Source organism: Cuculus canorus, chromosome 14 (genome assembly GCF_017976375.1).
Source record: "Cuculus canorus isolate bCucCan1 chromosome 14, bCucCan1.pri, whole genome shotgun sequence".
Classification (NCBI taxonomy): Eukaryota; Metazoa; Chordata; class Aves; order Cuculiformes; family Cuculidae; genus Cuculus; species Cuculus canorus.
Window position 1 is genome coordinate 2,135,492 of NC_071414.1, and position 144,179 is coordinate 2,279,670.

Consider the following 144,179-nt stretch of genomic DNA (forward strand, 5'->3'; position numbering starts at 1 on the left):
AAGAGCCCCACTGTATGCAGGCTTGTTCGCAGGGACAAGGAGCCCATGGGGCTTTGCAGCTGCCGGAGAAGGAGGGTTATCATTCCCAGGGCATTTGAGAAGCTGCCCTTGCCTTTTCCAGGGAGATCATCTCCGCATGATCCTGGGATAACGGAGGAAAGTCCCAGGCTGGGTGGAGGCACCTGTAAATCCCAGATCCTCTGTGGAGAAGAGGCTCCCAGAGACTGTGGGGCAGTCCCACTAGTTTACTCTGTTGTTTCATGGTCCTGCTGGTTACAGCTGCCTTCCCACTCTCTCCTTCTGTTTCAGCTCGTTCCCACTCAAACCACAACGTACAGGTCCCTCGCTTGCCCCAGCAGAGCTGCTCCAAGGGCCGAGCTGAGGTGAAGGATCTGAGCTGGCTTAAAATGCACATCGTCAAAAAAGCATTGGTATCTTAGAGCCAGTGAAGTTCTTTGACCCCATTCTGATGTGCAGGAGGAAGCACCACAACCCTCAAGCTGATGCTACCATAAGGAACTTTGCAGCACAAACCCCTGTCCTCGGATGCCTTCTGGGTACCAGCTGCACCCGAAGCTTGGCTGGTGGTGACTGCTGAGTCGCAGCATGCCAAGACACGGCTGTGTCCTCACTGCCAGGACATCCCAGGACCAAGCTGTCCCTGAGCTGCTGTGTGTTTTCCTGGGCTGCAGGACATCAGAAGCCACCAGGTCAGGGACACAAATGCACCCATCTTCCCTTTTTCTCCCCTGGGATCATCGCATCACCTCCGTTCCTTGCGCTCAGACTCCTTCGTCATGTAGTGAGAGATAAAAGCCACATGAGACTCTGACTGGGGCCTTGAGGCACGGCAAAGAGGGGGTTAGTTTTATTGCTAGATAAATAATTTAACAGGACAAAATGAAATTCACGGCACTGAGAATTCGAGAGATTCATACACAGCTGAGGTTGCCCACTTCTTGCCCAACAGGTGGTTTCTCCGGTCACACAGCTGTCAGACCTCTTTGTGTTCCCCACCTCATTCTTCCAAGCCCCCTCAATTCCAATTTGTCCCCCTCGTCTCAAAGCCAGACCCTCTGCACCACAATGAGCATTTCCCACATCTATTTCCCAGCCTCCAGCTTTGGGAGGAGTTAGATTCTGCCTCTCCTGAAGTGTGCTATCTTGGCCAAGAAGATCTGGCACTGAGAAAGGGACAATTCACAGCCAAGATGACTTACCTGGCTTGAATTAATCAAATCCAGCAGCAGTAACTTTCTCAGCTCGCTGACAGCGTGTGCGTGTACGTCTGCGCGCAGCTGGGGCTGAACGCGAGTATACGAACACAGGCCACACGCAGGAGATTGGCACAAATGTCTGATAATGAATTGTGCAGAGAACAGCAAGAAAGGGGAAAAAATCCTGACTTTGATGTGCAGGCGTACACGCTATCTTCCATCTCCAGCACAGCGTGCATCCCAGAGCGGCCCTCGACAGCCTCCTCTGTGCTCTGTGCAGATGAGGATGGGTATTGCAAATGCAGAGAAAATTGATTGTGCTGGAAATGTGTGCAAGGTGCATATTGGGTGGAAAATTGGGGAGACTTGCTCTCATCAAGAACTCCTTGATTCATTGCAAGGGCTCCTGAGCAAAAGGCCAGGTGCCACTGCCAATGCCAGCAGAGAATTTGAATCACAGAATCCTTTTGTTGGATAAGACCTTTGAGATCATCGAGTCCAGCCACACCTGTCCACTACTAAACCAGATCCCTGAGCACCTCATCTGCCCATCTGTTAAACACCTCCAGGGATGCAGACTCCAACACTGCCCTGGGCACCCTCTGCCAGTGCCTGAGAACACTTTCTGTGAAGAAATGTTCCCTAATATGCAATCTGAAACACCCCCTGCACACTTGAGGCTATTTCTTCTCACTCTATCGCTTGTTCCTTGAGAGAAGAGCCCAGCACCCACCTCACCACAACCCCCTTTCCGGGAGCTGCAGAGATCGATGAGGTCTGCCCTAAGCCTCCTCTTCTCCAGGCTAAACAGCCCCAGGTTCCTCAGCCACTCCCAGAACCCCTGGGCTCCAGACCCTTCCCCAGCTCTGTTCCCCTTCTCCAGATGATCTCCAGTGCCTCAACGAGCCCAGGGTGGTGATCCCTTCCCTGCTCCTGCTGGTGACCCCATGGCTGATCCAAGACAGGACGCTGGTGGCCTTCCTGGCCACTGCTGGCTCATGTGCAGCCACTGTCGATGCACCCTCGGGACCTCTTCCATTGGGCAAAGGAGAGGCTTGGCTTGAGGAGAGGCAGAGGAAATAGCAAGGGGTCCCAACTCATTATGGCAGAGCAAGGAAACTCATTTAACAGTGAGAAACGGGAATACCAGTTGCTAGTTAACAGTTAAATCATCAGTTAGCAGTGTTAGGGCATGGACCCCATTGCCACAGGAACTACCTGGGGCAGATCTGACCGAGAAATCCAGGCCAGACAGCTCCCAAGGCTGCAAAATTCAGCTCCCAGCAGACAGTCTCAGCTCATGTCTTTCCTGGATGAATGACGGTTTATCGTAAGAGAAATTTAGTTTCTTAATCCCGTTCCTCTTAAGACGAGGCAGTTCAGGAGCTCACTGCTCCAGTGCTAGAAAGATGCTACCAATTTCCAGCTGGGATTTCACGGTCCCTTCACCCCCATGTCAATACTCTCCTTAAATGGCATTGGGGTTTATTTTCCTTACGTTACAAACAGCGGTTGAATTCCTGCTTGGCCGCTCTGAAATATTGCTGTGAAAATCAAGGATATGAGCTGACTTATCAGGAGAGGAAAATACCAGAAAGACTAATGCCTGGCTCAGGCGCTGCACAGCCCCTGAATAACAGAATTTCTGCTGCAAGGCTGGAGCCTGGGGCAGTGACGGACATTGGGAGATCATGGGCATTACTGGGAAAGCACAACTTCCAGCCAAGGAAAGGAAAGAGCATACAAGCATCTTCGAAGAGCAATCTGCAGGTTCTTTCAGCTGCTTAGGAAGAGGCTCTGCAGAGATGCTGGGTCCTCTGTATTATTGTGTTCTTCACGCTGTATCATAGAATGGTTTGGGTTGGAAGGGACCTTAAAGTCCATCCAGTTCCAATCCCCTGCCATGGGCCAGGACCTCCCACTTAGACCAGATGCAGCCTGCACACTCAGTTCCTCTAGTCCAAGGACAATTTGCATTGCCTCCTGCAATACAAAGGTGTGAAAGTTTAATCAGTGAGTGTAGTAAAACCCCTTTCCAGGGCACACACCTGCTCCTGACACATCGTTCCTCACTGTGGCAGCTCTTGTGCTTGTTTTAGCTGGAGGAGGTCGCAGCAGAAGATTTTATAGTAGGCTTGTGTGCTTGTATGTGCAGGCAGAGAATGCAACAGAGATTAAGGAACACAGCATCACACAGAGCAGGAGCAGTATACATTATTCATCATCAAGGTAGCACTAACAAGATGAGAACATTTAGTTGTTAAATGTTGGAAAATAGGAAAAAAAAGGCCATTCCTTTGTACAGAACTTGGCAACCGTGTCCTACAAACCCCTTTTACACTCAGCTCGAGTTGCCACACAGTTGCATGATGCTATTAGGATGATGCCAAAGTAGGGTTTTAGAGAGGCTCCTAGGTGGGGGTCCTCCCCCTACCCTTACTGTTATCACCATGGGAAGAACCAATTTATGCTCTCCATAGGGGTGCAGGAGGAGGGAGAATCCTTCAGCCTGTCATTAGAGCCAAACAAAGAAAGATTTACATACCCTCAGAACCCAACCCTGCCCAAGGAGGATCCCTTCCCAACCAAAGGACATCAGGGCAGTGACTGGCCTTGCTCCAGAAGCAGGAAACCTGGGAATTTTGCAGTCCCAAGCACAATTACAGGCTGGGTGGAGGATGGCCTAAGAGCAGCCCTGAAGAAAAGGACTTGGGGTGCTGAGGGATGAGAAGCTCAACATAAGACTGCAACGTGTACTCACAGCCCGGAAACCAACCGTGTCCTGGGCTGCATCCAGAGAGTGGGACCAGCAGGATGAGGGAGGGGATTCTGTCCATCTGCACTGCACTGGAGAGACCCCACCTGGGCCCTGTGTTCAGTTCTGGAGTCCTCAGCACAGGAAGGACATGGAGCTGTTGAGGCAAGTCCAGAGGAGGACATGAAGATGATCCGAGGGCTGGAGCACCTCCTGTATGAGGACAGGCTGAGAGAGTTGGGGTTGATCAGCCTGGAGAAGAGAAGGCTGTGGGGAAACCTTAGAGCAGCTTCCAGTGCTGAAAGGGGCTCCAGGAAAGCTGGGGAGGGGCTCTTGATCAGGGAGTGAGGGGATTGGATGAGGGGAATGGTTTCGAGCTGAAAGAGGGGAGATTGAGATGAGATCTTAGGAAGAAAGGGTTTGCTGTGAGGGTGGGGAGGCCCTGGCCCAGGCTGCCCAGAGCAGTGGTGGCTGCCCCATCCCTGGAGGTGTTCCAGGCCAGGTTGGATGGGGCTTGGAGCCCCTGATCCAGTGGGAGGTGTCCCTGCCCATGGCAGGGGGCTGGAACTGGATGGGCTTTAATGTCCCTTCCAACCCAGACTATTCTGTGATTCTGTGATTCTCTGGCATTCCTCTCTCAGTTCAAAGGCCGGTGAACCACAGCCCGTGCACCTCACACACTGATCATTACATCTGTGCCTCTGTTTCCTCATTGCATGACTATAGATGAAGACGGGAGCTCCTTGTGGGTATCTCCTAAGTTAGCAGAATTGCAGTGTGTCTCTGATTCATTTCCTGGAATCAAACCAGAAGACACTTCTGAACCAGCTACCAGGTCACTGCTTTGCTTCTTCTGAATCCAAGGTTTCCAGCTGAGAGGGCTCCCCCAGTCAGGGACCTCTGTGTCCATGGGTCCAGGCCAGCGTGACAGGCACAATGTGGCAGGGACATCTATCCCAGGACTGTCAAGGTCTATGGCAACAACACAGTCAACAAGACATGTGCCCTCAGGCAGACCTCAAATATTAAATTCCCCAGCGTAGCGGAGTTCCCAGCTTTAATAATTATATTATACTTATCCAGTTCAGCGAAGGCTCTTGAAATCTTCTGATGGAGAGCGCATAATTTAAGTGCAAGGTACTTGTATTGTTGTTAGTGGTTAGTGGTTAGATCTGTGCCAGGTCTGCTCTCCTTTAACATCTTCATTTGATCTGAAAGAGGGAGGGTAAAGAGCATGTTAATTAAATTTGCAGAGGATATGAAATGGGAAGGTGCTGCAAATCCTGGTGAGGACAAAGAGCTAAAAGATAATGCACTGGGAAAGAAGGGTCAGGCATAGGAAGGAAATAGCCAAATGAAATTCATTCTGAACAAATGCAAAGTAATCCAGCTGGGGAAATATAATTTAACACCATGGAGACTGGGAGAGAGACATTTGGAAAGCAGTAATGCCGAGCGGCCTGAGGGACAGCAAATTACATTGGGATTTGTGATACATTATGGCGGGCTGAGAACGAACAGGAGGCTGCACAGAGGCAGATTTCTGGTTTCTCTAATGAGGCAGAAAGGTAGATTTCCTGTTTTCCTGCTTGGGGTTACAATACCTTTGTAGGCTGAAGTGCTAAGGGGGACGAAGTGTACCATTCCTTCAGCAGAAACTGGGATATTTGAGTTCAAGGAAGACCAGGGCTGGTTTGGGGGTGCTGTGCGTGGGATCCCAGAGAGCACCCACAGTCCCCGATGTCCCCTTCCCCACTGCACACCCGTGTCTGCAGTCCCACACTTGGACTGAGCTATGGAGCTGGGGGAACAGCAGGGCCAAATGCATCAGCTCAGGGCTGGGGACATCTCTCGATGCCCTGTACAAGTCAATGGGTTCGGCGCTGGGCTAGCACCCAAACTTCCCGAGCACAGCGTAGAAGTCAGCTCCTCAGTCACGTAACCGTGCTCTGGAAGCCCAGCGTTGCCACCTTGCAGCCACAGCATCAACACCTCCAGCATCACCTCCCAGGGAAGTCTGCCACAAACACCTCTGTGTTACCTGCCACCTCCCTCTCCATCACCTCCTACCCTGTCACCGTGGCACCTGTGTCCCTGACGCTGCCTGCCCCATCATCACAACACCAACACCAACACCAAGCATCACCATCTCACCTGCTCCAGGCGTATCCTCACTCAGTGCCAGCTGCTCCTGGGGCATTATCTGCAATGGGATCATGGCACTGCACTGTCCCCATGGCAGCACGGACACCCCAAGGGCTGGTCCTCTGCATGGATTGTGCTCCACATCCTTCTCAAAGGTGTGAACACCACACACCAAAAGTGGACTTTTCTCCTGCTTCTCGGTGTCTCATCAGCCCAGCAGGACCCCGCTTGCTCCCATCACGCCCAGGCAGCCAGGCAGAGCAGACAGCTCCATTTAAGGCGCGCAGCAAGTTTCCAAGAAATCATGCTGTCTTCAAAGTGAGGTTGGCATGAATATTTCAGTGCAGCTGCTTGGCCCTGGGTACCACACCGCGTCTCCGGGAACAGTCATTCCAGGGGCATCTGTGCACAGGTTCCCAGTCCCATGGCTGATGCCACTACTGGGGGAACCATACACTGTGCCCCATGCTACACACAATCCCTGCTTTCCCTTCCCTGATCCCACACCGCATCCCTGCCCATGGTGGGGTAACACCAGGGTCTCTGCTCCTGCCAATCCCTTTCCCCAGTGGGACCACGGAGCTCCGGCTCCCACCCAGCACTGTGCCGCAGGGAGATGCCCGGAATCTGCCTTCGCTCCCCTGCACACGAGAGGGCCCGGGGCCGCGCACGGGCTGTCACTCTTATTCTACAGACGAGTCCCCTTGCCAAAGTCGCAGCTTGGCAGCTCTGTTCCATCCCCATCCCCCTGCCCGCAGCTCCCAGCTCCCATTCATCACCCTTCGCTTCATGCGCTTCGGCTCCCGTCCCCCACTTCGCCAGCTCATCACGGCTGGGCTGCCCGTGGCCTTGGGGGGCCGCGCTGGCTGCCAGCTCCTGCCCGCGTTAGGAGAGGCAGCTCGGGAGCAGATCCACACGTCTGCGGGGATGAGGGGAGAGGACGGAGGGGGCCAGGCGGCAGGACTGGGGGGAACCAATGCACCGTTCATTAGCCTCACTCTGCCTGTCCTAATTGCCTGTTCAGGCTGAAACAATTGTGTTAGAGGCTGTTCTGCCTAATTATTATTGTTCTTCTAAAAATAATGGGGGAGGGAGAGGAGGGGAAAAAGAGAAGAGGGGAAGGGAAAAGAGAGCAGGAGGGCAGGGGAGAGGGGAAAGCGAGAGGAGTGGAGGAAAGGGGATACAGCAGCTTGCAGACTAAGTGACTTGTTTAATCACTGCGAGCTCTGAGGCTGGTAGGGAATAAACAGGTCTGAAATTGGTTACCCCCTCCTCCTCCTCTTCCCACCTCCCCCTCTCCCACTCACTCGCACTGTGTTTATTTCCGAGTGATCAGAGGGAGAATAAAAACCCATCTCGTGTAATAGAGGGAGAGGATTTAATCTGTGTGCCTGGGACTTCAGTAAACTGCAAACATCGATCCGAGCCGGTGGGGAAAGAAAAGAAATTTACAGACCAATAAAAGTATATTAAAAAACTTCCCTTGCCCTTTCGCCTGGGTGGGGGCGATGCCGCGGGGCTGCAGCTGGGGAAGGAGCCCACGCGTGGGGCAGGGACCCACCTGGGGGCTGCTGGGGGGTCCTAGGGGGCTGGTGCCAGGGCTGGGGGGCAGCGAGCAGCCCGGGGTACTCCCCACACGTGCCCGGGGGTGCTGCAGGGCCCGGGGGCTGCAAAGCGGAGGGTCTGGCAGCCAGTCTGACACTTAAGGAATTAGCTCTGCATCATTTGGAGTTTTCTGCTCTACTAATTTTTCGGCCGGCTCCTCATTTGTGTCTTCTTTCCCCATGTTTTAAAGGGGCAGCATCCCGCCTTCCCAGCACCTCCTGGGACCCGAGGGGCAGAGCTTGGCTCCACTGTTTGCAGGCTCACAGCCTCTGTTGGCAAAAAATGGCAGATTTTGCCCTTTTCTCCAGCAATCTCTTGCCCTCATTGGGCCGTTCACCGTTCTTCCTTCCCTTGCTGGCATTTGCACAGCGCTGGGATTCTCCTGTTAGGCAGCACCTCACCTCCTGCAGCATCCCCATGCCCCAAATCTCCTGGGGAGACTTCAGTCGCCAGGCTTGGCAAACAAATCCACCCAGCTCTGACTTTGCCCTTTGATGTTTGCTTTTGACTAACATTTGAGGTCTCAGCTGCGTTGGCCTGTCGGTTGATGAAAACGAGATTTCAGTCATCTGTTGACTGACAGTGCACTTTAGATGTTCGTGGCGGGGAGAAGGAGGGCATGTTTGATCAGAGGTTTGCATTCGTCCTGCACAGCTCACTCTGCTGGGGAGAGGGTGGGTTAAAATACTGCCCTGGGCTGGGAAACAGGGAAAGCAGGGGGGGTTTACACCTATTGCTCAACCTGATGTGCCCAGCCCTTATCATTCTGTAGAGCAATCTGTCTGCTTGGGGGGTGTCAGAGATAAGAGCATCCCAGATTCCTGCTGCCTATCCCTGCAGGATGCCTGTGCTTCCAGGACATGGCTGGTGGGGTGGAATCCAGTCCTGTCTGGTACCAGCTACAGCTGCCACATGCACATCAGTCCTGGCTTCAACTCCCTGTGCTGGCTCCATCCCGTACTCTGATTTAATGCTCGGTGAAGTGAAGGGACCGTTCCCAGCTCCGCTGAAGACGATGTCTCAGCCTATTGTAGGGAGAGTGGCACACTTGGGACTCTGCGATGACAGAGCCCAGGCATGGCAGGAGCCTGCCTGGCAGCGGGAAGAGGCTCCACACAAGGCAGATGGACCCAGAGGCTGTCTGACCTTTCTATTTTGCCTCTCCAACATGAGAGCGAGCTGAGGACACATTGTTCGAACAAGCCCTATCGTTTTCCTTCCCTTACCCAACAGAGCCCAACACTGATCATCCCATTAACAGTTACCAGCCAAGCTAACAAAGGAAATCGATGAAATTAAAAAAAAAAAAAAACACAACAAAGAATCCAAGCCAAAACCCAGTCCCAGACACGGTTGTTATCCCACGTGAGGAGAAGTACCAGAAATTCCCCTCAGTCGGCTCGGGGCTTTGCAGCGCGTTATTGATTCTGCATCGATAGCCTCCAGCCAGTGCTGCGATGGGCAGGCAGATAAATAATCCCAGCTCAGCCCAGCATTCTGGATATCTCAGGCTCCTCGAAACTGCAGCCTGCAGACCCTGGCCATTGCCTAAAATCCCTGTCAGTGGCACTGAGCCCTTCTGCTAGCGCTCTCCTTTGGCTATGAGTGCATGGTTGCACAGGGGCTCCCTGAACACCCCTCGGCTGTGCTGGAAGGCCACCTTCACCCCAGCTCTGATGTCCCTTTTAAAGCCAGACCTTAATGCTGTGCATCCCCAAACCTTAACACTGCCCCTTTTTGGCCGAGCCCTGCCTGCCCTCCCTTTTGCAGGAGTGCCTATGGGTTGCATGGATGCTGTGCATCCCTTCTCCCTGCAGCTCTGCCAGCCCCTCATGCTCCACTACCGACCCACAAAGCCCAAACACTCCCCTGTCCTGACCCCATAAAGCCTCCTCTGCACCCAAACAGGGAACATGAGCCATTCCTCCTCCCACACAGGCAACAGGAACGCTTCCCTTCACACCCACATAGATCTCTGCATCTCAGAAACACCTCTCTCCCTCACAAGTGCCTCTTTTTTCCCACGCACACTCCCCCACCACCTTCCCGTCAGCATCCCTTTCAGTCCCAATCCCCCTCAGATGCCCGTGGGAATGCTTTGCAAAACCCAGGCAATACACCACCAGCCACTGTTTGTTCCCAGTAAACTTCCCCTGGTGTATAAGTTGCAATTCCTTGTTCCCTTCTGCAGGATGGACCGTCCGCAGGCTCTGGTGCTGTCCCTGCTCTGTCATCCCTTCAGAGGGGAAACATTTGCCCCATAGGAGAGGGAAAGAAAATTCCCCCAAGGGGAGAGACAGAGCTCCCTTTCAGTGGAGCAAACGGTCTTTTATTAACCACTGAAGACGTGTCCGAGCCATTGTCCTGTCTGTCTGAATGCACGGGTCAGAGCCACTGGCACGCAGCTCTCCACTCCTGCTGGAGCAGCAGCCAGGCTCCAGGCTTCCCCACTGCCTCTGGGCATGGGACTGAGATGGGGACCCTCAGCCCGCTCTGGATGGAGGGGCTGCTAATCCTCCTCCCCTTCCTGATACCTGCTCCGGCAATGCCTTGTGGAGCTGTAGCACACATCACCCTCCATCTGATGTGTTTAGAGACCCAGGAATGACCAGAGCAATGCCCTCCTGTGCCACTTTGTCTGGCTGTGGGAGCTGGCGGGTGAAGTGGGGCCAAATTCTCCCATGAGAAGCATCTGTGAAGGCAAAGCTGTTGGGTACATTGTTACCAACGGTGCCTGGGGACACATCACGCCCTGCTCTGTTCCTCCTGAGATGCAGCTTCTGGGATCGAGCCCTGCAGCCCACCCTGGGCACTGGTCCCCTCTGGTGGTGGGCACAAGCTGGGGATGAACACCCCGGGCTTGGTTTTGACTCTCCCAACAAGGGAACTTCACTCAGAGTTGTATCTACAATGTCTCAGGGTGTCTCATGGGGCCAAGCCTGGGCTGAAAGGGGAGAAGCATTGTGGGTGGATGCATCCCAAGGATGCTCTGAGAGCATCGGGGAGCGAGGGAATAAGGGGGGCATCATCCCCAGCTGGAAGAAGAGATGCTTTTTGTAAGGAGACCGAATAATAAGAACTCTGGCCTTGAACAGAGATGACTAAAGAGGGATGTGATTAGAGTTTTGTAAAGCCATGACTAGCACGGAGAAAATGATTACTGAGTGATTATTCACGACTTCTCATTAAGTACAAACAAAATGAAATTATCCTGCAACTCATTTAAGACAAACAAAAGGAAGTACCTTCTCCTATGGTGCATTATCGCATTGAGGAACTCATTGCCATCGGATGTGTTCAGGCACTCAGACAGCAGCTCTGCCAACAGCCATTAAACTCGGCTCTCTGGAATAGCTTTCAGCATGGAAAACCTGGCACAGCTGGTCTGAGGTGGCCAGAGGAGGGATCACCCCAATACCTCACATTCTGCCCTACTCACCCACTCCTGGCTGCTGTCTGGCCAGAGGAACCTTTGGTCTGAGTCCATAGGGCTGTCCCTGCGCTCGCTGGTGTGGATATCTCTGCCCACGCAGGTCGTGAAGCACGTGACAGAAACCACATGGAGTGGGACGTGGCCAGGAGCAACTCTCAAGATCACAGAAGTGACAGTAATCAAGATGTTAAATGACAAATGCCGGACTGTGCAGCTCAGCAGCTTATGGGCTGAGGGTCGCAATGGGAGGAAGCAGCTGCTTGGCAGAAGGCAGTGGGCTGGCACTCACAGCTACTTCAGAGAGCCAGGGCTGGAGGAGCCTCCAGCAGTTAGAGGGAAAGGGCTGAGGAGAGAGAGAAGAACTGGTGGGAGAAAGTGCTCTGGTGACATGCAAGTTAATGAAGAACCAGGGTTAGGTATCTGGAGCAGGCTGGACAGCCAGACACCAAGGAGCAGCAGATTTAAAGAAGGAGAAATTAGGGGTGCTCAGCATCACAGACCTGGTGGTCAAACTGAAGAGGCACTGGAGATGAACAAATGTTTAAAAGAAGGGTGTTGAGGAGACATCTAGGAAGGAACAGGGAGGTAGGAGCGAGTGGAAGCAGAGATGCAATCATCAGCATCAGGTAAAGAACTGGTACAATAAGATCTGCAGATAAATAGGGTCCTTTAACCATATGTCCCAACTGCATGTGCTAAGGAATATATGCAGTCTGGTTTCCAGGAACACGAGCATCATCTCAGCCTTGCAGTAAGCTGTGGGAACTGTTCTGCAGCCTGCGGATGCAGACACAAGTGTGTCTGCCTGGTGTGAAAAAGGAGATCTGCCTTTTGCAGAAAAAGAGGAAATCCTTGCGTTCTTCTCCCACCCACAACCGTTGTGGTGTGGTGGGCTAATCCAGAGATGGACTGACCCAAAAAGAGGTGGAAATGGGTCAGAAGATTGCTTTGAGTTTGAAGGTAGCCCAGAGCTTGCTGTGGTGCTGTGTGTCGTTCAGGACAGCCATGGCACAGGGATGCCCACAGCGAGTATTGATGGCTTTGACAGCAACTCTCCAGCTTTTTTTTGGGGAGAGTGCAGTTATGGGCTACAGGCAGCTGTAACACTCTGGCTCCAGAAACACCAGAGGCAGAGCTTTGAAATCCTTCTGTTCAACTTAAAGGTTTAGCACATTTAAAATTATCTTTTCTTTCCACATTAAAAAAAAAAAATCAACATTTTTGACATTATGAGCTGCCCAGAAAACCTAATTGTTAGGTTCTTCCCCCAGAGGGTGGTGGAGCACTGGAACAGCTCCCAGGGAAGCAGTCACAGCCCCAAGCCTGACAATATTGCAGAAGCATTTGGCCAACGCCCTCAGCCCCACGGTGTGAATGTTGGGGCTGTGCTGTGCAGGGACAGCAGCTGGACTTGATGATCTTTGTGGGTCCCTTCCAATCCAGGACATTCCAATTCAGGACTTCCTAGTGCCGACCAGCTTCATGAGTTCCTTTAGCCCAGGCGACTTTCCAAAGATTCAATCCACCTTAGTTCACTTAGGATTTGAAGAGATGCTTGGCCTTTAACTGTGTGTTTCAAACCTTTGAGTTGATAAATTGATTGATTTGGTTGAGTTGTTCAACAAACTGGGTGCCCTGATTGGTGCTCACATTGCAAAATGTGCATCGGAGGAGGCAAGCCCCTGGCCTCCCCAGGGCCATCGGGGACAGCTCAGCCCATTGGCAGTTGGCATTTCATCGAAGGGACGAAATGTGGGGGTGGTAGAACCAACAGGACACAGCAAATGCTGAAAAATAGGTATCAACCATGTCTAAGAAATGAATTCGTGAAAGAAGCAGCTCAGAATTTGTCCTCCCAGAGCTGACATCGCAGAGATGTAGTTCACTTCAGAAAGTGATGCTGTAGCAAAGTGACATTACAGATATTTAGATGCTTTCACGAAGTGATAGGCTTCCCAGCTCATTTAACTGCCTGGCTTCACATCCTCAGCGGCATCAGAAAAGCTGTTCTGATAGGGTTACAAATTGAAATTTGCGTGTTGTGGACCGGCGTTCATGAATGCAGCTGTGATCAGAGAGAGGTTAACCGATTAATTTGTAATGGGAACGTGGTGAGATGGTAGTGCAAGATTGAGGAAGCTGAGGGAGCTGTAGATGCTGTGATAGTGATGGCAGACTTATCTGTCGGTATATCAGGCAGCTCGCCGTCACACTGCAGTCCAGCAGGCGCTTGCTTAGATACGCCTGGCTTTGAGCTCCTGAGGTACCAGAGGGGCTTTCAAGGGCTGAATCTCCAAAGATATAGAGATTATGGAGTCCACAAATGAGAAGGACACTTGATACAATAATAGGTAATCGGGAAAAGATATTGTAAAATAAATATGCAGCATCTTCAGGTAAGTGGAGCGTATTCAGCTCAGCAGAAATCCAGGCAATTAACCCACCATGGAGGTGGTGGCCGAGGTGGATCCATTAACAATTACCCATGAGGAGCCATGCAGGACACAGGGTTTCAAGGACCTGCAAGGACAAACACCGGTTCTTCACCTTGCAACAGCCTCAGTGGTTGAGCACACGCAAACCGGTTCATCTCAGTCCAGCTCCCAACAGCGCAGAAACCACTGAAACAATTAATAGACCTTGTGCCTGGCAGCACCCACTGGAGATGATAAACATCGCTCAACGGGAAGGCTTCAGCAATCAATATCCAAACTAACCACATTCATTTCTTATTTGAAAATAAGTTTACTAGGTGACAGAAATAATTCCAATAATGAGTGATAATGAAAGATCCTTTCATCTTGGAGGACCCCTTTGTAGACTGGCACCGAAACAGTGGGGCAGAGCATGGCAGCTCTGTCTGCAGAGGCTCTGCAGCAGTGTTGGGAGTGTTAGAGCCAGCGAGATGAGACGGGAATGTCAGGCAGCAGGAGGGAATCCACCAACCCAACCTCTGACCAGTGCACAGTGGCTAACAGCCCAGCTCAGGTAAAGTGTACCCTCACCTAAAAATAACACAATCAAAGACGTAGCAGCTCTGAGGCTGGATGCATCCCCGTTGCAGACCACTGCCTGCTCCAAGATCTGCATCCTCCTGGGGATGTTCTCTTGTTATTCAAAACCTGTCCGAGCCCTACTGCTTAGCTGGCAAAATTTGACACCAGCAGTATGGATGCAAATAAATTTGGCAGGGTATCTGGGCTTCAGTGTCTGCGTGCGCCCGAAGGGAATTCATGTTGGAACGAGGCTCCTGCAGACCTAGGCTAGGGACTGAGGAAGATTCCTAATACTTTTCCCTCCACCACACTCCCAGCAAACAAGAGGAAGTGATGACAGAGACCAAGCTCTTCTAAAACAACAGCGGCCTGACTGCTTGAGACCCCGCACCAGGCACAGCTCTGGGAGAGCATCCTCAGCAACATGTGATGGGTGACAGTAAAGATTGCAGTTACAAACATTCAATCATGAGGCAAATAAACCAAGTGAAATCCTCGCTTCCTTCCAAGCTGGAGAATCACCTGTAGCACACAGAGTGCCAGCATTCCCAGCTGCTTCGCCCTGGGCTCTCTGAAGAGCAGACGCAGCATCTCACAGATGGACCAGCAAGGCACCTGAAGGCTTGCAGCCCCTTCCCTCCCCATCCACCTCCATCGTCATCACACCCTTCAGCGCCATGGAGTGGTCTGGACATTCCCAAGGGAAACAGCCTCCTTCTGCGTGGAACAGCAAAGCCTTTGAATGTGTCTGAGGCTGTAGGGCAGAGGCTGTGTGGGGTTCGCAGGTCTGCGTCCCAGCAATGGGAGTCATCCAAAGGGATAAAAGGCTCTTAGGAAAAAGATAATGATTGGGGTAGCCCAAAAGCCTTTTCCATTTCAGCTGTCTGAAGGCCAGTTTCCACGCCAGCATTCCACAACTCTCCACTCTGTCTGACAATCAGATTTGATGATTTTAGACATCTTTTCCAGCCTTCATGATTCTATGATTCTATTCTATGATTCCGAAGATCTCTGGGGAAAAGACACACAGATGGGCTTTTAGAGGGTTTCAGGGAGGATGAGAATGAGAATGAGAAAGCTCTCTTCCTCCATGTATCCCACAGCCAAACTCCCCAAGGAGCTGAGGGCAACTGGTGCTTAGAAGTCCAGCTCCTGCCTGGGAAGCGCTGGCAGCACATACCTAGCTCAGGGATGCTCCACGGTTCAGTGCTTTTGGAGACATCCTTAGCAATATTGCTGCAATTATCCTGTTGTTTAGGTGTCCCTGAGGAATGGAGAGACTCTCATTATCAGGCAAACTGAGAATTTGGATGTGCAGGGGATGTCAAAGAGGAATTGGAATGAGGAGCCCCAAAAATAGGTATCTACCCATTCATCCGCCTATTCATCCTCCTTCCACTGCCCCTCACAAAGGCAGCATCAAACCAGTCAGAGCCGACGGAAAGGAGAGGGAACTGTGCTAAGCTCTTGAGGGGTTAACCCACTCTCAAGCATGGTTCAGTGAAATTGTCAAAAAATCCCTTCTGACAAATTGCCTGAGAACAGAGAGAAAAATATAAAGAGCCGAGCGCATGGTAATGATTTCTGAAAAGTTCCCCAGCACCAAAACGGCAAAAAAACCATTAGCAAAGCAAATTGTATTTTGTGCGCGTAATTCACACCAGAACGCAGAATCCAGGCAGCTCCACTTTCTGTTATTAACGGGACAGCGTGCCAAGTCGTCTAGAAAGCTCTTCTCACCCTGTCAGTGATGCAGGGCTGGGCATCGGCTTTGCTCCAGGGAGGGGAGAGTGGCCCCAGCCCCACACCCTGATGCTGCCCTCAAAGCCCCACGATGCGTGGGGTGAGAAACACTGTCAGATTCACCATACACTGCAGGACTGGGTGTGCAAACCTCGGCTCTGATCATGTCAGCATCATCCTTCCCCAAGCCTTCACCCCCACTGCAGCGACGGCACAGGCTGGATTTCAACACTCCTCTTGTAGGTTTAGGAGTGGCCAGGGTTCTTGCAGGACACCAGCTTTCCAAATCTCATTTTTTCCTCTCTTTTTGATCCTCCACACTGCTGGGGAGCCTGCGGCTGGTTCTTTGTATGTCCCAAGCCTGGCCGGTGCCTCCCCAGCCAGCCAAGCCCGACGGAGCCGTGCTCCACCCTGGCTACTGAAGCTCCTTCTCAAGCGCTTGCTGGGTGACTAAGTGCCCCGCTGAGCAGCTACGAGGCAGATTGACTCCAGATGCTTACGGACAAGCATTACCCGGCATGCTCAGAGGTCTGGCTCTGACACATTCCTGGCATGCCCAACACCCTCAGGAAAAAAAATATTCAGATGAGGCCTGTGTGTGCCACTCATGGAAAGCTGGCTTTCAGGATGCTGATTAAAAGTATTACCTGGGCTTCTGCAAGCTGGTCTGGGGATGCTCTGATCGACACTGCTTGCTGCACACGTGGACACGTCTGCTTTTATGCACAGAGAATCGATGTGGCAGTGATGGCTGTTATAGGGGAACCAAGCAGCTCATGCCAGTCAGCAGGCAGGACTGGGATGCAGCCACCGAAGCTGCTCTGCCAGGTTTCCCTAGCCATACGGCATGCAAATCCGACTTTTTCGATGAAGTCAAAAGTAACAACCACAGCGCTACAGCTCCCAGGGCTGTTGGCAGGAGCGCTGGCTTGAAGGAGGGACAGCCCCGCAAAAGCCCCCAGGCTGCATGTTGGGCAGGGTCCCACTCCTCCCAAAGCCCAGCTTTTGGCTGGGTCTGTTCCTTCTCTCCCAGGCTTCTTCCCTGGTGCCTTGAAACATCAGGGCCATTCACTGCTGTGCCTGGCATCGTGTCAGCCCTGCAGCACACAGGGACACCAGCCAAAGGGGTGAAGACAGGTGACGGCTGTCACCACCGTGCCCAGGGCAGGGCAGGCAGCCCCTTTCCCCTACTGGTGCTCAGCTGTCCAGATGTGCACAGATGTTGGAGATGTTCAACAACTAGTGATGCAGTAAACGGCCCCAGGGAGAGACAACTGGAGGAGGCCACAAAGTTGATGTGAGGGCTGGAGCACCTCCCATGTGAGGACAGGCTGAGAGAGTTGGGGTTGTTCAGTCCGAAGAAGAGAAGGCTCCGAGGAGACCTTAGAGCAGCTCCCAGTACTCAAAGGAGCTTCAGGAAACCTGGGGAGGGGCTCTTGATCAGGGGGTGCAGGGATAGGATGAGAAGGAATGGTTTTCAGCTGAAAAGAGGGGAGATTGATATGAGATCTTAGGAAGAAATGTTTTGCTGTGGGGGTGGGGAGGCCCTGGCCCAGGGTGCCCAGAGCAGTGGTGGCTGCCCCATCCCTGGAGGGGTTCAAGGTCAGGTTGGATGGGGCTTGGAGCCCCTGATCCAGTGGGAGGTGTCCCTGCCCGTGGCTGGAGGTGGGGCTGGATGGGCTTTAAGGTCAATGACGCAGCAGCTGCACCTGACAGCTGCCCAGGTCAAGTACTGCACAAACCTCAGCTCTCCCTGCTCCCACTCAGGCTGGGAACAGCATTAATGCAGAGTAGCCAGGCTGGATTTTGGTAAGAGAAAGGCTCTGTAAGCCATTAACTGTGCCCCAGGACAGACAGGATTGTAATAAACACCTTCTTTGAGTCCTGTAGATAGAAGTTACATGAAAATTACCTACTTTAAAAGAACATTAGCATTTCAAAGTCAAACACTGGGAGACAGTGGAGCACAATGACTGTGAGCACCGGCAGGATTGTACTTCGCCTCCTTATAAACTGTGATGCTTTTCATCTCTCTGTGCGTGTTGTTCCCAACGGGATGGGCCACAGGGCTGGGCACAGGACCTCCCAAAGCACTTCCCAGGCTTCCACTGTTGGATTGAGAAGAAGACATGACTAACAGCGTGTTAGGTTCTCCTTATTGTTTGGCCTCAAAAGAAGAGTGGAGCAAGCTCCTTTAGCAAGTTTGGCAGCAGCAGAGCTTGAGCCAAGGTTGTATTCCTTGGTTTGGGTCATTAAAAAAGCGTTCCTCTGCTCTAGCGTAAATCCGTGCAGCACTCATGTCGTGGGAGTCTTGGAGATCTGATCTCCAAAGCACTTGTCAGCAGCAGAAGTGGAGCAGAGGAGAAAGACAGCAGCAAGCGGGGACGTGAAACAGGGAAGCAGCCGAGCAAATGAGATCTGTCTAAAAGTGAGGTGGAAGCTGGCTTGGGAATGGGTTTTACCTGTTAAGTATTTGGGAAGAACTAGGGACATCAAATGAAATGATGGAGCAGCAGGACTAGCGCATGCAAACCCCTTTCCCACAGTCCCAGAATACCACTGATGCCTGCAAGGGGGATTACAGGACCTTGCGTTCCTGCACAGGTGAGCCCAGAAAGCAGTTACATAAATTCCAGTGCATAGATCCATCGGGGAATTGAAAACAAAGAACCAGATGCAATCTCTGGCTTGGGAAGCCTTTAAACAGAAGCTTGCTTGTCACTCCTGGAGGGTATAATCAGGAGATCCCTAACTGTTGGCTTACCCTGTTCACAAACCCTTCCTCAGCACTTTCTGGTACCAGCCTGTGTCAAAGCCAAGAGGCAGGAGGAGCCCTCATGCATATTCAGTGCAGCTATTCTCGCATTCCCACGAGCAGGCTTCCTCGGGAGAGATGGAGGTGCAGATAGGACAAGACTCTAACCCCAACTCATTTAGGGTGCGGTGCCTGAGATACCAGAAAACAATGCTAGACATATCTTTGATCAACACAGCGAGGTGCTCAGAAGAAAACAAGGCTTAAAGGGAGGGTAGAGCCCTCCTGCCTTGAGTCTTGTTAGTGGAGAGGGAGGTGATCAGTAGTAGGAAGACTCAGTGATGCAAAATTAGACAATGGTAAGGAAGTCAATTTTTCTGCACAGTATCAATAGTGTGTTCGCAGCTCAGAAAGTCAATAGCATCCAGGGCTGCATCCAGAGCAGTGGGACCAGCAGAGCACGGGAGGGGATTCTGCGCCTCTGCTCTGCTCTGGTGAGAACCCACTTGGAGCCCTGTGTCCTGTACTGGAGTCTTCAGCACAGGAAGGACATGGAGCTGTTGGAGCAAGTTCAAAGGAGGCCACTGAGACCATCCGAGGGCTGGAGCACCTCCCATACAGGGACAGGCTGAGAGAGTTGCGGTTGTTCATCCTGGAGAAAAGAAGGCTGCAGGAAGGCCTTAGAGCAGTTTCCAGTACTGAAAGGAGCTCCAGGAAAGCTGGGGAGGGGCTATAGATCAGAGAGGGGAATGGTTTTAAGCTGAAAGAGGGGAGATTGAGATGAGGTCTTAGGAAGAATTATTTTGCTGTGAGCGTGGGGAGGCCCTGGCCCAGGTTGCCCATATGCCATGGAAGCCCCATCCCTGGAGGGGTTCAAGGCGAGGTAGGATGGGGCTTGGAGCAACCTGATCCAGTGGGAGGTGTCCCTGTCCATGGCAGGGACAGGAACTGGATGGGCTTTAAGATCCCTTCCTACCCAAACAATTCTGTGATTCTATGATTCTATGATAGATGTATGTTTGCCTTCTTGACTGTTAAAGATCTTGTGCTAATAATACCGCCTTGCCTCATACCGATTAAGGCAATTTTACATTAGTAATTAAAGAGAAAATGGTCTCAACAGCGTAACAGCTTTCCTAATGCACCAAACCCCATTTTGCATGGAGAGAACATTCGCAGGTGACCCAAAATTCCTCTGCAAGCAAGTGCCTACCCTGACACAAGGGAAGTGAGAGTTATCTCCTGACAGGCTAATTACTTCTTGTTTTTCAAGATAATATTCTCAGTGTTTAAATATGGCTATTTTTCCTGCTTGTCTGCTGCAGCTATGAAGATTGTGCTACTGTCATACGTGAATTCTTATCTCTTATCTGAATTCTTTTATCTTATTTAAATGTGTTTAAGGTTCCGAGCAGAGTCTTGTCTCTTCTCCAGAGACGCTGGTTCGTCTGCACAGCTCCAGGGAGGATGCTTGGCTCTGGGTCGTGGTGGGGTCTCAGCAGCTTTTCCAAGGTGCCATGTCACTAGTATGCTATGTTACCCACCTGGGATGTGCTCTGAGACATTCAGCAAGTTACTGTCTTTATAAAACAGATGATAGTCTAAATCCTTCCCTCTGGGACTCCTCCTCAGCCATTTGCTTCCCAGGCTCTGGCACAATGAGATTTGCACTGAGGTCCCAGCAAGCTGAGGTCCACTTTACATTCCTGGACCCAGGCATGGCACATGGATCTTGGGCACTGGTGGTTCCACTGGCTGATGAAACGAGTGTTTGGATGGGGAGTGGGGCTGAGCTCAAGGCATGTTCAGGGCCAGGGTGCCAGAGTAGTTCTTACAGTAGCAGGAGGGTGAAATTCAGAGCCGTATGGGAGCTGGCAGGAGTTGGAGGGACACAGCTTTGCTGGTCTAATGCTGGGGGACAGGTGTGGGTGGAAGGGTGGGGTCAAACCTGCTTTCAGCCCCTGTGGCTCAAAAGCTGGATCCGGCTCCACTCCCTGCGCAGTCGCACAACATCCACCTCCCAGCTCAGTCCACATCCGTGTGCATCAAAGCCTCTGGTTGCAAACATCGAGTCTTGTCTTCTCCTGCTTTCCTCTTCTGAGGACTGAGATCAGTGCTGCCCAGGGGTCCAAAGGGGAGGTAGGAGCCAATAGAGCCGTGGGGCTGAGACCCTGTCCTGTCAGGACATGCACAACCCATGCACCGTGACAGGCTGCAGCTTCCCCAAGGAGAGAGCCGGGATGCGTTCCCTGCAGCCCAGCTCTCTCGGGGTGCTCCCCCAGCATGGGAGGTTGGCTCCCCATGTCAGATAGGATTTCTCCGTGGGGAGCCAGCAGGCAGTTCTTATTGCAGGGGATCATTACCCACGCTGTACCACTAACACAGAAACCCTGCCTTGGCGGGCAGGTTTCCCAGTGCTCTCTGCTGCCTGCGCTCCGGCAGAGCTGAGGGCTAAAGATCGCACAGGGAACAGCTTTGAGGACACTTTGGGTTAGGAACAGGATGTTTTTCCTTCCTTCAAATTAAAAAAATATCCTGTGCATCCATCTAGGCAGCCAAGGGAGGCATTTTACAGCCGCCATAACGGATTTAGAGCCAGGAACCAGAAGATAAAATAATTTGCTAATTGGAAGTGGCACCAAACATTTTGCCTCTTGCCCCTTCTGTGATCTCGGTGGCAAGTGGCTGGCTGCTTGCCAGGAGATGGAGCAAAGGGAGAGCAGAGACCAGAGAGGTGGCTGGGTGGGACTCCTGGAGACCCACCCTATTGTTTTCCCTGCACCTTGTCACCTTTAATTAATAGGAGAGATGCCCATCAAAGGCAGAGCTGGGTGCAAGGCTGAGGAGGAGTGACAGGGCTGGTGCAGAGGAATTTCACACAACAGCCCAGGCATTTTCTAGCTCACTGAGTCGTTTTTCCCTTTTTTTTCAGATGGCTTTGCACTTGGCAGACCTCAGCAGCCTGGCGCATGGGGAAAGTGCGGCTTTCTCCACAGCCAGGAGAAGCCAAAAGTCTTCATTCAATCATTTACTCATTCATTCACTCCACAACATACATTTCTTTACTAGGGCCAGGACTCCACAGCAAAGGCCGCTCTGGCACGTGCCCAGCCAGGGGAAGCAGAGTAGGAGCAGCCATCCGGCACCAGCAGTTGTGGTCACAACGTCCCTTGCACTGAGGTGGCCTCTCTGCACCAGCATGGCAAGCATTGGGCACCTGGGAGTGAGGTCTTTGGAGCTGGATCTGCCATTCTGCGCCCATACGATGTCTTGTAGGACAGTACAATAGCACTGTCTCCACTGTGATGCCTGTGTATCCCCAAGGAGGTGGCTGCTCACCCTCTGTCACCCTCTTCTGTGGCTCAACCCGTGGGCAGATGCCTCCAGCCCCAGGCTTTCCTGTGAGGACCTACACACACCTCACCGCTTTAAGCACTTAACTGGAGCTTGCTGCCTTGAGGCTGTTGCTCTGCAAGTCCAGGGTCTACCTAGAAAAACCGGCTGCAACCCTTTCTCAAAGACCTTTCAGGGTATCAACTCCAAAGGTGGAGCCCTGCAACCCACCTGCGTGATGCTCACCAGCTCAGGAGATGAAGGGAATGGTTGGTAGAGCAAAGGGAAGTTTTACCAGCAGAGAAGCACCTAGAAAGTCTGACAGGCCATGCCGTGACCCTGTCCTTTGACCGCCATGTGGGACACCCTTGAACGCTGTGTTTAGTTTTGGGCCCCACAGTGCAAGAAGGACATTGAGGGCCTGGAGCAGGTCTGGATAAGGGAACAGAGCTCTGAAGGGTCTGTAGAACAAATCTTGTGAGGAGCGGCTGAGGGAACTTGGATGGTTTAGCCTGGAGAAAAGGAGGCTGAGGGGCAACATTATTACTCTCTGCAACTACCTGAAAGCAGTAGAACAAAGAGAGGTTCGGCCAGCAGAGATGCTGCTAGAAAGCCTGACGCTGCATGCTGTGGGATCCTATCCTTTGCCTCCCATGTGAGACATCCCAGCCCCTGCTCCAAACACCTCCCACTGCCTGCAGGAGCCAAGGCTGGGATGCCTGGGTACCTCTCAGAGATGCAGAGTAGGAGCACTCTCCAGGTCTGCATCCCAAAAGCATTTCCCAGTCCCCATTTAGACACAGGAAAGGGACCCATCTGGTCTGTGGCTCCACAACATTTGTAGTGAAGCAAAATGGGCAGAGACTTCACTTTCCTATTTGAGAGGGAAACAATGAGAAATCCTTGCAGAAGGATCACCCACAACATGGACCAACCTGGCATTTGCCTGGTTTGCAACAGCGTCACATTGCATTAATCAAAATTCAGTCCATCATCTGCTCTGACTCCCACGCCTTTCTGCCCAGCCAGTGTTCCCTGAGACACGCCGCTCTCGGATGGATAAATACTTGTCTTAAGTTGCCATCTAGGGGAGCAGAAAACGTCAGTTGCTTTGAGGTAGGTTATGAAACGGAGCACACTGAAAGCCTCGAGGTGCTTTACAGTTAGAGGGGAATTGCTGCCACATAAACAGCGACAAAGAATGGAAATGAAGTTACTTAAAATGCCTAAAATATAGCACAACAGCATAATTACAAACACACGCCTTTGTTTTGAAAGTCAAGAAAGCACAGGGAAATGCATGAACTCTTACAGAGCGTTTGATGGCAAGAAGAGGATGCTCTGTGCAGAGTTTTCTCCCAGGAGAGGACTGGGTTAGGGTCCAATAGTGGGAAAAACTTCGATGCAGGAATAGAAAACACTCTGAACTGTCTCCTGAGATCCCCCCTTGCTTTCTACGCTGCGGCTGGTGCTGCTGCCAGGGAAGCAGAGCAGCTCAGACCAGAGGCACACAGCGAGCCAGTGCAGCAGGACAGGCTCTTGCTGCTGTATTTACCAGCAGAGCTTTCCCCAGCATCGCCCTCAGCACGCTCAGCTCCGCCGTGATCAGGCGGGGTGTGTTAGCACAGGTTTTATACTGAGTCATTTTGTTTTCTTAAAAGGGGGCGATGAAAAAAAAGGTTAGATCAACGGGAGATCTCCAGCGAGGATAAATCCAGAGAGGCACAGGACGGAAACAAATTCTGTGGGCCTCAAAAGAACAGAGGGAAGAAACACATAAGGAAAGAGAAAAGAGAGAGAACAGCATGGGGAAAACCGGGTGAGGGTGAATGGGTTTTGCTGCTGACTGGCAAAGCCCTCGTGCCTTCAGGAGCCGTGGTCCTTCCCCAGGTCTCAGTCTCCTGTAGTTCCTCAGTGGAAACTGCTCTGAGCTCAGCAGACAAAAGGTTCCCTCTATCTGCATTTATAAAGTGCTTATCACAGCGGTGTCTCGCTGCTCCCAGCCCTTTCCTAGAGAAGGGCAGAGTGTTTCTATTGTTGTTATACAAATAGCTTCCCCTGCCAGTTCCTTTCCTTCCAGGCTACTGAGTGGAGCTTGGCTCGGCTCCCTCTGGACTAATTTGATGAGAGATAATTATCTTGTTAATATCATCTTATTTTCATAAGTCTCAGCCTCTCTTTTATTAATTCTGTCAGTTCCTGGTTGTGTTGCTCTTAGGTCCATGTCTTTTCAAAACAATATAACAGGCACTTATGGGAGAAAGTCATAAAAAGAACAACTTAACTTCGAGAATGTAAATATTGACATTTTTCACAATGGAGATTTTTAATCTGTTCCTCCTCGCAGCGCTGGCCCCCGTGGGAACCGCTTGGACATGGTGTATATATGGGTGGGATGCAGCTGTTGTGGAAGATGCTCAGGATCTAGGACTCTCTCGTGAAGGGCAGCAGAGGATCAAGGGCAGGAGGGCTGGGTGCTCCACAGCAGGACCGGACAAGGACGTGCCTCAGGTCCCTTGCGTGCCCCATCTTTGGGCAAAACCGACTGAGTGTAATCAGGCAAGGGACAGAAAATGGGAAAGGAGCATGGATGAGGATCTCTTTAAGGCTCCGTTTCAGCTAGCCAAACAGCTGCCTGCAAGCAGGAGGATGCAGCTAAGGTGCCTGTCTTGCCACACAGTAGCTGCCTCCAAAAGTCCGAGGGAGACTACAGGCAGCAGAGCACCCCACAAAACACTTCAGAGTCATTCAGACCTCATTATCTTTTGCAAGAACATTTATGGCTATTCTTAACCTTACCAGTGCAATTGTATTATCTCATATAATCATAGGACATGAGTCATTATGAAGCCACAGCCTGTAACTGCGGCGGATGCCCCAGAGCACTGTCCCTCTACCCTTGCTCTGCCCTCACTAGCAGGCATACCAATGGGGATCCCACCTCCCCTGGCAGCCCACCCCACTGTCCTCCAGACCTGATATCTACCTGTGTCCCTCACCACCAAGGGAACACTTTGTGGGGCTGCTAATGCCTTGGGCAGGAACCCAAAGGATGCTCCGCCAACTGGATCCTGCAGCACTGGCCCAGGGTGCTCAGGTCTGCAGGACTGAGGAGCTCTGGGGCTTTGCGAGGGCAAAAAGAGAAATTTCAGCATCAACTGAAGTTGGTAGAGGCATCTTCCTGGTTGGGACAACTCCAACAGGATTTTGAGAACAACCTTATTCAGTATTAGACATATGAACTTTCTCCCAGTCTCACTTTGGGGACCCAAGGTGTGTTTTTTTTCCTTGGTTCAGTCCCTGTAAAACAAAGCACTTGTGCAAACGCTCGACTTCTAGCGATAGGTTTAGAGTTAAGTATGTTCTCAAGCAATTTTCTGAATCAGAACATAAACGCAAACCTCTTCTCTTTGACTTTTCTTCAATAACATAGATATCAAACTCATTCAGCGGAGAAGGAGAGAAAATGAGTGGGTCGGGCAGGCTTCCTCTCTGCTAGAAACCGAATTACATTAAGCCTGCTCATGACTGCTTGCAGGAAGCAGCTTTTTTGTTCTAGTTTGTACAAGTGCTCACACTGTGCTTGTCACTGTAGCATCCAAGAGCTTCCCAGTATTGCTTTAAACAATGTGACTAATATCTGCAGCGTGCTCATAAGCTGTGGATTTCGAGACCAGACCTTAGGCTCATTTATTCAAGGGACCAAACTCATTCAATGACAGAGTAAGGAAGTGTGTTTGCAGATGTACTTGGAGCATTTAATCATGCAGGCAAGAAGAATCCCGTTCTTCAGCTGGTAAGTCATACCGCAAGGCAGAACGTCCTATAACGCAGTCCTTTGCTGTTCCACATGGTCTGAGGTCACCCTACAGGCTCCGCGGTGCAGAGAGGAACTGATTAATAAGCCATTAGAAATAAACTCATAAAAATGATTCAATACTTCAAGCCATATTGTGAGAAGACCCAGGGGGTTGAAACATCCAGATAAACAGCCTTGAGTCAATAATTTGGCCATCTCCATGGTGAAAGAGGGAAAGAGAGAGAGAAAGAAAGATGAAAGGAGATGCAGGAAGATGATGGACAGTGCAAGACAGCAGAGTAAAAAAGGTAAGAAACAAAATCAGATGGATGGTTTCTCTGATTCCCCTGTGGATGCAGACATGGAGGGAATCACAGCTTGGTTATTCCTTGCTCGCCAGGCAGGTTGGTGGGGCTGCAAGGGAAAGCTCACTCGGTTTGCATGCTAACTGTTGCCCTCCTGGGACACAAGGGCTGCTGCTCAGCTCCTGCAGTTCAAAAAAAATCCAAAAAACAGAGGCTCTCACGTTCAAGGAGAAAGAGATACTGGGCCCTGCTGCTGGTTAGGCCTACAAAAGTCCTGGTAGGAAGGATATATCTACACATTATTGTAGTGTAATATAAAATACATTTATTGTGGACATCAAGACATTTAGAATAGGTTGTTGTGAATGAGAAAAAGCAGAATTTGGATTCCTGGCTAAAGCAGTGCAGTGCACATACTTTGATCCTATGCCCCCTCTATGTGAAGTGGTCGTGATAGCTCAGCTACCACAGCCAATGTGCTTCATCGTCAGCAGAGATGACATAACAGACTCATCTGCTCAGTCCTCATGTCAGGAGCTTCTGCTTCTCCAAGCAGAGCAGCTCTTGCAGCATCTCCTGTCTAGGAAGGGCAATCACTGCCTGGATTGCAGCAGATCGGGTGAGATGCAGAATCGTAGAACAGTTTGGGTTGCAAGGAACCTCAAAGCCCATCTAGTTCCACCCCCACAGCCATGGGCAGGGACACCTCCCACTGGATCAGGGGCTCCAAGCCCCATCCAACCTGGCCTTGAACACTTCCAGGGATGGGGCAGCCACCACTGCTCTGGGCAACCTGGGCCAGGGCCTCCGCACCTTCACAGGAAAATATTCCTTCCTAAGATCTCATCTGAATTTCTGTTCTTTCAGCTTCAAACATTACAGACTTGCAATACTTTGCACAGACAAGCCAAAATCATCAGAGCTCAAGTTTCTTTGCCCTCTAACTTCTGCTCAGAATTGGAAAGCAGTTTTGTGAGTTTCTCTGGCCCAGGTTTTCTCAAGAACTTGGACTCCCCCATCCTCTGCTGAGTCACCTCAAAACTCCTCTTTATTGCAAAGCAAGTGAGAGCCTGAGATCATCAAGGCAGGTGATGATGGCTCCAGGCTGGCCAAGCATCCATCAGCTTGTGATCCTTGGTTACACGAACCCCTCAATCCCAGTCTCAACTCTCATCGATGCCTCAAGGAGATTCAAGCAAGGCTCGTCTCTGATCTACAAGCTCTGTAGCAAGGATGCATCATAGGACCAACTGGGATTTGGCTGTTGACCATAAGGCAAGTAAGTACCCTAAATACTGAGAGAAATCCACATTTAAACAGCAGAGAGGTTACCCAGCCAAGGCTGCCTGTGCGTCAATGGTCCCACCTGAGTGAGCACTTGCCTCATATGTTGTTTTCTCCTTGCTTTTCAGTACACAGCTTACTGTCTTGTTTACTGCCCGCTGTCCTAGTCTGGCAACAAGCACAGAAATATTAATGTTCTCACCTGCTTTCCTATGAAACCCATCATTCTTTTATCCGAGTGCTTCACAGACATCTGAGAATTCTTTTGCACAAGATGCTGTACTGTGAAGGGTTTTACGAAGATTTTACAGATCCATTAGTTTCAGACATCCAGCCTGAGACACCTGGTCCCTGTTTTGGGGTTCGTTTGTGTTCGATTGGGGTTTTTTATCTTTACAAGGATGGTTTGCATGTTCAGAGCAAGGTTTCCACCGCCTTCAGTTGCAGTGCAACCGGTCACCCTTCAGCAATTCTAATAGCAGGGTCTCTAACCAGATGCCAGAAGCAAGGAGCACATTAGAAATCGCGAGTGAAATATCTGTTTTACAGGACTTGCTAGCTATCAGATGGGAACGCTGTAGCAGAGGCAAGAATAATACGTGGTTCTCCAGGGTGGCATCAAGTCACTTAAATCTTTCCCTTCCCACAACAACTTGCCTTCTTCCCTCACAATTCCCTGCTTTCATAGAATTGCTTGGTTGGAAAATACTCTTGTGGTAGAGCCCAACCATACCTGTCCACTACTAAGCCATCCCTGAGCACCTCATCTACCTCTCTTTTAAACACCTACAGGGATGGCGACTCCATCACCCCTCTAGGCAGCCTCTGCCAGTGTCCAAGAAGCTTTTCAGTGGAGGAATTTTTCCTGATATCCAATCTAAACCTCCCCTGATGCAACTTGAGGCCATTCCTTCTTTTTCTATCACTTGTTACTCAGGAGGAGACCGATACCCACCTCACCACAACCCCCTTTGAGGAGCTGCAGAGTGATGAGGTATCCTCTCAGCCTCCTCCGTGCTAAACAGCCCCAGGTCCCTCAGCCACTCCTCATAATACTTGTTCTCCAGACCTTTCACTAGCTTTGATCCCTTTCTCTGAATACACTCCAATGCCTTTTTGCAACAAATGAAGGGTCCTGCAGCCCACAGGAGAAGCCTTGACTTACCCTCACACCACAGCAGACATGGTCCCAGCGTGATGGATCTAGAGAAGAAAGAAAAGTATGAGCATGCAACAAAACCTTTGCCACAGTGTTTCTCCAGAAGGCACATGAATTTAGCAGGCATGGTAGGATTGGGCTGATGGTTGAACTGGATGAGCTTAGAGATCTTTTCCACCCTTAATGATTCTATGACCTTTGCTGTCACATTCCCCAACTTCCAATGCCTTATTTTGACATCTTCATCTTTGTTACCGACATTTTCTGGGGTCTTAAAGACCGAAACTAACAAAGGACAACTCAATCACTCGTCACCAGACTAATTCCCCCGGCTCTGGGGCCTTGTAGATGTGCCATGCGGTGCTGGCTGCTTCTCCTCACAGTCAAGCAGATGCCCCCCAGGTCCCTGCCACATGCTTGGTCATTTCCAAGATAGTCCATGTGGATACCACAAATATTCCACAGCCTGCTTCTTGTAAAGATGGGGGTTGAATTAATTCCAGGCAATTTATCACACAGGCAGCACAGCAGGTGGCAAGTACAACACTGTAGACCAGTGATCAAAGAGCACCCAGTGGGTCTGCACACGCTGGTATCTGAAGAGCCCAGGCATCTCGCCTAATAACACACATTGAATGTTTCAGCTCCCCGTACAGGGCATCAATCATTTTCCTGTTGGTTATCATTTTCCATCATGTGTCTCTTGTGCATTTTTAATTGGTTAATTACTTTATTCATACACTAAGCACACCCTCAAGCTCCAATTATTATCAGCATTAAGAGCTCGGTTTATCCTATACATCTTTTAAATGCTATATTTGGCTGTTTCCTGGTCCACACTTCCTCCTTGTACAACATCTTAGGGATCCGCAGGTACCTTTGCTAGTCCTTTGACAGACTAGAGCCATCCTGCTCATTAGTCTATTATCTCGCTGCTTATCAGCTCCGCTCCCAAGCTCCTCATTACTGCAGTTGCAATTACAATAGCGAACATTCCTCCTTTCAGGCCCTGTAGTACCACTTCAGTGACAACAGGCCACTGCTGTTCAAGTTAACAGCTCCCCACAGCAAGAGGAGGTTGACTTGCCTATAGAAGCTCACACCTAAGCCGAGCTGTTTGTTCACACCTCACTATGGCTATTGTGTGTTATATCTTTAGTTAAAGGCTCTGGCTGGCTCCCAGGGAGGAAATCCAGCTCTTTCCTTATCCATGCTCTCTGCTTTGTTTGTGGAAGAATTGAAATTGCCACCCTCCCCAAGAGCAACTGAGGAAGCTTCTAGAGGTCAGGATGGGCTGCCCAAGGAGAAGAACGCCCTGCCCAAGGAGCAAACACAGGCAACAGGGACCCTAAAACATAAGGGCAAACTGTGAGGCTGTTAGAGCAGCAGATGCTGTCTCCACAAACTCCTTGGCCCAGGGCTGCTTTAGTTTCACATCTTTTATGCCACCAACCTCCCCCAATTCTTCTCCCGGCTGCCTTGTTCCAGGGTGGGGGGACTCGCGTTGAGCTCCCACTGCCTTTTGGCATGTTCAGAGCTGACAGAGCAGTGGGTGCAATCGCATTGTGTATTTCTTCCCATCTAGAATCACAGGACGGAGTGTGTGAAGTTGCCTTTATACTTCTACAGCATTAGCTGCTCTGAGCGCCTGGATGCACAGGTGGGAGATACCATACAGGTGCCACGGACTAGGTGTGCTGCAGGGGAAAAGCTAAAAGGACCCTTTTGGTGCTAGATCAGAAAACACATAGCAAAATGTGCTGTCTGAAGAACAGATCTGCTCCAACAATAAATTCAGAGTTGAGGCCAACCCCAGTGCTCCTGACGCTATCAGTACTGGCTGAACTTCACAGGCTAAGTGTCATAGCAGCCCACAGGAAACATCCAAATCCCATCTCCAAGGCTGTGCAGGTGAAAGGTGAGGGCAGCAAAGGGGAATTTCACCTCTCAGAGATAGGAGTGCCGGAAGGAGAGCCAGCCAAGCAGCTTGCCTCAGGACCAGAGGCCAGCACCCATCTGCAGGTCTTCTCCAGGTGTCACTGCCACACTAACTGTGATAGCAAGCACAACACACACATGTGGTGAGAAAGAAAAGAGGGCTTGGATGCTCATGTCATAGATTGGCCCAGGCCCATAGTGGGGAGAGAACAAGATGAGCCTAAGAGATGAATGTGCTGCCAAAGGTGGCTTCAGTCACTTGGGCTCTGTCCCCACCGCGGACACCCAGCAGGCAGCCCCCAACCCAGGCATCCCACTGCTACTGAGGTGCTGGCCCTGAGCCACCTGTAGTCAGCAGGCTTGTCTCTCTTGCTGGATCCAGCCTAGGAAGGAGGGTCCATAGCAAGAAGAATAGGGGTTCCTGTCCCCAGCCCTGCAAGATGGCCTTTTCCCCCCTCGACACGCTGCGTCAGTGCCAAGCGCAGCCAGGCTGACGCTGCAGCCTCCAGAGTGGTGCTGTGAAGTGCAGGAGTTGTGAAGTTGTCACTTCTCATGGATTTGGTCTGCAAGAACAGAGCAGGACTCCACATAGACCAACGGGGGAATGAACAGTTGTTGGAAGGACTCTTCAGCGTGTTTCCATCCTGCCACCACGAGTTCCCCCCCTGCTCCTAGAGATCTGCCCTCAGATTGAAACAGTGGTAAAACAGCGCATCAGGCTTGCTTCCATCATCTGCATGTTTCCCCTCACCTGCAGCTCCTGGTTTGCAGAACACATCCCAGACAACTGGTTTGCTCCCAGTCCATGTTCTTCCTCCTGCTGGCTGGGAGCTCAGGACCCACGGTGCCCTGTTCCTTTCCAATGGGCCCGATGGCTATGCCCATGAGCCAAACCTCGTTCTCAAAATAGGGTCATCTAGGGCACTGGATGAGGTCCTCTGACCTTTCCCATGGTTCCTGAAATACAGCAGTCCCCACGCAGCTGGGAAAGCTGAGGGGTTATTTTATATATTTAAAGCACTGCCTTCTATGCCTGCGCTGTAATCCTGTGTGCAATATTAATTATCCAGCTAACACTGTTGCCATGACACTCCTTAAAGCCATCAAAGCCAACATAAGCATATCAGACCTCCGCCCCACCCTTCCTACTTGCTTCTGGCCTCAGAATAAGTCCCAGTGCCAAGCATTCATGGCAGGGGAGGGACGGGCACTGGCTGTCCCAAGGGTTACCTACCCCTCTGCACCGCACAAGAAAAGTCCAAATCTGGACTTTTGGAAGTTGTGCCTAGTTCTCAAGCTGCATTCCAAGAACTGACTGAATCCAAACATGCCCATTTTTAGGTCAAGCTGCAAAATTACTTTTTCCTTATCACAACATTGTCCTATCTTTAGAAGTTAAAAGGGATGATTAGAGTTAGAAGGAGAAAGGAAGAAAGAAATGAAGGGGGCGAGATGCATAAACAGATCCAGAGCCCAGAAAAAGACACAAATATGAGATCAAAAGAGAATGAGCCAGATTCTGAACAACCTGATGTGCGCAGCTTTTACATCCCTGAGTGGCTGACACTTAAGAAACCCCACAGGCAGTGACAGAACAGATCCGGGTCCTTCCCTCTCCCCTCAGGAGCACAGCCAAAATACTGAAGGTAATTCACACATGGGAGAAGGTCAATCGCTTTTAACCTGAAATGAGGGCAGAGGCAACAGAAATGCCACATGGTTAAGGGGTTCTGCTAGGGAAAGCTTTGTCTCAGAAAGCCAGAACCATTTTCCCCTCCACCAGAAAGCAGTAGTGGGAGTCCTTGCAATGCATGGACCTCTCGTTTGCACGGTCTGTGATCAGCACAAGCAAGATTTCTGTGACCTCTCTTGGCCACACGTGCTTCCAGGCTTTGTGCCCTTAATGTATATGCAGCTTGAGGCTGCATCTCAAGGACAGAGGAAGCTCATCCTGGAGGATCTGGGCTTTCATCTACAGCCTGCTCTATGTAACAGGTGTAGAATCATAGAATCACAAGGTTGGATAGGACCCACTGGACCATTGAGTCCAACCACTCCTATTAATCCCTAAACCATGACCTTCAGCACCTCATCCACCCGTCCTTTAAACACCACCAGGGAAGATGACTCCACCCCCTCCCTGGGCAGCCTCTGCCAGGGCCCAATAACCCTTTCCATGAAAAATTTTTTCCTGATGTCCAGCCTGACCCTCCCCTGGCACAGCTTGAGGCCATTCCCCCTTGTCCTGTCCCCTATAACTTCGGAGAAGAGGCCAGCTCCCTCTTCTCCACAACCTCCTTTCAGGCAATTGTAGAGAGCAATAAGGTCTCCCCTCAGCCTCCTCTTCTCCAGGCTAAACAACACCAGGTCCCTCAGCCGCTCCTCATAAGACTTATTTTCCAGCCCCTTCACCAGCTTCGTTGCTCTTCTCTGGATACGCTCCAGAGCATGTATGGACACACACTTGGAGCGTGTCCAGTGAAGAGCAATGAGGCCGGTGAAGGGTCTGAAGCACAAATCTTATGAGGAATGGCTGAGAGGACTGCAGTTGGTTAGCCTGAAGAAGAGGAGGCTGAGGGGAGACCTCATCGTTATCTACAACTACCTAAAAAGGAGGCTGCAGCGGGGTGGGTGCTGGGCTCTTCCCTCAAGTGAGAAGGTATAGGATGAGAGGAAATGGCCTCAAGTTGCATTAGGAGAAGTTTAGATTGGATATTAGGGAAAATTTCTTACTGACAGAGCGGTGAAACACTGGCAGAGGCTGCCCAGGGCAGTGGTGGAGTCTCCATCACTGAAGGTGTTCAAAAGATGTGTAGACATGATGCTTCAGGACGTGATTTAGCAGGCACAGTGGGATTGGGATGATGGTTGGACTGGATGAGCTTAGAGGTCTTTTTCAACCTGAATGATTCCATGATTGAACAAAGTGGTCTTTCCTATATTGTATTGAACTCCCACTAAGAGCAATACCTACCTGAACTGCCAGATAGCTGCAGAGCACCCCAAAACTGGGTGATTAAACAGACCCAGACATTCCCTCCTCCATTATGGCCACCTAGTGCCACATTCCCAGCAATCAAGCTGCAAACTTACATTCAAAGAAATGAAAACTAGGCAGAGTCAGGAGGGATATATTCCAGGCGGTGGCCTGCTCCCCCTGGGGAGTCACTGGTTTCTACGCTTGGGCAGTGTTTCCCCTGCGGGTGAAGCAGCCAGAAAAGCTGGTGCACCCATAAGCTGTGGATATCCCGGGGGATTTTTTGTCACTCACATCAATCCTGCATGCTAGACATGCTAAACCAGGGGCTAAAGGCAAGAAGGTTGGGGAAAAGACCGTCCCTGGAGGCATAGCTCTGCTGGTCTACCACATCCCATCGTCCTTATCAGATATACCCTGCGCTCTCCCTGAAGGAGCTGGAAGATGCTTACCAGAGCTCAGGCTCTTCATATGATGCTGAAGCTTCCTCTGATGACCTTAGAGGTAACCTTTTTGTGAAGGAACAGCAAGAACAGACTCGATACTAAGCAAGAGAGAAACCAAAAAGCAACAAGAGCAACGTCAGGGCAACACCTAGAGATGAATGCAGGCCAAAATAACAGAATGGGACAAAGCTGGAGACAAAGGCACACCCATCAGCAATCCTCAAGAAGAGGAGTTGACCAGTTGGATCCAGGGTTCAGCCAGAAATACCAGTCAAGGTCAAAAAGACAAACATCCACAACATAACTGAGACCAGGAGGAGAGGCTCGGGCCTGAATTTAAAGGAAACTGCTGGTTGTGTGGGTAAGGGGTCCAAGTGGGGCCAGTTGGGCAAATGAAGCCTATTAGTGTCCCCAGGTGCTGACGCTCAGGATATGCCTGCCGTGGAAACTGCTTTTTTCTCTGCAGTAATGGGGGCAGCAGGGGCACTCTCGGGTCTGGGAGAGCAGCACTGCTGATGGGTTGCACCCAATCCCCAAGTGTCTCATTCCAGTGCTGGCTCCGGCTTTTGGCTCTGTCCTTAGCTGCACAGGGTCCCTCAAGTGGGCCCAGCTGGGCTCTCCTTTCTCTGACTCACGGTATTACCGGCCCCACATGGTCCATGCAAGAGCACAGCAGCGGGATTGTGCTGTGCTGGACAGGCATGACTGCACAAGGCCAGTCCATATAACATGCCCCAGAAAAGACCTGGCTGGGGGCAAGGCCAGGCGCCCACTGCCTGGGGCCATGGGGTCATCAGGGGGGATTATGCTTGCTGTAAGCATTTGCACAGGAGTCTTGCGTTCAGTTCTGGAGTCCTCAGCACAGCAAAGATGTGAATCTGTTAGAGCAAGTCTAGAGGTCCCACAGAGATGATCCGAGGGCTGGAGCAGCTCCCATACAAGGACAGGCTGGGAGAGTTGGGGTTGTTCAGCCTGGAGAAGACAAGGCTGCGAGGAGACCTTAAAGCAGCTTCCAGTGCTGAAAGGGGCTGCAGGAAAGCTGGGGAGGGGCTCTGGATGAGGGAGGGCAGGGATGGGACGAGTGGGAACAGTTTTCAGCTTAAAGAGGGGAGATTAAGATGAGATCTTAGGAAGAAATGTTTTGCTGTGAGGGTGGGGAGGCCCTGGCCCAGGTTGCCCAGAGCAGTGGTGTCTGCCCCATCCCTGGAGGTGTTCAAGGCCAGGTTGGATGGGGCTTGGAGCCCCTGATCCAGTGGGAGGTGTCCCTGCCCATGGCAAGGGTTTGGAATGGGATGGGCTTTGAAGTATCTTCCAACCCAAACCATTCTATGACTCTGATTTCCTTATGCAGACCCCTTCCAGGTCCCCCAGGTGGGGTAGGTAATATGGCTGAGACCAGTACTACCACACTTTGCCCCCCTATTTCACTTTAAGGCCCTTTTTAGGTTCTTTCTCTGATTTAATCCCCAGTGCCCTATATTCCGTATTGTGCCAAGATTAGACACACGTTGTCCCACTGCAGAAGGACAGTAGGTCAATACAAAAGCAAAATGTTTGTTCTCTGAGGACTCAGGTGATACTTTGTCCCCGAGGGGTGAACCTTTTCTTTATTCCCCTGAAGGTTTGCCCTACCTCTTCTGTTTGCATCTGGATCCATGCTCATCGCTAGGAAGAGCAAAGAGCTGTAAAGCAAGGAGCTGCTTCATTTACTGTAGAAGAAGATATGAGTGGATCTTTTACTTCTGCTTATAAAATCCCATTTATGACAATATTCACACCTACAAGCAGCTGGCACCCTTCTTCGTATGCCAGAGGCTCTACTGGTGATGAGTTTCTAGCTAGGAGCATTACCACTCACAACTGATATGTTAATGCAATTAGAGACAGTGCCAAGTGCAAACCAGTATTTGTCCTGATATTATTGGTGATAAAGGAGCCTCTTGTGTGAGAAGCAAGTCCATTTCCAATCCATCTGTATCTATATCTAAAAAAGCTTTCATTCTCCCAAGCGCTGCAGCAGATCCCCATGATAAATTGCTGCCATATCTTAGCTCCCAACTACATTACATCCTATTCAAATCCCCTTCATTATAACAAGAAGCAATATGACACCAAAAGCTTGTCTGGGGGAATTTATGACACAGCGGAGACTCTTAGATCCACTAAACCCCATTAAAACCGTCTCCCTTATAAAACATACACCTTATTATGCACTTTAGCAGCGGGCAGCAGGTTGTCTTCTGCCAGGGCTCTTATTACCTGAGCGAGGGAGGTGCAAGGATCATGGACAAACAATTGAGTCCCCGCTGAAAGCGCGGGGCCGGTGCAGTGCCTACGCCTCCTGCCTGGCCCATGGCAGGGTCTTCACTTGTGGGGAGGGCTTTGTGTAGTCATCTTTTCTTTGTTAGGTTTGCTTACTAAGCCAAGACAAAAGAAGGCGCACCCCGTTGGGTAAAGCCAGGCTTTATTTCAGGTCTCTCTTTCTGACACAAAGCCTTGAGAAACGGATTTGGGGTGGAATGATATGTTATATTAAATCTGAAATGAAACATCGTGTTTTGTCTCGTTAAAGTCATTTAATCAAAATGAATTTACTCTCAAAAATCTCTTTAGAAGATGTAACCTGGGATTTCAACAATGGAGCGACAATGCATGCAGATCTCCTTATCTCTTCTTTAAAACATGTTCTCTGCTTGCAAACACGTGTTTGTTTCAGTTTTTATTTCAGAGAGTAATTTCTATTCCCCAAACTGTTGCCTATGTGTGCTTGTAGCACCTTCTTGAGCTGGGGAAGCAAGAAGAGCAGGGAGAGATGTAGGGATGTGATGAAATACCCGACTGGGTTGCTCTACGGGTTCAAATCTCTCTGACCACCCCCATCCCACATCCACACCCTCCCTGCAGCTCATGCCACCCATGCTCAGCTTCTGAAGGAGAAGCAACTGCCACCAAGCAGCATCAAGGAGCGGGGAAGCAGCTCTCCTGCACCTGCACCGCTGTTAGGTATTCCTTACCCTGCAGTGACCAGACACATGAGCAGCCCAGGAGGTATTACTAGGACAGATGACCCTTTTGAGCAGGGAAGATACGGCATCCCTCATCCCTGAGAAAGCGATGCTGCTTTTCTCCCACACTGCATCGATTCTCTTCCCCTGCTTTTCACCTCCCAGCTTTCACACCAAGCACCAGGCTGTGCCCTTCAGGAGTCCAGGTGGCAGCTCGTGGCTGATCAGTCTGCTGCTCATTAGACTCGGTAAATATGTTTGTGTTTTCCTCTTTTTACCCCTCGTTTAGTCTCATCTGACTGTATTGTTTATTCTACTGGATTATGCAAATCAAATTATAACTAATATTGCAAAACAGGAAGGTAAGCAAAGCTTGTGCCCACTCTTCTGGACCATGCCAAGGACAGGAGTGCAGGCTCTCACTGTGTCAGGACTGAGTCACCTCTCTGCAGGGGTATTTTTTCCCTCTCCTTTCCTGCGAGTGATTCAGCCTCCTACCAGCACTGGTTCTGCACCCCAAAACAGCCAAAGCAAGATCAAAGAATCGTGGGCTGGTTTAGGTTGGCAGAGACCGCAAAGCCCACCCAGTCCGACCCCCTGCCAGGGGCAGGGACACCTCCCAATGGATCAGGGGCTCCAAGCCCCATCCCACCTGGCCTTGAACCCCTCCAGGGATGGGGCAGCCACCACTGCTCTGGGCAACCTGGGCCAGGGCCTCCCCACCCTCACAGCAAACCCTTTCTTCCTAAGATCTCATCTCAATCTCCCCTCTTTCAGCTTGAAACCATTCCCCTCATCCTATCCCCTCACTCCCTGACCAAGAGCTCCTCACCAGCTTTCCTGGAGCCCCTTTCAGCACTGGAAGCTGCTCTAAGGTTTCCCCACAGCCTTCTCTTTTCCAGCCTGAACAACCCCAACTCTATCAGCTCGTCCTCGTACAGGAGGTGCTCCAGCCCTCGGATCATCTCTGTGGCCTCCTCTGGACTTGCTCCAACAGCTCCATGTCCTTCCTGTGCTGAGGACTCCAGAGCTGAATTCAGGACTCCAGGTGAGATCTCACAATGCTATCATCTCATGGGACAGCCACAGCTTCTCTAGACAACCTGGGCCAGGGCCTCAACACAAGCATCCTATTGCAGGGCATCACACTCCTATCCGTCCTCCTGTTACTTCCCAAAGGTTTGGATTCTCAGTGGTCCTTCTGGGAACATGCAATGAATGCAGCTTTGCTCAGCACTGTGATGACTTAGGATGGCTGCATCTCACTGCGATAAATCACCCTGAAGAAGGAGGATCAGACTTAGGAACTGGATTAATTCTGCTTTGAAGTGGGTTGTTTTGTGCCAGAGGTTCCAGAGATGCAAGCAGGAAGGTGAAATCCTGGAGAAGAGATGAAGTGAGAAGCAGGAGAACTGTGCGGATCACACACACATACATGGAAGTGGAGAACTCAAGGCAAAGCCATTGCATGCAGTGGAGCAATCTGTAAATCACTCAAGGTAACTAAGTGCAACCAGACATGTTCATGTGGCTTTTAAAGCCGTGTAGATTAAAATGAGCAAACATCTCTGTGACAGAATGTCATGGATTAGTGATGCTGAGGCCAGAAAGGCTACTCAGTCCTCCTTCATCACCAAGGCCACAGAGTTTTATCAAGTGAGTCCTGTGTCAATCCTATAATTTCTGGCTGAGTTAGGGTAGCTGTTTTAGACAGACATCCATCTTCAAGTGAAAAAACTCCAAGTGAGTTCAACCATGTCCTCCATATGTTGTTTAATGGCTAATTCCTTTCACTGATGAGAATGTGTCTTCTTGCAGGTCAAATTTGTCTAATTTCAGCTTCCAGCCGCCAGATCTTGTTATATCTTTGATCACCAGATTAAAGAACTCTTTAGTCTCAAATATATTCTCTTATGCTGGGTACTTCCCAACCTGTGTCAAGTGACTATTCAAAGTGCTTTTCATTAAACCTTTCATTATAAAACAAGCGTAGAGGTTGATTTTTTTTTTCAGCGTTTCACCAACTTTTGTATATCTTTCTTGGAAAGCTTCCATGTTTTCATTATCTGTGACCCTGGAACTGGACATTGAGCACACCAGTACTTTTATTAAAACAATACACGGTACAATATGAACATGAAACCAATGCACGTTGCTCTTTGTCAATCTCCTCTTCAAGGACTTCAAGTTCAGAAGGTTTCCATCTGATCCCATTCTGCTTTTCTAATCCATGCACCATACAGCAGTCCCAACTTCTGTATCTATTTGTTTCTAGTTGGGGAGGAGCTCTTGATCAGGAAGTGCAGGGATTGGATGAGGCAAATGGTTTTCAGCTGAAAGAGGGGAGATTGAGATGAGATATTGGGCAGAAATGTTCTGCTGTGAGGGTGGGGACGCCCTGGCCCAGGTTGCTCAGAGCAGTGGTGGCTGCCCCATCCCTGGAGGGGTTCAAGGCCAGGTTGGATGGAGCTTGGAGCCCCTGATCCAGTGGGAGATGTCCCTGCCCATGGGAGCGGTTGGAACTGGATGGGCTTTGAGGTCTCTTCCAGCCCAAACCATTCTATGATTCCTTCTACGCATGGGTTTCCATTTTGTTATACCAAAATTCAGAGTTCTGGAACAAATTCAGCCTACCAAGTGATTGATGCTGCCTTGGCAACATATGTTTTCCTGCTGGGCTGTACATCCTCTTTAATTCTTAACTGTAAATACTGTGCACTGTCTTCCACATCATTGATGAATACTGGGCTCCTGGCTTTCTTCCGGAAGACCAGCAGTGACCGGACGATTTGCCATGGAAATTACTGATGATGGTCTCCACAGCCACCATGGGATGGTGGGTTTCCTACCATCAAGCAGTACCTTTGGATTTATGGCTCACCTATCATCAATACTTTCACCTGCCAGTACATCCTACAAATTCTGCATGGACAAAGAACTGAGCTGTTGATTGAATGGAAACCAGCGTTTGGACAGATGGAGGTGGGGGTGTGTGCACAAGTCCTGCACCAGCAGGAATCTGAAATGCCTTGGACCTGGAAATTGCTCCCAGGGTCTGCAAGACAGATGTAGGTTTTTAATTATGATTCAGGAAAGCAAAAGTTAGAGGCTCTAAAGAAGGACAAGAGAGGCATACAAATAAGGTCTGACAAGTTTGTCTGGAAAAGAAACAGCTCAATCGGAGTTAGCAGCTCCTAAATATAAATGCAAATCTGGGGAAGGTGAATGTGCAGTGAGTGTACGTGTTGTGCCGGCAGGAGGAAGAGGGCTGGAAGATGTGCCAGCCCCACGCACTCTGAGACTTCCAAAGGCTCCATCTGCAGCCAGCAACAAGGTACATTCCTCCTGGGCAGGTCCAGAGGTGGGACTGCAGTGGAAAATCACAGCAGTGGCGCAGTAAATCTACAGAAACAATCTCTCTCTGTGAAGACAACAAGGAAATCTGTGGTTTCTGGAAGGAACAATCTTCCCATCTCTTTGGTATTACAGTTTGGGATTCCTCCAGCATGGTGAAGGAGGATCATAGAGTCATAGCATCATAGAATGGTTTGGGTTGTAAGGGAACTCAAAGCTCACACAGTCCCACCCCCTGCCACTGGCAGGGACACCTCCCACCGGATCCGGTTGCTCCAAGCCCCATCCAACCTGGCCTGGAACCCCTCCAGGGATGGGGTAGCCACCACTGCTCTGGGCAACGTGGACCAGGGCCTCCCCACCCTCACAGCAAAACATTTCTTCCTAAGATCTCATCTCGGTCTCCCCTCTTTCACCTGAAAACCATTCCCACTCATCCTATCTCTGCACTCCTTATTTATCTGGGACGTTCGTCTTTAATTACTGTGCTATTCCACACCTAAAACAGCAATCGCAGCAAATCTTGCTGCAACTCAAGAGGCGGCAGCAGAAGCAAGATGCAGTCCTACAGAATCACTGAAGTCTTCAGCGGCTTGCAGAGAAGATGGGGAAGGTCTTTTGGAGGTGCACACCAGAGTTCCAGATGCAAGCAGCACAAGTTGCAAGGGAAATCCCAGCTGAATATGAGAAAAATATTCTTCCCTGTGAAGCAGGTCAAGCACTCAGCCAATGTCCCAAAGAAATGGAGGGATCTTTATCCTTGCTGATGTTCAAAACCCAACAGGGCAATGCCCCACATGACCTGACCCGGTTTTGAAACTGGCCTTGCTTTGAGCAGAAGGTTGGACTGTGGACTTCCTGAGGTCTATTTTAAATGAAATAATTTTCTGATTCCACCACAGTTTCAGGAGCGGGTTTTTTTTCAGCAATCTTTGTAGCAGTGGCACTCCATGGGCCAGCAGGGCATTGAAGTGCAAACAGGATTACTCAGGCATTACTTCGGATATTCATTACATATTGTGTTAGGAGTACTAAGATCCTGTGCTACCACAGAAAATAGACTCAATGATGGACTCCAAAGCATCCTGACACCACTTGATTCTTCTGCTTTGCAGCTGATACTCTAATTTGGGCACTCTCCAGCAGAGTCAGCTTGCACAATGACAAACTCAACTGCATTAATAAATGCAAAGGCTCACTTTGGATGCAGAAATTTTATATTTCATAGAATCATGGAATGATTTGTGTTGGAAAAGACCTTAAAATTCATCCAGTTCCAAACCCCTGCCATGGGCAGGGACAACTCCCACTGGATCAGGCTCCCCACAGCCCCATCTAACCTGTTCTTGAACACCTCCAGGGATGGGGCAGCCACCGAGTCTCTGGGAAACCTGGGTTAGGGCTTCCCCACCCTCACAGCAAAACATTTCTTCCTAAGATCTCATGTCGATCTCCTCTCTTTCAGGTTAAAGCCATTCCCGCCTCATCCTATCCATGCACTCCCTGATCAAGAGCCCCTCCCCAGCTTTCCTGGAGGCCCTTTCAGCACTGAAGCTGTTCTAAGGTCTCCATGGAGCCTTCTCTTCTCCAGACTGAACAACCCCAACTCTCTCAGCCTGTCTCATACAGGAGGTGCTCCACCCTCAGATCATCTCCACGGCATCCTCTGGCCTTGCTCCAACAGCTCCATGTCCTTCCTGTGCACAGGACTCCAGAACTGGACACAGGGCTTCAGGTGGGGTCTCACCAGAGCAGAGCAGAGGGGCAGAATCCCCGCCTTCACTCTGCTGGTCCCACTGCTTTGGATGCAGCCCAGGACATGGATATTTCCAGATACTAAAATCTAACATGTACATTTTGTATTATCTATCAGACCAATCCTGTTGACACCCCAAAACTCTCAGCTAAAGGTTGCTGGATCACTCCAGCGTTGCCCAAACTGGCTGGAGCAGCTCAGCTCCTCCGAGGACATGCAGGAAGCGGTTTGCAACAAGAAAATAAAAGAAACCCAGAAGCTGATGATTTTCCTGCAATGGCTGCTAGCGGCGAAAGTTAATTTGTCATTGTTATACTTCAGAGTCTTCCATCCCTTTAGGTGAAGATGAGGATTTCAAGGCAACCCCCGAGACAAACCTCGTTCCCAATTCTAAAATGTTCTTGCTATGTAAAGATTAAAACAATAACATTTTAAGCCTGCAAGCTTAAAATCAGAAGCTGCGTTGAGGGAAGACTCTGCAGCAGAGCAGGAAGCCCTGCTAATGATGTCAGTAAATTGTATCAGAAGGATTCTCTCATTTTGGGAAGAGAGATGTAATAGCGCGAGCTATTCTCACTGGCACTAAACTCATTAGTTTGTTTACCGTGTGCCTTCCTGCACTGCTCCCTGATACGCCAAAAATCTTATTTTGCCTTTGATATTTTGAGTCAGAAAGAGCAGGAAGAAGTGAAAGATTACCAGAAATATTTGATCCCTTCCATGTTTTCTTTTTTTTTTTTTTCTTCGCAAGGTGCTTGTTAAGGCTCGACTCCTGCTCAAGGCAGCGCTGGAGAAACTCCGTGTTCCGGAGAAGGATGTGTGTGATGGTTGATGCTGAGTGACGGCGTGCTGGGGACAATGGTTGGAGGTCTGAGGACAAGCACTGATGGATGGAAGAAGAAGGAGGGCATGGCTGGTCTGTGTGATGGTTTAAAGGAGGTGCCAAGGACTGGGTGATGGCTCAGGGCCTGCAGGAGGTGGTGGCTGGGTAACAGCTAGGCAGGACCCTGCTGAAGAATGGACACCCCGAGGGCACCTGATGGCCGAGGGTGAGGCTGTAGATAGCCTCAGCTGAGAAGCACCGGGGCTGAGAGAGGTGGGATGGGGAGGGCTTTGGCTCTGCAGGGGGAGACTGTGCCAAGCCCTGGCCAGGGAGCGAGAGGAGGCTGTGCCACATCCCAGCCTTCCGCTCTCTGCACCAGCTGTGACACCTACGAGGGCAGGCAAGGCAGCTCTGCCTGCACGTCAGCGCCCACCACCTGCCATGGGGAAGCCTTATCTGCCTCTCTCAGCCTCTGTCTTGGTGCTCTCCCAGCACATCACTGCCTTCCCCGTTTTTCATTCTGCTTTGAAGCATGAGGTGGAAGCTGCTTGCCTGTGCCAGTCACAGCCACGGTGGCAGACAGGAGCTTGTCTCAGCCCCAAGGGCAGCAGGACTCAGACTCACAGTCCAAGGAGCTGGCTCTCTGACACACAGTTTCTTCTCTCTTTTATTCAAACCTGGATATTTGGGTAGGAACTTAGTGGATTTCCAGCATTTAGAAATAGTTTTTCTGGTCCCTGTGGGTGCTCAAAAGCACTGGTAGCTCAGTCCTGAGGACACTGCAGTGAGTGAGCATCATCCAAGGCTGTTGCCCACCCTGGAAGTAGCTTTGGTTGAGTTGCGGCTCATTCGACCCGCATGACAAAAGCTCTGGGATGGACTCAGATGCCAAGTCCTCCAAATCTTTGCCCTGGGAAGCTGAGACCGTTTCACCAGAGCAGGAGTGGAGTAATTGATTGAAGAAACTCCAACCATCCCATCACCATAAATATGACTTGGGGTAATGACTTTAGAGCTGAAAAGAGGGGAGAGTGACATGAGATTTTAGGAAGAAAAGTTTTCCTGCAAGGGTGGGGAGGCCCTGGCCCAGGTTGCCCAGAGCAGTGGTGGCTGCCCCATCCCTGCAGGGGTTCAAGGCCAGGTTGGATGGGGCTTGGAGAAACCTGATCCGGTGGGAGGTGTCCCTGCCCATGGCAGGGAGTGGAGCTGGGTGGGCTTTGAGGTTCTTTCCAACCCAAATCATTCAGTCATTCTATGATTCTGTGACTCTATGACTTTACCACTTGCCCAGCAGCCCTAGTATCTCTCTATACCAGGCAACAAAAAGCCTACTATCAGCATCAAATAAATCTCTGGGCTCTGGCAGGCCTGGCCCGGCTCTAGGGCAGCCAGGGCTGCCTGGGGATGCAGTTTGCACTGGGATGTGCAGTCCCTGCACAGCAGCTCAGTAGGGCTCTGATGCTGCAGTCTCCCAGTGCTCCCAGCTCAGCAACCCAGTGCTGCTGGCTGCTCTGTGGTTCCTTGGTGTATGAAGAGCTTTTCTCTAACAGCTCAGGGGTGCCCCCCTGCTACCAGGGAGGGCAAAGAGTGTTCACTGGAGTCTGGGACACCAGCAAAAGAAGATACTCCTACCTCTTTTCCAGTAAGAAAACTCTGACTGCCTGTCAGAGTAGGGCTTCTGCTGCAGCCGTATCAAGGAGGATGTGAGCCCTTGAGAAGCTCCTTTTGGACAACACATGTCTGCAGCTGCTGCATATGAGACACACACACACACCCGCCCCTACTAATGCTTTTCATGTTTCCTTGGCCTAGGACTGTGTTTCTCTCTGGCCTCCTGAAAAACTTTGCTCAGGGTCGTGCTCAGGAGGGAAGACTTTCTCCCAGGCTCCTCCATGGCTATATGTGGCCGTATAACACAATCAGCTTGCAAGGTTACTTACTCATCTCATTATACAAGCATAAACCCTAGGCAGATAAATATAAAGCAAAATAAGGTTTATGCCTTCTGGAGAAAGCTTACTGCATCTCCTAAATTGGAATGAAATATCTACAGGTGAAATACGTCGCTACTATTACAACAGTGCTCACTTTGGTATGGGAATGGCTCTCACTATAACGGTACCAGTAGGGTCAAGGACCAGCCAACCCACTGCTGGCAGTGGAAGGGCCAGAGGGTGCAAGGAGGCAGGGGCAGTGTGACCTGTGGTGGCAGTGGGACATGGTCATTGCAGATGGGGATGTCTCCTTCTGTTGCCTCAGCTGCACAGCCGTGTGCCTGCCTCAGTTTCCCGACAGTTGGCTTTGAGTGACAGTGCTTGCTCCCACGCCAGCAGTTAATGAGATCATGTTTGTACATGGCTTTGAACGCAAATGTCTCTGCAACGTGTAAGTGCTAAGTACTATTAGCAAGTAACAGCAGCTCTGCTTTGGTACAGGGCTCTGCTGGCTTTGCCCGAGGCCATTCAAACCCAGTGAAGCATCACCCTCTGCAGCACTACCTGCACTGTGGCAGACCTTCATGTCAACCAGCACGCCCCATGATGCTCTGGAAACCAGCTGGAGACGGAGCTGTCAGTCCAGAACAGAGTCTCTGGTTTTATCCAAGCCGAGGGTTGTAGTTGGAGGAGCTCAGACTGAGTGGGACCTGGGAGAGACACCATCGTCAGGCAAGAGAGTGAAGGAAGGCATCCCACCACCAAAGTGGCTGCAGGGGCTGGCATATGCACAACCCAGGCTCAGAGGCTGTTGCTCTGGGAAGGATGTGTTCAATGCACTCTTTCTGCTGTTTCTGGGCTGCAGTGTAGTCTGCAGACGTCAGTGCTGCAAGGCTGGAGTTTGAGCCATCCAAAAGCGCTGCCAAACCAACCATCGATGCCCCTCTCTGGGCTGTGCCCCCCCATCTCAGCCCCCACCTTCACCCTTATTATCATGCTCTTCTCCGCCTTTCCTCCTCGTGCTACCCGATCATCTCTACTCCGGATCCTGCCTGGAGACTGATGATGTGCTGGACAGGAATGGCAAAGTTTATTAAGTCAGGGTGGGAAGCTCTGGCAGGCTGGGTTCACAATTAGGCTCCCAAAGGCAAGATCATAAAGCATTCAGACACTTGGGATACAGGGCTGATTACCAGCATCTTTCATCATTAAATATTAACACTAAGGCTGCTTAAAGGCCAGTGAAAGAATTATAGAATTTAATACCGATCACGCTCTATCAATAGGCCGGGAGAAATATGGTCCTTTTGCCTATGTTTTTTTTTTAATGCTTCAATGTAAACTAGAAGACTGGCAAAATTAAACAGCACAATTCTTGGTTAAGAGCCACTGGGAATTGCAAACAGGGAGCACCAGGGATCAGGCTTGTTTGATATGCTAGGGGAGCGAGCTCATTAAAACATAGGCATTGGTACCAGAAGGAGAGGAAATTAAAGCATAATTTAAGAAAAGAAATTCATCTACAGAGAGCGACTCCAGCCCCTTGCGCTCCCTTGTGGGGCTGCCGGCTCCCTGGGACCCCCGCCAGCTCGAGGCTGGTGGCCGGGGCAAAAGGAGCTTTTGCACTCACTTCTGCAAAACTATCCTGGATCTGCTGAGGCAACAGACATGGTGTAAAACCCTCCCCCATGTCCACGGACCCTTTTGTCATTGTGCACATTGGGTGTGACGGCAGGGACACATGTTCCTTCCAGTACTTAAAAGGGGCCTGATAGGGTGGAGAGGGGAAAAACCCACCTGGACGTGGGTGCTCCCCTCATCCAAGGACAGGCTGAGAGAGTTGGGGTTGTTCTGCCTGGAGAAGAGCCCAGGGAGACTTTAGAGCAACTTCCAGCAGTTTCAGGGCTTCAGAAAAGCTGGGGAGGGGCTCTTGATCAGGGAGGGCAGGGACAGGATGAGAGGGAATGGTTTTAAGCTGAAAGAGGGGAGATTGAGATGAGATCTTGGGAAGAAATATTTTGCTGTGAGGGTGGGACAGCCCTGGCCCAGGTTGCCCAGAGCAGTGGTGGCTGCCCCATCCCTGGAGGTGTTCAAGGCCAGGTTGGATGGGGCTTGGAGCAACCTGATCCAGTGGGAGGTGTCCCTGCCCATGGCAGGAGCTTGGAACTGGATGTGCTTTAAGGTCCTTTCCAACCCAAACCGTTCTATGATTCTACAATTCTGTGTCTGTGGCTCCCCACCATCGCTCACAGCTCCTTTACCAAAAGAGAAATCTGGGAAAAATCCTGGTAGCCCCCAAAAATATTGCCTTCTGCTTGTGACAGGTTTGGGATTTCCTTTCTTGTTTTGCATTATTGTGCTAAGTTGCATTGTTCCTATTGCATTAGGGAAAGGGTGCCTGGATCAGATGGCCTTTTGGGGATGGATGGAGACAGAGTCTGTGCTCAAAGCATTGGAAGGGGCAGGAGGGCTCAGCCAGAGCACACTCCAACAGAACCATCCCGTGGCAGAGCTGCGAGCTGCAATTCCACATCCTTAGAGCTGCAGGGCTCCCACAGCAGAACCACTCTGGGTCTGCTGGCTCCCAAACCATTCTTGGAAGGGAACTTGTCCACCATGTGGGGACCGCTCAGCACAACCCAAATAGCTCAGAAAACCTCACTGGCTGAGCTGTGGCTTAAAACCACTCGTGTCTTGCTCGCCATCATATCATCACCATATTGCAAACTGCTGCTCATGTAGAGCTCTGGGAAAAGATTTAAAGGATGTGCAGGTACAGACGCATGTTTTGAATGAACCAGGGAGTCCTGGTGGTCCCGTGAGCAAGGCTGGCTGGTGGCTCTCCTTTGGCGATTCCCTGTGCTGCTGCTTTACCCAGCCTTGCCCTCCCACCCCTCCCACAACCCTCCCTCCCGCTGTACACAGTAATGAAGCGCTGCTGCTCACTCCCTCATCACGGGCACTGCAGCACAGCCAATCAATACAGTAATCAACGGCCTGAGCGAAGCCAGCCAGGTGCCTTCCTAACTCTCCGTTAGTAAACACGGAGCACACGCAACTTCTCCCACCGCCAGTGCAGGCACAGCCAGGTCTCCAGTCAGGCTGAGGTCTCGCTGGGCTGTCCTGCCCCTGCTTTTCTCCACCAGCCCTACTGATGGCTGTGCAGACAACTCACATGGCCAAGTCAATCTGCAAAGTCACAGCTAAAATTGGAACTGTAACACTTAGTATCTGTGAGCCAGCACCTCCCAAAGGCTGCCCTGGTGTCGGAGGCTGTTTTTTCCTTGTAGAAACACAATCCTGTCTCTGTATTTTCTTGGATGGAGAATATGACTGCTGCAGTAGGACATGTGGCATCTGAGGCATGCCCCCTCCAGCTCGGAGATGGGATGCTACTGCCCTGCTAAAGGCTCACCCTTGTCCCATGTCTCCCATCCCGTATGGATATGGATGGCCCAGAACACTTTATTATGCAAAATCAATTAATTTTCCCCAACTGTACTTTCTGTAGAAGCACCATGACAGGTTTGACTTGCAGAAACCTCGCCAGCAAGGTGTCCAGCACGAAGCTGGAGGAGTAAAACCATGAGCAGAGCTGCCATCCTATCTAGCATTTTCCAGGCTTTGGTTCCTTATAGCCACACTCCAATAGTAACTCAGACACTGAAGCTATAGGATCAAAACAGTCATATTTACATGATGGTAAGCATCATGTCAGTATAAACTCAAAATGCTGGCTCATACCAGCCAGGAAGTATTGATGTGTGAACATTGTACCCCTGGGCTTTGTGCTGCCCCTCCCACGGACAGCATAAACCTGGCATGAAACCTTAGCTGTGTTATGTGTTCCATATCACACACAACATAAACATGACCCTGTGCCTTTGTGCCTTCAGGATTTGCTTTCACAACACACAGGCACGTGTCCTAGGCAGGTAAGTGGTAAAATAAGACTCAAAAAATGCACAACTGCTTTGGTTGCAAAGGAAAATCGATGGTACCATTGGAGTTGGTGACTGCACAACAGTTTCTGGCTCAGGACCTCATTCGTGGAATAGTTTGGGTTGGAAGGGACCTTAAAGATCATCCTGTTCCAACCCCCCTGACATGGGCAGGGACATCCCACTGGATCAGGCTGCCCAAGGCCCATGCAATCCAGCCTTGAACACCATCGCCCCAGGTTGTGTTCCCTGCAATGAGTAGTGGGGAAAGTTCCTGGTCTGGTTTGTTCTCTGACTGCAGGTGCCAAGCCTGACCCTCTGACACAAATCGGAGCAGCTCAGTGAATACCCGAGCACTGACAATTTGTGATATCCCATCCTTTCTACATGGACACATCTGGAAATCAGAGCATGAAAGCTGCTCAAGCCCAGGGTGACTGAGAGGGGAGCACAGGCACCCGCATGGGTCACTGAGGTTGGAAAACAGGGTGTCCACAGGTCATTACTCTGGAGAAGCTGTAGGTAACTGCAGCTCGGTATCCTCAATGCCTTCCAAAACCTCTTTCCTGTCCTTAAGTGTGGAATCATGGAACGGGCACTGACAAGTCCCACTGGATCTGGTTGCTCCAAGCCCCATCCAACCTGGGCTTGAACCCCTCCAGGGATGGGGCAGCCACCACTGCTCTGGGCACCCTGGGCCAGGGCCTCCCCACCCTCACAGCAAAACGTTTCTTCCCAATATCTCATCTCAATCCCCCCTCTTGCAGCTTTCCCCTCATTTTCATGCCACTGCTGTCATCTCTGTTATTCCCTCTTTACTCATCACTCTTTCTCATGAAGGTTCCACAGCTCCACTCCCTTCAGATGCTGCCCCACACCCCCATGTGCCATGTGTTGCCGCAGCTCCCGAGGGCTCCCCTAGCCGAGCTCACCCGGCCGACCCGAAATTAGGGAAGAAACCAGTTGTGGAGTCAGAAAGGCAAATCTAGACATGCCTGACTCTGGGGAGCCTGATTGCAATAACTAATTAGGTTCTCGGAGCCATTCGCGGTGCAAGAAGAAAACCATATCCCACTCCATATTTTCTAATGAATCCCGCTCAATGTTTCGTAATGATTTGTTTAACCAAGTTTTCAGTGTCTCCAGGCTGCAGCGCCAGCGTGGCCCTGTGCAACCAACCAGCTGCTGGGGGAAGCTTCTGATACTCACTCATATTTAGCTTTCCCTCCTGGTACACAGGGCTTTTTATGCTTCCCATTGCAGCAGTGCAAATTCCATCTCCTGGTGCCATACAAAGCAGCCCCCCTTCCCCTGTTTACACTATTTAGATGCACACAGATGGTTATCATTTTTTCTTCTCTTTTGAGCATCCCTCAGGGAATTTAAATCATAGAATCATCGAATCATGGAACAGTTTGGGTTGGAAAGGACCTCAAAGCCCATCCAGTTCCAACCCCCTGCCATGGGCAGGGACACCTCCCAATGGATCAGGTTGCTCCAAGCCCCATCCAACCTGGGCTTGAACACCTCCAGAGATGGGGCAGACACAACTTCCCTGGGGAACCTGTTCTAGTCCCTCCGACCCCGTCATGAAGAATTTCTTACTAATGTTTAATCTAAATCTTACCCCTTCCAAAAGGGTATTTAAAGCCATTCCCCCTTCTCCTATCATTCCGCGCCCTTATAAATAGGTGAGTTCTTCTCTCTCCTCGCTTGTGCAGCCCACCGTGGTCCCGCAAACTGCAACCGAGGCTCTGGCCTCACGTTCTGCACCCCAGGAGCTGCATTGCCATTTACCCACAAGAACTGTGATCCCACAAACATTTAGAGATGCAAACATTTTCCCAGCTGCTGAAAGTTTTGCTGAACTCAGGAGCGCTGCCTGTGAATACCGTTATTCCAGTGTAGAAGAATTAGGCATATTTTGATAAAATCTTCTATTTTAATTGTTATATTCAAAGGCAGTCACTCCGCAGTGATTTTTCTTTTATAATTATATTGTTTATTGGTTCCTGCTCCATTATCTCTCAGCTGTGCGCAGATATACGTTTTTTCCTATCTGTGCTGTTATTTTACTAGTGGCTAAGGTCATACTAAGTTATGAGAGTTGCCAAAATCATGTTTCTCTCTCAATATATACGTTTTAATACCCGCACTTGACTTTTTCCAGCGTTTTATTCTTCTCCATTGCACATATCTTTCCCGGGGGAATTGCCAGTATGGCAATAAATCACCGCTAATTCTCTTCCCTGCTCTTCACACCTCTTCTTTATACAAATCTAATTTTTCACACATTCATTTGAATACTGCTTATGAACAATACTTCTTTTTAAAGAACTTAGGCTTTTCCTAGCCACCCCATTTTTTCTCTTCCCTATTCTCTTCTCTTCCCTTGGAATACAGCACCCCGACAACTTTACACTGACACTGATTTTACACCCCTCCCTGTTGTACTGTAATGGTTTCATTTTCATAGAATCATAGAATGGTTTGGGTTGGAAGGGAACTCAAAGCCCATCCAGTTCCAACCCCTGTGATGGGCAGGGACACCTCCCACTGGATCAGGTTGCTCCAAGCCTCATACAACCTGGCCTTGAACCCCTTCAGGGATGGGGCAGCCACCACTGCTCTGGGCAACCTGGGCCAGGGCCTCAACACCCTCACAGCAAAACATTTCTTCCTAAAATCTCACCTCACCTCCGCTCTTTCAACTGAAACCATTTCCCCTCATCCTATCCCTGCACTCCCTGATCAAGAGCCCGTCCTCAGCTTTCCTGGAGCCCCTTTCAGGACTGGAAGCTGCTCTAAGATCTCCTCGCAGCCTTCTCTTCTCCAAGCTCAACAACACAAACTCTCTCAGCCTGACCTCATACAGGAGGTGCTCCAGCCCTTAGATCACCTCTGTGGCATCCTCTGAACTCGTTCCCACAGCCTCACATCCTTCCTGCGCTGAGGACTCCAGAGCTGAATGCAGGGCTCCAGGTAAGGTCTCACCAGAGCAGAGGAGCAGAATCCCCTCTTTTGCCCTGCTGCTCTCACTTCTGATGAAGCACATCTCTGAGACCCCTTTGCAAAAGTTCCCCGTTCTGTGCCACGCACCCATGGCTGTACCATTACCTCGCACGGCTTATTTGCCCCATATCGTTTCCGACAAGACTTAAGAAAGTCCAAGTCACATCCTGCTATTCCATTTTGCATAGCACTTCTGTAAACCTTGGCTCCTCGAATGCCTGTGCTGAAGCCATGCCGGCTGTGGCTTTTCTTCTCACATCGCTCATTCGCAGCAGGTCTGGAGTCTGTTGTGACTTAATTACAGCGCCTTTTAAGATTCCTCTGGGAGCTGCGGCACTAGTAGATTTTAATATCCCACCCATGACAACGTTGTCATTAGTATTATTACTTCTACGACTATGATTAGTACAGTACTGGCAAAACGAATGGCTCCATGCAAGTTGGACACATCCCATATTTGAGCAGTTTAATCCAAGAAATCAAATGCAGGCGATAATTGAAGACAGAGATGCGATGCCTGCATGCTGGAACAGCAAGCATGTTTGTCATTAATAAACTGTGACATGATTCTAACAAGATTCCTGCTGACCTGGATGCTGCCAGAGAGGAGCAGGTCTGCACGCGAAATGTTGAGCTGGGGCTGCTGCAGGACGATACTTCAGCGGGGTGTGGGGAGGCAAAGGCACCATGCCCCGACACTCCTGGGGAGCGTTGAGTGCCTCTGCCTTAGGGATGAGCTTTAAAGAGTGTATTTCTCTAGTTGTGCGGAGAAGTGAGATGGGCTGCCCCATCTCTGGAGGTGTTCAAAGCCAGGCTGGCTGAGGCTTTGAGCAACTTGATCCAGTGGGAAATGTCCCTGCCCAAGTCAGGTGTTCAGACTAGATGGGCTTTGATGTCCCTTCCAACCCAAACCATTCTATGATTCTATGATTCTATAATTCTATGATTCTATTTCAGCCATCAAGACTCTCCCCGTGTCAAACAGGGTGTTGCCCCGTAGCTGGGTAAGCAGGAGCTCCTTGCAGCGTCGCTCACCATTGGGAACTTCAATCACACATGCTGTACCTAACCTGCGTGCCGCTCTTTGTCACTCAGTCTAAAGAGTAGAGGTGGTCAAATGACTTTCAGGGAATAAAAAACACTCATGAGGTTGTCACTTCATCTGTCTCACTTCAGCATGGCACTTCCACCAGCCTCAACGGAAGAAAGACACTGCTCTTGGTGGAGCCTGGGCACCTGAGAGCATTCAGACTAACCTGGTATTTGGTCTACGGGCTATACAAAATAAAAATACAGAGCACATCCCACTTCTGTGGGCTGCACATAAATTTCCACCCTCACCCAGGGGATCCAGGCTGGGGTCAGAGGGATGTGTGTGTGTCCAATGCCCCACAGCAGCTGCAGACGGAGCCCGCTGGTGCTGGCTGAGCACAGAAGGCACGGAAAGCACCAGCTCTACGGACATGTATTTGCTTTTCCAGCTCTGTGCCTGCCATTCACTCTTGCTTACTATTAGCTGTAGTGTGCAACATCCAGAAATCCTGGGAAAATAGCCCAATTTCTTTTTCACTGGACAATAGTTCTGTTTAGGTGAAGATGTGCAAGGAAATCCTCATGTGGGATAATTTAAGAGCAGTGGAGCAAGGCAGAATTGCACTGGCTGAGGTTGTCACCCTATAACAGAAATCACTGCTGCAAAAGGAGGATTTTAAGCAGCAGAAACTGGGGAAAAATCCTGGTCTGAACAATACGGGAAGCTGCTATCATATCTCCCAGCAACATCCACTGAAAATTAGGGGCCAAGGTGAAGCGATGCTAAAGAATAAGAAACTCCATAAAGAGCCCTTCCATTTCTACAAGGGAAGAAAAATACATGCAGACAAAGATTAAATGCCACTTTCAAGAAGCATTCACATGGACTTCAAGGAACAGCTCCAATATAGAAAACAAGAAAGGAACATTTCTGAAAACTTCAATTAAATACAAGGTAACTTGGAATCCTTCCCATCCATTCCTTAAATTTTCCAGACTATCTTTTCTCTTTTATTTTATGTACGGCTCTCAGAAAGGCTTTGCAACATCAAAGATGCTTTTTGTCTCCTTTGTTCAAAATGTATAAATTTGCCTACGAAAATTAGAAATACCATCGACAGCGAAAAATAATTTATTTGTAAAAGGAACTAACTTTTGTTTGAACTAGAGCTGGGAATTGAGATAATGTCTATGAATATGGGGAATGAATAGATGGAAGTATCTGAATTTATGGAAATACATGAATTCTCCTTTGCTGATAGAAAATTACAATCAGGGCCCATTGCAAGCCAAATTAATATTCAACATAATCTCATTCCCACATGGGAACGCAGAGAGACAATTGATCTTGTTTCCACGAAAATCAGTGGGAAAAATGCACTGAGGAGGTCTTTCAGCAGTGGAGCACGGCCAGTGTGACACCTGAGCTAACGCAGGTTCACGCTTCTTGCCTGAACACAAAAAGTCTTGAGAGTTGGGGTTGTTCAGCCTGGAGAAGAGAAGGCTGCAAGGAGACCTTAGAGCAGCTTCCAGTACTGAAAGGGGCTCCAGGAAAGCTGGGGAGGGGCTTTGGATTAGGGAGTGCAGGGACACAGTGAAGGGAAATGGTTTTAAGCTGAGAGAGGAGAGATTGAGATAAGATTTTAGCAAGAAATGTTTTGCTGTGAGGGTGGGGGGCCCTGGCCCAGGTTGCCCAGAGCAGTGGTGGCTGCCCCATCCCTGGAGGTGTTCAAGGCCAGGTTGGATGGGGCTTGGAGCCCCTGATCCAGTGGGAGGTGTCCCTGCCCATGGCAGAAAGGTAGAACTGGATGGGCTTTAAAAGTCCCTTCCAAGCCAAACCATTCCATGATTCTAGAGTTCTTGGATTTGATTTGAATTTACGGTCCTACGCCAGGTCCTTTTTTTTTTCCTGTTTTTAGTCACATCCATAAAGCTCCATGGGAGCATTGGTAATTATGCTTATCACCCAGAGGTCACCTTTTGAGATGTATTTGCTACATCTTCAATCTCCCGATAAAATAAGATGTTTTTCTTAATCAAGGTTGCCATGAGAGGCTCAGCACTTGCTCTCTCGCATGGAGGAATATTAGTGCTACCAGACATTATTTTTATTTCTCTTTCAAATGCATTGATTTTTTATCTATTTCATTCTGAGAAGGAGCTGTGGCACCTATTTTACATTCCGAGTCTGCCTCAGGAGTTGCAATAACTTGAAGCGCTGGATGCTGAAACCACTGTTTAGCTGGAGCCGAGCTGGATCTGCAGTCGGTCCTGCCAGCTCAATGTCTTCAACATCTGCTGAGGAAAGGGAAAACGTGGCATCTCAGGGTGGTTAGGCCCAGAAGTCAGTGTCGCTGGACACATCTTGGGGATGATCAGCATTCCTCCCCAACGGGGCTGCTGTTGCTGATTTATTAATGGGGCAGTTAAAATCAAACCAGCACTGGAGAGTATCTAAGTCAGCTACAGCCAAGACAGGCATGCTAAAGGCAGGCAGCTTTCCCCCTTGATATACGAACAATCTCTGCTTCAACAAACAGATCCAAAACTGTGTAACCCAGAGGAAAAAGAGGTTTGGGAAAGAGTACATAATTTGATTTCTGCATGGTAGAAGGTTACACTTGCATAAGAGGCACAGAGGAGAATGGGGCTTTTCTGAATTGGACATGACGCTTGCACAGGGACAAATCAATATATAAGCTACTTACAATGACCCAGGGTTATAAAACAAACAGTAATGGTCACTCACAAACTCACAGCAGCCTCTCATCCCAGTTTTTCCCTGCCTCTCATCCCAGCTGCAAAACATGCTGTGTTTTGCCACGGGAAGAGCCTGCTGCTGGCAAATCTTTATTCTCATGTTTGAGGTGCTCTGTGTGGGGGCAGCAGCTGGGCTGAAACCTCTCTCCAGATACAATAAAATAAAACAGTGCCAGGGAAACAAAAGTGCTTAAAGCACCAGCCTCATTGTTTAGGGAAAGAAAAGCTGGAATAAGACATTAAACAGCTTCTTCTTTTCACAGTTTTTCCTACCAGGCATGGCTTGACCATGTAAACCGTACCTGTTAGTGGCAAGAGGAGAGAAAATGGCATCAAGTTGCACCAAGGGGGGTTTAGGTTGGATATTAGGAAACATTTCTTTACTGTCAGAGTGGCAAAGCCCTAGCAGATGTTGCCGGGGGCAGTGGTGGAGTCTCCATCCCTCGAGGGGTCCAAAAACTGTGTGGCCGTGGCACTACAAGAGATGGCTTAGTGAATATGGTGGGGTTGGGCTGGTGGCTGGACTGGATGAGCTTAGAGGTCTTTTCCAACCTTAATGATTCTATGATTCTGCCTGCCGAGTTTCAGGATGCTCTTGCTGGAGCAGGAGGATCCTTTGGCATACCAAGGGGATGTGCCTCCTGCCTGGTTATCCAGCAGTGCCTGGATGGTGGATGGGTACCCATAGGAAGCTGCAGATGGGCCTTTCTGGTAACCACAATAAAAATAGGTTATCTAGGGAAGGTATCCAAGCCTAAAAAAAGGAAGAAAGGAAAACACGGGGACAACTAGAGCTTGAGAAAAAAGAAAGGAGCAGGAGCTTGGAACAGGCAACAGAAGGAAAGCAGATCTGGAGTGAGAGTGGGGAGCTGGGACTAAAAGCAGGCTCTGTTGGTCACTACTGGTGTACACTTTAACTCAATGTTACTTAGGGACTGATGGCTTTGGAAAAGAAACCACAAGTAATTAACCTTGATCTGCTAATGGGTGAGCTCAGCGGAGAGCATCGGTTTTGCTGAGAGGGATTGTGTAAAGAGTGGAACAAACAATACAGATAGAAGTGGCAGAAAAGGCTGAAAAATATTCAAAGGATGATCTGAAAGTAAGTTTATGATGGGTAAATAGGGATGGAGAAGTCCATGATGGCTGGAGTCAGGGAGCTGGCACTGTGGCATTGACGTAGATCTGGCAGGGGTCTGTGAAGAGGGGACATTTATGAGCTGCCCCCCTTCTGCACCAGTGCAGGTCCAGAGGCCAAACAGTCCCAGTCATCCCGCTTCAAAGAAGAGTGATCAAGGTACTCTGCGTGTCTTTTCTAGAACCCCAGGACAAATGCAGAGGTAGGTTGCAAGAAGCAGGCCAGATCTCATTTACCTTGTGCCAAAACCTTCAAAGTCTTACTCAAGTAAGTACTTACTCAAGTGCTTCAAGTTGCGCATGGGGTGTATTAGAAACCAGTCCAGGATGGGTGCGATGTGCTTCAGGAACTATCTCCTGCAGCATGCCCAGGGACCCTGAGCAGCCTAAAGGCTAACGAGCATCCATGCCAGCTTCCTGTCAGCTAGGCCAAAAGTCCAGAGCACTATGTCTTAGACTAAAGATCTCTGACATTGAACAAGAGCTACTGAGGAAGTGAGGGCATTCTCCTAACACAAGGAAGATTATCAGAGTTATGACAACTATGAAAGGCAGGACTTCAGAATAGAAGGACCGGTAGTGTGGACCACCATAGTCATAGAATCATAGAACGTTTTGGGTGGAAAGAGACCTGTACAAGCCGCCCAGTTCCAAACCCCCTGCAGGAGCAGGGACATTTCTAACCAGATCAGGTTGCTCAAAGCCCCATCCAACCTGACCTTGAATGTTTCCAGGGTTGGAGCCTCCACTGCCTCCCCCGGCAACCTGTGCCACTGCCTCACCACCCTCATTGTAAAACATTCCTTCCTTATAACCAGTCTAAATCTCTCCTTCCTTAGTTTAAAACCATTATTGCTTGTCCAGTCACAACAGGCCTTGCTAGAAAGTCATCCCTATGCTATGCTGTTGGGGAGGTGGGGAAGATTGAGATGCTGGTAATAAGCACATTGTGGCATGTTCCAGGTGAAAGAAGAAACCTTTAAGGACCTCCTGCAGCTTCTGGGGCACAGGTCTTCATAAATCTTGTTTGGTAAGTAGTGAGACCACCCCTGTGTGTGTGGCATCTCAGCTATAGGCTTATCTTGACCGGGGCAAACAGGTGAGTTTGAGGCAGGCGGTGCCAATGCGCATGCGATGCTCTTCTCTTACCTTTGTTTCCAAGCACAGATGTGGACAAGTCCCTTTAAGTTGATCAGAGCAAATCCTGTCCTTGCCCTTGTTGCATCTTGACCTGCTCAGATGAATGTAAAGGTGTAAATCTGCATCTCTGCAGGTGCTAACTTGGGGCTTAGCAAATTGCACTGATTCACTTGTATAACCTGATTGAGGGGCTGCTGAGGTAGCTCTCATTTCTCATGAGGCCACAAGATAAAATATCACTCTATATTCCATCTCTCCTCCACTCTCCTCCGACATGGCACTAAGCGGTGTGGGAGGCAGAAAATATGACATAATTTTTCTTTAAAAAGGGCATAAGGAACTGCAGACAGGTAAGTGTGCTTTCTGTGACAGGCAAAGCGGAAGAAACGGTGATATACAAGAGAATTAAGAGGACTCTAAGTAGATCTGGATATATTGGGGAAGAGTCAACATGGCTTCTCTAGGGGAAGTCATATCTCATAAATCTATCAGATCTCTTTGAAGGTGTCACATGGGTCCAGGCAAGGATTAGTCGGCTGCCGTAGTTAAATTGCATTTTCTAAAAGTTACACTCAAGGTCTCTCACAAAAGGCACTTGGAGCCACTGTGATGTTACGGAGTACGAGAGGGAGCCCCTCCACCCTTTTATAGAAGAGTTAGGGTTGTTCACCTTGGAGAAGATTGCAGGGAGGCCTTAATGTGGTCTTTCAGTACTTAAAGGGGTTTTATTAGAAGGATGGGGAGGGCCTGCAACAATAGGACAAGGGGTAATGGTTTTAAACTAAAAGAGGATAAGTTTACACTAGATATTAGGAAGAAATATTTTCTTCTGAGGGTGGTGAAGCCCTGGCTCAGGTTGCCCAGGTAAGTCATGGCTGCCACATCCCTGGAGGTGTTCAACGCCAGGCTGGATGGGGCTTTGAGCATCCTGATCCAATGGAAGGTGTCCTTGCTTACTGCGAGGGGATTAGACTAGATGAGCTTCATGGTCCCTTCCAGCCCAAACCATTCTATGATTCTATGAAAAACATGTAACCAAGGGAAGGATAACTGATCAGCGTTTGTGTTGGCCCAAGACCAGTCACCGGGTTCCTTGGAGGCCTGTCTTGGGATCTATACTCTGCAACACTCATCAATGATCTGGAAAAGTGGTGAATAATGAAGTGACAGTGTTTGCCTATGCAGCAAAATTATTCAGGATCATGAAATCTAACACTGACAGTGAAAAGCTCTGGAGGATCCTCCAAGACTGAGTTACTGACAATAAAACAGAAGATGAAATTCAGTGTAAATAAATGTAAGGTAATGTCAGTGGAGTTGAAAAAAAAATCCAGAATGCAAACACACTTAAATCTAGTTTTTGAATTATATACCACAATTCATTAAAGAATTCATACAGCACCGTGGAAGGAGCCCTGGGAAAGCTGCTTGGACCTGTGTCTTATCAAAAAGCAAGGAGGATATCAGGAGTCACTCAAGAGCGAGCTAACAGTACAGGAACTGTTATCATAATCATCATGGAGATCCATGGTCCATCTTTATTTTGAATACTGAGTGGATGTCTGATCCTGCATCTCATAAACGACACAGTAGGAAAAGCACAGAAGGCAGATCCAATGATGCTCCTGATGCTGAGAGACTGAACAAACCAAGGTTATTCAGGTTGGATCGACGATGGAGGTCTATCCCAAGAGTTTTGAAGAAAAAAATTGGAGCTGGTCACTCCTTCATTCTGGTATTACAATATGAAATGAAACTATTGAAAGGCAGATTTAAAAGGATGACTTGGAAGCTCTTCTTCCACACAGGGATCCACTGTTTCACATGCAACACCTGGCTTTGCCGATACTTTGTCTGTCTCAGTACAGTAGTTTCATTGACCTCATGAGATGGACCCAGGGCCCTTTGATGCGTGTCCAAGGTTAAGCCGCAGCAGAACTCACTGTGACTAAAATGAGGTGTCTTCAGTGTGAGAGAGTGCTGTTCAAACGCTCTTCTGTATTCATCAAACAAAGCGGAGCCATAGCCCATTTGGCCCCAGCCTCTTGTATCAAGAATGGCGTGACCAGCAGGAGCAGGAAGGGGATTGTTCCCCTATATTCAGCACTGGTGAGGCCACACCTCAAATCCTGTGTTCCGTTTTGGGCCCCTCACTACAAGAAAGACATCGAGAGGCTGAAGCCTGTTCAGGGGAGGACAACAGAGCTGGGAAAGTGTCTGGAGCCCAGGGGTTCTGGGAGCCTGGGGCTGTTCGGCCTGGAGAAGAGGAGGCTGAGTGGAGACCTCATCACTCTGCAGCTCCTGAAAGGGAGCTTCTTCTCTGGGCTCTTCTTCCAGGTGACAGGCAATAGGACTAGAGGAAATGACCTCAGGTTGTGCCAGGGGAGATTTAGTTTGGATATTAAGAAAGATTTCTTTACCAAAAGAGAGGTGAAGCACTGGCAGAAGCTGCCCACGGCAGTACTGGAGTCCCCATCCCTGGAGGGGTTCAAAAGACACGTGTCCGTGGCACTTTGGGACATGGTTGAGTAGGCATGGTGAGGTTTGGCTTGATGATCTTGGAGGTCTTTTCCAACCTTAATGATTCTATGGTTCTATAAATGCCATAGCAATCTGCTTCAAATTCAAATCTAATGCAATGTGGGAGAACGCAGCTGAGGAGCACAGCAAAAAAAAAATCTTTACTTTTCTCCTGCACATAAGGTGAGGAGAAAAAAAAATAAATTTTTTATTAATACCAGAATTATTCAAACATACATGTGCTGCCAGAGCTAGGTCTGTAGACAAAAACTCAGAGGAGCAGATGAAAGCGTGTGCTGCTGAGCACTGAAAAGATGCACAATGAGAGGCCACCTTCGCTGCCCCATCTCTGGAGGCCAGGCAGGAGGGACTGCTGCCAACCCTGAATTCCAAAGCACTCTTTTCAGGATGTTGAGGTAGCATTCGGCTCCCCTACGTTTGGCTCTCCTGTATGCAGTGTTTAATTCCTCCCTTTCTTCTTTTTGTTCCAGAGAGACACAATTAGAAATAACCCGTCAGAGTAAAATAACCAAACCTCACTTTCTGTCTAGAAGTCTTTTTCAAGAAGAAAGAAGATTGCGTGTGAAGAAAACTCTCACCAGTGAGGTTCGACATCAAAAGAATGTTTTGCATGGACTAAATAGAAGTATTCATTTTTCATACATGCACAGATCCACACTGACACTAGTTAGACTTTCATACGAGCACGCTTTGTTTACTTAAAAGCTTGAAGGAAGGGAAAATGTCACAAACGCTCATGTAAGCCTGCATGTGCACCAATCGGACACATCCAGCATGGCTGTTTGTACAAGCAAAGATCTCCCAATAGGCCACGAAGCGTTCGCATAAATCATCTGCCCAATCATTTAAGAGAATGAATAATTCATAGCAAGGCAAATGCGTTCACAAGCAATTCATATGAAGAGCTGGGAGCTACATTCAAGGAACAGATTTGCTGCTCGCTGTCTCTGTGAACCTGAACACGCTTTGCCTCAGCTCCTGACTTTTCACAAACCTGGAGCAATTCTGTAGCTCCATCCCTCAAAATGTCACTGGTCATCACCCATCCCCAGCTGCTCGTCCAGTCCCTGTGCCTCTCCCAGCAAATGAAAACCACAGCATCTCCTACAGGCAGCAGTGCTGGTTAGTCTGACACCTCTAAATTACTTAATGGGAGTGATTTAATTTCTTCTTCCTTCATTTCTTATCTCTTGAGGCTGGTGATGGAGGCACAGACCTGGTTTGCGTGATCTATAGAGCTCATAGATTTCTGTCTGTCCATGTCCAGTGTAGAGAATCATAGAATCATTAAGGTTGGAAAAGACCTCTAAGCTCATCCAGGCAAACCATCAGCCCAATCCCACTGTGCCCACTGAACCATATCCAAAAGGGCCATGTCTACATGTTTTTTTGAACCCCTCCAGGGGTGGAGACTGTACCACTGCCCTGGGCAGCCTCTGCCAGGGCTTCACCACTCTGTCAGTAAAGATATTTTTCCTAATACCCAACCTAAACCTCCGCTGTCACAGCTTGAGGCCATTTCCTCTCATCCTATCACTTGTTACTTGGAAGAAGAGACCAGCATCCCCATTGATCCAACCTCATCTCAGGTAGTTGTAGAGGGCAATGGGTAGTACACTGCTTTGCCCTGTGGTCTGGACAAATCATCTCCTTTCTCTGCTTCTCCAGCTGTAAAATGGTGAGGAAGATACCGAGCAACTGGAAAGTTTTTTTTGATACCTTGGTGGGACCTGGGATTTATATCAGCCAAGCTCTACTTCTTACCCTCCCAGCCCTCTTTGAAATTAAAAGTGGTGGGGTAGTGCTGGGACAAACAGGAAGATGCGAACCCTGCAGGGTTGGCTCTGCCTTCTCCTGACCCCAGCCTTCAGCTCCAACACCACCAATGGAGGTAAGGGAGCTCCATCAGTGTCTCCTCATCTGCAGAAGCAGCCTTTAGGGGGGAGGTGACAGGGAACACCACTCAGCCAGGAGCCCTTGTGCTGTCAGCAACATCTTTTGGAGGAAAACTGCTTTTTATTTTCTCCAGTGTCTGGCGCACTAGAACTGTCCCAGTTCTCTCTTATCTTGCATGAGATGCAAAATATAAATAGGAGCAAAAGGTTTCCTATAGATATATATCTGTCCTCAGAAAAATCCGCTGTGCAGCCTCAAGTAATATTGCACGCTCAGCTATCAATTCTGTTTTCTAGGACCCACTTACAGGATCATTCCTAAACCTTTTAAGAAAGTATAGCCATGAGAATTAAGTTCACCCTGCAGCTGCCCAGATCCCCAGGCAGCAAACATCTCTAGAAATCCAAACTGCCTGATAAGGAGACTCTACTATGGAGAGACGTGGCTTCTCTAGATGATTTCAGACTTAAATGTGGAACGCCGGAAGCAAACACATGCCTTGCCCTGACCCAAGACAATGGTCTTTACCAGTCTAAAAGCTGCACTTGTCCTGCTGCCCACCTGTACAAGCGGCTGCTGCTGTGCCGCCTGTTACTTCTCCCTCCGTGCCTAGTCCTCGGCGCTCAAACCCTGATTACTCTGAGAGCTGATGAAATACGATTACATTTTTCTCTTCATTAAACATGATATAGAATCATAATTCACACATATAAAATTGTTTTATTCCTTTTTCCTGTTTGCTTTGGAATGATTTCATGGTCTCGACAATGTAGGTTTACCAACACCGTCTCTTTCGCAGAGCCAGTCAGCCGCCAGAACCCTGCAATTTTAATGATCTAATCTGACAGCTAGCATGCTTTAATTTAAAGTTTTATTAACGACCACTTTCTACCCTCAAAGACTATATTAAAATTTGTTAATGGAATTGGAGATTATAAATGCCCCACTGCAAGGCCCCCTTGTGCTGTTCTGCACTACCCCCTTTAGAATTCAGAGCAATCCTATTAACTCTTCTTTATGTTTTGTATAGGTCATTTTGATTGCAGTTTTTTGTGTACTTCCCTTATGAGATAGCATTCCCCGAATCTAAGCATTTGAAAGAATATAATTTTACAAAAGATCACATATTTCAGATTCATTATCCTTCAATAGTGAGCTTAAAATTTAATTTCTTTGACTTATTGCAAATTTTTTTGAGTCTACTGGGGGAATGGAAATGAATTCCACGGGCAGAATCAGTCTGTGCGACAGAAATGACAGAATTCACCCCAATCGCCATCGAAAAAGAAGAGGAAGAAGAGGAGAAAGGGAGATCATAGAATCACAGAACGGTTTGGGTTGGAAGGGACCTTAAAACTCATCCAGTTTCACCCCCTGCCACGGGCAGGGACACCTCCCACTGGATCAGGGGCTCCAAGCCCCATCCAACCTGGCCTTGAACCCCTCCAGGGATGGGGCAGCCACTACTGCTCTGGGCAACCTGGAAGTGTTTGCCCACTTCTCTTCTCCCCACCCTTACAGGAAAAAGAATTCTTCCTAAGATCTCAGCTCAGTCTCCCCTCTTTCAGTTTAAAATTGTTCCCTCTCATCCTTTTCCTGCACTCCCCAATCCAGAGCCCATCTTTAGCTTTCCTGGAGCCCTTTTCAGTACTGTGGGCACAATTGCCAGCTGAATTGAGCTCCTCATCCACCAGCATCCCAAGTCCTAGTCTTCTGGGCTGCTCCCAATCCGTTCTCCACCTAGCCTGTAACCGCTCTTGGAATGAAAAGACACACACCATTCATAGGCGTAAACTCACAGGATTAGGACAACCAGTTGTCCTCTGCGGCTTGGAAGCGTGAAGCTCTTTGCACAAAACACATTTCTTTTTCATGCACCCTGTTACCACGTGAAGGCTGCCTTTGTTAGCTTGGTCTTTTCATGGGCATCTTGAGGCTCTTTACTGGGTCTCCCAGACTGCACTTGTGCATTAGGGCCCCACGTTCAATGCGCCATGAAAGGGATCCCCCATACCCATTATTTAAGGACTCAGTAAAAGCATCACCAGTCTCCACATCTCCACAGCTCCCAGCAGCGATGGTTATTGTTTGCATCATGTCTCGGGAAATGCACTATTAATCATTTGTTGTATAGACTTAATTTCTCACAATCCTCTCCTCTTTATTTTCTGTCCGTATTGTTCTTTTCTCCTGCTTAAACGTTTCAGCCACTCAGTGAAAAGGCAGAAACAACATCAGGTTCTCAAGAAGCCAAACAATCAATCAGTTCACCAGCTTCACAATGGGACTCAACTGGAGCAGCAGGGCAGCTGCTTGTTGTTTAAATATCACTCACCCGAAAGGCTTGGCCAATGTACAGAAAAAGCAGTTATTCTCAGAAAAAAGAGGAAGGTGAAGGACACAGAGGAGGATCTCTAAGTGGAAATCTTTACATTAGAGACGTTTACACTTGAACTACGCATCTGGTCTCCTTTTACAGCTGATGAAAGGACATTGAAACGACGGATGCAACTCATCTGATGCGTTTGAAAGATCAGCCCTAGGACAAAATGAACCCACCATGCTATGAAGTGCCCATTTCTCTCCAATCTTTCCTAAAAATAGCTGGAATAGTTCAGTAGGGCAGAGCGTAGACCTCTAAAGTTAGGGAAAACATACTCCACACTCTGTAAAACTGTCACGATCAGATCTCCAAGGAAAGGGCTTTCCAACTGGCAGGTAAATCTAGTGCCCCAAACTGAATGCCCCAGGCTTTGTATGCCAGCTGAGTGTAATCAGTGGCAGGGAAGAGCACTGGATGAGGTGGAGTATCTGAGAGCCATATAACCCCTTTTACAGCAGATTTATATGATTTATTGTTCGATTACCTTCTGCTTTGCTGTGACAGCCCGTGGTGCCAAAGGAATCAGTGTCGCTGGTGGGTAGTCAGTTCCTCTCCATCTTCTTTTCCTTAGCTTCATACTCATTATCCTTCATACTGCTGTTCTTCACTTAAGCCCTTTGTACTGCTGATATTTTCCCTTACCACTGAGGCATTCACATACTCAGTCCTGGGATGACTTTCCCCTGTACCCACCTCTCCACAACCAAGGATTTTGAAATGCACAGCAGCAGACTGTGTGCCCTGCTTGTTTCTCCCTTTTCCTTCTGAAATCCTTCCAAATTGTCAACCCCTGTGCAGTGTGAGTTCTGCAAACCCACCTGTGGGATAGATGAGGTTCCCATTATTGAGTTACTCTTCACTTGGGAATGCTCATGTCTAGCAGTAAGCTGGGGAGGGGCTCTTGATCAGGGAGTGCAGGGATAGGATGAGGGGAAATGGTTTCAGTTGAAAGAGGGGAGGTGAGGTGAGATTTTAGGAAGAAATGTTTTACTGTGAGGGTGGGGAGGCCCTGGCCCAGGCTGCCCAGAGCCCCATCCCTGGAGGGGTTCAAGGCCAAGTTGGATGGGGCTTGGAGCAACCTGATCCAGTGGGAGGTGTCCCTGCCCATGGCAAGGGAGTGGAACTGAATGGGCTTTGAGATTCCTTCCAACCCAATCCATTCCATGATTCTATGGATATTTGCTTCATTTGCGGGTTCCTCATACACCACCCAACCAGAGCGTGGAAACAACAGCACGTGACTGCAGAATTCAAGTCCAGCTGGGATGAATCATGAGCACGCAGTTCAGAATTTATCTTTAGTGAATATTTGTGTGTTAAAGTTACAGATTTGCTTTTTCACCATGTTTGCAGTAGCAGTGCTCAAATATTTGTGGAGGCTGAACACAGCCTAATTGAAATTCTGTTGAATTCAAATTAATATTCATGATTTTTTTTTTCCCTTCCACTCTTCATTCGCCTCCAAATGGAAGCAGCTTCCCGCTGCGGAGGGGGCAGCTGTGAGCTGGTCGACTCCTGTAAGGGTGAAAAGTTTGGCAATCCAATTTGAATTTCTCGGAGCAGCCACACACTGGATGTCACTGCTATCTACATCGTTTGCGTGTATTGACAGGCGGGTCTTGAGCTCAATCGGTTTACGCCTGTGTCGGGCTGGTGCTGATTGCTGGAGATGTGCAGCACCTCGCTCTGCCTGGCTGCTCGCGCCACCTGCTCCTTCCTCCTTGGCACCCAGCTCCCGTCACTGTGACAGTGCCCTCTGCGCAGTCAATTGCTCCAGTTCGCAGCTCCCTGCTTTTGCAAGGCTGCCCTCCAAGCAACAGCCAACCTCCTGCTAATGTAGCTCCCAAGCGTGCCGTCAATACAGAGTGGTTTGGACTTCTCCAGGAGGGAAGGGCAGAGATTTGTGGCTCTCTGGAAGTGGAGAGGGATTTGGGGACGTTGCTTATTCGTCACTGTGCAGGAACAGGGCTCAGCTCACTGAGACCCCAAGCCCATCAATTGCGTTCGTGATCATAGATCAGATGGTTTCTATTGAAGCTGAGCTGATATTTTTAGCAGAATGTGATGAAACCCCACACCTCTCTAAAGCATCATTCCCAGACCTCATCCACTTTTCCGTGTCTAGTCAGACTGCTGCTCTCTGTCTGCCACCAAGGAAATCTTGTACAGGGAGATTAGAGATGCCTGGCACAGTAACACCTTCCTCCAGTCACCCAGGAAACATCAGACATTTTTCTTCTTCTTTGGAAAAACAGGAAAATTAAATTGGAAGCATGACATGGATGCAGCTCTACCCAGATAAACTCACACACTGTCAGGATGCAGATGTTCTCATGGACAATTACTGCTCATTTGCTTTTCAGAGCATCCCAGGTAGTCTGAAAGCACTTTTCACCCTGTATTTATGGTCCCCAGTAAAGCACTAAGGTAGAAATATTATAAACTACACATTTAACAAGAAAAATACAGGAATGCCAAAACATACCTAGAAGCACTGCAATGCTTTGAAAGATCTCGTAATCAGATCAGAAGATTTTTCAAGTTCAACAAGACCAAGAGCAAGGTCCTGCACATGGGTCAGGAAAATCCCAAGAACAAACACAGGCTGAGCTGAGAATGAATTGAGAACTGCCTCGAGGAGAAGGACTTGGGGGTGCTGGGGAATGAGAAGATCAACATGAGCCGGCAATGTGCGCTTCCAACCCAGAAACCAACCGTGTCCTGGGCTGCATCCAGAGCAGTGGGACCAGCAGGGAGAGGGAGGGGATTCTGCCCCTCTGCTCTGCTCTGGAGAGACACCACCTGGAGCTCTGCATCCGGCTCTGGAGTCCTCAGCACAGGAAAGACATGGGGCTGTTGGAGCAAGTCCAGAGGAGCCATGGAGATGATCCGAGGGCTGGAGCATCTCCCATACGAGGACAGGCTGAGAGAGTTGGGGTTGTTCAGCCTGGAGAAGAGAAGGCTGTGGGGAGACCTTAGAGCAGCTTCAGTGCTGAAAGGGGCTCCAGGAAAGCTGAGGAGGGGCTCTTGATCAGGAAGTGCAGGGATAGGATGAGGGGGAATGGTTTTAAGCTGAAAGAGGGGAGATTGAGATGAGATCTTAGGAAGAAGTGTTTTCCTGTGAGGGTGGGGAGGCCCTGGCCCAGGTTGCCCAGAGCAGTGGTGTCTGCCCCATCCCTGGAGGTGTTCAAGGCCAGGTTGGATGGGGTTGGAGCAGCCTAGGCCAGTGGGAGGTGTCCCTGCCCATGGCAGGGGGTGAAACTGGATGGGCTTTGAGGTCCTTTCCAACCCAAACCATTCTATGAGTCTATGATTCTGTGTCTTCCCACCATCGCTCACAGGTCCTTTACAAAGAGAGAAATCTGGATGGGCTTTGAGGTCCCTTCCAACCCCAGCCAATCCATGATTCTATGATTTTTTCCAAAGATGGGCTTCTACTGCTGCTGACGCTATATAGACTCACAAATACTGTTTGTTTTCCTCTTGATTTTTTAATCTTTTATGTGCCTCATGGCTGCAACACCTAAAGGAAGCAGAGGCAGGTGGAGCAGCATGCCAGTTTTCTCCCCAGGTATAGGAATGGCAGCACACCTAAGGAGTCCTTGCAGCAAAGAGACTTTATGACTCCCAAACGCCATACCCCTTCCCTGCCTTAGCAAGGAGAAAAGCATAAGGCAAATTTATCACGCCTCTAAATACCAGTGCAGCTGAACACAGATTTTAAAAAGTCCAAGCAGTGCTCCAGCCCCAGCCATGCCTCTTTGGCACATCATCACCACAAATCACAGTTAGGGCTTCCTGAGCACCGTGTTTGCATTTCCATACCTGAACACAACTGTAACGTCCTCAGGCTGTATATCTCAGCTTAAATGCCATAGGAGTGCAAATGGCAGCTGGGGGAAGGGGTGCCCAAGGTTTAAAAAATGCCCTTCTTTTTTTTTACAGTAGGGTTATTTTATTACAAGGTTTCATGTTTGGGTGGAGTTTCCACTCTGGTTGTGTCTCGTGAATGTCATTGTCTGAACTAGAGCACAGGTACCATTGATCTGCATCCGCTGAGGGAGCCCTCTAAGCCAGAAAGCTCTCTCTGGCATCAAATGCTTGAGGGAAACGTGCAGTTGTTTAGAGACTGCTTATCACCACCAAAACTTTCTTCTCACTCCTTAAACATCTGTACCCCTAGATCCTTGTTTCAATCCAGGCAGGGCAGAGAATGGATTGAGAGCAGCCCTGAGGAGAAGGACGTGGGGTACCGGTGAACAAAATGCTGGACACAATCCAGTAGTGTGTGTTTGCAGCCAATAAACCAACCATGTCCTGGGCTGCATCCAGAGCAGTGGGACCAGATGGGAGAGCGAGGGGAGCCCCTCTGCTCTGCTCTGAGAACCCGCCTGGAGCCCTGCGTCCTGCTCTGGAGTCCTGAGCATAGGAAGGACATGGAGCTGTTGGAGCAAGTCCAGAGGAGGCCACGGAGATGATCCGAGGGCTGGAGCACGTTCTGTACAAGGACAGGCTGGGAGAGTTGGGTTTTTCAGCCTGGAGAAGAGAAGGCTCTGAGGAAATCTCGGAGCAGCTTCCAGTACTGAAAGGGGCTCCAGGAAAGATGAGGGCAAACCTTTTAGCAAGGCCTGTTGTGACAGCATAAGCAATAATGGTTTTAAACTTAAGGATTTAAACTGGCTAAAAGGAAGAAATGTTTTACTGTGAAGGTAGTGAGGCACTGGCCCAGGTAACCCAAGAAGCAATGGAGGCCCCATCCACGGAAACATTGAAGGTCAGGTTGAATGAGGCTTTGAGCAACCTGATCTGGTTAAAGATGTCCCTGCTTCTGCAGGAGAGGGGTGGAATGGATGACCTGTAAAGGTCCTTTCCAACCCAAATCATTCTATGATTCAGGGTTGTGATGGTGGCAGCACCCCATAGTTAATTGTCACAAGCTGGAATGTTGCAATGGTCTCAGGAAAAGCAGTCATCTGGAATAGGTTTGTAACCATCTCTTGAACTGGCTGTGCATCTGCACATCTGGGCTTCCTCTACAGGCAGAGACCTTTGGAGGAGGACTCTTATGTTCACAGTGTAATTCAGACTAGAAAGGACCTCTGATTGTCACCTAGCCTGATCCCATCCCACCTTTCCCACATGCTTGGCTTAGGCTGGAAGGAAATATTATTCGAAGGCACAGCAAGCTATCTGTTGGGAAGCAAACTCAGGGAGAATTGAATCGTGCCAAGTACTCTGCCGTAAGAGATGTGCACAAAGGGTTCAGCAGGCAGCCTTAAATCTGAATAACTTTTCTGCTTCAATACTTTCTCTATATTCCCACTTTAGCTACTATTCCTGCTCCTCTGGGGAAATTTCTGAGGGATGCCAGGGAGAAGGTGAAAGATGGAATCATCTCCTAAGCCGTAGCCACCTGATCACCATGATCCTGAAGGCCTGCAAATGGAACGAGACCAGAAGAGAGTAAAAGGAGTTTACAAAGAGAGCAATCGCGGGTGAGCTGGACCTTCTCATGCCCCCATACCCTCAACATCATGAGGATGGATGGCAGCCAGCGGAAGCTTTTCTGTCCTGCGTACACTGATCGCTTCACCTCGTGTTTCTGGTACCACCACAAAGCTCACCAGGCAGCAAACTCTGGATTTCTCAGTGTTTCTTTTTAAAACACAGGCAGAGCAATTGCTGCTGCCCTCCAGCCCTCTCATCCTGCCCTTGCTTTGGCGGCGAGATGAATACCGTTGCAGCTCACCCAGCAGCTCAGCCACTGTATTATTAGGTTTCTTCAAAACCCCTGAACGTCCCATCTAGACCCAGTGACTTAATATTCTTTAAATTACCTATTTGCACCAGCGCCTCTTCATTTGATACCTTAATCCTTAATAGCAACTCACCTTTATTACCAGAAAAGAGCAAGTCAAGAGCAGATTTCTCCCAACATCCCCTGAGGTGAGAACTTATGAAATGAAATCATTTCACTTCTCAGCTGTGTCCTCATCTTCCTTAATTGTTCCCTTTGACTCCTGGGGAGCCAGCAGACCTGGCTCGTTCCTTTGCAGGCTTTCCTGTTCCTGGCAGACTTGAATTATCTATTGTTTTCTTCCCTACCAAGTCTTGCTGTTTCTTGTGGGCTTCCTGTTTCCCCTCTTTCATGCTGTATTCTCTGCCCCTGTTTATTGACCTTGTGAAGGTTGGATTTCCATTTTTTGAAGGAGCATTGTGAGGCTCAAAAGCCTTCCTGAACCCTGCCATTTACCTGTCTGTGCTCCTGCCTTCCTCTTGTGCTGGCTGATCATCCCCACGCAGGCAGTTCGAGCCCCTTCGGTATTGTCAGGTCCTGGTGTAGCTGAGCATATGCTGAAATCTCATTAATGGCAATTAAAGTGGAGCATGTGGTTAAGTACCTTGCAGAAGGTAGTTGTTTTGCTGTGTCACTCCTTAAAGAGTATCCGTGCCAAATTTCAGCATTTTAATCTCTTTACTTTTGACTCTTGACGCTGCCGCTCGGCTTCCTCATTTGGTTGAAATCTTTCCGTCTAAAGGTTAGCATCGCCGTGATAGGATTTGATCCTCTTCTTTCCCGAGGATGATGAACATAATTACATTTTTAACAAGTGAATTAAATTACAGCACGGTTTCTCTAACAATGAGCCCTCTCCCCACGATGTGCTGGAAGTGGAGCCGAGCTGATTGGGCGCGGGAGCCTGCCCCGTGCTTCAGAATGAGTGAATTTGCTAAATTCCATTCCATGCATTATTGGGACTTTAAAAATTATGTCTTATTCATCTATTGATGACAGTGGCCTCTTGGGTGTAAATTGAAGCAATTATGAAGGATCATGCAAATTAATCAATTATTTTCAGATTATTACATTCGAGCAGTAGTCTTGCTCTTCGATTTAGTTAAACTCTGCCTCTGAGTCAATTTTCAAACCTCCAAATTAAGCTATTTATTAGCTAAGAAGATCTGAGGGGGGAAAAAAAATGTTACACTCATGAACTGAATGGCAGAGGGGGTCATTTGAAAAGGGGTTTAACACATCAAGTGCAATATTGAAGAAAGTACAGAATGACCAGACTTGACCCCAGTGGGATCGGGATGTTTGGGATCATGCAAAACACAGCAACATAATAATGTTATTTCCATGCACAAATAGCACAGCTGCAACATTGAATTTGCACTACTTCAACGTCGAGTCACGATACTGCTGGGAGGTGAGGGACAGGGGAGGACGTAAGGGCCTGAGAGGACGTGGCACACTGGGAGTGCAGTGGGACGGGTCAAGTACAGCATCACCAGCCAGTCAAGAGAGGGCATTGTCCTCCTTTGCCCCGGGATGGTGCAGCCCTGTCTTGAGCACTGGGTGCAGCTTTAGTGCCACGGGATAAAGCTACTGTCCAGAGGAGGGCACCAAGTCAGTGAAGGGTTTAGACGTGAAGTCGTATGAGGAGTGGCTGAAGTCACTGGGTCTATTCAGCCTGGAGAAGAGGAGACTGAGTGGAGACCTCATCAAGGTTACAGCTTCCTCACACAGGGAGGAGGAGCAGGCACTGAGCTCTTCTCTCCAGTGGGACCTGAGGGAATGGCAGAAGATGCACCAGAGGAGGGTTAGGTTGAACATTAAGAAGAGGTTCTTCCCCCAGAGGGTGGTGGAGCACTGGAACAGCTCCCAGGGAAGCAGTCACAGCCCCAAGCCTGACAATATTCCAGAAGCATTTGGCCAACACCCTCAGCCCCACGGTGTGAATGTTGCGGTTGTGCTGTGCAGGGACAGGAATTGGACTCAATGAGCCTTGTGGGACCCTTCCAACTCAGGACATTCTATCACTATATGGTTCTGTGATTCTCTGCTCATACTTGCCTTAGGTGGATGCTTTGGGAACCAGCCTCATCATCAGCTCTGGGGTTTCCTTTTATGCAAAGCTACGAGGAAGGTGGCACCAACCCTGCACCACTGGGGAGCCCAGCCTCTAGCTTCCCCTCTGCGGCTTTAATCCCTACATTTGAAATTGTCCATCCATAATGGATTATCACGGCTCTACCAGCCTCTCCAAATTTATGCAAATACCGATGATAGCTAACAGGAAATAAAATGAGAATTAGGAGGGGAGCTGAGAGGCTCTGTGCCCGCAATCTCAGCCCTGTGGACGCTGGGCGAGCAGTGCTGCATCTCTCTAGCGCCGAGTGCAGAAGCTGCCCGAGCAGCTCTGCCCGCAGCAGGACAAAGACCATCACTTGCACACACTCCCATCCTCTGCCCACCATTGAGGTAGAGGGGTTACGGGGTGGCTGAAGGCTTTTGAGTTTTAATATAAGTGATTCTAAACCAGCTTTGGGTTTATAGCTAATAAGACATTAGTATGCTAATTAAATTATCCATGGAATGGTATAAAGAGGCCTTCCTGAAGTTTAATGGCTGTGTAAAAGGTAACTCTACTTGTGATGTAATTAATTCATGGAACAATAAATGTATAATTAGATTCTTATTAATATCGGAGAGGCTTTTCCTGCATTAAGAATGAGTAGGGGACTGGTCATTTTTGCTTTTGATGTGGGAGAAATGAGATGGCAGCTCCTGACTGCAAAGTACCTTCATCCCCGGCAGCATCTCTGTGTCCACCTCTTCTCCATCCAGGTCACCACAGCCAGGCCAAGATTCATTCCCTGCAGAAAGCTCCCACAGGCTTCCTCCTAGCATTACACAGGGCAAAAGGAAGCATCCACACAATGATCTTTCCTATTCATGCTCTGCTAAAACTGCTTAGATGAGGAACGGTCCATTTTTTAAGAGCAGAGGGACAGGAGATATTCCTCAGAAAAAACAGCCCTGTCCTGGACTAGTGAAAAAAAAAAGTGTCCCCTCTTTAAACAGCAGGTGCTCCAGCTAATCCCCAGGGCTGTGAAGTCTTCCAAGCACAGAGAGCAATGCAAACCTGCATTTCCTTGCTGGAAAGCAAGAGCTATGACCTCACAGCACCACAAAATCTCAGAGGAGCTGCTGTGTCTGTCAGCAGAGCAGCTCTCCCAGCTCACATGCTGTGATCTGCTCCATCCCGTCCGGGATGGGTCACCCCACCAGCTGCTCTGCTGCCCAGCCAGCTCCATGGCATTTGCAGAAATCTGCCACACTTGAGGGACTTCCAAACTGAAAAGATGTGTTTCAATTGTGTATCAAGAGAGCAGATTCTGTCTCTAAGCAGGAAAACCCAGAAGCTGCAAGGTCTGGCAGCAGGGAAAAAAAAAGACTTTCTGTCTGTCCTCTGCCTTCACCCAATGCGTCCTGCTGTCCTTGGATGCTCACAGCCAACAACAGGGCTTTGCCATTTTGGGTTCCCACCTCAAAAGGCCCCCTGCAGGCTTTGGGGGCCTCCCCAGACATCCCCCCACCAGGCTGGACCACCCTGCAGAGTTGGCACAGACCCAGAGGAAACAGCCATCCACCTTGTGGAGGCTTCTCCATGCCCAGAGGGGCAGAGCAGATGCTCAGAGAGCAAACAGATCAAACTTACCCACTGACTCAGTCCAAGCTGCAGTGCAAAGGGTCCTTGTGTATGAGGGCACCATTTCTGGGCAGGCTGATCTGTTTCTGCTCCTGCTCAGCAGCTCTCCTGTTCATGGGAACCACCTCTCCGTTTGCAGGGAGATTTCCTCCACCGGCACACAGGCACATCTCCTCACCCATCATTTGCTGATGGTCCAAGCGATGCCAGGACAACAGCTGTCATCGTGCTCAGAGCAGACTGGCCAATGCCCACAGTGCCAGCCAGCCTCCCTCCAGGAGAAAAGATGACAGATGGGTCTGCTTTACTTCTTCTAGAGACATTTTTGCACAGTCATGATAGTTTGACCCCTAAAGTTCCTCCTCTGTGAAGCTGAACCCCGAGTTTCATAGAATCTTGGAATGGTTTGGGTTGGAAGGGACCTCAAAGCCCATCCAGTTCAGCCCCCCACCATGGGCAGGGACACCTCCCACTGGATCAGGGTCTCCAAGCCCCATCCAACCTGGCCTGGAACACCTCCAGGGATGGGGCAGCCACAGCTTCCCTGGGCAACCTGGGCCAGGGCCATGAGAACCTGCTCCAGTTTCTATGAGAAGCGTGATGTGCATCAGCTCTGGTCTGGGACAAACTTTTCTGTAAAGGTGGATGAAGGTCAGCAGGTGGCAGCTGAGCGGAAAGTTCGTTAAAAACAGCCAGATTTTACTGAGGAACTCGTGAGAGGAGAGGCTGAACGCCCAGGGCAAATGCCACAAGTGAAAGGCAATTCTGGTATTTATAACGGAAATGAAACTTCTGAGGATGCCTCTGAGGAAGAGGAACAGCATCCGTGGGTGGCAGGGAGCTCCCAGGATGACAGGCATCACGGGAGCATCTGGGAGTTTGCTGTGATCCGGCCACTCTAGAAGTGAGTCAGTGTCCTCGGAAATCCTGCTGCTAGCCAGGAGATGAGTAACAGCGTCTCATCAAACACAGCTGCTGAGTTTATCCAACAAAGATGCAGGATGGGAAATAGTGCAATGTCTTTTGCATGCTTACCAGACCACGTTTCTGCTTGTGAATCCTGCTGGTCGGTGCTCCTTCCCCAGAATGCCTCTACTTACCTGACAGTGACCTGACACGGCAGTGATGCAGAACTGAGATGTTCCCAGACAGTCCCGTGCCATCAGAGGCTGATTTCTCAGCACAGGGGCCCCCAATCCCTTGCTGGGCTCCTGTAGAAATACCTCGGGGGAAGTGAGAGGATTCCAGCACAACCAGCAGCCTGCAAAGCCTTCCCTCAGCTTCCTGCCCACAATCCCATTGCTGGCCAGTCAAGGCTGGTCATTAGCAATTAATTGCCTTTGTAGCTTGTTCATTACAGTTTCTTACAAGACCCCTGACACAAAAGCTGAAAGCCACCACCCTGCTGGTGGCGGAGCCAGCCTTACAGCTCGCTGCTCCAGAAAGGGGAGATCTTGTGCTCCTTCCAGCCCTGCTTCTCTCTTCTGCATCTTGCCGTGCTCAGGCGAGCCAGGCAGATGAAGTTTGCATGGGTAACAGGCAAAACAAGCTTTATCTTTTCACCAGGTCAGTGGTGATGGCACCTTTTCACACGGCTGGAGTATCAAAGGAATCTCGCAGGGGAGGAGGACAGCAGGACATTTTCCTGTGGTTGCAGCTCAGTGAAGAGCACGCAAGCATCCTTTGAGTTGTAACCTGCAACCTGTTCCCAACTCAGCAAAACAGAAAATCCAACCAGGACACAGGTGACAGCCACCAGAAATGCCCATTTTGAGGACATAGCTCACACCAAACTTTGCAGAGTCCTGCCAGGGGTGAAAAAGCAACAGACTGTTTTCTCCCCATGGCAGGCAGCACGGTGCCTGCTCTCCTCCTTGCTTCACACCTCCTGCTTCAGCAGCTCTTGTGACTCCTCTGATCCCTGCTCCAGGCAGGTGTCGTTTCTGGAAGGGATCCACCTGGGGCTGGGTCTCAGCACGCTGGCAGAGCAGCCTCTGGGGGGGTGTTTGCTCCCAGAGTCAGGCTGTTGCCTGAAAACACTCATGGCTCGCAGCCCTGGGTAAAAAGAAATAATCCACGGAAACTAAGGCACACATGGTCGTAGAAACATTGCAGACCATTCTCAAATTTTCCACGCCAGTACCGGTAAAATCAGCAAAAAGCTTCCCCAGTGTCATCAGAGTGTCTGACAGGGACTAATAGCCAATTTGTCTTAAGCACAACGACCAGAATAAAGAGGTCCTCGGGGATCATCAAACCTAGACATGTTTGTGGTTGAGCCAACCTAGGCAGCATCCAAAGCAGTGGGAGCAGCAGAGTGAGTGAAGGGATTCTGCCTCTCTGCTCCACTCTGTCCAGACCCCACCTGGAGCCCTGCTTTCAGTTCTGGAGTCCTGAGCACAGGAAGGACATGGAGCTGTTGGAGCAAATCCAGAGGAGGCCACGGAGATGATCTGAGGGCTGGAGCACCTCCTGTACAAAGATGGACTGAAAAAGTTGAGGTTGTTCAGCCTGGAGAAGAGAAGGCTGTGGGGAGACCTTAGAGCAGCTTCCAGTCCTGAAAGGGGCTCCAGGAAAGCTGGGGAGAGGCTCTGTATCAGGGACTCCAGGGACAGGATGAGGGAGAATGGTTTTGAGCAGAAAGGGTGGAGATTGATATGAGATCTTAGGGAGAAATGCTTTCCTGTGAGGGTGGGGAGGCCCTGGCCCAGGCTGCCCAGAGCAGTCCTGGCTGCCCCATCCCTTTGGGCAACCTGATCCAGTGGGAGGTGTCCCTGCCCATGGCACGGGGGAGGAACTGGGTGGGCTTTGAAGTTCCTTCCAACCCAAACCATTCTGTGATTCTAAGGGGGTGGCACCCTGGTTTTTCTGACCCTGAACTCAGCTGGATCTAAAACTCACCAGACTGAGAGAAAAATCAGCTGTATTGCTGGGCTCCAAGTGCAACAACAGGAAGCAAACCTGGCTCTCAAGGCTCACAGTGCCACCAGCAACCTGGCAAAAGCCCAGGGCTTGTCCAGGAAGGCTTGGAGCAGGTGGGTTTGCATAAATGTTTACAGACGAGCTATCAGAGACAAGCTTTCATCCAGGAGGATATCTGCGGAGGAATCGATTTCTAGGTTTCTCCAAGACTGTCCCAGGATTTGCTCTTCAGAGATCCAAGAGAGTGGGATAAATCCCTGCCCCAGCAGCTGTGCGGCCCTACAATGGCCAGAGCGGTTCCTGGCTGCCAGGCAACGTAATTTCTTCTTTTTCTTTCCCCTTTTTTTAATTTTTCTGTCCCTACTAACAAATTATCCTACTAGGATATAACCATATTTTCTGCTTTCGGAGCCTTTCCTTTTTCTTCACACAGAAAGACTATTCAGGCAGATTTTTTTATTTTTTTTAAAAAACTATTACAAATCCCCAGCAAATCATTCTCCCATCTCAGACTTGAGAGGAGAAGCAACATTCATTTCCTTCCCATTCCTGCACACATAAAACACTTCCCAAGCTCTGGTCCAGCCCCAGCTGACTCAACGAGCTGGAGAAATTTGCATTCAGACACAGGTATGAGCAAAGAGTGCCCGGGGCTGAGGCAGCCTAGGGATGGCACCAGGGGGAGAACAGCTCGTGGGCAGGGATGGGGCTTGTGCTGTGCATGACATTCCCTGACTTACTTCAGGGAGGTGGGAGCAGGTGCTGCTCTCCTCGCCAGATGGTTTCTCTGCTCCTTGAAAGTGGCTTTCATGGCGTTTCTTGGCTGGTCTCTCTGGGCTTCCTTGAAGAAAAAGCATTGGGCAGGAGCTGGTTTGCTGCCTGCTGCTAAGCAACCCCTACACCCCATCAGCAAGCGTTCTTAGGGAGGCAGGAGAGGTGGGGGGAGAACCTGCAGGAGTCCTAGCCCCGGAGAGCCACTTCTGCTTAGAAAGGGACAACTCTCCATGGCCAACTCCCTGAGGTCGAGTCTCCATGGCAGACAACTCCACATAGCTGACTGTCTGTGGGGTCACACCCAAGAGGGTAGGATTAGGGTTAGGGTTTGGGGCTCACTGTGTAGAGGCGTCTGTGAAGAGACCTGGCCTTGTAGAGTTGTCCCACCAAGAGCTGGCTACAGAGAGTTGTGATAGACCCTTCCTATCCCTAACCCGAGCTGTTGGAGAACAGGAGCACGGCTGATGGAAAGCACCTTTCCCTTGCCCACCTCACCCATCCCATCAGCTGAGGCTCTGCCACACCATGGGATGAAGGATTGCACCTCTGTGGCTGTTCTTCCCAGAGCTGCTCACAGCAGCGATAGATCTATTCATCACATTTTTTGTTTCTTTTTGCTGCCCTGAATCCACACTCGTGGTCAAATTGTGGAGCAGGGGAGCTGGGAGTGGTAACTGCCCAGCACACCCTCCTGGGTTCTTTTTCACCTGTCTGAGCCCATCTTCTCCAGAGGCACAAGAAAGCTTTCTTACGGTGCCACATCCAGTAGATGAAATCAGACGAAATCTATTGCATTTCCCTTCCATTAAAAAAAAAGCAGCTATCTTCCCCAAAAGAGACAGCACGTTTATCTCACTTGATCCCCTTCTGGTAAAGGTACATTACATTCTATTCCATTTTGCGTTTACCTTCATGCACCTTCCTTCCCACCCTGTTACTCTTTCCTCCGTCCTAAACCCTACACATCATTTCAGGCCAGCACAAAAGGTAGCAGGACTTTGGGGTTAAGTTGTTCTTCTTCCTTAGCAGCAGGGCATTTGTTCTTCAGTCAGATGCCACTAATTAGATTATATCAGATATATTAAAAACCTTTCCCTTCTCATCCATGCACCTGTGACCTCATTCTCCCCATCGCTGCTGCTTTGCAGCACTTCTATGTCCCTCAAGCTTAAACACCCTCAGGGCTTCCAGTGCTCTGTCACTAACTTTAAAAGCTCTCTGCCAGGGTCTTTCTTTCCATTCTTTCTTGTGACTTTCCTGCCTGCTAGCTCACCTGAAGATCCAGGCGTGATGCTATTCCCTCTCTGCGTGGCACAGGGGAGATCATCACCACGTTTTTAAACAGCCACTGTGAGCCAGACTCTGATTTGGAAGAGACTTTCTTCCTTGCTCCTGCAGGGAAATTAATTTCTCTTCAATGTGCTGATGTGTGGATAATTTGCCTGCGGACCCAGCAGATTTGCAGTCAGCAGGCTGCCCCGGTCAGTGCCAGGGAGCATAGTGTCACGCCAGACAATGTCTAACATCTTCTGAGTGATGGAGCTCTGGTCTTGGGAAGGCACCCGGTGCTATCAATCCTTCCTGAACTCCTCTGGAGACAGTTCATGGGAGAGGTGAGGAGCCACCAGCCGCCTCCCACTGCACCCACCCTGGCAGCGGGGAGGGTCACACGCCAGAGCCCTCCTCTCTGGCAGGCAGCTTGAGTCCCAGTGCGCTCAACCTCCTTCCCAGCAAAGGGCTTTGTGCGCTTCAGCCAGTTTCTAACACATCACCCATGAACAAAGGCTCAGAATCCACCCACGCACAGCTCCTGGGGACCATCAGCTTTGCAAGATGGGCTTGAACATCACAGCTCAGAGAGAGAAAGCCTCACTGGCCCCAAGTAAGATGAAGTCCCTCGGGAGATTGGCCAAACTGCTGTCAGTAACAATTCTGCAGACATTCTCAACGAATCAACATTTAGAGGTCCTCTGGAAACAGCAGCTGACTCTCGGTTAAGAAGCCAGCTCAGCAAAGCCTTCAACGCAGCTGTGTTTGGACACCACTAAGTGCCTCTGTCTCTGTAGATCTCCACTTCCCCAGATGTTTCCAACATCTCTGGAACGTGACTCTCCTAAGCATATTTGAATCCCTACATTCTCAGCAAGCTATTTCATCCAAGGAATACCAGCAAAGGCACAGATCCGGCCAAGAGCACCTATTCCTCCACCTAGAACATGACTCTAAGACAAGCAGAGAAACAGAGATGTGCGGAGTGAATATACCTAGGTTACAAATGTCACCTGGAGCCCTGCAATCAGTTCTGGAGTCCTCAGCACAGGAAGGACATGGAGCTACTGGAGCAAGTCCAGAGGAAGCCATGGAGATGATCTGAGGGCTGGAGCACCTCCCATACGAGGACAACCTGAGAGAGTTGGGGTCGTTCAGCCTGGAGAAAAGAAGACTGTGGGGAGACCTTAGGACAGCTTCCAGGACTGAAAGGGGCTCTAGGAACACTGGGGAGGAGCTCTTGATCAGGGAGGGCAGGGATAGGGTGAGGGGAACAGTTTTCAGCCAAAAGAAGGGAGATTGAGATGAGATCTTGGGGAGAAATGTTTTGCTGTGAGGGTGGGGAGGCCCTGGCCCAGGTTGCCCAGAGCAGTGGTGGCTGCCCCATTCCTGGAGGGGTTCCAGGCCAGGTTGGATGGGGCTTGGAGCCCCTGATCCAGTGGGAGGTGTCCCTGCCCATGGCAGCGGGGTGGAACTGGATGGGCTTTGAGGTCCCTTCCAACCCAGAGCATTCTGTGTTTCTGCAGTGGGTAGAAGAGATCTTCCCCCTGGACACCAGAACTGCACGAGTCATACATGGAAATAGTGATGTTTTATTACTGAAATCATCTGTTCCTGGGCTTGCTTTTAGGTATCTACAGGAAGCATGGTGTACAACCTCCAATGTAAGGCCACACAGCCTTGTGGCTGTGGATGGGAAATGCTCCATCAACAATAAGGTGTCCCTCTTTGAAATGACAAACAATGAAGGGAATTTCAAGAACAAAGTAGTACATAACCCATCAAGGAAAGAGCTAAGTATTTTCTTTCCCAGTAATTGGACAAAAGATGTTTGTTCTACTACGAGACCTCATGGCACCAGTCAAAGCAGGTGAAACTAAGTTTAATGTTCTCATTAAGACACTGAGATACATTTATTCACCTGAGAAAAATGTCATTTCTAATAGATTTTGAGAGTCTGCGGTGAAAAGTTCTGTGAATAAAGAGCTGGCTAAAAGGTTTCTGTTTCAAGCACTGGTGCTCTCATGCCCCTCTCCAGGTTGCTTGGCAGTGGGGGCATGCAGGTAGGTAGCCAGCAGAGCAGGAGATCCCAGAGCACAAATTGGTGAAGAATACTCCAAGCAGTTCAACCAGCAGCACGGGTTTGTGGGTGGTGGCCGCTGCAGATGTACAGCACTGTCACCAAGCTCATTTTAAGTTGTCACATGAAAACGCTTTGAATAGACAGGCTGCCTCACCAGGAAAGATCAGCTTTGATCCTTTTGGGGAATCAAGCAGCTATTGCAAAGATGCAAATTTATGACATTCCAACACCTGGCGTGTTCATGTGTAGGGAAGATATTAAGAAATCATAACATCTAAGAGCACTCCCAGCAGTGGGGAACCCAACCAAATTGTTCCTGTGTGCTCGCTTCCCCAGAATCAGCAAGATCTGAAGATTGTGCTGAGCTCCCTGACTCCCAGCTCCTGGCATAGGTCCTGAGAGGCCACAACAGCTTGGAGAGCTGCTTTGCAGCAGGTCTCCCTAGGCAACCTCCACACACCCCTGCTTGCCCCTACTGAGGGATTTCTTTGCTCAAAAGCTGGGTTTTATTTTAATATCAAGGAGAAGGCTTCGCTTTGTAAGCAGAGAGCCCCCGGAGTCACAGAGGCAGGCAGCAGCGAAACAAAAATGCTTTCTACTCAACTCTCCCCTTGGCCACTGTGTCCTCAGAGGTGGGTCCTCCTGTCCTGCTCCACCCACAGCCAACACAGGGCCATTGGGTTCCTGCTCCAATGCCCAAGGGATCTGCCTGTGCCATGCTCCTCCTCGCTGTCCCCAGGGGCTGTGGGTTTAGGGAACCCTGGGCATCCCCTCAACCCATCTGGTCCCACCACCTTCCTTGAGTACAACACGGACTAAGAGCCACACAAGGCGAGGGGTGCAAGACAGGTTACCTTCTGCAAGGTCCTCCTGGGAGATCCTCATACTCAAAGGTACTGAGACGTCAAGGGTGGCGATGCCTGACCAGCTTCCCTACAGCATGGTTAGGAAGCGTAACTGGAGAACGAGCAGTGCGGGGACACTGGCACTAACCAGAAGAGCAGAGAGGAAATAGCAGGCATAAAATGCCTGAATCCTGTGATACATCTTGTACCTCATGTTCTCTTCTAGAGGGAAGAAGGAGGAAACACAGCTTTTCCACTGACTACCTCAACACAGCGAATATCAGCCCATGACAAGGGTGGCTGAGCGCCTCTTTCAGACAGGGAGCAAATCTGCCTGAGGGGGTTAGAGGCGCAGCTGAAGCGCCCAAACGCTCTGTGCAGGCCATGCACAGCCCTGCTGCAGGCACTCCGGGCTTGCCTGCCTCCCAGCAGGCTGCTCCGAGCCTCTCCGAAACCGGAGCACTTGGGGAGGGTGGGAAGCAGCAGGCAAAGGCCAAACCCCAACCTGGTCCCTGGTACATAGGCTGTGGGTGGACACCAACTGCTCTCCAAGACAGATCGATAAGGACGTGCTTTGCTGGAGAGGTGATCCCATGGAAGACCCTCTTGAGCTGCAGGTATCTTCTCCCACCCAGCTTCCAGGCTGCCTAACTGCTCTTCCACACTCAGGCAGACAACTTGGCCCTGATTCCAGTTGCTTTTCCAGTGGGCACCATCCTCCTACCAGCATGCATTAACGCCCCTGCCTTTTGCAGGCACGGTGGGACTGATTAGCTTTTGCCCTGCAGAAAACAGAATAGACCTGCTCTAACCTCATGCCGTTTTCCCCAGGAATGGACTTGGCCCACATTTTGTAAGCAGAGAGAGCAGGCATGCCGGGAAGCACTCACTGCTGAACCCACACTGATATTGTTTTGACCTTGGAGCAAGGTCAGCCTGTGTTGCCCCTGCATGTAGCTAGGAAAGGCAAATCCACGGTGTTCAGCAAATCTCTTCATATAACAGGCTCATTTCTTCCCAAGAATTCATTTCAGAGGGATTCAGTGGCATTGACAGAGGTGGCACTGGTAATTTCATTGCTCATATTCAGGATGTAGCACTTCATCCTTTGCCCTACGAGTGGGTTAGCCTGAGAATTGCTCTGTGCTTCAAGATGCAGAGCCTGAATTATTTTGGCTGCGGGACACAAGTTGTTCACCAGAGCTCAGATAGCTTTGAGATCGCATCGGGGTTCATCAGCAGCACGGGGAGCTTTTAACTCCAGCATTGGCTTCAAGCTGCTGTGGCTGCAAATGGCAAAATCCTCAGAAAGCTTCCTGTGGGTGCTACAGCTCCTGACATAAGCTCTGAGGAAAACTGAGACCTCCCCCAACACAGCACAGCAGACACACAGTATGTCACTGAATCCCCCAAAAGAAGGAAAAAGAGACAAAATTGTACTCTTTACTTTCGCTGACACAAGGAGCCGCTTGGGGAAAGAAAGGGTCCCGGTTCAGGCACAACTCCCTCACACACAGGGTGTCCCAAAGCTTATGCAGATGCATGCAGCACAGAGCAAAGGCTCTGGGGACAAACTCCAGGTGCTTCATGATGCAGTTTGGGCCACCTGTCCTCAAAGACACAGCTCTTCTTATGGGCCTGACCCTGCCCATCGCAGGGGGGATAAAACTGGATGAGCTTTAAGGTCCCTTCCAACACAAACTATCCTATGATTCTAACTAGAGAAACCCAGCATGGGGGAGCAAAGAAGGGGCAGAGCAGAAATACTCACTTGGACTCGGCTGCTCCTTTCATACAAGGACAGGCTGAGAGAATTGAGATTGTTCAGCCTGGAGAAGAGAAGGCTCGAGGGAGACCATAGACCAGCCTTCCATTACTGAAAGGGGCTCCAGGAATGCTGGGGAGGGGCTCTTGATCAGGGAGTGCAGGGATAGAACGAGGGGGGATGGTTTTCAGCTCAAAGAAGGGAGATTGAGATGAGATCTCAGGAAGAAAGGGTTTGCTGTGAGGGTGGGGAGGCCCTGGCCCAGGTTGCCCAGAGCAGTGGTGGCTGCCCCATCCCTGGAGGTGTTCAAGGCCAGGTTGGATGGGGCTTGGAACCCTTCATCTGGTGGGAGGTGTCCCTGCCCATGGCACGGGGGTTGAACTGGATGGGCTCTTAGGTCACCTCCAGCCCAAACCACTCTATGATTCTATGATCTCTATCTCACCAAGGCTCTAGAGATGGCTCTAGCTGGCTGCAAATCCAGCATCGCAAGCAGGAGATGAGGTAGAAAGGAAACCATCCTCATCCCTTGTGTCCCACTGAGCATTTGAGGATCACAGCACTCCTCACACTGGTAGACCCCTTGAACAATGCCACAGCAACCACTAGATAGAAAACAGGAGGCCTGCAGGGCACTGTCTCTCCAGGGCCACTGGTCTGGTCCATGCTCACCACTTATTTCTTGCAGTGTCCTTATTGCTGCAAATCCCTTTCTAAATACATTGGCTCATATGGACCAGCAAGATCTAGCTAAATATCTGCCCACCACTCTCCCTCCAGCCAGTTTGGACTAGTAAGACTGGTACACCATTTCTCTGCTGTATTATAGTATATATTACATTATTTTCACCGCAGCCCCTGCAGTGCACACGCCGAGGCTGCCCAGGGCAGGCCTGAGGGAGCTCTTCCCCATGTAGGTATGGGAGGCTTTTCCACCCATTGTCCTAGTCTGCTTGGAGCAGCTCATGACCTGGAGCGCTCTGTCATGAGAAGTCCCTTGGGATCCCATTTATTTCTGCAGCAAGACTTGAGCTACGATCGCTGTTAACTCCAGCCGACGAAGGATTCAGGTAATGGCAGGCTAAAGTACATGGTGCAGCCTCAGGAGGGGAGCAGTTTCAGCAAGTACATTACTGCATGCTAAGCCCTTGCTATCCCTGCAGCTCCGTCCCAGAGGGCTGCTGGCAAACGGATTTCACAATTACAGGAGCAGAAGAGGGAGCTGAGGGCTCCTGAAACACAGGCTCGTGCTCCTGCTATAATGAGCTGACAGGCAGCACACCTCTCTTCCTTAGCCGTTTATCCTGTATAAATAGGAAACCCGCTCTTCGGTGCTGCACAAGATCCGATGCCCTGGGTCCGTACATATGCATTGCCCTGTCACGCCGAGGCTGAGGACCCATCCATCCCCGCTGTGATGGGGCCACAGTAGGAAATGAAGTGCCTGATCTCATGCCACACACCAGCAGGGTCAGAGCTTCCAAGCATCCTGGTGCTCACCAGCTTCTTTCACCCAAAACCACGTTACCAAGAGCCTCTGGTGCCTTTGGAAGAACAGGGAGTTAACATGTCAGAGCAGTTGCGACAGTCCCAGGAGGAGAAGTATGGGTGAGCCACCCCAGAGGCACTTTGGAAGATGCTCCTCTTGCAACACAAGCCCAGCAGGAAGCAGCAGGCGGTACTGGATTTTCACAGGGTGCATCTAATACCTGAGCCTAGAAAATGTCTTGGGAGTGGGCCAGCCGTCTGGGTTTGCACCCCGGGCAGCGGTGAAGGTGGTGGCCTCTCTCCAAGCTGACACAGCCTATGCCAGGGTGATGGGCTGGAGGTTATGGCCTTGAGAGAGGATGAGTTAACAAAATCAGGCTGACCCCTATGCTGGTGCCCCCTTTTGCTGTCAGCTGTGTCCCTGATATCCCGGCCGTGTCCCTTAGCAAGGTTCCACTGTCACATGGAGTGGGGATGCCTGAGACTGAGCGAGCATTAGATCTGCCTGACGCGGAATCCTGCTCCAGTCCCGAGTCCAACACTCTCTATGCCTTCGCAGAGTCACGGCAGGTCCAGACTCTGAGGGTTGCTCCCAAACCCCACCCCACTTCTTCAGGTGACCACAGCACAGTGCACTGCAGCTGCAAGGATTGCCTAAAAATAGCAAAGCACAATGTGTGCTGTGAGGCATTTCCTCTCCTCTCCCTTCCTCCTGCTCTGTCACCCCTGCTGTCCTATTTACTCCCTCCAGCTCTCCCTTTTTCTTTCTTGCTTCCCACCCCCCACCGCATCTAAGCCTGGGCAGTCCCTGAGCCAGCCCTGCCCTCGTCTCTCTGCTGGGCTCATTGCTTTCTGTTGTGTTTCTCAAAGTGTCTGGGACCCAGCGCTTCACACAATATCTGAATCGCATCCTTCTTGGGATTTAGGCAGACAAGGGAGGCTTCTTCCTGCCCCTGCCCTGCAATTCCTTTGGGTCTGCAACACACAATAGCAGTGACTGCGAACTCCTACCTCGTAGGCCGAGTGCTTTCTGCCCAAGGCTATTGCTCTCCAGGTGTTTCACTCCCATTGAATTTGGCTTCGGGGTTATTTTCCCCGCAATACAGGAACTGCATTCATCAGGGCTGGTTTGCATTGTAGCTTCCTACTCCCAGCTCCAGTCTCTTGGGTTCCTTTGTGTTTCACTTCATACTGGAGTTTGCATCTTTTCCCAGTTAAGAATTATCTGCAAATGTAATTAGTGAGATGCTAACTCCTCTCCTTTCCATCATTACTGCTTCACCAGTTTGAATTCAGCATCCCTTCCCCCTGCTGACTAAGAAGAGACATCAAAAGCCTGTTGAGATTTGTAAAAGGATGAGAAGGTTAACCCATAAACCAAGCCTCACAAATGCTTTGTTCCCATTCTTCCTATTCGGGCAAGTCTCTTTATCAAAGACAAGCCTGCCAGTTGCCAGGTTGCCGGCTGTGTCTGTCACACCTGGCTGAAGCACAGCTGCTCAGCACCCAACACTAACAGCTTTGGTCTCCAGCACCGACCTGTTCAAGCCCAGGTCAGATGAGGCTTTGAGCCACCTTATCCAGTGGGAAGCGTCTTTGCCCATGGCAGGGGGTGAAACTGGATGGACTTTGAGGTCCCTTCCAAACCCAAACCATTCTAAGACTCTATCATCTTTGCACCAACCCGAGTCAAATTTTTTACTCTCCTTTCTTCATGAGGTTTGTTCTTGACTCAAAGCATTTCCTAGCGCTAATTTTAGACACGAGACTATCATAGAATCATGGAATGGTTCAGGTTGGAAAGGACCTCAAAGCCCATCCAGTTCCACCCCTTGCCATGGGCAGGGACACCTCCCATTGGATCAGATTGCTCCAAGCCCCGTCCAACCTGGCCTTGAACCCCTCCAGGGATGGGGCAGCCACCACTGCTCTGGGCAACCTGGGCCAGGGCCTCACCACCCTCACAGCTAAATATTTCTTCCTAAGATCTCATCTCAATCTACCAACTATGTTGGGGTGAGGGGGTCAGGCTTTGAAACTGTGAAAGGCAAACAGGCAGCGAAGAGTTAAAATTCTGCATTCCCAACAGGACCCTTAGCACAGCAGTGATAAGCAGGGCTGGAGCCTGGAAGAGTTTGTACCAGGATTTTCAGAGCAGCTATTATTTCCAAAAATACGAAGTCATTCCTTTGAAGGAAAAAAAAAAGAAAGAAAAACAACACAAGAGCTCTAATCTCCTCACTGCAGAGTTTCACCTTCTGCTTCTCCCAGCACACTGCCAGCACAGAGGAAGCAGGCTGGAATGGGAACATGATGCTGTCCCAGGCACAGGTCTCCCTTGGCACTGCCAGAATGGCCAACCACACCAGCAGCAGAGCAGAGGGAGGGGGTTGGCATCACTGGCAGGGCTGGGTTCCTGCGCCAGGACCACAGAGGCCACAGCAGTGAAAGCACAAGGAAGATGTAGTGCAATTCCTAGATGGAAGAGCATGCACCTTGGGCTCAGTGAGGATCACTTTCCAGTGATTCCCATGCTTCACCTGCTCCAGGACAGCTTCAAGGAGCTCTGCAAAGAAGAGGGTCCAGAGGAGGCTACAAGGATGGTCAGAAGGGTGGAGCACCTCCCATAAGAGGACTGGCCGAGAGAGTTGGGATTGTTCAGCCGGGAGAAGAGAAGACCTTAGGGAGGTCCCTCGTAGGACCTTAGGTCTCCTAAGGGAGACCTTAGAGCAGCTTCAAGTACCTGAAGCGGGCTACAAGAAAGCTGGGAAGGGACTTTTTATAAATGCATGGAGTGATAGGACTAGGGGCAATGGCTCTACATTGGAGAGGGTCAGAGTTAGAGCAGCTGTAAGGAAGAAATTCTTCACAATGAAGGTGGGGGGCCCAGTCCAAGGTTGTGTGGAGAAGTGGTGGCTGCCCCATCCTTGAAGGTGTTCAAGGCTAGGTTGGATGAGGCTTGGAGCACCTTGCAGTGGGTGGTGTCCCTGCCCATGGCAGGGGGCTTGGAATTAGAAAATCTTTACGTCCCGTTCCAACTCAAGCTGTTCTATGATCTGAGCCACGCGAGAGCCCTCCACGCACAAGGCTGCATGCTGGCTCATCCTCCCACACAGCTCCTCTTGGAGCTGTACAGCACAGCCTTTCATTTTCTTAATGCTTGGAGTTTCTAAGGCGGGGCGAGGGCTGACTCAGCACAGGCTGTGAGCACCCTGCAGCATCCGCATGTGACTGCCACGATGGTGACTCTCTCTGCTCTTGCAAAGGCTACGTTGGAGCTTGTCCCTGCAGCCAGGAATAGCTGCCCATGGCTAATTTGGCTGTGGAAGAGCCAAAGTGAGAGATAGAGGTGTCCCCAGCTCTAGACTCAGCTTTGTCTCTGTGGTTACCTGTCCGGGGGCAGCACCAAGCCCTTACTCATAAGGACATCTAGTGGCTCCATGACAGACAACACACTTAACCTTGGCTGAAGCTTGGTCACTCTGCATCTCATTTTCCCCTCAGACCCTCCTAACCTCTCCCATTATCTCTATGCTGCCTGTCCACACTCTGCTTGGTTCAAAGCAGGATCATAGCTGATGTGGGTAGAAGTCACAATGCCACCAATGGTGCCCCAGGAGACCTTTGGGACGTGGCTGGTTGCTGAGATGAGGACATCTCCAGAAGCAAGACATGCTCAGAACTGAGCTGAGCTGTTTCAAAGGGTGCAAAGTCACTGAGAGCACTCAGTGTGCTTGCAGAGATGTGTCCATGTAAACCCTGGGACCTTTGGGAGAAAACATTCCAGGAAGCCAGAGAGCAGGGTAGGATGGCACTGGTGTAGGGTGTCCTGCTGGGACAGTGGCTACACACACCAGGACAGCATAGGAGACCTCATTGTGCCGGAGTAGCCCAGTTCTCCTTTGCTCCACCTCCTGTGCAGGCAGAGACTGGAGAAGGGATGAAGGGAGGGGTGGGGAGGCCTATAACCCCTGCAAAAAGGGGAAGGGAAAACAGAGACCTGCTGGAGACAAACATGAGCTGCTCCTGCATCAGGTGTGCAGGGAGCTGGGACAGGACAGGTGACCACAGCAGTGCTGCTACCGGCTATCCAAGTGCAGCCTCTCCTCTAGTCAGAGTTTTAGTGTCTCTTGAGCTTTTTAGGTGCTTAAAACCACATACATTAAGTCTGGCAAGTAGGACTGAAGGGAGAACCCTGCTGAGACCACACCACTGAACTGTTGGACAGGCAAGCAAAGGTCTAAGACATGAGAGAGCAGAACAGCACACCCATAGACATGGATGTTTATGGGAATGCAGGACCCATCTGCATCCAGCTCCAAACACTTAGGCAAAACAACCGTCCAGCAATGGAACAAGCAGTGCTGGGCTCCAGGCACACGTCTGACTCTGTAGAGCTATTTCATAAGCAATCCTCTTCAGACTGTAATGACCATGGATAGTTTGGACTTGAAGAGCATTTCCATTACAGAAAGGGCACATCATCTTCTGCCTTTATTCAAATGAAAGCAGTAATGAAATCACTGCCGCCTAATACAGACACACTCTGTTAGATATGTACTTGTATTTTGTTTTGTTTTTTGCTTTTCTGTTTCATGGTCAACATTTACGCATTGCTGTCAGAAAAATTGCTTTAATTTTCCATTCTGTTTCAACACTCCTTGCTGAAAACAAAAAGTATTATCCGCTGAAGGACTGTGAATTGACTCCATCTAATATCTTAGGAGCAGAGCTAACACCAAATGGCATTCACTTGCATTTTTAATACACAGATGAAGTCAGAGAAATCACTAACTTAGAGGCTAGCTCATCAAATTTTTCTTGCTAAAGCATATCCTGTATCTACTACTCTGAATCTTTCCTCCTCTAGAGAGCCTAGCTGTCACTTCTTTAATGATTTTCATTGGCTAGCGTGAACATTTTAAGGCTTAACATGAGTGATGTGGATGAATGAATTTCTAGACTTCATTTGGCTTTTCATTTATAGTGTCAAAATGCTTCAGATCTGCTGGTGGTTTTCTCATTTCCTTCTCACTGGTTCCTAACACCCAGACCCTTACAGATGCATGGGTGGGTTTAATGACACCGTGGGCTACTTGCAGCCTCCTGGACCAATGCATCTACCCTTCCCTGAAGTATAAACTGGTCAAGGCTGTGTTGGCCTAGAAGCAGCAGCAACACCCTGAAAGACAATTTGTAGAGGTTTCTTGGTTGCACCTCCCAACACAATCCTCTACATACCCAGTAGTTATGCAGCATACAGCCAGGTTTACATCTGTTGCATCAAATCATAGAACGGTTTCAGTTGGAAAAGACCTTTAAGATCGTCAAGTCCAACCATCAGTCCATCCCTGCTGAGTCCACTGCAAGTCCGTGTCCCCAAGTACGACATCTACTCGTATTTTAAACACCTCCAGGGATGGTGACTCAACCACCTCCTTGGACAGCCTGTTCCCATGCTTGATAACCCTTTCAGTGAAGTAATTCCTCCTAACATCCAACCTGAACCTCCCCTGGCACATCTTGAGGCCATTTCCCCTTGTCCTGTCACTCACTACCAGAGAGAAGAGACAAACACCCACCTTGCTACAACCTCCTTCCAGGCAGTTGTAGAGAGTGGTGAGGTCTCCCGTTAGTCTCCTTTTCTCCAGAATAAACAACCCCAGCGCCCACAGAGTAGCTCCTCATAAGGAGGATGAAACCATTCCCAGTTCCCTTCCTCTTCTCCAGACATGCTCCGGCTGCTCAAAGTCCTTCTTGTAGCGAGTGGACCCAAACCAAACAGTATTTGAGGTGCAGCCTCACCAGCACTGAGCTCACCTCACTCACTTCCCAGTACAGGGAAGGATGACTTTCCTAATCCTGCTGGCCACACCATTCCCGATGCAGGCCAAGATGCCATTGGCCTTCTTGGCCACTTGGGCCACTGCTGGCTCATGTTCAGCCAACTATCAGCCAACACTCCAAGTCCTCCTCCTTCAGGCAGCTTTCCAGCCACTCCTCTCCAAGCCTGGAGCCCTGCACGGGGCTGTTGTGATCCAAGTGCAGCACTCGGCGCCTGGCCTTGTCGAACTTCATGCGATTGGCCTCAGCCTGTCCAGATCCCTCTGCAGAGCTTTTTTACCCTCAGGCAGAGCAACACTCCTACCCAACTTTAGTATCATCTGCAAACTGACTGAGGAAGCATTCGATCCCCTCATCCATGCCATGGATAAAGATACTAAACGGAACTGGCCCCAGTACAGAGCCCTGTCTGGAAGATCATTCTGTGCAACAGTGTGATCCCTCCAGAGAGCACTACAGTAATATATTCTCTAGGCTAAAACAGCTGGGAAACCCTTGCTCTGCAGTAAATTTGTTGTTGTTTTTGCCTTGGGGAGTAACTCACTGGAGGAAGAGCCGTCTGAACCCCCTCTTCCTACCAGAGGCAGCTGGATTTGCTCTGAGCAGAGCCTGTGGGGCTGCTGGGTGGGCAAACAATTCAGCTGGGGAGCTTTCAGTTCATTCTACAAAAAATGAATTTGTCTCCAAACAGCCTTTTCCTTGTTTCATTTAAAATATTCTGGGTTTTCAACTAAAACACAAGAAAAGATGCCAGCCTGAAAAGCCGTCATGCACCAGCAATATCCACCTTCAGCCGCAACTGGGTCCCACGTGAGTGGTCCCACACGCTGCCTGCATGTCGTCCTGGCCAGCAATAGTCCCCAGGGTCTGACTCCACCAGCAGGTTCAGAGAAACAAAGGATAAAATCCAGGGCATCAGTTTTCTACCATTTCTTTGCTTTTCTCCCTGCTTTGAAGTGCTCTGGTTTGAAGTATGGGGACAAGCAGCTGTTTGGTGCTGGGTCACACTCCTGCCCTCCCAGGGCATCAAGCAGAGCAGCCTTGGACTCCCCTGGGGCTGCAGCAGGAGAGAAATTAGGGAGCTGTTGAATTACTCAGTAAGGGAGCAATGCCCTGCATCGCATCTTGTGGAGCTGTAGATGGGGTGTAAGTCATGAACAAAAAGCTTATTGCCTAGTGAGGGTGGAGGAACACGGCTCTGAACCCTCCAAAGCCCTTGGCACGCACTGCTGATGTTCAGCTTTGGGGGCCCAAATACAACATAGATATCATCCCTAAGACTCAAGTAGTTCCAATTGGTGAAGTAGCTCAGTGAAAGGTCCCTAGGGACAGAATATGGCAAGATCTTTTCTAGACATCCAAAAAACTCTTCTTATTTCTGCTGCATTCACCAGTTCTGCCATGACAGCAGTGTGATGAGCACAGGTGTGCTCAGCTTTACATCCAGCAGGCTCCCAGAAGTCTCCTGCTGATAAAGACTTTTTTCTTTAGGTGTGTTATCCAAGGATAACCAACCATTGAACTGCGTTTTGCAGTCTACTAGGAAACCCTGTACCCACTGTTCAACCCCTCACAATGTGGGTTGGCTTCTGACAACCTTAGTGGATAAATTTACAGCTGTAACAGGAATATCTACTCTTGGAAAATAAATTTTCCTGCCCCAGCCTTTCTTACCCAGGGGGCTCCTCCTGTCAGGGATCAGCAGGGGAGAGCTGCTCCCTAAGGGAAGGGCAGCCGGGAGCTGATGCTAACACCAGCACAGGCAGTGTCCTCACCAACAGGCAGAGTAACACAGCATCTGAACACAACAGGTAGAGCCAGATGCTGACAACAGCGTTCAAAAGCAGCCCCAGACATACCCAGCAATATCCAGAGTCCATCCACAGGTGTAGAAGGAGGTTCGAGGTCCAACAAAAGTCCAAGGTCCATCTAGGAGGAAAAATGAGAAGAACTACAGATAGAAGCACCTACAACACAGCTCAAGAAAAGAAAGAAGGCCCAGGACTGCTTTTAAATAGGACTCCTGAGCAGCTGACAACGTGTGGGTGAGAGCCCAGGTGAGACTGATCAGGGCTGTTAAGGTCTATTGGTGCAGTCAGGGCCCTGACAACTACCAGGACCAACGCCTCTGTGATTTTATTGCCAATGAAATTGGAGATCTTCTGAGATTAGTTTTTTTTTAAGAGTTTTCTTCTAATGATGTGCATTGGAGCCAATTTCAGTTTGAAGCTGCACCTTTGGCAGCAGGAGACAATATCATGATGAGTTCAGTGATAGAGTCAGAGGAGAGGTCAAACCACCCTGATGCCAAAACCAACATTATCTAAACCCAAGGGGAGTTAGAGGACTGAAGTAAAGAACATTGCAAGAAGAATAAGTGGCATAAATGGCTCACAGATATGTGTAATCTGGAGAGACTCTGCATGGCGGACACCTGGCCCTGAAAGGAAGCCCACAAACACCCCGGGGAAGGAAATCTCCATCCTCACACCCGCTAGAGCAGTGGCCCCACAAGAGGCAAAGGACACGTGCCCCGAGCTCAAAGCATGTCCTCACCACGAGATCAGGCAACTGGCAAGCAGAACAGTGCCTGTAGACATGGTGGAGGGTATTTCCCTCCATTTCCACGTGAAGGGATGCTGTTGAGCCTATAACTTGTGTTTAGATGAAAGCAAATCTCTTCAATTATCATTTAAAGTTGGATTCCCCACATCCCTAGGTGAGCAGTTGCAGAAGTTAATTACCTTTCCTGTGAAACATTTGTGTCTTAATTCCAATTTGAATTTTTCTTACTTCAGCTCCACCTGGCAGCCACTGAGCCTTGTCTTTGTCTGCTGGATTAAAGGACCCTCTGCTATCAGAAATCTCCTCCCTGGAAGTACTTAGAGACCGTGATCAAGTCACCTCTCAACTTGCTCTCTGATGAGCTAAATAGATTGAAGTCCTTAAGCCTATCATCACACAGCAGGTTTCTCACACCTTTTTTCATTCTTGCAGCTCTTCTCTGAGCTCTTTCTAATGTTTTTTAATCCACGATAAAAGCGTGGATGCCAGAATTTGATACAATATTCAGTAAAGCTCTCCTTATTCTTTATATCACTTTTCCATCCTCCTTAATAGCCCCTCAAAATATATAGCTGTCACATGCATCCACATTAATTATAAATTGGACTGGTGTCCTGCTTAGCTGGCTTCCTAAGCCCCCTTCTGCACCACTGGTTTTGCTGAAACACTCCCAAATCTCCACATACGGAGATTTCTTTGTTGCAAGAGCCACAGCGCTGTGTCCTGCATTCCAAAACTAAGTCTTACATTCCAAAAAGGCACACGGGGCTTCTTTGTATCCCACCTAGCCAACTAGTTCACAACTTAGTTTGGGTAAACAGTGATTTTTCTCCCACTGCTACTGCTTCACATCTGAATGTAGATAAAAATTGTGGGTTAAAAACTCTCCTACTGCACTGAGTTGGTCCTCAGTGTCAGTGCATCTCCTCCTCAGCCACAGTAAGTTCAGGGTTTATGTGTGAAAATGCAACATCAAAACACAGCCAGCACCATGACTGACGAGATGCCCTTCTCTGGCAAAGGCTGTGGTTGTTAATCTGTTTATCCTAGCTCTGTGATTCAGCCCTGGTTAAATGAGAGGGCGAGACTACGGCTGTGCTTGTAGTCCCAGCACAAACTCATCCAACCTTGCACTGCAGCTCTAAACGATAACAAAAAAATTAAAAGGAAAACAAGCAGTTTTCAAGACTTTTCCAGCTGCTTCCTTTCTCCTCAGCTCCCCTCCCAGCAAGCCGCTATCTAGGACACACAACCAGTGCGTGAAATCACTTCTTCCTTCCTTTCCAAGGCCACCGGTGCTGGTCCAACTCAATGCAGTGTCTTTGTGGAAGGTAATTAGCGGTTCCGCCTTTGGTCCTGTCATGCCGCACACGTGTACGCTCTGGCTCCAGGTGTCCTGGGGAACTGGGAGTGAGAGGCAGCTGTGGCAGGTCCATCTGGGCTGGAGCGCCTGAGGAGGAGCCGGGCTGTGAAGATGCACAACTAAAGAATTAACAGGAATACGTCATTAGATGGATTCCCAACAGGGATGCCAGAAAGTACACTTGGTCTGTGCATCTCGGTGACCCACTTCCAAACCTTCCTATTCCCTAAATGCAATTGTCTTCAATTTACAACCACTCTGCTTCTTCTCTGGCGTTCAGAAGCCATTATTACCCTGTCTACCCCAAGCCCTCACAGCTGACTTTAGATGACACTTCTTTTTATTGTAACAACAATAACCTGTGTATGCGGCAGGTCAGCCAGACAACCAGATGTGCCTCCCTCCAGGAATGGGGGATTTAGCACAGCAGCCGTTCCCTGAAATGCAGCAGGACAAGAAAAATGTGCTGGATCACTTGGATGACCAGGGTTACCCAAGACCCGAAGTTCCTCAGTCTGTTCCCTGCTTTGTCTTGTCTGCTAGCAATAAGAGATCCCATAGAACTGCTGGGCAAGCCACGAAGAGCATGTAATGATGTGAAGATTTTAGTTGGAAATACAGAGACTGGCATATGTGGCGTTTGAGTAGGGGCAATGGGGTATGGAAGAGGTGTACAAGTCTTATGTGGAGTGGCTGAGGGCCCTGGGGCTGTTTAGCCTGGAGAAGAGGAGGCTGAGGGGAGACCTCATTGCTCTCTGCAGCTCCTGAAAGGAGGGTGTGGTGAGTTGGATACTGGGCTCTGCTCCCAAGGAACAAGGGATTGGGTGAAAGGAAGTAGCCTCAAGTTGTGCCAGAGGAGTTTTAGATTGTACGTTAGAGAAAATGTCCTTACTGACAGCGTGGCGAAGCCCTGGCAGAGGCTGCCCAGGGCAGTGGTGGACTCTCCATCCCTGGGGGAGTTAAAAAAGCGTGTAAACGTGGCACTTTGGGACATGGCTTAGTGGGCACAGTGGGGCTGGGCCAATGTTTGGACTGGATGAGCTTAGAGATCTTCTCCAACCTTAACGATACTATGATAAGGAATGAGGGAATGGCAGAAAAGGGACACTGCAATGGCAGAGGTGATGGCCAACGTATGAGCAGGTCACTAAAACCACAGCACATCTTCACACACTTCACTAGAAAAACAGGTTAGAAACAAAACAGGTTAGAAAAAAAACAGGTTAAAACGGAAGCCATTGAGGAAGCAAGACTACAGGACGGACACACAGGAGATCAACGTCCCTGATAGCACACAAAGAGTACCAAAGGCTCACCCAAAAATCATCACGTCTCATCCTCACAACGAGCCCACAGGCAGGAAGGGTGTTTCACAGCCAGCATCTCTAATGTTCCTTGTGTCCCAGCAAGTTCTATGGAGGGATCATGTGGATACACACATCCTGGAACTTGTGAATATGTGTACCAAAGCAAATGCACTTGAGAGAAAACCGTTTCATTTAAACATGAAATCTTCATATGGGCTTCTGCTGAGCTTCACGACATAAGTGGAGCTTCGTTGCTGTGATGTTACAGCAGAGATATTTTAGATTTCAGATGTTTTGAATTTTCCGTCTATTTATAGTAATGATAACAATAATATATAACAAAATAATTCTTACAGGTTTGTGGTTTTTTTGCCTAAATTGAAATGTCTCCCAAACGTTTTGTGACTGCATTCTAGTTATCATTACGCACACCGAAGTAGCAGATATAGACTGTCCTGGCTTATTCCTGCGGGCACCCGCTCCTCTGGAAAATTATCTTCCCTGTCTAAAAGAGTTTCCAATTGCAGAAATGATGATGGCACTGATGATTAGGATAACTGTTTCTCCGAGGAAAAAGAAATATGATATAGAAAGACACTGGAGCGCAGTCAGATCTGAGAGTGCATTTCAGTAGTAATTTCAATTAAAAATATTAAGGACATATGCTGTCGTTACCCAAACATTCACAAATTGCAGCCGTACCATGCAATAATCAATTACAAATTTCAATTGAAATGTAATTAATTGATTAGTCCTTCTCTGGTTTCGGATAAGGATGCAATTGTTCTAAAAGACGTGCTACCTCTTTTGAGATTTTTGTGCTTGTGGTGGTACTTTACCCTTCGAGCAGCCAGAGCTGCTGCCCAGACACTCCCAGGCAGCCTCAGAAGATACTGGTTTTGTAGACATCCCCCAGAACAGGGCAGTGTAAGGCACTGAATGCACAACCTCACCATTGCAAATCACTTGTCTTCCCTTCCCAAGACCCTCTCCCAGCCCACCGCTGGCACATGAAAGCTGGGGAGCTCTCCCGGATCCTCTGCTTTAACTGTCACGCAAACCTTCTTGCCAAGAGGCTTTTACTTACAACGATTCATGGCTTCAGTCCCCTTAATAACATCAACACCAGTCATTTTCTGAAAGTGCAGCTCTTTATGGATGTGGCCCAATAAAAACAGATTCCTCGGTTTCAGCCAAAAGAAAAAATGTGCAGTAATGAAGGCCAGCCAAAGAAAATGACCATTACTTATTTTATTTCATTTCTAACTTGAATTCAAGCACTATTTCAGTGGGTTCGTATTACAGGGACTTTGAAGCATCTGTATTATTCTATAGTGAGGGCACGAGACATGTGAAATAACCCATCCATAATGCTAGATTCGTTAGCGGATAGGCCATTAACTAACATTAATCATGAGCCATTTCTATTGTACAAGGTCAGAAGCCTGTTCTGAATTCAAAAAGTAAGTGGTGTGCATTTGGGTAGGATGAAACCTTTTCTTCACAGATATGTGTCCAATTGAGGACAATAGACATTCACTGCTGCCCAGAGCTGCAGAAAGAGCCTCCCTACACATCCTTTCAGCCATCGCTGTGAGAAAACCCCATGTGATCACACAACTGAAGTAATAAGAGGCTAAAAGTTACAACGGGGCAATTACGCTGTTATGTAGCCACTTTCCGCAGCCGCTATGCACAACACAAAGGCAAAGTGGCACAGAGGCAAGGGCTATTTCACTGGTATTACTTTTTTTTTTACTATTAGCTCTAAAGAGTCCAGTGTGTCCCTCATCCATACTCTAGGTTACAGCACAATTTTCAATTACCATTAACCCATTATTAGACTATCTGCCTCCAAAAACTCTTTCCCCAAACCAAGAAAAGCCCCAAAATGGGCTTGCAGACCATTTTTCTCATCTGTTGTTTGTGAAACCACCTTGTTTTTTTGGTCTGAGAATTGCAGGAGCCAGAAAAAATGCCAGGTTTGCATGAAGAGGTTTGCCACCCAGAGTATTTAATCTGCTTTATCATCAAGGATTATAGGTCAGAAACTGGGCTCCAAATGTGTTACCTACTGCTTGGCATGCATTAGTCATCCTTTCCCTCTCAAAATCACTGTGAAAGGCACCCGATGAGAAGGCATGAATAGCAAATAGCGTGAGCTGGAAGGGAGCAGGCAGCCAGCGCAGAGGGAGGCTGAGATGTGTTCATCCAAAGTATCAGGCAAACACATTCACGCACCAAAGAAATCAGGGTGTATTCACAAATCGAACAAAAGGGGGAAATTCAGGATAAATTAGTTCCCTTGAGGGCATGTGATCAGAGCTGCTCTCAATCTACCTTTCCTCTCCAGCTTGCTGTGCTTGAGGGTGGGGTGCTGGTGGCCAGGAGCTGGCTGGCTCTTCCCTGATGGACTGCTCCCTCCTTCCCTGATGGACACTGCTTGACCAGGTGGCATCCACCACTGCAGAGATGCTCCTGCATAGCCACTTAACTTTCTATCTCAGGAAAAACATTTGCCCATGCTGATGCTCCCTTTCAATGCCTGCTGGTGCATCCACCACGCCTTGTTCCCCCAAAACCCATCAGATAAAAATGCCCCTTTGGACCCAAGGTAGGGCTGAAGCATCCCCGGAGCCAGAGTAGGAGCTCACTCAGATTTCTGTGGGGCAGCAGCTGTAGGAGGGTGGACATTCCTGCCCGTTCCTGGGCTTTGTTGTTTTCCCGTCTGCGCTGATGTGAGGGAGTCGGAACCCAAAAGCCCAGCAGATCTGCTACAAAGCCTCACCGCACCCAGGGTGGTGCTCTCTGCAGCACACTCCAAGGCCATGCCGCCTACCTGCCAGTGCTGAACAAAACACCGAGAGCTCGTTATTCGGCTCAGAGCATCGGTAAAGCTTCCCCGCGCTCTTGCACAGAGGCTGAATCACAAATGAGAGGAATAAATGAACACAGGCCCCCAGCGAGAGCTCTCACGTCAGCCAGGAGGGAACGGAGCAGGGTGAGGAGTGGAAGAGCCGGCATCTTCTGCTGCTTCAGTGCAAGCATCACCAAGCCAGCAGCCCCTGGATGGGACGTTGAAGGTGAAACAGACAAACCCACTCGGCCTCACGCTGCACACAGGGGTCTGCCCAGTGGGTGCAAAGGGGTGGAGAGTGTCCTCAGGGTGGGCAAATACAGCCCTGCCACCTCCCTGTGGTGGGAAGTGGGAGCCCTTGGGTACTGGCAGGTCCCTGCCTGCAATGCCATGATCCAAGCCGCGGTGTGCCGGCAGCAGTTGGGCTGGGAGGACCTCCCAGCCACCATCCTTCTGCACCCAGGCAGTTATGGTACCAAGGTGTGAGGCTGCTCCCACCCAAAATGCAGTGTTAGCAGCAATCCAGACCCCTGAATCCCACCACCAAACATACAATAATAGAATCATAAAGGTTGGAAAAGACCTCTAAGATCATCAGTTCCAACCATCAGTCCAACCCCACCGTGCCTAGTAAACCATGTCCTGAAGCAGCACATCTACACGCTTTTTGAACTCCTCCAGGGATGGGGACTCCACCTGGGCAGCCTCTGCCAGTGCTTCATCGCTCTTTGGACTAATAAATTCTTTCTAATATCCAATCCAAACCTCCGCTGGTGCAATTTGATGCCATTTCCTCTCATCCTACCGCTTGTTACTAGGGAGAAGAGTCCAGCACCTATCTCATCACATCCTCCTTTCCAGGAGCTGCAGAGAGCCATGAAGTCTCCCCTCAGCCTCCTCTTCTCCAGGCTAAACAGCTCCAGTTCCCTCAGCGGCTCCTCATAAGACTTGTGCTTGTGCCATGGGTGAGTGTAGCCGGGCTCAGCTCTGCTGTGCACGGAGCAGCAGGGGAATCCATCCCCTGACCTGGGTCACCGTCAGCGGGGCAGCAGCTCCAGCTGGAACCCTGGGAAGCGGATGGCCCGGTAGAGAGCCACGGCTGTTGAGTCCACGCCGGCCCACCGCTGAGCACAGAAGTGTTAACAAGGACCACGCTGTAGTTTTTCATCAGTCCAGAGCAGAGGGGATCACTGCCTTCATCCCGCCTGCCTGCAGGGCATGGGCCAGGCAGCTGAACCAGAGCGCTTTGCATCCAGCCCGTGTCTCACAGGTCATATACCACAGGGTTTTTTCAGATGCAGTATAGTCCTGATTTACAATCCCTACACGTCCGGGAACATGACATTTCTCGAAATGGCTCTTTCCAATAGGTAATTCGGCACTTCATGAAAATTTGTTTGCCCTTCCTAATCTTCATCGCTGGCACAGCCTTTTGTGTGGCTCTGCCTTGGCTGCAATCAGAGGACTTCTCTCAACGTCTGATCTCTGCAACCTTAACATTTGTCAGGGCTCTGGTACCTGCCTTTATAATCTTGCCTAGGAGTCCTCGAGTGGCCTGTGCATACGGATGAGTCTTCTTTGACTCGGAAGAGAGGGCCACAGCTGTGTTCATTTCCACAGCGTAGCACAGTGACCTAAATCAACCCCGAATGAGGACTCATCCTTTCAAGGCATCCCGCAGTCAAATACCTGGCAATGAATCCCAGCCAGCCTGACAAAACCAGTGTCTGTCGGTCAGCTCGATTGCAGGAGGCAAAAGTACAGGTCACCCTCTGCGAGCACTTCGAGCTTGAAGTATCTGGCTTCAGCGTGTCCTATCTCCTTAGCAGATTACCATCATTTTCCTTCTTCTACCTAATGCTCATTTTTTAAATGATTTCTCTCTCCAGGTTTCCTTTCTCTCCTTGCTACTGGAAGTAGGGATTCAGAGACCAAGGGCTCCAGCAGGATGTGTCTCCTCAGGCATCCGAGCAGCAGCTGCTCCATCACCCCTTGCTCAGCTGATTTCCTTGTCTCCTGAAGGTCTACAGATGTAAGAATACAGGGAACTTAGTGATGTAGGAATGTCATGGGAGCTGCTGGCCATCACATTGGTGCCCCCAGAGGCGACATGGAATCATGGAATGATTTGGGTGGGAAGGGGCATTAGAGCCCTTACAGTTCCACCCTTCTGCCACGGGCAGGGACACCCCCACTGGATCAGGCCATCCAACCTGGCCTTGAACACCTCCAGGGATGGGGCAGCCACCACTGCTCTGGGCACCCTGGGCCAGGGCCTCCCCACCCTCACAGCAAAACATTTCTCCCTAAGATCTCATCTCAATCTCCTCTCTTTCATCTGAAAACTATTCCCCTCATCCCATCCCTGCCCTCCCTGATCCAGAGCCCCTTCCCAGCTTTCCTGGAGCCCCTTTCAGGACTGGAAGCTGCTCTAAGATCTCCCAGAAGCCATAAGTAATAGCCTGATTGTAAAGATGATGGGGCTGTGAGGGCAACTCCATGTTAGTCCTCCATGGAGGACTCAAGGAGGGAGCATTGTTTTGCGGTGAATCGGGCACTGGGCAGAGGATACCTGACAGGCTGTCAGGAAGCAGAAGGAGGATTTCTCCTCTCTGCAGAGGGCTGGTGGCTCCTGGCTGGTGCCATGCTGGGCCACCAGTGCTGTTGGCCACACTAGCTTAATGTACTTTCCCAACAACTGCAGAGTGGCCAGCAAAGGGATTGATGTGAGGGCAGAATGTCCTCCATCAGTGTTTTCATCTATTTATTTTTCTGCTTTAAAATAAATATTTGATAACTTTTCTGGGATTAAGCCCTCTGATCGGGGCCTTGATGATTTATTTATACATGCGCTTATTCTGCTGCGGCATTCTCTCACAGGAGATGGAGATGTCCCGATGGCCAAGACACCAGCAAAATCACAGATGTGTAACCAGCAGGGCTAGGAGGGGATTCTGCCCCTCTGCTCTGCTCTGGTGAGACCCCACCTGGAGCCCTGCATTCAGTTCTGGAGTCCTCAGCACAGGAAGGACATGGAGCTGTTGGAGCGAGTCCAGAGGAGGCCACAGAGATGATTGAGGGCTGGAGCACTTCCCATAGGAGAACAGGCTGAGAGTTAGGGTTGTTCAGCCTGGAGAAGAGAAGGATCCAGGGAGACCCTAGAGCAGCTTCCAGTGCTGAAAGGGGCTCCAGGAAACCTGGGGAGGGCTCTGGATCAGGGATTGTGGGGATAGGGTGAGGGGAACGGTTTTCAGCTGGAAGAGTGTAGATTGAGATGAGATCTTAGGAAGAAATGTTTTGCTGTGAGAATGGGGAGGCCCTGGCCCAGGTTGCCCAGAGCAGTGGTGGCTGCTCCATCCCTGGAGGTGTTCTAGTGGAGGGTGTCCCTGCCCGTGGCAGAGAGTGGAACTGGATGGGCTTGAAGGTCCCTTCTAACCCAAACCATTCCATGATTCTGTGATTCTATGATATTTTAATTGAACTCCACTCATTTGGAATGTGTCCTTGCTGGAGAACCCCTTGGCCAGAAGAAGGGGAATACATGAGTCATGGTGATGTTATCCAGGGAGACGATCCCTTACCCTACCAGAAAAACCCATCCACCTTGCTGAGGACACATATTTAACATGGTAAATGGGTGGTTTCCACTTTACGATTTTTGATGGTCTGTATGAAGCCGACTGAGGCACCTGCGACATGATCAGAGCCAATGTAGACAATTCAGTCACACTTCAGCGTGTCAGGGAAATAAATCTCAAAGCAGACACAGAATCAAAGCATCTCTGCCCAGCTTGCAGTGCCTATGGTTATTCAGGAGATCAATCAAGGCTATGAAATGCTGTCTCTCCTAAATCAATGAACTCAACTAAAAGGTATCTATTCATTATTTGAGCTCAAGCTTGGCCTCATTGCACTGGCGGAACAAAAACCTGTCTGATAATGAAAACTAAAAGACGGTGGCTGGGGAAAAGAATTGTCCACCCCGTGCGGGGTGTTATGATGGGAGACATCAGGCACGCCACAGGTCCTGGGGCCTGAGTGCTTCTCAGTCACAGCTTCATGCTGCTGGAGACAATATTTCCCACCTAAATATCAGCATCTTTTTCTTTAGTGCCCCTGCAAATTGTGTTAAATACGGACACATTGAGTTTGTTTCGATTTAGGCACAAAGAATACTGACACAAAATGCAACAACCAACCAGGAGAGAAAAACTCCTCTCTCTGTTTATTGCTTGTGTGGGAGTAAAGCAGCTAACACCGTTCTCACTTCCCTTTACAAAATCCTAAAACCCAAAGGTTTGAGGGGGGGATATTTTTGTTCTGCAAAGTTGGTACAGGCTTAACAGTAACAAACCCCTTAGAATCTTAGAATGCTTTGGGTGGGAAGGGACCTTCTTTAAAGCCCATCCAGTTCCAAACCCCCTGCCATAGGCAGGGACACCTCCCACTGCATCAGGGTGCTCCAAGCCCCATCCAACCTGGCCTTGAACACCTCCAGGGGTGGGGCAGACACCACTTCCCTGGGCAACCTGGGCCAGGGCCTCCCCACCCTCATAGTAAAACATTTCTTCCTAAGATCTACCTCAATTTCCCTTCTTTCAGCTGAAAACCATTCCCCTTCATCTTATCCCTGCACTCCCTGATGAAGAGCCCCTCCCTGCTCTCCTGGAGCCCCTTTCAGTACTGGAAGCTGCTCTAAGGTCTCCCTGGATCCTTCTCTTCTCCAGGCTGAACAACCCCAATTTCTCAGCCTGTCCTCCTACAGGAGGTGCTCCAGCCCTCGGATCATATCTGTGACCTCCTCTGGACTCACTGCAACAGCTCCCCATCCTTCCTATGCTGAGGGCTCCAGAACTGAATTTAGGCTGCAGCTGAGGTCTCATGAGCACAGAGTGGAGGGGGAAATTTCCTTCCCTCACCCTGCTGGTCACACTTCTTTGTATGCAGCTCAGGACACAGTTAGCTTTCTGGGGTGCAAGCACACTTTGACAACGCATGTTGAGCTTTTCATCCACCAACACAAGTCCTTTTTCTCAGGGCTTCTCTCGATGCATTCTCTGCCCAATTGTGCTTGGGATTGCCCTGAACCGAATGCAAGACCTTGTTCTTAGCCTTGTTGACCTCATGATGTTCACACAGGCCCATGTCTCAAGTCTGTCCATTTCCCTCTGGATGGCATCCCTTCCTTCCAGCATGTCAACAACACCACACAGCTTGGTGTCATCAGCAAACTTGTGGAGGATGCAGTCAATCCCACTGCCCATTTCCTTGACAATGATATTAAACAATACCGGTCCCAAGACGGACCCCTGAGGAACGCCAGTCATCACCAGTCTCCACTTGATCTTTGAACCATTGACCACAACTCTTTGAGTGTGACCGATAGGATGAAGAAATATTGCCCTGGGTCCACAGGTTTTTGAGGATCCAGTAGGGGTGTCAGCTCTTCACAAGATGCTCACTGACGTTGCAAACATGGTGCCATGAAGCTACTTAGACCACACTGGGAGTAATGTCCTGTTTTTGTCAGTTTATAAGAAGGTAGACTTTTTTTTGTGTTGGAGAGAGCGCAGTGTAAAGTCGTTTAGACAATAAAGAAGTGACAGGATTTCCACAGGCAAAGAGATTAACCAAAGTGGGATTATTTTGTTCTGAGAGAAGATGATTAAGAGGTGGCATGATTGAAGCGTTTAAACTAGCTCAGAGTTATTATCAAATTAAGCTGTATTGGAGATTGCTGGGCAGCCATCACTCAAGGGCAGAGTAGGAGGCTTCGGATCAGCCTCTCTCATAGCAGAGGCTATGGTTTTGCCTGATCCAGAAGGATGGGCATAGATGGAGAAAATAGATGTGTGCTGTTGTGTGCCACCAGACAGAGGTTTGGGTGGCCTGAAGAGCTGCCTGTTGCTTACAGATAACCTTAACCTTGGCACCATCCCCATTTCATAGGATCATTGAATCATAGAACCATAATATTACCTGAGTTGGAAGGGAACCACAAGAATCATCGAGTCCGACTCCTGTCCCTGCACGGGACAACCCCAACATTCACACCATATGGCTGAGGGCCAAATGCTGTTGGAATATTGCCAGGCTTGGCACCGTGACTGCTTCCCTGGGAGCTGTTCCAGTGCTCCACCACCCTCTGGGGGAAGAACTTTTTCCAAATGTCCAACCTAACCCTCCCCTGGCGTCTTCCTGCCATTCCCTCAAGTCCTGTCATTGGTCACCAGAGAGAAGGGCTCAGCGCCTGCTCCTCCCGCTGTGGCGAAGCAGTAAACCATGATGAGGTCTCCCCTTGGTCTTCTCCAGCCTGAACAGACCACATGACTTCAGTCGTTCCTCATACATCTTCCCCTCTAAAGCCTTCACCACTCCAGTAGCTTTAGATCCTTTGAGCATCAGGATCCAACTTCCACATATTTATTATCCTCTGTGCTTTCAGATGTGTGCCCTCATCACCCACAGCACCTCCGTCCCTCACTCCAACAAATTACTGTGAACTCATGTGTTTGTGTCATCTCTTCTCTCTAGGCTGACAGGGCTAGGTGCCAAGTGAGATGTGCTGAAGTCTTGTACCTTTTCTGCATTCCAGGCATGGCCCTGGCTTGTGCATCACTACTTGGTGTTTCTGCTGGTTTCTGCTCTTGCTCTGCTTGTTTCTGTGTCACTCTTCCTCCTATGCCACTTTGGATTCTCTGCCATGCCAACCATGCCAAAACCATGCCAGTAGTCTATAACCTTCAGACCAACCTGAGTGCTTTACTTGGATTAGCAAGCTCTAATTGCTTTGTAGAGGGTTAACCAAGGGCCTTCCAGTCATCCCTGTCTCAATTTTTTGTTCCAGATCAGAATGAGATTTCAATAGCGAAGATTCAGTATCCATAATTGCAAAATTGGCTCTTCAGAACTTGATGAGCTGCAAATTCCGCTATGGTTTCACCCTGTTTCATACGCTCCAGTTAAGAAACTCTCTCACATATGCATCCTTTTCATGTCGAGTGTTGCACTCCTTAGATTTCTTCAATAGGACTTCAAAATTATTCTCCTCTTTCTGAGTTAACTGAAGAGAGTTAAGCCATCAAGTACTTCGAGCCACTACTGTCAGCACCGAGGTTACTTTTTAGCTACTTTTGGCCAACCTCTATTTTCAATCTTCCCCAGCTGTTTGTCACATTTCTGGATCAGGTTGCTCAAAGCCCCATCCAACCTGGCCTTGAACACTCCTATGGATGGGGCAGCCACAACTTCCTAGGCAACCTGGGCCAGTGGAAGGCTGCTCTAAGGTCTCCCTGGAGCCTTCTCTTCTCCAGGCTGAACAACCCCAACTCTATCAGCCTGTTCTCCTGCGGCAGGTTCTCCAGCCCTCGGATCATCTTCATGACCTCCTCCAGACCCGCTCTAACAGATCCATGTCCTTTCTGTGCTGAGGACTCCAGGACAGAGTGCAGGGCTCCAGGTTCAGACTGCATCATCTCCCCATCTTCCAAGTTAACCTTTACTTCCGGACCCATTTAATGTTTAATGCACCATTAAAGCTGTTCCCAAGCTGGTTTCTGTGTCCAAATCCCACAGGCCATGCATAACAGGAGACCTGCACACTGCTCTCCTGCTTTCTCATACAGAGAGTACAGACCTTAGAGGCTGAACCTCCAATATGCTGGCTACAAAACAACTCAAACAAATTCAGAATTCTTTCCCAGTGTGTCTGAAGGAAACCTTGCTTCACCCTCTTACCCGTACAGAGGTGATTTTGGACTAATGCCGGCCTCATTAGATATTAGGATTTTTTTCCTGTGAGGGTGGCCCCAGGTTGCCCAGAGCAGTGGTGGCTGCTCCATCCCTGCAGGTGTTCAAGGCCAGGTTGGATGGGGCTTGGAGCCCCTGATCCAGTGGGAAGTGTGTCGCCACCAGACTCAGTCTGTACTTCCTCTCCTTTCTGCCCTTCCGCAACTCAGAAAGAAGATGCTGCCACAGCAGAGTGTGAAGCAGTTTTCTCATACTTTGACCCTTCTGTATCTCTCCAGAGCAGCTGTTGGCTGCTGAGGGGAATGTGAGGAGCAGGTGAGCAATTGTTTGATGCCTCCCTGGAGCAGACCTCAGTCCATTTTCATTGAGGAACAAGGATGCAAGCCTGGCCCACAAGCCAGGCATGGCTGAGCATCCCACATCGGCCAAAGCATTTTTGTCTCTTGCTGTAGTAGCATCCAGGGTAGGTCAGAAGAATCCCACTCCACAGATGATATTGTCTCCCTGTTCATTCACAGACTGTCTAGACAATAGTCTGCAGGTGATAACCACACTGCCAGCATCAGCAGCGTCACACCCGCTTCATTCCTGGGCTCAGACTGTGGCGGGTTTGTCCTGTCTTTCACATACACCGCCCCTGCCCGAAATCACAGGTTCCAAAACACTTTTGGGCTTTGTCTGAGGATGAGAACAGCCTAAAAAAAGCTTTATTCTTGATTGACAGCAGAGTTTTCTTCATGAAAGCATGAACAAAGAGTATAAACTCAAACAGGCTCACTGGCTTGCACAGGAGCGTTCTCCAAGCTGCCTTCTGCTGCGTGCAGAGAGATCAGGCCTGGATCCTGGGAGGATGGGTAAACAGCTCATCAGAGCTCATCAACATCTGCACAGTCTATTTGGGAAACACAGTGTGAATGCTTAAAAAGGGCACCGGAGCACGAAAACTGGTTCTGCCCCGTTGGGCTGGTAACAAAAGCAATTAGCTGGCGGAGGTGGGAACAGGGACTTTGGGCTCTGCTTATACAGCTGATTAGGGGATCATCTGTCAGTCTTGGCCTCTCCCCGGAGCAATCCCCCAGCCACGGCTACGAGCCAGAGAAGAGAACTGCTCTGAAAGGCCAAGGCTTGGCATCCTTCTGCAACACTGGAGAGTTCTCACTGGCTCTCCAGCTCCATGTGAGGGGTTGGCCAGTGCATTCACATGCTTGGAGCTGCCAGGAAGGAGCTACCATGGGTGGGGATCTTTTTGCACTTTTTTTCCACAAAATTATCTTCTTTTATGCCAGGACACTCATTCCAGTTCTTTCCAATCTCACTTTTACCATTTCCTGCTCGATCTTACGGTTGGAATTGTGGTTAGACTGGATGATCTTAGAGGTCTTTTCCATTCCTAATGATGCTATGAATCTATGTTTTACACCATCCTGGACACAACAGCTCCAGGACTTCTTCTTGCAGAACACATAGGAAAAGCCATGCCTGGTGCACGCAGTCATTTCTGTCTGACAAGCACACATCACTCACATCGAGCTTTCTCCTCTGCCCCGCCATGGGCTCCTTCTTGCCTCTTCTCACCAGGACCCCATGAGAGAGACACCAAATCCCTCAGCACCTTTAGTGTTTCTCTGCCTTTCCCATGAGCCAGGCAGAAGCTACTGTCAGAGCAGCTGCCCCTGATGGATACACTTTGAAGCCATCCTCATAGAGGCCACTAAGAATTTTGCACCAGTGTCCTCCTGCTGCTGCCCCATCTGCCCCGATGAGCTTGGGCGTGATGTCTGGGTCACTCAGGTCCGGCTGCATTGGGAATGAGGGGCTGGCAAGGAGAGGAGGCACAAGCTGGGGGAAGGACCCACTGGAGGAGACCTGGCATGGAGCTGTGGGGATGGAGGAACCGCACTATGGGAGTGTGTAGGCATGCAGGTGGGCAGACAAAGGTCTGTGCTGTAGCTTCAGAGCCAGCACACCGTGGATGCACCCCAGGCTCTGCAGCCAGGAGGGAGAGTCAGCAAAGCCCATCCCTTTTCCAAAGTACTGGGGGCTGTGCTGGACTGATGAGCTCAGTGTTGGTGCCATTGGACTTAGGGAACTCTGCATTGTCCCCTCGGAGGTGCACAGCACTGCACCCTGCCCTGTGCGTGCAAACGCTGTCTCCATCCACCACCCGGTGAAAGCACAGCCTGCCCTCTCCTCACTGAATCCCCAGCATGCCAGCCTAGCAAAGGCTCCCACTCAGCCTCCCTGTCCTGCCAGGCTCACCTGTGTGCGTTGTCCCTCTTCATGGCAAGCCCACATCTAGGGTCACTCAAAGGCAGAGGGAGCTGGACACGCTCCTGTGATGGGGTTCTCCGTCACATCTTGAGGCTGGTTTTGGCCCCTTTCCAGAGCACAGGGGAGAGTTGTTTGCCAAGAAGATGCTGTTTTGAACGCTTATCTGAGGACCTTTTACCATGCTTTGCCAGAACTTGATCTGGATGGCTTCTGTAATCCATTTTTTACCGCAAATCAACCTGTCTCACTGCCTCCTAGGTGAAAATGTCTGGAGTTCACTGGCGTTGCACTCCACCAGTCACTCCCAGTTCTCATGGGTAAGTGCAAAGATACTCTGGCTCTTCCTGCAATCCCACAGGACATGGAGACTGCTGAGGCTGTCTTATTCCATGTCCCTTTTCTGCACAGGGAAGACTTTCTGGGAGCCAGAGTAAATTATTCCCAATGCAAGCAGTCTGACAGAAAGCCTAGGTAGCGCCAGCATCCAATATCTGGGAGCTGCCTGTGTAGTCAGGGCCGAGGAATACTTCCCAGAGACCTGGCAAGTGAAAAGCTCTGTTCTCCCATCATCAGACCAACACTTCTTCTTCCATCTTGGTGTTTCTTGTGAACTGGATTAGTATTGAGCCCTGTGATGTTGGCAGCTCACGGTTTCAAGCAAAGACAGAGTCTTGTTCTGCAGCGGTGGGAAGATATTAATGCCAAAGTCTATCAGCAAAGGGACATTCTCTACAGTGCTCAAAACACCTCTTCCTGCTGAGCGTGTGCTGGTACCTCTGGGTGGGATGGGAAAGCAGCGTCTTTAGCCAAATAAAATGTAGACAGGACTAAACCACAAAAAAGAAATGGGGATGAGAAGCATTGACACAACCCTCAATGTACCTGTGCAGGGGGAGACCTGAACTCCTGGGGGTGTTAGCAAGCAGCAGGGAGCCCAGGGAGAAGATGATAACAAGAGTCCATCGAGGCCAGAGGGGTCCCATAGCAAGGGAAGGATCATGGCAAGTGGGGCTGAAGTAGCAGCTGGAGAGGAGTCCAAGTGGAAGGACCACAGTTCACCCATGCCCTCCTGGAGAAAGAAGGAGGAAGGGCTGTCCTTGGAGACACAGACCTTTCTTCTCCCCCTTCCCCCACTTGACATTTGGAGTGTGAATGTCTCTGTGTTTGGTGCTCGCGGAGATCATTTCTCCTGGAAGGAGAAGGAGGTGCCGACAGCAGCCGCCGCAGGGACACAGCTTTCCTCTAATGAACTAGAAAATAGTTTCCCTTTAATACTGATTATCCTGGAAGCCAGCTGAAGTGAATGTGATTTACATAAAGATGAACCCACTCGGCACAAGTCTTCCTTAGCAGCACCGGGTGGCTCAGCAGCACAGGCTGGGCCTCGGCTGGGATGCTCTGCAGCATCCCGGGGCTGGCAGCACTGCCAGGTGCCTCTGCTTCCCGACAGGCAGATGAGAGCCATCCCTGCACCAACAGCTCTGCCCCTGGTAGCACTTGCAGCCCACTTGGAGGGACTGCTGCAGCCCCCAGGCTGTTAACCCATCCAGCCTCTCCCACCTCAGGCTCCTGGTTGTGGTGAGCTACCGTGTGCTGCTGCCACACATCTGCCATCCTCAGCAGGGTCCTCTGCAACAGGCAGACTTGTGGCCATGCGAGAACCAGGCTGGGAAGCTGATATGACTGGGGGAAAAAAAGCAAAAAAACATTACCCGTATTTCTGCACCAACACCAGTGTCAGCACAGAGGAGGGAGTGGGAAGAAGTTTGGCAGCAGTTTGGCTTATGCCATAAGCTGAGAGTCCATTGCAAGTCACTTACCGGGGACCAAGATTTGAAAAGGACAGAGTTCCTTGGGTACTTTCCTTCCAGCCTCCCCCACATTGTATTCATAGAATCATGTAATGGTTGTGGTGAGAAGGGACCTCAAAGCCAATCAGGTTTTGCCCTCTGCCACGGGCAGGGACACCTCCCACTGGATCAGGGGCTCCAAGCCCCATCCAACCTGGCCTTGAACCCCTCCAGGGATGGGGCAGCCACCACTGCTCTGGGCAGCCTGGGCCAGGGCCTCCCCACCCTCACAGCAAAACTTTTCTCCCTAAGATCTCATCTCAATCTCCCCTCATTCAGATGAAAACTATTCCTCTCATCCTATCCCCACCCTCCCTGTTCCAAAGCCCCTCCCCAGCTTTCCTGGAGCCCCTTTCAGTTCTGGAAGCTGCTCTAGGGTCTCCCTGGATCCTTCTCTTCTCCAGGCAGACAACGTCAACTCTCTCAGCCTGTTTTCATGGACAGACTTTCATTCTGGTCTTAGATCTTCCAGAACCACTACCTTGTTTCACTGGCAATCACCTCCCTGGTGGCACACCAAGGAGATGGCTCAGCTTCTTCCCTGCCAGCATTTCCATGAGCATTGTTGTTCTTTCTTGCTCCTGTGCAGCTCCACAACACAAACTCAGCCAATGGACACACATGCAGCCTCTGTGCTATCCTGCCAGCCTATACTCTAGTTTCCCAGGCTGCTTGCACAGTGAGGGTTGTGCAGCACTGCCTTTATGCCTCCCTGAGCTCTGCAGTCTTTCGCACTTGAAAACATTTCATCAGGTGCAATGAATATTGAGTTTTACACCCTGCAAAATCCAGACCACCAATCCTCCACCACGCGTGTGAGCGCTTGCTCGCAGCTGGGGTGCAGATGGCTGCAGGCTTGCAGGACTTGGATGGGCTGCATGTGAAGGAGAGGCCTGGGTGCATGCTGACATTCGTGTTTGTATTTACTCCTATAGGCGTTGTACCCGCATGCATCACCAGCATATTTGTGGCTAATATGTCACTAATCACGGACCCGCAGCGTACGGAGCATATGCCCCTGCGCTAAGGCACATGGACAACTCATGCCTGCACCATATGTGACAAATTAGAGGGGGAAGGGATGGATACACCAGCCCTTCAAACAAGGAGGCATTCCGTCTGGCTGCCTGCAAGTGCGGCATGTGCCGATGCTTGGCCGTGGGTGTGCGGCACATGCGAGGGCACCCCAGTAGCCCCCAGCAGCAGGCTGTGCCTGCACTGCACCGGGAGGTGCTGCGGGGACCGGGCAGGGTGTTGCGGGAGTCAGCATTCCCCACCGCTGTGCCATACGCCTCGGTCAGCAGTTCTGACTTCCCCTCAGATAGATTATGTTGTCGACTAATAACCACATAAAATATTCAGGAGCTTACCGCTCTGCCAGAGGCACTGCGGAGATGAGCGTGCCAGGAGATGGATGGGTTGTGGGCCCGGGAAGCTCGCTCTGCGCCGAGAGCTTGCGGGGGGTGGGTTGGGAGCACGTGCCTGGGCTCGGCTTCTGGGAAGGGGGGTTTATCCTCCAAGCAGCCGCCCAGCACTGCACGAGGAGGTATTCTCACTGGAGGAAGAGCAATTAGCAGGGACCTGCTTCTGGAGGGGATGAAGAACGAAACACAACTGCCTGCAATCCCATCCCACCTCCCTGAATCCTTGTGGATGTTAAATGCTCACAAAGCTCTGGTGCAGGGACAGGAAGCCTGGGAAGACTCTGACCACCCTTGGGAGGGTGGGTTGAGCCCATCTGGGGCTCCAGTGAACTCTAGTTTCTGAAACGCTCCATGCTGGGTGCCAGCACCATGACCTTCTCTGCCAAAAAGACAGGATTGGGACCCTCTCATCCCCTGGGAAGTCACAAGGATCATGCACGGTCTGCAGTGACATTTCTTTCTGCTGGGACCACGGATGTCTTGAAGAGCTGCAGCCAGGGACAAGATGCCACAGGGACAGGTGCTGTGGCAGCAGTGGTATGGTGCTGGTTATAGTAGAGGTAGAAATAGCTCCAGATCAAGGGGTGCAGGCAGGAGCTCAGTCCAGAGCACCAGGAGTCATGTGCTCTGGAACAGCGTACTGGAAATCACTGCCTAGCTTAGGCAGGAGCTGGCAACAGGCGCTCGCAGCCCAGAAAGCCAACCATGTCCTGGGCTGCATCCAAAGCAGAGGGACCAGCAGGGAGAGGGAGGGGATTCTGCCCCTCTGCTCTGCTCTGGTGAGACCTCACCTAGACCCTTGGGTCCAGTTCTGGTGTGCCCAACATTAGAAGTACATGGAGCTGTTGGAGTGAGTCCAGAGGAGGCCATGAAGATCATCCAAGGTCTGGAGCACCTCCCATACGAGGACAGGATGAGAGAGTTGGGGTTGTTCAGCCTGAAGAGAATTCTCTGGGGAGATCTTAGAGCACCTCCCAGAACTGAAAGGGGCTCCAGGAAAGCTGGCAGGGGCTCTGGATCAGGGAGTGCAGGGATAGGATGAGGGGAAATGGTATTCGACTGAAAGAGGGGAGATTGGGATGAGATCTTAGGGAGAAATGTTTTGCTGTGAGGGATTGTCAGGCTGCCCAGAGCAGTGGTGTCTGTCCCATCTCTGGAGGTGTTCCAGGCCAGGTTGGATGAGGGGTGGAGCCCCTGATCCAGTGGGAGGTGTCCCTGCCTGTGGCAGGGGGTGGAACTGGATGGGCTTGGAGGTCCCTTCCAACCCAAAGGATTCCACGATTCTATGAACTTATAAAACGGCAGCTTCAGCCAAGACCTGCAGCTTCCCCGAGCAGGCTTAGTGAAGAAACTCTGGATGTCTACAAAGGCTACGTGGCAGCTGACAGCAAGCACAGCTTCATGACTAACATCTCCCCTCTCAGGAGTAAGGGGATCTGTAATCTCCCATGCAAGGGGTGAATATCCTGACCCCCCACAGAGCCCCAGAGCTCCCCAGCGTGCCGGCGGTGAGCAGGTACCAGCAGCAGCAGGTGCCCTGGGGCGTGCGGAGAGCCAGACCAAGGGATATCCCTCAGACCGGGGGTGGCTAAGGGGATGTGACAGCTTGCTCTTGGCTCCAGCAACATCCAGGCACCTCTCACCTGGAAAAGTGCAGGACAAGGGTCAGTGGGATTTAGTAAAACACATCACCAGCCGTGGCACTGCAGGGGCATTTTGTTTTGTAAAAGGATTTATTCATAAAGCCACAGCAGCAGCAGCCCAATCCTTGTCCTGTGGGCCCTGCAACGTGTGTATAAAGTAAATTAGAGCAAGGGCTGCATGTGAAGGTCATAAGCTAACATAATACTGGTTAGGAATGGGGAGGGAGAGAAAGAGTTGGAGGGAGAGAGAAAAAAGGCAGAGGAAGAGGGAGGGGACAGCCCTTTCATAATTCACAGTTCTTGAAATAAAAATAAGGCTGGAATCATGTTTTGGGTAGAAGGGAAAGTGCGTAGGAAGTGTATACTTGCCAATCTGCCAAAAAAGAGTTGCTTTTTATTTTCTTAAGAAGGCAATTATGTATTTTTGTCATCCACTTCCTACTTTGAAGCAGCTGAACCTGCTTTGCTCAAACTTTCCAGAACAATTCGCCCTCAGGCTACTGCCAGAACTGCAACACTTACACCCCAAAGATGAAAGTGGGAGGGTGCCACGGCGCTGGTTCCATATATGCAGAGCAGAGGCACCTGCAAACTGGTCATGTCTGTGCCTCCATCTTATGGGGCTTCCAGCTCCTCTCACCCCTCCAACAATTTTGCAAAAGAATGGGAATTTTGAAGCTTCAATTTGTCTTGGCTTGGGTCAGAAGATCATTACAGCTGCACAGGGATGCTGAAATGTCTGTGTGACTCCAAAGGAATCATCTCCTGCTGCCTCATCTCCTGGAAGCTCAAACCTTATGAGATAAGCAGCTGACAGATTTAGATGGAGGGCAAAATCTAGTTGGATTTGGGACCAAGCTGGTGCCCAGCAGACCCCAGACAGGGAAAGTACACAGGCTTCTCCTGGTCCAATGCTCAAGTCATGATTTACAGAGGGAAATTTGAAGTTGCTCAATCCGTTTCAGTCCCATCTCAGTGCCTACTCCTCTCCACCCCAAGTCCCTGACTCTCTCCTGGGCTCCCTGCCTCTTTAGGAATCATTGCAGCACTTGGGAATATCCTGAGTGGCTTTGGGTTTGGTTAACTGTATCACTTGCTGCATGGCTTGGGTTTGAACTGCATGGGCTGTACCCGAGCTACATGGTAACTTGCAACCCTGCTAGGATGGGCAGAGTCCCCGCAAGATTTGCTCACTGGTGGACTCCTGTGCCTCTACCTCCACTGTACCAGTGGTCCTCACTCCTGCTTGAGATGTCATCTGCTTAAAGAAGCCATTTTCTCTCTCAGAAAGACACTATGAGCAACCTGATCTAATGGGAGGTGTTCCTGCCCATGGCAGGGGCTTGGAACTGAATGGGTTTTAAGGTCCCTTCCAAATCAAACCATTCTGTGATTCACCTCTGAGAAAGACGTTTGAGATAGCAAGTTGTCCAGATCTAAGGGTGTCTGGCCTTCAACAGAAAATGAAACAGCTTTTTGGTGTTGTTGGTTTGCAGCTTGAGCCATAGGTTGCTTTGACTCTGCAGAATTGCTATAGGCAGTGCCAGAAAGATAAGGCTGCATGCAAGAGGAAAGGTATCATTTTGGTCCTACACAGTACAAGTTGATTAGGTAACAGCATCCTAAGGCTCCCCAGTTACATATGCATCTTACCATGCTGACAGCAATTCCTACCGCTGCTCCTTGCCCCACCCTGTCTGCAACACCACATGCTGCCTATAAATTACTAATAACAAGGATATGTACCTTGGAAAACAAGCGAGTGCCTGTGGGTGGGATGGGATCAATTTTCTAACTCAATGTAAACACCGCAGTAACTTTGATATTTATGATATTCATATCCATAAGGCAGAAGCTGGGCCTTAAGGTCACTAGATAGTAGCATTACAAGTAGCACATTACAAAGACGCATGGGCTCAAACCCCCAAATGCAGATAGGAGTGACCTGGCTATGCCCATACGCAGTGCTGCCTGGTGTGATAACTCTATCTTCCTCTTCCTCGGCCCACACATAGCCTTAACGCTCCCTTGCGCTTATAAATATGACACAATAGCGGTGCCTGTGTTGGTGTGCAGAGAAGAGCTCCTGGGTGCAGAAAGAGAATGATGCTGCAGCAGAAGGCACCCAAAAGTCCACCTGGGCACATGTCCCACTGTGGGTATGCTGAGAGGTGGTGGTGAGGGGCAGGGAAGGTGCCCAAGTGCTGGTGAGAAGTGCTCAGAGAGGAAAATGCAAAGGCGAGACGGCTCAGCAGTGCTTTGCAGCATTGTGAGAGGATCTGCCTGTCCTGATGTGTATCTGAGAGACAAACTGGTGAAGATAGACCTCGATAATCAAGAACCACAGTAATTACAGCCGGGCTACAGATCTAATGTGACTTGTAGAATGCATGCAATGTAAACCCATCGTTTATTTCACAGTCATGGAATCATGGAATGGTTTGAGTTGGAAGGGACCTTCAAGCCTGTTCAGTTCCAACCCCCTGCCATGGGCAGGGACACCTCCCACTGGATCAGGGGCTCCAAGCCCCATCCAACCTGGCCTTGAACACCTCCAGGGATGGGGCAGTCACCACTGCTCTGGGCAACCTGGGCCAGAGCCTCCCTACCCTCACATTAAATCATTTTTTCCTAAGATCTCATCTCAATCTCCCCTCTTTCAGAAGAAAACCACTCCCCTCACCCCGTCCCTGCCCTCCTTGATCAAGAGGCCCTCCCCAGCCCTCCTGTAGTCTTCCTTTAAGCACTGGAATGCTGCTCTAACGTCCATATTCTCTTTTTGTTTTCTGCAAGACATTTTTTTCTGGTGCATCCGTTCTTAGAAAAAATGAAGGCTGTAGAAGGAGCACATCTGATGAGGAGAACGGTGCCACTGTCAGTATCCTGATGAAGAAAAGGCCGTTGTGAATGAACTTCGTGTTTGCAGTAATTAAGTAACTGTCTAAATTCCTAACTCCTGGTTTTGAAATCGTTTGGTTGACTTGACGCGTCTAAGTCCCAAAGCTTTTAATTCAAATATAAAGCTTGATTGGCAAATTAATAAAAGGCTATGAATGAAATTAATGAAAGATTAAAGACCAACAGCTCATGCTGATATAAAAATTACCCCTCAAAAATAGGTTATGCAATAATTAGAATAAGTTGCCACTATGTTAATATTAATTCTGCTATAACATTTATTCATCGATTAGATTTACTGATTCATCACAAAGTTCCAAACCGTTATATACATTTGTTGAATCTTTGCAGGCACTGTTAATCATCTTTATTTTCCATTCCATAATTTCTAAAATTACTATAAAGTGAATTTTCATTAATAAATTGTACAGTTGAACACTTGAGTTCTCAGTTTCGCTAAGCAGAATGAGATCTAAAGAGCTATTAGGATCATGGAATGGGTAATTGATTAACTAAAATGACTTGGTCAATGCACTCTGAATCCTCTAACTAGCACATTGTTTCGATGTCAGCCTCCTCTTCTCCTATCGGCTTGGAAAATTGATAAAAAGGACAATCTGAGAGAGTTTTCATCTCCATTGTGTCAACAAAGCACTAAGCCGAGCAGCCTAGAGAGTTTTGCATTTCATAGAATCATGGAATGGTTTGGACTGGAAGGGACCTCAAAGCCTATGCAGTTCCAAGACCCTGCCATGGGCAGGGACACCTCCCACTGGATCAGGTTGCTCCAAGCCCCATCCAACCTGGCCTTGAACCCCTCCAGGGATGGGGCAGCCACCACTGCTCTGGGCAACCTGGGCCAGAGCCTCCCCACCCTCACAGCAAAACATTTCTCCCTAAGATCTCATCTCAATCTCCCCTCTTTCAGCTCAAACCCATCTCCTCTTGTCCTATCCCTGCCCTCCCTGATCCAGAGCCCCTCCCCAGCTCTCTTGGAGCCCCTTTCAGCACTGGAAGCTGCTCTAAGGTCTCCCCACAGCCTTCTCTTCTCCTGCTGAACAACCCCAACTCTCTCAGCCTGTCCTCGTAAGGGAGATTCTCCAGCCCTCAGATCATCTCCGTGGCCTCCTCTGGGCTCACTCCAACAGCTCCATGTCCTTCCTGTGCTGAGGGCTACAGAACTGGACCCAAGGGTCCAGATGGGTTCTCCTCACAGCAGAGCAGAGGAGCAGAATCCTCTCCTCGCCCTGCTGGTCCCCCTGCTTTGGATGCAGCCCAGGACATGGATGGCTTTATTTCAGCTTTGAGATTCCGTGTCCCCAGTGGATAGCTGTGGGTTCACAGCCTGTGTCAGAAAAAAAAAAAAAAGGAACTTATTACTTGCTACGCTGCGATTGTGGAGAAGGGCTGCGGCAGGCAGCCTATTTGCAGAGATTTAGTGTGTCACTTTAATTGGGCCGGACGAGGTGTCAGCAGCATATTCGGAGCGGATGCTAAAAATGCGGAGCAATCTGATGGAAAAGAAAGACCTTGGTACTCCTGCTTCCTAAACGTGACCTGAGTAGGATTTGTTGCCAAATTCAGGTTTGCTTCTACTTTCCCTCAATTTAATGTAGGTATTATTTCACCCAGCCAACTAAACTGTAGATCAGCAGCGTTTCTCAGCTGAGAATATCCCAGTATTTTAAAAGAAATCCTTTCTTTAGTAATTATGTTCCGCTGTATCATTACCTGTTGTCTGGTCCACGGCACTTTTGTTAATACGCTGGAATTCTTTTATGAACTGTGCAATTTACTGCAATGCCTCTCTCTCTGTCTTGCTTTTGGCAGCTGATAACTAAATTCTTTTGTTTCTGATCACTTATTCTTGCTTTATGGCATCATAAAAAATAAAAACACCCCAGTAAAAATGTGTAAATAGAGTCTATGCAGCTGCATACACAGTGTGGTTGCTGGATAAATGCATGCACGCATTCCTGCATCCTCAGCCTATGCTGCACTTCCTCCCAGTTAGACCGCTACATCTGCTACACTGGGAAAGAAAACCATCAACTATGTTCTGATCCCCGAACCTCAGCTCTGTTTTGGCTGCCCCTGACTGCCTAAATCCGCTTTGTCTGGCTGAGCTCTTCAAAGGTTTGTCCGCAACACAAAAATCTCAAAACAAGGTTGTTCTGGTCGTGCATCTCCTCAACTGTTTGACACCCACATGCAAGGTGTGGGATACATAGAATCATTAAGACTGGAAAAGACCTCTAACATCATCAAGTCCAACGAACATGATGAGCAACATATCCTGGAACCAGCTAGCCCCTGGGTCACGCCCCGTGGACACTATCCAGTGGCTTCCCAACTCCAAAGTCATGTTAAAACATCTGGTCCTCAGTCTTAAGACATGGCCCAGCTCTGAACCCAAACACTCTCACGCTCCATTTCGGAAGGGACAGAGACTCAGGATGACAGGGACCTACAAGCCTTCCGAGCTGCTACATCTGCTCAAGCAAGCCCCATCTCCTGTATCACAACCTTCCTGTTTACACTCAAAGAGCAGAAACCTGTTGCGTTAGTAGAAGGCACAATAATCTCCCTGCAGCTTACTGCTGCAAATCACATTTCAGCAGAAGATGATTTTCACCTTCCTTGTAACTAATGAAAAACCCTTTAATTCAATGTGTTGACATTAAAGCTCAAGCTGAAGATCTCTTCCGCAGAATACAAATGGAAACAGGACCCATGCTTTTCCAGATGAAGACACTTTGAAAGTGCTAGTTCATTTTTTCTGTGAATTTCACCCGTATTGGTTTCCTTAACAAGAATATCTAGTGCAAGATCCAGTGGAAGGTGTTCCTGCCCATGGCAGGGGAGGGGGGGAGGGGGTGGAACCAGATGGGCTTTAAGGAAGAAATGTTTTGCTGTGCGGGTGGGGAGGCCCTGGCCCAGGTTGCCCAGAGCAGTGGTGGCTGCCCCATCCCTGGAGGGGTTCAAGGTCAGGTTGGATGGGGCTTGGAGCCCCTGATCCAGTGGGAGGTGTCCCTGTCCATGGCAGGGGGTGGAACTGAATGGGCTTTAAGTTCCCTTCCAACATAAACCATTTTAGGATTCCGTGATTAAAATAGCAGAGAGGCTGTGATTTCTCTGCCTAAAATGAGATGTCCCTATTTAAGTGAGATTTGTCCCAAATGCTGTCTTGACAATACAGATGACTAAATCCCAGCCTATCGAGATGGCAGAGGCTTGGCTGGCACAGTGCAGCTATTCAAGTCTTTACTAACATCAACATATCTTTCTGCTGAAACGTGCTCCCTGGGCAGGCACAGAGCACTACGTTTAATCCTGCCAACCGTCTCCCTTTCCCGGCTCTTGCATCCACCTCTCAGCTGCAAAAACTCCTGCCTACCAAGACCTCATCAGACCTCTGTTCTCAGCATCGGATCTGCTGGTGGATCTCCTCTTGGAAGGATCTTTTTCTCATCCAGTGGAGAAGGGAGCATGGGAGGAGGCCAGGCCCCCTCTACCCATGTGAAGGGGTCGATGATGACACAGCCCTGCTTCCCTCAACCTCATGAACACACCAAGGAATTGGTGGGAGCGCATGGTCCCAAAGAATGTCCCACAGGCACTTCTCTGCTTCTGTGCTGAAGCAATAACCAGTGATATGGCACATGTTGGTGATGCCAAGGAAGCTGGTGGTGTCTGAGAAGCCACTTTCTTTTTCTCTACTCCTCCAAGCACCATGTGTGATGTGTAAGAGAATACAATGGTCTTTTCTGACCTCTCCAAGCAGCCTACAGAATCCTTCACTCTCTTCTTGCTCTGAAGCCCATGCACCAGCTGATCTCTCACCCATGCCCCATGGACAAACTCCCAGCAACTCTAGTATGAATATGAAGACCCCAGATTTAAACTTCTCACCAGTCCCTCTCTAGAGAATCTCATCTCATGTTATGCTTATCCACCCTCAGGCTCCCACAGCTGAGCATCTCTCCTGCTTTCTCCCAACATCCTGCCATGCCCTGGGGATGAAGACCTGGTACATGGTCAGCACATCTGAATAAGATTTGCTGCTCTCCTGAGATCTCATTCCTCCTGCAGAAGCTTTCTGGAAATAATTCTGGTCCAGCTATGCACAAAGGCTGCAGAGGTGTTGAACGTAGAAGGTAGTAGCTCAGACGCAAACAGGAGATCCATCACAGAGCTCTACTATATGCAAACGCACAGGGAGGCAATGCGTTCATGCTTTGCTATCTGAGTGTAGCTACTAAATGTAAATTTATCTGAATCCTCTTGTCTTCAGCTGAAGCACATGGTTATCTGACTTGGCTGCTTCCTCCTTACCTTGTGTGAGCAAATTCCACAATCACAGAGCGAGAAGCGAAGAAATCCTGCGTTATTCGGAAGGTGCTCCGGAGCAGTTGATGTGAATCACTGCCAAGCATAAAGATGTTTAAAATGGCTCTAGATACCTGCTAGATTAGTAAGATGAATCACAGTCATTGTGACCTCTACATGTGTCTGGCAAGTTGTTCTCTTGTTACCTAGTGAACAATCTGTTTTTCATGAACCCAAAATAACAATGTTTAGGAATACATTCTTTTTTAATTCTCAAGCTCTGTGAGTCACTAGCATTGAAGGAAAAGAAGGAGGAATCCTCTATATAGCCATGCGCATGGCTTGGGAGCAGGGCCTTCTGAACAGGGACCAGCCCAGTCTCTGGGTGGAGACAGGTGTCCCAATGATTTCCTCTCCCTTACTGGAATGATCTGAGGGCTGAGAACCTCCTGTATGAGGACAGGCTGAGAGAAGAGAAGGCTCCAGGGAGACCTTAGAACACCTTCCAGTACTGAAAGGGGCTCCAGGAAAGCTGGGGAGGGACTCTGGATCTGGGAGGATGGGCATAGGATGAGGGGGAATGATTTTCATCTGAAAGAGGGGAGGTTGAGATGAGAACCTAGGAAGAAATACTTTTCTGTAAGGGTGGGGAGGCCCTGGCCCAGGTTGCCCAGAGCAGTGGTGGCTGCCCCATCCCTGGAGGGGTTCAAGGCCAGGTTGGATGGGACTTGGAGCAACTGATGCGGTGGGAGGTGTCCCTGACCATGGCAGGGGGTGGAACTGGATGGGCTTTGATGTCCCTTCCTACCCAAACCATTCCATGGCTCTGTGACCAGCTTGGCACAGGTAGGCATTGTGTACCTGTCATCCCCGCTGCCAGCCCCGCATTGTGCACACCTCTTCATCCACAGATCATCTCCTGTGCTTCCTCCCGTCATCTCATTTGCCTCCCTAAGAAGTGTCTGGCTTGGATCCCATGGTAAATGCGCTGGCTGCTGCCAGCCCTCTGCCAAAGCTTTCCTCTCAAATCTGAAACAAGAGCAGGTTGTAGGCTTGACATTTTTCAGCAACTAAGCCAAAGTATATGAGAAATGATATTTTTACCTTTTTCTCTGTGCCCTTTTCTTCCCTCATGTCTATTTGCTTCTTTCTTCATTTCCTTCAAAAAAAAAAACAAAAAAACCCCAAAGAAACCCAACAACCCCCAAAATCAAAATCAAGCCTCACCAGTTCAATAACTGCCCTTTCCATATGTGGTTGTCCAAAACTGCTCTGAGCAACAGGGCTGTGGGGTCAAAGACTTGCCCTTAGAGACTCTTTAAATTAAAAGGAGCAAGTTGCAGTGATATTTTTTAATGTTGAAAGCTGTGTTTTTCTCCCTTCTTTTCGTAGGCATTTACTGACAGTTCAGCTCTTCCACGGCTGTTTGTTTGCAGTGGATGTACGCCAGCTGTAACTGAGATACTCTTAAATATTTCATGTAAAACCAGGATTGCTTCCCTTCTGTGACCACCCCACAACAGCCACGGGCAGGGTGACTTACAGATGAGATTCACCTCGCCAACTGCTGGTGCGAGTGCCGGCAGGAGCCCCTTGGGCAGCATGGAGGAAGGAGCTCATATTGCTGGGAAGACTTACATTTTTCTTTCTTTTTTTTTTTTTTAAATTTTTCACTGCAAGAACCAAAAATAATCTGAAGCAACCGGAAAGCTGAATATCTCTGTTTAAAGAAGCATTTGATAGCAGCAGATGTACAAGGACAAGGGGGAGCAGTGCTGAAATGGGACAAGTAGAGTAAAGCAATAGCATGAGGTCCAGAACTACCCCCAGTCTTTGTGTATCTGTACCTAAATAGATGGCTGGATCTTTGGTGCTATGAGGTCCTACAGCCTCTGAACCTGGATGTCCCAACTCAGCAGCCCAGAGCCCAAACATGATGCCCAGGAACCACAATCCATGCCCAGGGACCATGACCCTCACCCAATTCTATTGCACTGATATTCCCTACGCACGCAAGTAGTGCACAGCATCCCTCATTGTGCTTCCCACTGTGTGGGAACGCCCAAAGCCCCTCCATATCCCACGTGCATCCTTGTTTTCTCCTGCAAAGGGCACCTGGTTTATCACTCTGATAGCTTTTTCCCCCATCCCAACGAGGGAGGGGGCCAGATCCTGACCTGTCACCATTCCCTGGGGCTGAGCTGTGCCTCTGCTCCTTGCAGGAGAACAGAGGGTGTTCCCGTCAGCTCGGTGCAGGATTACCAGGAATGTAGCACCAAAGGAACCCGGCAGCTTCACCCGCCCGGTGCCCTGTGCACACCAGGTGAGGGAAGCCGTGTGCCGGCAGTGCTCACGCTGTGATGGGCAGCCCCAGCAAGGACCAGAAATGTTCCTTATTAATACAGGAATTTATGCTGCCCATAAAATACATTCGCAGTGACATATTTAGTAACCCAATTAATACTCCACCACAGACATTTTAGTGTAACTAATTCTAGTCTGTATGCTCCCTTTATAGTGATATAAATGGCTTTATGTTGTGCTATTGATCTCTGTGGCCACAGGATTTCACAGCATCCCCTCCATCCATTCCTGCTACCCTGGGAAGGACCACAGCCTTCAAAACCCCCCTGGGGTGCCTGCTGGGCAAAGTGGAGAGCAGCATCCCACCCTGAAGAGGGGGCTGGGCTACAGATTTGGCAGATGATGGGATGGGATGGGATGGGATGGGATGGGATGGGATGGGATGGGATGGGATGGGATGGGATGGGAGGCTCTAGCTCCACATTCCCTGCTCTGTGAAGCTGGTTCCAGCCCACAGGTCTCTCACCTGGTGCCATGCAAAAATGGGGACATCATTTTGTCTAGAAACTATCATACGAGCAGGGTCTTCTTGCACGTCTGCTGTGATGGGGACCATAGTGCTCGCTTCCAGCTCCATGGCAGGGTTGCCACGGAAACAGATACTGTTATTTTTTTCTGCTCTCCAAACCCAGCCCATGGCATCAGTGCTCCCATCCACAGTGCCCAGGGAAGGTTCCCACAACAGCAGCAGATACAGGCAGTTACTCCCCCAACTACACCCCTGCCTCTGCCCACAGCAGAGCCCACGCTAGCCTTGACTGTGAGAATGACCGTGCTTCTCTCACATGCTTGCAGCTTTCTAAGGGTTCCCAGCAATCTACACAGGATACCTTGGTGTATTCAGGCGCTCCTTGCCCTCAAAAACACCCCTTTGGCACACATCATCTCTGGTAGTCTGCAGAGTGATACATTTGCCCCACTCTATGTTTTCAACAGAACATCAGGTCAGGAGGTTCAGCAGAGGAGACAGAATGCCTATGAGTACCTTTCTGGAAGCAATGCTGGTAGTAGTGTCTGGAGGCAGGAGAGTAGATCCTAGAACTCACTGAAGGGGTAGCAAGGGAAGGGCAGATGTGATGTGCTGGTGTTCCATGGAAGGAGGGCAGGGGGCTGTGCTGCCTGCTCTGGGCAGGGGGGCACCAGGAGCTGGCGCTGGGGACAATGGTGTGCGGGAAAGAGACATGCACTGCAGCAAGGTGTCTTTAGGCAGAGCAGTTACTCCCTCCCTCCCTACATTCTTACATCCAAAGGCTGCATTTTCATTATTCATCCCCCTTCAGGGGAACTATCTCATAATAATAAAAATGTCAGAAGGAATACACAAATACATACATACACTAAATGAGGACTTGCCACAATGTGCAGAGAGACGCGGTGATTTATGGGCCCCTGGGCTGCCCCTGTGGCTTGCCCCATGGTGTGGCAGTGGTTCCGTGCCCCAGACACAACAGCTTGGACACAGGGAGGTCAGGGGAGATGCCCATGGTGGCCCTCGGCCTTGAGCCAGGCTCCTGGGTGACTGGTACATGGCTATCACGGCTCCTTGCACATATTATCTGCAGCTTCTGCTTAGCTGCAGGATTTGCTGTATCCCAATGCCCTTTTCTCCATTTTTCTTTGTTCCTGGCCCAAGCCTGGGTTGAGTGTATCAGTCTGGTCAGGCTGCAGTTAAGGTCTGCTCTGCAGCCCCACTGGTAATATGCATGGAAGAGTCCCCATCAGCAATGGCAGCTCAGGATGAGCAGAGCTTTGGGACCAAAGCTGGATCTACGCATCCCATCCCATCCCATCCCATCCCATCATCTGCCAAATCTGTAGCCAGCCCCCCCTGCAAGGCAGGATGCTGCTCCCTGCTTTCCCCAGCTTGCACTCCAGAGAGATTTGAAGGCTGTGGTCCCTCCCAGGGTAGCTGGAACAGATTGGGAAGGTGGGAGGAGGTTATGCTAATTCTTTGGGACCACCAAAGCTCACTTCAGCATCAGCCCACCAGGATTCCTCTTGCTCTGCATAAGCATGTAGCCCAGTTTGTCATGTCCTGACACTGAGAAGCAGAGCACGTAAAGGCCAGTGCCTACTGCCTGTCCTCTGCTCCACTCCCAGCAGCCGGGGGGGGAGGGGGTCTGTCCCATTTTGCAAAGCCCCATGTGTAGCTGTGATTCTGAAAACACCTGGATGTCTGTCAAGCTGGCTGCAGGTGGATAGAGAGGTTGGAAATCAAAAATAGCCATGCACACTGGCCACCCTGCCCTGGAGAAGAAAATTATGCCCACCAGTCCCATGGACGGTGGCATGAAGAAGGCACCAAGCACACACATTTGTCTGCCTTGAGGCTGCTGGGCACTTGCTGCCCTCTCAGTCAGCTGCTCAGGGGGCTTGGCAAGTAACACAGCAGCTCTAAGGACCACTAAGTTGGAAATGCAGCAGGGAAGAGTTGGGATTAATCCCTTGTCTGGGTCTCCTCTGTGTACATGGATGAGCGTGCACATACCCATGTTGTATGTATGTGTTGGAGTCATCATATGGCCAGGCACACGCGTGTGTTTGCACGTGCACGAGTCAGGGCAGGGACATGGCATCTCCCCAGAGGGATTTGCTGAGGATGTCCCTGTTGCAGGCTGTTTCTTTCCCAGTGAGCAATAATCCCTTCACTCAGCGCTGGGCACATGTAGAGTTAATGCTGAGCGCACATGTTTATGATGAAACAGTTGATTTATCAGAACTGTCACCCACTAATCGCTGGGGGAATTGTAGCACTCACACTTCCCACAGAGCTGCAGCGCTAATGCCATGCTTCTAACGCAGATTTGCAATGCAGCGCCACACCAAGAAAACCCTGGGATGTATAGGGGCAGGCATGAGCTGCAGAGAGGCAGCACACGCCTGCACATCTGGCCAGCTGCAGCAGCCTGCTCGTCCCTGGGAAGAAGACGATTCCTATGGGGAAGGGAAGAGGAAAGCAAGGTGGTCTCACAAGCAGGGGTCGTGAGTTCCATAAGACAGTGCAGTAGCTATTGCAAAGTTGTTCTGAGAACTCAAAGGTTGGGTTTCCAAGTGGCTTTGGCTGCAAATCTGGCCCTCCCCATCAGGAAGAGATTACCCTTTCTCTGCTGTAGTTGTGCTGGAGACCCCTGGACACTTGGAATTCATCACAAGGTCCTTCATTCCAAGGAGGCACTAACAGCACTCCCTGTAAGAAGCAGCATGCTCCCTCCAACATGTGGACTGAACCAAGGAGGGACATCACCACCCCTGCATCCAACTCTTCTTGCTCAGCAGTGGCTGTAGGAGGTCTCCTCACTCCTCACACCATGGGGCATCTTGCTAGATTCAGCCCCACCAATGCTCCCCTGTTCACAATGACAGGCCTGGGCTGAGTCACTGAGAGAGGTTCAGAGCAAGAACCTACATAAACAATGGCACATGTGTTCTTGAAGACTCCCAACAGGATATGGGAGTCACCACGAACATAGAGGACCCACCACCCACTGTGCAGTGAGGTGCAGCTGCTCATTCAATGAACTTCTGTACCCAGAAACCCTGGGGAAGAAGGAGACCCTATGTAGCATTTGTGATGGGATTTAGCCTTCATACAATGCCGTGGGCAGAGGCGGATCCTGTGGATATCACAGAACAGCATCTGTTTTCACCTACAAGCCATCAGCTCTTATTACCAGCAGATACTTGCGAAAATCAGCTTTTGTCCGTGCAGGGGTGGAGGGAAGCTGCTAGACCTCTATCTAAAGCAGATTGCTTGTACTTGAGCGCATATTATGTCAAAATCAGAGGAAAAAATCTTTGCCAAGCAAACTCTCAAGTACATCTGAGGTCTTTCCCACTAAATCAATATTGGCAACGCCTGCTGCTCTCCACCTGGGATGACGAGAGAGAAAATCAGTGGAGGGTCTGCTTTTCCTCTAATATTGCTTTGGATGTCATCTGTTCCTCAAAACAAATATTTCATAATTTGAGGTTTCTGAGAGATCTTCAGTGATATTCTGACCAAAACTCCTGCCAGAAAGGGCATTTGCTATTTCCTTTGCCAGGCTAACACTTATTTCTTGAGGAATATATCACTGTATTTTCAGGCTCTGCAAAAGCATAAGGCTTTCTTTTATCACTGTCTTCAACTTGAGTTTCAACGTCTCCTTGCTGAAGAATGCCCTTGCACCAGATTGACCACACATCTACCTGATGCCTGGTTTCCAAGCAAAACATATGGGCTGGCTCTTTCTGCTGAGAAAGTGCATTTGTTTGGTCGGAGCGGTCCTTGCCAGACTTTGGCAGCTCTTTTCAGTAGATGCTGCAAAGAAGTTTCTTTGGTAGCTGCATTGGTCTCCCATTCCCAGCTCGGTATTTGTGTAGCTGGCCAAAGAATGACTCTTGATCAAATATGTTTTGTTACACCGCTCCTAGTGCAGTTCTACTAGTTCTGTTTGCTATTGTCTCGCTTGCATTTCGTGTGAGCAGATGTCCACTGATCTGCTTGGTCTGCAGGTAGTGAAGTGCACAGCTTTATGCGAGAAGAGGTGCTTGCGTGGAGATCAAACCTTTCAATTGCCACTGGAAGGACTCAAGGACAAAGCCTGGTCCCGCATGAATTTTTCCTCCTGGCATCTCTACTTCCGGCAATGCGAACAGCATAAAGACCTCTGAAAATGGCAGAAGGGATAGAATCAGGAATTTGATGGACTGTTTACAAGTATTCAGTCTTTGAGCGACAGTACCGAGCCGCACAGTCCTGGGAATATGCTTTGTGAGATCTTGTCTAGACTACAAGAGGATTAATGGCAGAGGGAGATTTTCTTTGTCTTAGTGATTTTTGGACAACTTCAGTCAATTGCGGTAAGCCGGGATAATTGCCGTGTGTGGCTCTTCCCCAGATCCAATTAACAGCAGTAATTTTAGCAATTTCTATAAACAAACAAGGTGGAGATGACCAGTTCTGCTGTGCAGATGCAGCTGCTGGAGCATCAGCTGGTGTTTGGGGACATCATATCTGCAGGCGGGCAGCGTTTGCAGTGGGTGTGCATTGATACCCTCCTGGCATGCTGATGGTGGCTGCTTCTCCCTCCTGACCAACGCAGACACCGAAGAAAATCTGGGGTGCATCAAACACGACATCGGCAGCTGATCAAGGGAGGGGACTGTCCCACCCTACTGCACTGGTGCGATCCCATCTTGAGTACTGGGTGCAGTTTAGGGTGCCACAGGATAAAAAGGATCTAAAGCTACTGAAGGGTGTCCAGAGGATGGCACAGAGTTGGCGAAGAGTTTTAGAGGGAGAGCTGTATGGGGAGTGGATGAAGTCACTTTGTCTGTTCAGCCTGGAGAAGAGGGGACCTCATCACAGTCTACTGTTTCCTCACAAGGACAGGAGGAGGAGCAGGCGCTGAGCTCTTCCCTCTGGTGACCAACGACAGGATATGAGGGAATGGCAGGAAGATGCCAGAGGAGGGTTAGGTTGGACATTTGGTAAAGGTTCTTCCCCCAGAGGATGGTGGAGCACTGGAACAGCTCCCAGGGAAGCAGTCACAGCACTGAGCCTGACAATATTCCAGAAGCATTTGGCCAACGCCCTCAGTCCCACGGTATGAATGTTGGGGTTGTGCTGTGCAGGGACAGGAGTCGGACTTCATAGTCCTTGTGGGTCCCTTCCAACTCAGGGCATTCTATCATTCTGTGACTCTACGAACCCTTTGCAGCAGACTCATGCCCACTAAAACACACGTGTACCTTTGCTGTTAGAGACTGCGGGGCTCATAACAAACTGTCTTCCTAAAGTGGCTTTTTGTGCTGGCTTTTTGTTTAAAGCTTCCTGCTTGCAGGCCTTTAGGTACAGAAAGACAAGTCTAAATGATTAACAGAAGTTTTAATAAATCCTAATGGGGTCTTTTAGACTGATAGATCGCCAGGGGTTGTTTATTACTGTGTCTTGTAACCCATATAACATGTTTTATTACCACTTATAGTTATGTATAAAATGTCTGCAACACACTTCACCATAAACCAAATCTTCAGGGACTCGTTGGGAGGTGAGAGCAAAAGTTTCACCCATAATTTTTTGGCAAGAAAAGGTCTTCTGTCCATCTGTCTGTCTGTTTGTACCAGCCTGGACCCTCGGCGTGCCATTCCACACTGCTGCTCTGTGCAGCCCCATAGGTGATGCTTGGGCTGGGGAGCTGTAGTCATTCCCTTTTTTCAGTGGGGCAGGTGGAGCCCTGGGGATGTGCAGACCCATATCCACTGAGCAGGAAAGTGGCTTTTTTTTTTTCCAGTGGACACCACTGTGTGTGGTGTTTTTCCCAGTGGTCCACGTTGGCTATTCTGTGGTCAGACCCCTGCTATGCACAGCCAAAGGCAAGGACCCACCTGGGGATGCTGGGTTGGTTCTGGGTGCTGAGCATCCTTCTAGCTTTTCCAGTGAGGTGAGAGGGAGCTTTTCCTTCTCAGTGTGACTAATGTCAGCAGCTGGCAAAAATAGCAGCAGCGCCATTCTGGCTCCCCAGCCCGACGTCTGGAGGCTGCTATGCACATTGTGCACAGCCCGTATCTTGCAGAGAAAGGGAATTGCACGGCGGGACCAAGACATGAATATAACTTCTATTTTTTATGCTGTGGCTCCAGCAAGAGACTGCAGCTAAAAAGCGATGGAGACAATTAATTACCAATGTCTGTCGCCTGGTGCAGGACCAGAATGAGAGAGAAAACAAGGCAGAGAGCGCTGCATTCCCTACAGATAGGGAAAAATGGACTGATGTATACTTCTGCTGACACACTCCAGCATCAGGGAGTCTTTGTTCACATGGGCTTAAGAGACAGCTAGGCTTGGCTAGACAACAAAAGGGAAAAGGAAGGAAGTCTTATAAAGGCTCTGCAGGCTGCTTGCCTTGCTGGCTCCCCGGGGTACCAGTGCTGGTGCTTCCTAAGGACTGGGGGGAGTCTGCTACAGGAAACATCCATGCGCTGCTGGGGCTCTGCAATGCCATCCGCCCCAGGTCACAGCATTGAGTAAGGGATGAGGTGCCTGCAATCTTTGGAGGGGTTTGGAGAAAAGACCATGAGAGCCTGTAAAACACAGAACCAGAGCCTCCAGTAGTGACAGAGAATAGGGTGATTTTTAATTCTGGAAATTTGTTTCATAAACTTTGCAGGCTCTTCCATTAAAACACTGAGCAAGCTTTTGGATGTGGCTTTGAGCAAACATATCCAGTGGGAGGTGTCCCTGCCCATGGCAGGGGTGTTGGAACTGGATAGGCTTTAAGGTCCCTCCCTACCCAAACTATTCCATGATTCTATGACTCTAAGCCTGCAATAGTTTGTGTATATTTTGCGTACTTTTCTGCTATAAACACGACTATGGTGAGCCAGCAATATAAGCTATCCATTTCGTCCAGCACCAGTGCACACCTCGCATGAACAGGCTGCCTTACTTCTAGGGTGCCTACCAACTTAGTGGGAGTTAAAGCTGGCAAATATGTTTCTGAAAACAAAGAGTAGTAGAGAAGTAAAAATCATTTAAAACTCTCAGAATCATGTTTGCCTTACTGCAGTAAACAAAAGACCTTTAAATGACTGAAGCCAAAGCCCCAGACATCTCCTTTGAAGACAGTTTGTCCATCTTGTGAGTTGAACTGGTGTCTTTCCCTTTCCCAGCTAGTGTCTGCTGAGCTGGCTCATACCTTGCAGAGGAATCATAGAATGAATCATAGAATAGTTTGGGTAGGAAGGGACCTCAAAGACCACCCAGTCCCACCCCCCTGCCATGAGCAGGGACATCTCCTACTGCATCAAGTTGCTCCAAGCCCCATCCAATTTGGCCTTGAACACCTCGAGGGAGGGGGTAACCACTAGTTCTCCGGGCAACCTGGGCCAGGGCCTCCCCACCCTCACAGCAAAACATTTCTTCCTAAGTTCTCATCTAGATCTCCCCTCTTTCAGTTGAAAAGTGTTCCCGCCCTCATCTTTACCCTGCACTCCCTGATCAAGAGCCCCTCCCCAGCTTTCCTGGAGCCCCTTTCAGGACTGGAAGCTGCTCCAGGCTGAACAACCCCAACTCTCCCAGCCAGTCCTCAGATGAGAGATGCTCCGGTCCTCAGATCATCTTTGTGGCCTCCTCTGGACTCATTCTAACAGGTCAATGTCCTTCCTGTCCTGTGTTGGGAAGAGAGGAAAGAAAAGAGAAGGAAATATTAAAGTGAGTGGTGCTGTCCATTCTAATCTTGAGACATCCAACAGCTGCTTCTCAGTTCCTTGGTGGTTTCCCAGCCGTCCATTCTTGCCAGGCTAGCATGAGCCTGCAAATCCAGATGCTCACAACCTTCACTAATGACACGTCAATGGACATCTTCTCCATGAGTTTATTTGCTGTGGCAACTTCGGCATGGAAAACCTCGTCAACTTTTTAAATAATAGCAATTTTGTATGCGTTTGACTATTTCTGCCCTGTATGAGCCAACATAAACTCTATCTCATTTATCAATTAGCATTTATAAAGTCCTTATCACCATGGAATCAAAACACTGTAAATGGATTAAAAAATAAGCAGGCTGCCTGGGGGAGTCAGTAACTTTGTCTACTCTGAATTTCATGAAACAGTGTGAGCTCATCGGGGTGACAGGGACAGGCACAATTTTTAGACACTTTCAAAATTTGAGGAAGGAGTCATTGAAAATAATTAAGGTAATTATTTCAGAGTTTAGCGACTCTTTATGCTGGACCTGAATGTTCATGTGGGGAGCTATTCTGGAAGGCTTCATTCTCTGGTAGCTCTGCTTACTAGCTTACACTAAATAATTTTAACAGCCTCGCCTACACATCAGTTCACCTTTGTAGAGTCATTCGTATTGATGCAAAGTGGCTGTAAAGCAATGCCAGCGCAGGATGCCGGTGTTTCCAGACACTTTGAAGTGGAGTAACTGATTACAGCAAAATGAATGTAATAGTCCTGCTGTCATCAGGAGGAGCAGGAGATATCCCCAGGTGCTTAGTAACTTCACGTTAAGGCGAGCCATTTGCTCCAAAGCTGACCAACCATGAGCTGCATTGTCATTTCAACAGTGGGAAGCAGAAACAGGCAGCGGGAAGCCTTCCTGCCAGGTTTAACAAATGAAACTGGTGAGGTCTGTCTTAGAATCACAGAAGGATTTGGGTGGGAAAGGACTTTTAAAGGTCATCCAGTCCAACCCCTTTGCAATTAGCAGGGATATATTCGATGAGATCTGGTTGCTCAGAGCCCCATCCAACCTGATCTTGAATGTTTTCAGGGATGGGGCAGCCACTACCTCTCTGGGCAACCTGTACCAGTGCCTCATCCCCCTCATTGTAAATACTTTCTTTGTTACGTCTACTCTGAATCTCCCCTCTTTTAGCTTAAAACCATTCTCCCTGGACCTATCACATCTCCAGCTAAAAATTTTGTCCCCTGCTTTCCTATAGTCCCCCTTTAAGTACTGAAAGGCCTCAATAAGACCTTCCTGGAGCCTTCTCTTCTCCAGGCTGAAAAACCCCAACTCTCCCAGCCTGTCCTCATAGGAGAGGTATTTCTTCCCTCTGATCATTTTTCTGGCTCTCCTCTAGACCTGCTCCAATAGATCCATGTCCTTCCTGTGCTGAGGAACCCCTATGAGGTCTCACCACAGTGGAGCAGAGAGGCAGAATCCCGTCCCTCGCCCTGCTGGTCCCACTGCTGGTGATGCAACCCTGAATATGGATGGCTTTCTGGGTTATAGGCACACTTTTCTGGTTCGTGTCCAGCTTTACATTCAACAACAGCCCCAAGTCCTTCTTGACAGGGCTGCTCTTAATCCCTTCACTGCCCAGCCTGTATTGATACCAGGGGTTGTCCCTACCTACGTGCAGGACCTTGCATTCCGCCTTGCTGAACCTCATGAGGTTCACCTGGGTCCAGTTCTCAAGCTTCTTCTGGTCTCTCTGGATGGCATTCCTTCCTTCAGGTATGTCAGCCACACCGCTCAGCCTGGTGTCACCTGCAAACTTGCTGAGGGTACATTTGATCCCACTGTCTATGTCATTGATGAAGATATTAGACACTACTGTCCCAGTAAAGATCTCTAAGGGACATCACTTAACCCAAGGTGTGGGTACACCAAGATCATTTCAGGGCTGCAGCTCGATGAGCAATGTTTGGAAACCAGGACACTGTTTTCTCATCTTCTCCCCTATCACCTCCTGCAAGAGAGCTCCCGGCATGTCCCACTTCAGCAGGAAAAGTGGGACTGCCACATTGTGGTCACATGTGAGAGTCACTCCTTTGTCCTTTCCAAGGGCTGCACAGGCAGCAAGTAGTCACAGGGCTTCTAGAGCTGAAGGAGAAGTAATGAGCTGAGCAACGCACAGCCAGAAGTCACAAGGCTTCTAGAGCTGAAGGAGATGTCATGGACTGAGCAACACACAGAGAGAAGTCAGTGCTTCTAGGGCTAAAGGAGAAATTGTGGGCTGAGCAACACGCAGCCATCCTCACCAATGGAAGAGTGCTCTTTTGGGAGCAGCCCAGGTGCTCATCACCTGCAGCATCTGGACGGTGGCCACTGCTATTATCAAGTGTTAGGCTAGTGATTTAGCAGTCAGAGTAAGCAACGTGAGGACAGAACTGGGCTCGATGCTCATCCACGACATCATATATGAGCAGTAATTGTCATTTATTTCTCTCACTCAGGGTCAAGCCAAGACTAAGGATTGTACAGCTGAATCCTGCTCTGGACAGGTGACCCTCAACAACGGGACACTCCTTTCCTGTGCTAACAAAGTGCCACACAACGTCACCTCGAACTGTCAACAGAAGAAAAAGCATAATGAGACTATATAGAGGAGATATTATTATTCCAGGGATGTGTCAAAATAAAAATATTCATGAGAAATCATTTGTTTATCCAAGTAGCCTTAAGTATTCATCAGTAAAGGAATGGACTCGTAGTAGCCACGAGTCAATATTTGTCCAATATTAGCAGAGCAGAAGTGGTCATTTTTGGCATCAAAACAGTCATCATGCTTTGATTTCAGAGAAATCTGTGTGGTTCCCTGCTGTGGTGTAAAAAACCACCAACCTTTGTAAATAATGAATGTCACATCAAGGACAGAGGGCCCAGGAGCTAAGAGGCTATTCTGGTGTTTACACACTGAGCATTTTCATGCTAAATTGGCTCTGGGATGCCGATGCCAGATGAAAATCACCATGGCTATATGAAGCTAATTGCTTATGCAGCATAGAGGCACACTGCTGGTAAAATTTGCTTTAAAGACAGGACAGGTTATCTAGGTACTGGGGTCGAGCACTACCATCGCACCAGCGTGCTCTTTAACCTCCCAGTTATCTCCTAAGCTTCCCCACCAGCCTGTTCTTGCCTGTGGGTTATGCCAGCTTGATGAGTCCATCGTCCCTTAGATATCGACTGGGCACCCTGTGCTTGGGCTTCCAGCTCAGATCCTTGCCAGAGCTTGGTTTTTATCCCCCTTTGCAGTGGTTTTAGGCTTGCATCAGGTCTCTGAGCTCAATGTCTTTGTCTTGGATCCACATTTGCATCACACCATCACCAGAACCCATCGTTCATCATCCGAAGCAACAGCAAGGCACTGGCAGCAGAGCCAGGCTTCCTCGGAGTGCTTATTGTTGCCTGAAAAGCATCAGCAGCTATGAGCAAATCCGCACAGCCAAGGAGACAGGCACACATCACCACCAAGAGAGCTGTTTTGCAGAGGCGCAGGGGCAGGGAGAGGAGCACAGCAGTGATGAGCAGGTCTTAGGCAAACAGCTGCAAAGGGGTTGTACCACAGCTGCTGTGCATCAGAGACAGGTGGTGAGAGCACAGAAGGGCACTGGGAAGTAGCTGAGTGTGCTGCAAAATCCAGGATTCCTGTCAGGAAGCCTCTCCAGCTGCCAGTGCTGCTGCCTCTGCCCCACATCCACACTACATCATCCCTTGCACCAACCACCCCTTCTTCATAGAATGAATCATGGAATAGTTTGGGTTGGAAAGGACCTTAAACATCATCCAGTTCCACCCCCCACCCCCGCCATGAGCAGGGACACTTCTACTAGACCAGGCTGCTCAATGCCCGGTCTTCCAGGCATGCAGTCCACCCCAGCCAGGCTACTGACCATCACCCTGCATCCTGCACTCCCTCCATCCTCAGCTGATAAGACCACCAGGAACCCAGGAGCCCTTGTTCCCTGCTCCTTCTCCTGCAGCCTCAGGCTCGCAGTTTATATTTCTGGATTTGCACTTTGTGTCCAAGCAGGAATTTGCTTTCTGGACGCCTTTGTATTAGAAAGCATCACCAGAGCAGGGGCTGCAGGTCAACCTTCTGAGGAGGAAATGCACAGAATAGCTTTATTGTATCTCTCTCTTAATGCATGATTACGATTTGTATCCAGCTGAAAAGTGAAGCCAAACAGCACTAGAGCTTCCATAATCATTCCTTTTTTTTTTTTTTTTTTTTTTTTTGTTGAATACGTGATCTTTGTTTAAACCTCATGTCACTCATCTCCTCTTTGAGGTATCTTACAATCCTTCCTCTTCACCTGCCCACAGAAAAGGAGAGGCAGAGTCCAGGAAACAGGGTCCTGCTGTGAAGCATCTTCCCTCACTGCAGGAAGGAGTCCTCTCCACCTCCTTCTGCCCCATGGTAGCTGCTGCTGCAGTGATACTTGGGTGCACAGCAGAGCACCCAAGGGTGCTCGCTGAGTGCAGGTGCTTTCAGGAGCCAGAGCAGTCAGGCAGGGTTTCCTGGTGAGGAGCACGGATAGAGCCATGGGCTGCAGCGAGCCGTGCTGCCATAACACCAGCCAGAGACGTGAAAATGCAGCGTGGAGCACATGCAGAGTAACACAGAGACACATCCAGATGGGGAAGGGCAGGCGATGAGGTGCATACCCCTCCTCCCTGCTGGGGAGGGTCTGCATGCAGAGACCCCACTACCTGCTGGGCATCAAGGAGGCAATGGTGAAGAAAATCATCATGATTTACCAGTTAGCACAAATGGGCTGCTGAGCCAGGCTACAAAACAACAAAGAAAGGGATTGCCCCAGTCCAAAACCTGGGGCAACTCCTGCCTGGTCCTCAAATCAGCACCTGCTACACAATGCAGAAGGCAGTGGCAGCGCATCCTTCCCCTCAGCCCAGAAAAAAAGCAGCAGATCCACACATTTGTGAAGTTTTACCGCAATAACTGGCCTGAGAGCCAGCATTGCCGCAGCGCTGCCATGGCACTCTGTATCCGGCAGTAAGTGCTGGGGAAACAAAACAACCCAACAACATACTGCTGCTTTCTGCACTTCCACTGTGACCCTGTAACCACAGCTTACGTTGACACAAATCCTTTGCAAAAGGTGACCCCACAACAGCTACCCAGCTGAGGCAGCCCCGCTGCAAAGCACAGCTCTGGCAGATTGATGGAGAAACTATCAGAAGCACAAAGAACTGCTCAGTCACACTGGGAGCCACAGGTAATGTTTTTTCCTCCCCTCTCGTGTTCCTGATGGTTTTCATGCTGTTTCTGAGCTCTCGCTATGGAGTCCGTGTTCCAGCCAGCTCTCATTTTCCTCCTCTCTGTCCTGTCATCGGAAAGCAAGTGCTGTCAGCTGAGGTGCATGCGTGGTTGACGTAGGGAAAGAGCCTCCCTGATTCAGGCTGGGCATGCTGGTTCTTGCCCTCCAGGCTGGCTGCACGCCGCATCTTGCAGTGCTGTGAACCAGTCTCTTTCCTCAGCAGTCTTCTATCTCTCAAACTGGGCTGGAGGCTTTGATTTTCTCTTATCTGCCACATTTATCCTGGTAGACCTGATTCATCTCCACTGCCTGCAGTGCTGCTTCCTTGGGAGCAGCATCAGGGATACCCTGTGACAAACAACCTCCTTAAGGCAGAATGGGATTTGGAAGAGAAAAAGAGAGTAGCACTGGCAAAAAAAAAAACCAAAACACCACCGCTCCAGCCCCTGAAACCTAAACTACCTCTCCCTGAACACGTGCTGCTCGCCTTCCTAAGTCATTGTTGGAGCCGGTGTTTCTGAGACTCCATGCCTACATGGGGAGGGTTCCTCTGGCAGCAAGGATGGGCTGTGATGGGTGCAAGACGGGGGGAAGGAGCCTGCTCTGCAAAATGGGGAGATACACCCAGAACCAAGAAATGTCCTCACCAGCCCCAGGAGAAACAACAAGAGTGTGGCATGAGCTGATATTGTAATGAAAGTCTGCATCTGGCTGAGAGAGTTGGGGTTGCTCAGCCTGGAGAAAAGATAGCTGCAGGGAGGGCAGCTTCCCCTACTGAAATGAGCTCCAGGGAGGGGCTCTTGATCAGTGAGTGCAGGGATAGAATGAGAGAATGGTTTACAGGTGAAAGAGGGGAGATTGAGATGTGATGTTAGGAAGAAATGTTTTGCTGTGAGGGTGGGGAGGCCCTGGCCCAGGTTGCCCAGAGCAGTGGTGGCTGCCCCATCCCTCATACCTTAACAGAAAGCGAGGGCTTCTCTTAATGATTTTATCAGGTTTCTGCTTTACTCTGTGTGGAAAAAAAAGTGTGCATACCTCAGGCTCTTCCTCAGCATCAAGGCTGATAGCCAAATGCACTACTAAGTCAAGGGAAACTGCATTTACTTTGCAAACCCTAGATCGGGCACTGGGCTTTACACCGTTTCATGCTTGAGAAACTCTATCCTTTGCAGGGTCAGTTGTTTCCTCGCTTGAGTTTCCCTCTGTGGTTTCTCTGAGTCTGTGTGCCACCTCCTGCTTCTCCATCCCAGATTTAGTGTTAGTGATGCTCTCTGGACTCATGTGGAAGATAATTGAATAATATGCAACATTACACTCTTAGGATTCATTCATTTTCACACTCCTAGGATGTGTAAAATCTAAAATGAGGTATTGTCTTCAAACTGTCATCCTGCCCAGCGATAACAAATTCCAACAAAAAGGTGAAATTCTTTAAATGAAAACCTGTGAATTACCTCAAACATCCTTAATCAGATTTTAATTCACATTTCAGGGTGCAGCTCCCACAGTAAATTAATAAGACATAAGCTTGCAATATTTTCAATAGGCTGATACGGCAGCATTTTTCATTTCAATTAGGAAGAACAGTGCAATTAGATTCCTCAGCCTGGGCTGGAAAGGAAACACGTTATTTCCTCAGGGTGAAGATCTTAGCAGTATTCATGAGCACTCACATCTTTGGGATCTTCTGCCAGGTTAGGCCTTAAGCAAACTGGTTGCCATTGGAAGTCTCTGGCACCAGGGAAAGGATTTATTAATATATTCTCCAAACAATCCCCTCTGCCCCAGAGGAGAGAGGGAATCAAACCTGCCTCAGCAACTTTAAGCCAAAAGAGGGGAGATTGAGATGAGATTTTAGGAAGAAATGCTTTGCTGTGAGGGTGGGGAGGCCCTGGCCCAGGTTGCCCAGAGCAGTGGTGGCTGCCCCATCCCTGGAGGGGTTCCAGGCCAGGTCGGATGGGGCTCGGAGCCCCTGATCCAGTGGGAGGGGTCCCTGCCCATGGCAGGGGGTGGAACTGGGTGGGTTTTGAGATGCCTTCCAACCCAAACCATTCCATGACTCTATGAACTTTATTTTTCCTTTCCCAGCTCACTGAATTTCCTCCTTACAGATCTGGTCCAGACCTGAGGAAGGTGGAGGAGCTGCTTTGAATGGTGCAGAGGGAGTGCCCCCTCTCCACACTAAGGACCAGATTTTTCCCCAGATGTTTGGGTGAGCACACCTGCTCTGGGACCAGGACGGTTTTGGTATCCACATATGCTTCTGGAATATTGCTGTGACTGCATCCCTGGGGAGCTGCTCCAGTGCTCCACTACCCTCTGGGGGAAGAACCTTTTCCTAATGTGCTGGGGAGGGGTATGTTGGACAACATCCTGCCATTCCCTCGGGTCCTATCCTAGGTGGCCACAGAGAAGAGCTCAGCGCCTGCTCCTCCTCCTCCCCTTTTGAGGGAGCTGCAGAGTGCAGTGAGGCCTCCCCGCAGTCTCCTCTTCTCCAGGCTGAACAGACCAAGTGACTTCAGCCACTTTTCATACTCTTCCCCTCTAAATCCTTCACCAACTTTGTGGCCCTTGTGTCCTTTTACCCTATGGCATGAGCAGCTGAATCCCAGCTCAGCACCTCATCCGGATTTGGAGAGCAGCAGGGCCGTGAAATGGCCCATCTGCATTTCCCTCCCAGTTATGTAGTGTATATGAAAGTCCCCTGGGGAAGCTTACTGTCAGAAGCTCATTATGGGATGTTAGAAGCACAGGAAGGAATCAGACACGTCTTTCTGTAAAGCAGGACAGTCATGGGCATAGACTCGAGCATTTCAGAGCTTCTTTCCTAAGCAAGGGGAGCAGTAGTGGGAAGTGCAGCAAGAGACACAGGCACCTGGCTACAGCCAGAGCTGCAGATAAGAAAAGCCTTCAACTCATTTATTGTTTCCTTCTAAAATGTCATCGTCTATCTTTAATTGCGTGCAACTGCATCTTTAAGGACACTTTCAAGCTGGAGCCTTTGAGCTTTGCTAATCTCAGGCAGCATTTGCTTGAGAGAATTCAGACTTCTCTCAGGTCTTCGGCTCATCCAGTTTGGGTTTGGCCATTAACAGTATAGGGAGAAGCTCACAGAACTCACAAGTCATGGAGAAAAGTCATGATTTAAAAAAAAAAAAAAATCCCTTCTCTAGTTCAACGAGTTTAGTGCCTGGCAGCAGGATTTCACAGATTTAACATGAAATAAAGCGAACCTTTAAATTTAAGAAGCTGGTCTAAGCAAGTCTCGAGGCTTCTGTTACAAAAGTTGGCAGAGGAAAAGCTGCATGGGCAGGTCCTGTCCTTTGCACAAAGGGGCTGGGAGAGCAGGGCAGGGGGAAATGGTGTTTTGTATAATGTAACAAACAGGGAAATCCTTATTATATACGTGAAGCAAGCATGAAAATCCAACCTCTACACAGCTGTGGGTTCTGAGGCCAATGGCTCCTGCTTTTCCACCAGTGTTTGCATGGCCAGGAAAGTCACTCAGCCCCGGGTGTCCAGAATCATCGAGCAGAGGAGGCTCAGCCAGGGCATTCTGTGAAATGTCCAGCCCTGCAGGACATGGGTAGACATCTGCCCCACATCAGCGTGAGGAGAGCATTGTGCCACAGGGCCTACAGCGTTGGTTGTTCTGAGGACAAGGGATTCAGGAGCTGGAGGACAATTTTCACCCAAATTAAGACAAACCACTGCAAGTGACACTTGAGAAGGCGGGGGCAAGCCAGGGGGTGTGGAAGAGCAAGATGAAGTCCCATCACCTAGAGGATGGGACAGAAGGTGACAACAACTACATGGAAAAGGCAAATATTTAGACTAAACCTTCCTCTTTCAATGCTATGAGGAGAAGAGAGACAGAGCTTGTGCACAGACACTGTAAATCAAGGAAAAAGACACGATAACCAGAAATATCAAGGGCAAGGCAAAGCATGCAGGCATTTGAATATTCCGCCTACCAACAGTCTGTGGACCAACCATCACCGCTGAGGGCCATTCCTGGTTTGGGGTTGTGATAGGAAGCTTTATGAAAATACCAGTTCAGTGCACAGCCAAGAATTAAAAAACAATAATTGAAATGCGAGGAATTACCAAGTGAGGAACTGAGAAGAAAATGGAGCATTTGCGTTGTGCTAACTAGCAGGCAGGCAGCAATAACCTCTCTCTTTTCCACATCCAGAATCATAAAATCATTAGGCTTGGAAAAGATCTCTAAGATCATCCAGTCCAACCATCAACACAATGACGGAGTGCCCACTAAACCATGTCCTGAAGCACCACATCTACACGTTTTTTCAATCCTCCAGGGATGGAGACCTCACCCCTACCCTGGGCAGCCTCTGCCAGGGCTTCACCACTCTGTCAGTAAAGAAGCTTTCCTTAATATCCAATCTAAACCTTCCCTGGAACAACCTGAGGCCATTTCCTCTCACCCCATTTCTTCTTACTTGAGAGAAGAGCCCAGCATCCACCTCTCTCCAACTTTCTTTCCAGGAGCTGCAGAGAGCAATGAGGTCTCGCCCCTGCCTCCTCTTCTCCAGGCTAAACAGCCCCAGGGCCCTCAGCTTCTCCCAGAACCCCTGGGTTCTAAACCCTTCCATAGCCTTTTTGCCCTCATCTGGACACGCTCCAGCCCCTCAACGTCCTCCTTGTACTGAGAGTCCCAAAAAGATACACATGCAAATAGATTAGGAAGTCAAAAATGTGCAATTTTACAGTCAAATTTGATTCAATCAGGCAAATCAACAAACTAAAGCTAGTTCGTGGGCAAAATATGCCAGCCATAATTTATGCCTTAGATAGCAACCACCAGGAACACAAATCTGGATTGCAAACAGCCTCTCTGGGCAATGTTGGTCCAGATAGCCTTCCTATTTTCCCGTGCCTAAATAATGCTCTGGCACGCTTTACAAGAGCGGCTCAGCAGTGCAGCGAAAGCTTTCTCAAAACATCAAAGAAATAGAACAGTAAAACCCATCAAAATTTTACTAATCAAAACTGCATGTAATTGTCAAGCAAAGGCAGATAACAGAACTCGGGCAATCTCTGTGAACCCACTGCTTCACTCAGACTTAGCAATTAAGCATCAGCTGTTGGCACCAGAGTAGCTGTGAAACTGTGGGGTGAAAGTCACAGCTCGCCAGCACCAATTAGCTGCTAATGAACATCAGCAATCCCCCTGGTGAAGGGAGCTCCAGACAAAACTAAGACCAAAATACCACCCACGCTTTGTGAAACTAAGACCAGAATACCACCCTCCGGCACCTCTGCTGCAGGAGGATGCTCTGTGCCCTTGCCCTGCTGCATCCGTGTGGCCAGGGAGTGACCAGGGCAAGGTGGCCCAGCAGATTAAACCCAGCTGGAGGAGAAAAAGTTTGGTTTGAAGTGGTGTTTTTCCCAGGTCAGTCAGCTGCACGAGGGAGGGAGCCAGGCTGTAATAATTTAAGCGGTACTGCCATTACATGTGAAATCACAGCCTTAAAGGAAGTCAGTCAATTTAAACCCTTTCCTGAAGGGGAATAATTAAACACTCCAAAGATGTGGGAGAATTTTAAGCAGTCAGCAAGGATTTAAGACAACATCTCATTCCTACCCAGAATAAAAAAAAAAAGATGAAGTGTAGGCAGGCAGAGCTGACTATTCATCGCTGGCTGAAGGGAGCTACGTCGAGAGAAGCCTCAGTCAATCCAAACTGGCTCACCTCTCCAGACTGAAAAGAGATTCCAGTTCTGAAGAAAAGCCTGTGGTTGCATGATCTGGCTCAACCAAACTTGAGAGATAATAAAAAAGTCTCAAGAACAGGCAAATCGAAGCATAACACCAGAAACAGGTGGAATGATCTGCAGAAAAGGAAGGAGGCAGAAAGCCAAAAGGCTTCCAAGGAATTGCTGGGTGGGTGATGCAGGTGTGGCTTGTGGCAGGTCTTACAGACACGGGAAAGCCTGAGGCCTATGTAGGTCCATGTCCTGCAAGAAGAGTCTGCAGCAAAGCTGCTAATGGAGAAGCAGTGTAAGAAACAGCCTGGAGAAGAGGAGCCTGAGGGGAGAGCTTATCATAGCCTACAGCTTCCTCACAAGGGGAGGGTGAGGAGCAGGCACTGAGCTCTTCTCTCTGGTGACCAACAACAGGACCCGAAAGAATGGCAGGAAGATGCCAGGGGAAGGTTAGGTTGGACATTGGGAGAAGGTTCTTCCCACAGAGGGTGGTGGAGCACTGGAACAGCTCCAAGGGAATCAGTCACAGCACTGAGCCTGACAATATTCCAGAATCATTAGGCCAACATCCTCAGTCCCACAGCATGAATGTTGGGGTTGTGCTGTGCAGGGACAGGAGTTGGACTTGATGGTCCCTGAGGGTCCCTTCCAACTCAGGGCATTCTATGAAGTTCCTCAAGTCTAAGAAAACACTTGAGACTACTGGTTTCAGCAGACTAGAAAGGGAATTTCAGATCCATCCTGGGCTCCCAGGATATAAAAAGTCAAAAGGATGCAAAGCACCAAAGATCCTCACAAGTTTATCAGGGTCATGTGGAAAAGAAGTCTCTGAGTACACGATGGAGCCACTATTATCATTTGCCAGGAATCTCTGAAGTAGCCCATCCTTCAATATTTTTATTAGCCACTTTGGAAGGACTAATCAGCTTGACTTTATCATTAACTTGGGGAAAGCTTACATATGTGGAGGAGAGGCTTGTTTGCAAGGAGAGGCGATGAGCCGATAGTCCCTAGTGAAAATGAGTGTAAAATAGTCAGCACCTTTCTGCGTTTCAAATGAAACCTTCATGCAATATGGATTATAGAATGCTGCCTCTGTGAGCATTATTCAACGGCAATAGTTCAATCTTAGCATTACTGTGAAGGATAGGTCCCAGACCCCAAAGAGAAATGAAAACTTATCTTAGCACAACGCACTGTAACCAATGTGATGTTAAAGGAGAAATCACAGAAAA